At 42.7% G+C, this 143,554-nt stretch overlaps 4 protein-coding genes and 2 long non-coding RNA genes across 15 annotated transcripts; 3 read left to right on the top strand and 3 right to left on the bottom strand.

The window, feature by feature from the left end:
- Positions 1 to 37,340: 37,340 nt before the first annotated feature.
- On the top strand, positions 37,341 to 48,611 carry Gnpda1 (glucosamine-6-phosphate deaminase 1). Of its 2 annotated transcripts, none has more exons than XM_005324231.4 (7): positions 37,341 to 37,494; positions 38,283 to 38,412; positions 40,564 to 40,665; positions 42,520 to 42,702; positions 43,674 to 43,858; positions 45,910 to 46,084; positions 47,155 to 48,611. In XM_005324231.4, exons 2-7 carry the CDS (start codon positions 38,289 to 38,291, stop codon positions 47,253 to 47,255), a joined length of 870 nt encoding a protein of 289 aa, XP_005324288.1. In that variant the 5' UTR covers positions 37,341 to 37,494; positions 38,283 to 38,288; the 3' UTR covers positions 47,256 to 48,611. The 2 variants fall into 2 exon arrangements, with proteins under 2 accessions (XP_005324288.1, XP_021581385.1); XM_021725710.3 differs by having other exon boundaries at positions 37,365 to 37,490.
- Positions 48,612 to 56,406: 7,795 nt separating this feature from the next.
- Rnf14 (ring finger protein 14) lies at positions 56,407 to 73,505 on the bottom strand. 7 transcript variants are annotated; one of them, XM_040272328.2, is made up of 10 exons: positions 73,334 to 73,504; positions 71,381 to 71,499; positions 70,747 to 70,920; positions 69,342 to 69,503; positions 68,164 to 68,315; positions 62,868 to 63,395; positions 61,769 to 61,997; positions 61,228 to 61,400; positions 58,403 to 58,533; positions 56,407 to 57,784 (listed from the first exon to the last, which is right to left on the bottom strand). In XM_040272328.2, the coding sequence occupies exons 4-10, from the start codon at positions 69,493 to 69,495 to the stop codon at positions 57,727 to 57,729; spliced, it is 1,425 nt and encodes a 474-aa protein (XP_040128262.1). In that variant the 5' UTR covers positions 69,496 to 69,503; positions 70,747 to 70,920; positions 71,381 to 71,499; positions 73,334 to 73,504; the 3' UTR covers positions 56,407 to 57,726. The 7 variants fall into 7 exon arrangements, with proteins under 7 accessions (XP_040128262.1, XP_013213617.1, XP_013213619.1 ...); XM_013358163.4 differs by having other exon boundaries at positions 71,393 to 71,499; XM_013358165.4 differs by lacking the exon at positions 73,334 to 73,504 and adding an exon at positions 72,617 to 73,327.
- A 2,398-nt stretch (positions 73,506 to 75,903) lies between these two features.
- Positions 75,904 to 116,121, bottom strand: Dele1 (DAP3 binding cell death enhancer 1). 3 transcript variants are annotated; one of them, XM_005324236.5, is made up of 13 exons: positions 115,962 to 116,121; positions 115,121 to 115,235; positions 114,908 to 115,025; positions 112,709 to 112,856; positions 111,611 to 111,772; positions 111,281 to 111,369; positions 111,083 to 111,179; positions 109,264 to 109,406; positions 108,083 to 108,241; positions 107,896 to 107,988; positions 105,713 to 105,872; positions 104,995 to 105,216; positions 103,730 to 104,375 (listed from the first exon to the last, which is right to left on the bottom strand). In XM_005324236.5, the coding sequence occupies exons 1-12, from the start codon at positions 115,990 to 115,992 to the stop codon at positions 104,996 to 104,998; spliced, it is 1,536 nt and encodes a 511-aa protein (XP_005324293.2). In that variant the 5' UTR covers positions 115,993 to 116,121; the 3' UTR covers positions 103,730 to 104,375; position 104,995. The 3 variants fall into 3 exon arrangements, 1 of the variants encoding a protein (XP_005324293.2); XR_013437872.1 differs by lacking the exons at positions 103,730 to 104,375; positions 104,995 to 105,216; positions 105,713 to 105,872 and adding exons at positions 75,904 to 78,692; positions 79,127 to 79,410; XR_013437869.1 differs by lacking the exons at positions 103,730 to 104,375; positions 104,995 to 105,216; positions 105,713 to 105,872 and adding exons at positions 78,740 to 78,993; positions 79,127 to 79,410.
- Positions 85,631 to 100,371, top strand: Pcdh12 (protocadherin 12). Its single transcript, XM_005324235.5, is given in 5 exon segments — positions 85,631 to 88,871; positions 92,173 to 92,270; positions 94,989 to 95,140; positions 98,221 to 98,574; positions 98,577 to 100,371. Coding segments are annotated over 5 exon segments (3,567 nt in total). The 5' UTR covers positions 85,631 to 85,991; the 3' UTR covers positions 98,660 to 100,371.
- Positions 116,122 to 116,224: 103 nt separating the features above from the next.
- Positions 116,225 to 124,906, top strand: LOC106144857 (uncharacterized). Its single transcript, XR_001229732.4, has 2 exons — positions 116,225 to 118,359; positions 119,384 to 124,906. It is a non-coding gene; the product is annotated as an uncharacterized LOC106144857 (long non-coding RNA).
- Positions 124,752 to 134,134, bottom strand: LOC120885354 (uncharacterized). Its single transcript, XR_005727922.2, has 3 exons — positions 133,836 to 134,134; positions 129,438 to 129,576; positions 124,752 to 125,613 (listed from the first exon to the last, which is right to left on the bottom strand). It is a non-coding gene; the product is annotated as an uncharacterized LOC120885354 (long non-coding RNA).
- Between the last annotated feature and the right edge of the window lie 9,420 nt (positions 134,135 to 143,554).

Below are 143,554 nucleotides of genomic sequence, written 5' to 3'. Positions count from 1 at the left end.
GCTTAGTGATTGAGTACTCCTGAGTTCAATCCCTGGGACGCCCCCCTCCCATTCTTTGGGGTCCCATTCTCAGTCACCAGTGTGGGGACAGGAGGAGGTATTCATTCATAGACTTTGGTTTGGGCCCAGGATAAATAAGGTGCTGTCTTTTTCAATGCTGAAATCTTGTAAATTTGGTGGGGGATATTTACACATGGCATAGCTACTATGTCTCCTTTGAGGTTAGATTGGGGCCCCATGCTCAGATCCTGGAGACTTCCTTTGAGGGAACATTCAGCCAGTCACACACTAGCCAAATGTCCTGATGGTAGAACACAGTGGAAAAATGAATGGCTCCCAGACTGTGGAGGTTGGGACTGCCTTAGCAAGAGAAGCACTGATCCCGCTCAGGGAAGAGAAAGAGTTACAGGGGGCAGGGGAAGACAACTCCCTGTTGGATATATTTTCCTGCTGAAGAGGTTCAAGTCCATGCTTGTATTTCCAATCCCTGCCCTTCACACTCTCAGTGCTGTGGGGATCAGCAAATGCTTACATTCTGACAGAGTTACCGCCTCCACTCCCTGGTGGATTTGTGAAGATTCAAAGATGACAGTCATCCAAGAAGCTGTGCTCTTACCTGTTTCCAGCTGTCTGAAGCAATTTCTGTGAATAATCATGGCCCTGTTTGTGGCCTTGAAAAGTCTGTGCAGGATTAGATGGCCCACGTGGGCACTCCTGCACAGGTCTGCAGCTTTGGCAGAGAGGCCATTTGTAATCTTCTGGAGGGAGGGGAACGAGGAGTGAGGAAACCAGCTGCAATTCTGCTTCTATCCTCTTTCCCAGTTTTTTTTTTTTTTTTTTTTTTTAATACTGGGGATTGAACTCAGGGGCACTCAACCACTGAGCCACATCCCCAGTCCTATTGGGGTTTTTTATATATTTATTTTTTAGTTGTAGTTGAACACAATATCTTTATTTTATTTATTTTTATGTGGTGCTGAGGATGGAACTATGCTAGGTGACATGCTAGGTGAGCATTCTACCACTAGACGAGCCACAACCCCAGCCCCGCCCCCCAGCCCTATTTTTTTTTTTTTTTATTTAGAGACAAGATCTTGCTGAGTTACTTGGGACCTCACTAAATTGCTGAGGCTGGCTTTGAACTTGCTATCCTCCTACCTCAGCCTCCCAAGCCCCTGAAATTACTGGCGTGTACCACCTGACCCAGCTTCTACTAGCTTTATATGCTGAGAACTAGCAAGATGTTGGGGGTTCATATCCTAGAACAGTTCCTTCTCTTTATCTTCTTTTTATTGTTGTTGTTATTATTATTATTACTGCTGCTGGGGGGGGGGATCAAACCCAGGACTTCATACATGCTAGACAATTACTGTACAACTGAGCTACATCCCAGCCCCTACTTCCTTATTAACTCAGCTTTTCTTGCATTCAGCAAAAACCATGCACCTCAGAAAGCAGACAACCTGGACACACAACTTCAAACATCCTGGACTCAGTGTCTGGCACTGAGATGTTTCTGGCGGCAATTGAGCTGCACCAAGGTTCGCTGAGATGTTTTGATGGCACAGCCCAGCTCATACCTACTATGGACTCCTTCCGACTTTGTGATTTAGTCTGAGTGAACTGTAGGCTCTTTCTGTGAATGCTGTTGACTTTGAATCTGGGGTCTAGGCTGTATGACTGTTGAGGACTCTCCGCCTTTTACAAGAGTGAAGAAACAGACTGGAATAAGTCCTAGACCAGGAACCAGGTAAATTTAAGAATCTGGTTCTTATCTCTGATGAGGTTTGACTTTGAACAAGTCACTTGCATTTCAGGGCTTAGTTTTCTTTTCTTTTCTTTTTTTTAAAATATTTATTTATTTTTTTTTAGTATTTGGCAGACACAACATCTTTGTTTGTATGTGGTGCTGAGGATTGAACCGGGCCGCACGCATGCCAGGCGAGCACGCTACCGCTTGAGCCACATCCCCAGCCCTGGGGCTTAGTTTTCTCTTCAGTTAAATGTATGGTTTGACTGAGGCAGTTGTGTAAAACCCCAGTCATTTATTTATTTATTTTAAGGAATACTAGGTATTGAACCCCAGGGCATTCTACCCCTGAGCAACATCTCCAGCCTGTTTCTCTTTTTATTATTTTATTTTATTTATACTTGGGATAGAACCCAGGGGTGTTTTTACCACTGAACTATATACCAAGCCCTTTTTAATTTTATTTTGAGACAGGATCTTACTAAGTTGCCCAGGGTAGCCTCAAACTTGTGAGCCTCCTTTCTCAGTCTCCTGAGCCTCTGGGATTATAGGTATGCACCACTGCACCCGGCCACCTTCATACTTTTTCTTTCTTTCTTTCTTTTTTTTTTTTTTTTTTTTTGGTGCTTGGGATAGAAATCAGAGGCTTACACATGCTAGGCAAGTGCTCTACCTCCGAACTATACCTGCAGTGCTCCTGTATATTATACAATTATTTTCTGAAAATTGTATTACCTTTTTAACTTGGCTTCTTGCTAAACAATGTTTCCAGGAAATCACATACTTATTGCATTTTTTTCTACTGTGCACTAAAACATAATATTTTTGATCATTTTCATCCACATGACCCCTGAAACCAAGCTGAGTACAGTGCACACAAAGCACTTTGTTTCTCTTTGGGAAACATTAAATTAGAGGATCACTTCACTTCTCAACGTCTTTGCTCCTACTGTGGATTCTATTAATGCCAAAAAGGAAAAAACATTTCAAAAAGAAAAAAAAAATGTTTATTCCTAAGTCAACAGCCAACATAAACTATGGAACAAAATGGTTGTATTCTGACAGTTTTTTCCTTCCACTCTCTACACAATTACAGAACTCGACTCTGACTGCCATGTCCTGAGACTGAAGCGGGCCTTGACCCCTGTGCCCTTACCCATGGAATACCTAGGGCCCGACCCATAGTAGGGTTACTATGGCCCGGGGGAAAGGGCTGACCTCCACCCTACCCACTGACTGCAGGGTTGGCCTCCTTCATCCTACTAACCAATACCAAGTGTTTTGGTCAGCGTTTTTACTGCTGTGACTAAAAGACCCAATCAGAGCAACTTTAGAGAAAGAAAGTTTAATTGAGGACCCACGGTTTCAGAGGTTATATAGACAGCGGGCTCCATTCCTCCGGACTGGAGATGAGGCAGCACATCATGGTGGAAGAGTGTGGCAGAGGGAAGCAGCTCACATGGTGATCAGAGAGCAGAAGAGAGACACCACTCTCCAGATACAAAATATATATTCCAAAGCCACACCCCCAATGCCCGCCTCCTCCAGCCACACCCCACCTGCCTTCAGTTACCACTCTATTAATTCCATCAGGTGATTAATTCACTGATTGGGTTAAGGCTCTCCTAACTCAATCACTTCTTCTCTGAACCTTCTTGCTGTCTCATGCGTGAGCTTTTGGGGAGCACCTTACACTCAACATAACACCAAGGTTAGAGCAAGCCTTTCTCAGGTTGGCAGCCTCTTTGGGTCCTTCTTGCGTCCCCACTGATTCCTGGCCCACTCAGATAACATAACCCAAGAGACTCACGGGAATCTTTGGCTGGGAACTCTTCTCTGCTAAGAATAGGCTAGCAAGAGAGCAGAATTGGAGTCCTCAGCTGGGGAGGGAAAGAGCAGAAGGTACCATCCTAGTGAGAGAACTTGTCTCTGACACTTGCACAGCCAAATAGTGAGCCAAAAATCATCTCTGGCATTGCCAACGTTGCTCTTTTACTATCTCACAAATCCCCAAAGCTGGCTGATCATTTGGGTCATTTGAAGGGTTTTTTAAAATAAAGTTAACAAACCCCATGGTATTACCCGGTAATTCCATTCCTAGATATTTACTCACAATAAATAAAAACATGTTTATAGCAGCTTTGTTTATATTAGCCAAAAACAACCCTCTAAGACTCACATATGCATAAATTGAGGTATAGCCAAATGGTGGAATACTTCTGAGCAATAAAAAGGGTTGAAATATTATAACCAACATGGATGAATCTCTTTTTTTCCCTTAAAATGTATATATTTTAGTTGTTGATGGACCTTCATTCTATTTATTTATTTATACGCGGTGCTGCAAATCAAACCCTGTGGATGCTAGGCAAGTGCTCTACCACTGAGCCATAACCCCAGCCCTCAACATGGATGAATCTTAAAAACATCATAAGAAGCAAAAGAGACAAGACATACAAAACGTGATCTTGTATGATTCCATTGACACATGTTCAGGAACAAGCAAAACTTTGGGGTGCAATGGTGCACATCTGTCATCCCAGAAACTTGGAAGGCTGAGGCAGGAGGATAGCAACTTTGAGGCCAGCCTGGCCTGAGAATTTTAAGAGACTATGTCTCAAAGTTAAAAATAAAAGGGATGCAATGCTGGGGATGTAGCTCAATGGTAAAGCACCCCAAAAGCATACTTTTTAAATTGGGTTCAATTCAGTTGGGTTCAATTCCCAGTATCAAAAAGGGGGAGGGTTTAAAATCAATATTGGATTATGAATAATTCACCAGGCACCCCTATTACCCATTACATTTTGTTCTACCTAATTGCATCCAGGAAGTCTGCTTTCAGTGCAGGGAATTGGGAGTACCGATGAAATTGAATATTTCTGCCTTTGACAAGTAAATTAAACAAAATTGTAAATTAGTTTCAGTCTACTGCTGCATGTCCTCCTTGAGTTGCTAAAACTGATCCTTTAGCCAGGCACAGTGGCACACTCCTATAATCCTAGCTACATTGGAGGCCAAAGCAGGAGGATTGCAAGTTCAAGGCCATTCTCAGCAATTTAGCTTAGACCCTGACTCAAAATTTAAAAGACAAACGGCTGGGAATGTAGCTCAGTGGTAGAGAAACCTCAGGTTCAATCCCCAGTATCACAAAGCAAACAACAACAACAAAAAAATATTGGTCCTTTGCCCTCGGAAAAACACAAGAGCAAGTGAAAAAAGGTATAGCTCCTTTGAAAGGGAGATCAGCCCCCAATCCCATTCATACCAGGCAGTATACCAAGAATTCTAAGTATTGTGGGGACTCAGGGTGGGTTGGGGCAGGGCTAGAGAAGGGATGCTTGATGGAGAATCAGAGTAAAACCACAAAATGTATTCTTCATAGTATGAGATTAAAATGGGATGGTCAAGATAAGAGCAATCATGTCTTTTTTTTTAAATTTTAAATTAGATGTAATTCATATGCCAAAAATTCACTCTTTTAAAGTATACATGCCAGAAAATTTTGGTATGTTCACAAGATTGGGCAAATATTTTAGTCAACTTTTGCATAGCTGTGATCAAAATGCCTGATAAGAACAATCTAGAGGATGGGGCTGGGGATGGGGCTCAGTGGTAGCACACTTGCTTAGCATGTGTGAGGCACAAGGTTCAATCCTCAGCACCACATAAAAAATAAACAAATAAAATAAAGGTATTATGTCCACTTATTTAAAAAAAAAAAAAAAGAACAACCTAGAAGAGTTTATTTGGGGATCACAGTTTCAGAGATCTCAGTCCATAAATGGCCAACTCCATTGCTCTGGACCCAAGGTGAGGCAGCTCATCATGGCAGAAGGACCAGTGGAGGAAAGCTACTCGGATCACGATGGGGTCAGGAAGTAGACAGAGAGGAAAGGGGACCACAGGGAAGATGCACTTCGGGGCACACTCCTAGTGTCCCACCTCCTCTGGTCATACCTCACCTGCCTACAGTTACCACCCACTTTAGTCCATTCAAACCAGAATGGACTGATTAGGTTACAGCTCTCATATTCCAGTCATTTTACCTCTGAAGATTCCTGCATTAACATAGGAACTATTGGGGGACATTTCATATTCAAACCATAACATAAATTTCAGCTTCTCCAGAAAATCACTTGAGTCAGGAGTTTGAAACCAGCCTGGGCAACATAGTGAGAACTCTGACTCTTAAAATAAATAAATAAATAAATAAAATAAAAGATCGTGCATGATTCCAAGTACCTAACTGCAGAATATTTTCATTTCCCAAAAGAGACCTCATACCCATCAGTGGTCACTCCCCAGACCTCACGCTCTCCATCCCCTGGCAACCAATAATCTTTCTGTTTCAATAAATTTAACTATTATGGACATTTCATATAAATAAACTCATGCAATATATTGCCTTGTATGACTGGCTCCTTTTGCTTAGATAATACAGGCAAAATTGTAGCATATATTGGAATTTCATTCCTTCTTATTATTGAATAATATTGCATTGTATAGATGGATTATCTTTTGTTAACCCATTCAGTTATTGGACAAATGTGTAATTCTACTTTTTGGTTCTTATGTGTGATGTTGCTAGGAACATTCATGTGCAGGTTTTTGTGTGAACAAAATCTTGGGTACAATCTAAGGAAGAGAATTGCTGGGTCATTGAGTCACATGTGCTTTATTTTTGATATACAATATGCAATGCTTCCTTTCTCTGGAAATACCCTTATTTTATCTTCCTTGCCAAAACTTAACCTATTCTATGCACCATTCACAGCTTATGTGAAAACCTACTCAACACCACCAGTTCCGTGTGCCATTCCTTCTCATTAATACATTCACAGTTTAAGAAGAACTTCCTGGAAATACATAGTATCTGAATCATTTTCCAGTTTCACATATTCTGAAATCATTTATTTGTAAACCTCTTTTTAATATAATAAACCAATAATTGTGAAATAAAATTGACACTTTCCATAGAAATAGGTTTATTTCCATTTTTAGTTATTATCATGAAAATATACATTTGTCATCAATATCATATGTTAGATATCTTAAGGAACACAAACAAATTCCAAATGGTCTAAAGCAAAAAGAGGACTTATTCACTTACGTAGGTGGCAGGATAGCTTATAGACTCTGAGGGTGAGTGACAGGAACCAAGATTTCAGGGGGAATCTCTCTTGCCCTTGTTCTTGCTGTTTTTCTCTCCTTCTCTCTATCTCTCATTTCTGTTACCTATACTTGACCTCATTCCATAATCAGTTTCTTTCCAGGTGCAAGAATGACGTCTGGCAGAAGCTTCAGACTTACTCCCTCTCGGTTTATTAACCCAGAACAGGGGCCCTCTCTCCTCCAGCATTGTGTAAGCCTGCTCAACCCTGAATCAATTAGGTGTCCAGAAAAGTAAAATCCAATGTTTGGCCCACAATGATTCCCATGCCCATATCTGTGGCCAGCTCAGAAGAAGGGAAAAAGAAAAAGAAAAAAAAAAAATATATATATATATATATTTATGAGGGTAGGTGGTAGGAGACACATACCGAGCACCCCAAAATAATTGCTGCCAAAGGCTTTAATCAAAGGAGAAGCACCAGTGTTAGGAACTACAGAGTCCATGCCAGACTGGTAGAAGGATATTTTGAGACATGAGGGACCTGAAATCAACTGCTCAGCTTCGTCCATCTGTGTCTAGAGCCAGCCCTGCTCTCAAGAGCTTCGTGGGGAAACACAGGATTCAGAGTCCCTGGAAACCTGACAGGCACTTTTCAAATTACAGGGCAGCACGCATCCCACAGCAAACCTAAGGCCAGGCAGACCTATTACTTAACCTCTCTCCGCCTCCTCCACCATTTCACTGAGTACAATTGTACTTTTGCTAAATGAGCAGAGCAGAATCCGTTTTGGAAAATGGAGGAACAGCTTCAATAATTGAAAGCATTTTCTTTACTCTTCCTAGGTTCCACAGTCTAAGAAAGGATCTTACCGGGCTTAAAAACACTGTTTAAATAAGGTTGCACCAGAAACTCAAGCCCACATTGTAAAAAGAAGAAATAAGCTGAATCCTCGAATTTTAGAGCTGAAGGAGCCCCCCAATTCTCCCACCTGTTTTGCAGAGGGAGAAACTGAGGTCCAGAGCTGCAAGAGACTGTCTGGTCATGGGGGTGGTAAATGGCAGAGCTGACTCGAAATCAAGCTCTCCCAGCCCCTCACTCTTTCCTTTCCCTCCTGAGTACAATCAAAGAGGGGAAAAAAAAAAAACAAAAAAACCAACAGCTTCAGGTACATCATAAAGACCTAAGAATGAGGTGCCGAATGAATGCAAAGACTTTCCAGTTTTAATTCCCTCTTTGGGCACGGCAGGAATGCCATCTATACCTTGGGGAGGGCTTCTTGCTGAAATAGGCACTGCTGGAGCCATAATCCAGCTGTGAGTCACAGCCTGCGCAGGAAGCATCTTAATGAGATCTCTCTGAGAGGAGTACCTGAGGGCGAGCATCACAGACAGGTGCAGACATTTTTGGAAATGAGCTCAAGAGCTGAAATCTACAGACACAATAGGAGCACTGACATGCAACGTTCTGTGGGCAGTACAGAGTCATTCCAGATGCCATCCTCTACCTGTGCCTTTTACCATCTAGGTTTCTAGAAAGGAGGTGCTGCTGGGGCACGTTCTGTAGTCTTTTTTTTTTTTCCCCTGTAATTGCAAAAGCTCTTTCTTTAAGGGCTTAGATCTTATCTGTTTTACAGGTTACAAATATTCCTCTTAAAGCGTTCATTTGTGTTGTTTTGCTTTTCCAAAGTATTTAACTTTTATACATGATCATATCTGTCAATCTTTTCTTTGATGTTGCTTAAGCTCTGGTGTCATGGTAATACCTGTCAGTACCTTCCCCTTGTGTTATTTGTGCCATCTGAGAATTCAATATTCTTTTCTACTTCATTTTCCTTATCTGAATTTCCTCCAATACTTTTTTTTTTAAGAGAGAGAGAGAAAGAGAGAATTTTAATATTTTATTTTTTAGTTTTCGGCAGACACAACATCTTTGTTTGTGTGTGGTGCTGAGGATCGAACCCGGGCCGCACGTAAGCTACCGCTTGAGCCACATCCCCAGCCCCCTCCAATACTTTTGAATAAGTAAATGTTTCAACTGTCTGGAATTTATTTTGGTGTACAATGTAAGACGGAGGTATACATTTTTGTTATTTTGATTTTTTTTACCACAATGGTTAGTTTTTTATCACAATAACATTTATTGAATATGATTTGGATATGAGGGGTCTCACCAAAGCTCTTGCTAATGCAAAGATGAAATCATTAGATTATGAGAGTTGTGACCTAATCAGAACATCCTCTTTTGAATGGACTGACTGGGTGGTAACTGTATGCAGGTGGGGTGTGGCTGGAAGAGGTGGATCACTGGGGATGTTCCCTGGAACAGCATCTTCCCGGTAGTCCCTTCTCCCTTCTCTCTTCCTTTCTCTGCTTCCTGACCCTGCCATGAGCTGAGCAGTTTTTCTCTGTTGGTGCTTCTTCTATGATGAGCTGTCTTACCTTGGGTCTAGAGCAATGGAGTTGGCCATCTATGGGCTGAGGTCTCTGAAACTGAGATCCCCAAATAAATTTTTCTTCCTCTAAGTTGTTCTGGTTGGGTATTTTGATCACAGGGACACAAAAGCTTACTAAAACAGTGACTAATAATTCTCCATTAATAATGTTTGATAGAGGAACAGACTGACAGAATGTATGTGTAGTCGTTTTTTAAAAAAATACGTGTACAAATTGTATGATACCACTCCCTTCAAAAGATGGGATTTAATATCCTTCTCAGAGTCAACTGGGCTTAGTAGCTGCTAATGAATAAAATATAATACATGAGGCCAGGTGTGGTGGTGCATGCCTGTAATCCCAGTGGTTCAGGAGGCTGAGACAGGGGGATCAGGAGTTCAAAGCCAGCCTCAGCAACTTAGTGAGACCCTAAGCAACTTAATGAGACACTGTTTCAACAAATATAAAAGGGCTGTGGCTCAGTGGCTAAGTGCCTGTGTGTGTGTGTGTGTGTGTGTGTGCAATTGTATGAATGCTCTATTAATATAAAAAAAAAGTTGTTAAAAAAATAATGTGAGAAAGAGAGTTGGGCATATAAGTGATGATAAGTGACTTTGTTAGGTAGGAGTTCAGGGACTCCGAGATGGCAGAGGCAGGATGCAAGAAAATTGCCGGTGGAGGACAAGACAGGAAGATGAGTCATCCTGTCCCTGTTTACGCTAAGTCCATTTACCATGACAACTCCTACACTGAGGACTTATCACCCATAGGTTGGTATTCTAAAATAATCAATGGGGGCAAAGTGGACAGTATTCTAAATATAAGATAACCAACGGGAGCCAACGGGGCAAGGCTTTCCATCAGGTTTGTATAGGGAAGAGAGCCCCTCACAGCTCGACATAGAAGACCGTGGGCCTTGCGCCTCTCTTCCTTAGCCCACTCTGCTCTACTTTACCAAGTGCTACTTTTACCTTCACCTTCAATAAATCTGTACTTTGCTTGTTACTTATGCGTCCTGTTCAATTCTTTGTCCAGGCCACCAAGGATCTGGACCCCAACTGGACATCCCAATAATAACAACTGCTGAGACAAGGTCAGAAAGGGCTATTTCTTTTGCTCTCTTTTTCTCTCTTTCCCTCTCTCTCTCTTTTGGTACTGGGTATTAAACCTAGGGGCCCTCTACTATTGAGCTATATTCCCCACCCTTTTTATTTTTTATTTTGAGACAGGGTCTCACTAAGTTGCTGAGGCTGGCCTTGAACTTGAGATCCTCCTGCTTCAGTCTCCTGCTTGGATTACAGGTGTGTGCCACTGTGCCCAGTTATTTCTGGCTCTCTCTGAATCACCCTGGGAGAAGGTGGCTATCATACTGTAAGGATACTCAGGCAGCCCTGAGGGAAAGATCCATATGGGGAACATGAGGCCTCCAGCCAATAGCCATGGGAATAAGATACTTTAGCACTATCCAACCTTCAGATGGGGCTGGGGCCGTGGCTCAGCGGTAGAGCGCTTACCTTGCATATATGAGGCACTGGGTTTGATCCTCAGCACCATATAAAATAAATAAATAAATAAGTAAAACAAAGATATTGTGTCCATCTTCAACTAAAACAAACAAACAAAAAACTCCTTCCGTTGACTGCAGCCTAGTCAATGCCTTGAGTTTCTACTCACTAGGGACTATGGGGCATAATCATATAACTAAGCCACTCCTGAATTCCTGGCCCACAAAAATTACAAGATAATACATTTTTTTTGTTGTTGTTGTTTTAAGCTAAAGTTTAGGGGTAATTTACTATGGAATAATAGGAAATTAGTACAATGGCTACAGGGTATTTGTTGAATAAATCAATTAGCTTGCTGTGTGGTTCCCAATTCCAACACTTCTCCTTCACCTTGTACCTTTCATTTCATTCCTTTTGTGATGTTTAGACTATTTTGCAAAATATCCCTGATTTGCATGCAGGCATTGTGTTGGTTGAGGCATTCATTTGGCTGTTCTAACAAAGAATAACAATAGCAGTCAAAACAAGATAGACATTTATGCCGAAGTCTGGCTGGGCACAAAATCACGAGCCACTCAAGCAGGAACAAACTTTATTATTTGAAAATGCCGCCAATGCCCCATAAGCCCCGGGAACAATCCCCAATCGACCCATGCAGTGTTCTCCTGGAACCCCAGAACAAGTTCCTCCCCCGGAATTCCCTCCTACTGTACTTCCCCAACCAATGGGAACTCTCCAGGAGTCCTGTAGCAGGTCCGAGGTGAACAGCAGGAGTCCAATATCCATATGAATGCAAATCTTAACATAATTATATCATCTCAATGCCTAGCTGGCATCACCTTTCAACCAAAAATGCCATGCATCATATTACTTGGCTGTGGCTCTTAGCACATTTATATCTCAACCACATAAGAGTCTGTGCTTACAAAATCTGGAAGAAAGGAATCCTCGGTTTCATGATGTAGTCCAGGCCCCCTTGAACAATAAAATGGAAGATACAATTCCTCAATTGCACCAGCTATAGTTAAAGTGCTTCATATTCACATATGCTAGTGGTTCCCATCGAGGGCAGTGCAGATATGTAATGTTTCCATCACCATCTGTCTAAGGGTGGTATCTTCATCCCCAAGGTAGAAGATTCAGCCTATATTGTTTGGATGTGGTTGGCCCTCTCATTTTAATTTGTCAGAGAAAGAAAATACAGTTTCCTTTAAGTGACATGCTCCAGAGAATGAGTGTATCTCTTGAGTTCAAATTACATTGGCCAAATTTTTGTCAATGGCCACATCTAGCTATAAGGGAAGCAGAAAAATATAGTCTTATGGAAAGTGGCTAACCTCAAAGTGATACATAGCCTGTTATTAAAAGGAAGATTGGAGACCTTTTAGTAAAGTCTGTAAGCAGGGTCTTCCCCAGCCATGTTCCTCGAGGACCAACATATCCTCTCAAGTAGCATCCATGGCTCTTTCTGGGTTGTTTGTTTGTTTGTTTGTTTGTTTGTTCGTTTTTTCTTTTTGGTACCTGGGATTGAACCCAGAGGAGCTTAACCTCTGAGCCACATCTGTGCTCCTAAATCCCTTGGAAGGGCATCGCCTCTTTCTCAACCTTCATGAAAGACTGGTGGCTCTTCTAGGCCCCAGGGCAGAGCATTTCCTGCAGGGTTGGGACTGGATTGGCTCCTTTTGAGCCATACCAGGTCACCTGGGTCCTTGAGCAGCTCTATTTTTCCCTGAATCTTGGAAAGTCCATCTTGAATTGACCCATCTTCTTCTGGCTGTGGCCCCTCTCTCTAGAAAGTGCTCAAGTCCAGTCCAGAGGCGTGGGTAGGGGTCCTTCCATTTACTCCCAGACATTACTTCTCCCTCCCACAGTAAAACTTCCTGCCTGAATGGATAGAGCTCAATAGCAGCTGTTAGGGATATGGATTGTCAAAACCATGGCAGCAGAATCACCATGCTGTTATTTCCTGATCCTTTTTTATCAACTTCAACTGAGAAATCCTTGATTAGTATTTGCCTGCTCACAGATCCACATTCCATATCTGGTCTTTGAATAATCCAACAGCTCCCCCTCTGCCCCAGAAAAACCCAAGGGCCTGTGCTTTCATGTTATAGATTATCAAGCAGGCCTAGGGAAACAGTGCCTCCTGCACTTTAGATCCGGGAAGAACCAACCCTAGGTCCTCGAGAGGATTCTCTGGCTCTCTGTCCTCTTGCTTCAATGTGAGGGGGAGCTCCTGGGGAGACAGTTTGACAGCCTTCAAATCATGAAAACCAGCCTTTAAAAAGCAACTCCACTGTTGGGAACTTTTAAAGGAATGAGCCAAGATTGAATGGCAAGGGTGCTCTTTATAACATTGCTTATATTAGTGAAGAATTGGCAACAGCACAAGAGCAAGGGAACTGATTAAATTATGGCAGGTCCAAACAATGAAATATTATTTAGTTTTTAAAAACTATGCTAGGGTGAGTTTTCAGGGAAAGATGGTCATACTAAATTGTTAAAAAAAAAAAAAACTCTTTTACTATGTTGTCATTTTTATCAATACTGAATGGATAAACGTATGGATGGATATATATCAAATGTTCATAGTGGTTGATTAGAGATAATGGGTATTTTTATATTCTTTTTTGTCTACATGTATCTTCTAAGTGGCTATCTGTTATCTTATATAACAGATAAGAGAACAAAACAAGAATTAGTTTCAGTTCAAATCTAGACTGCCTTCTTATTAGACTAGCTAAAAATCGAAAGGACTGGGGGTGAAGCTCATTGGAAGAGCTCAGTGGTACGGCACTTGCCTAGTATGCACGAAGCCCTAGATTTAATCCATAGTACTTCCCCCCAAGAAAGGACTGACAATGTCAAGTGTTGGTGAGGATGTGGAACAACTGGGACTCTGACCCATGGCTGCTGGGAATGTGGATCATAACAACTACCTTGAAAACTGTTTGCCAGTGTTGTTAAAGCAAAATGTATGTTTAACTCATGACACAGTGATTCCTTTCCCAGGTACATACTCATTGAAATGAGTGTTTATACAGAAGCTCATTGACTTATGATGGGGTTACACTCCTGTAAGCCCTCTGTAAATTGAAAATATTCTAAATTGATAATGCACTGAATGCATTTTCATAGTGCACCATAGACAAATTATATTCTGTCTGGCTGACTCAGAGCGCTGCTTTGCTGCTGCAGTCTAGCATGACCAGAGAATATCATACTGCATATCCACTAGCTTGGGAAGGAGTTCAAAATTCAAAATTCAAAGTCTAGTTTCTGCTGAATGTGTGCTACTTTTGTACTATCATAAAGTTGAAAGTCCGGGACTATCTATACACCAAGATACATATATGAAAATTTTCATTATACTTTATTAAAAATAGCACCAAACTAGAAATGACCCTCCCTATGTTAATCATTAATGGAATAGGCAAAATAAATTGTTGCCCATTCATATCACAGAATATTACAGAACAGTGAAAAATAACAAATCACTACAACATGAATGGATTCCATAGATTTAATGTCGAGTGATAAAAACCTGATACAAAAGAGTATTTCATCTATGAAGGTCAAAAACACCCTACCATAAATATAGGGTGGTAGAGATCAGAGATTCTCTTTCATGATAGCACTGATGAGGAAGGACCATGAGTTCTAGGGTGCTGGAACTCTTCCATGTCAGGCCTGTCCAAAAGAAATACAGTGCAATTTGCAAATAGAATTTCAAATTTTCTATTAGCTACATTTAAAAAGATAAAAAAATTGGTGACATTAATTTTAATTAGATATTTTTATTTAATGCAATACACAAAAAATATTGTCATTTGGACATTAATCAATAACAGAAGATTATCACTTATACACATACACACACACACACACACACACACACACACACACACAACTCTAAGATGTTGAAGCTGCATTTTATGTTATTTTATTTTTTGGTACTGGAGATTGAACCAGGAGCACTCAACTACTGATAAATATCCCCAGCCTTTTTAATTTTTTATTTTGAGGTAGGCAGGGTCTCACTAAATTGCTAAAGCTGATCTCTAACTTGCAATCCTCCTTCTTCCTGTCTCAGCTTCCTGAGTCATGGGGATTACAGGCATGTGCCACTATGCCTGGCTCAAAGGTGTATATTATACTTGCAGTGCATCTTAACTGCAACTAGCCACACTTAAATTGCTCAATAGCCACATGTGCAGCTGGTGATTACTGTACTGAATGGCACAAGACTATATTTTGCTCTGAGTGGTGGTTTCATGAATATATACTTCAATAAAAGTTAATCAAGCTATATAATTCAGATGTAAAAGTTATACCTCAATAAAATGAAAGAAAATATAAAAAAATATATCTTTTTAAAAAGAGATTTGATTCCTATCAAGCATGAGAGCAGCCTGTAGCTTGGCTGCTCTGCTGATCAAACATTTCTGAGGCTCAGGACACACAGTTGGGTATTTCAAGGGCAGCTCCTAAAGTCAGATGATTTGCCTTCAGGATAGAGACCTGACCCATGTGAGGGGCAGGAGGGTGAATCCAGTTCCACTAAAAAGAGGAAGAATAGGAACTTGGGAGAATGTCCTGGTGCAAACAGGAATGTGGACAGATTCTAAAGGTTTGTACCCAGTGCCTTATAACTGTTTGCTCTGAGTCCCTAGAACACTCTGAGGCTCCTACAGAAGTGAGGAAGGTGACATCCCACACCCACTGGTGCACGTTGGTCCTTATTTCACTTAAGCTTGAGAGAATCCACCTACATAGATCTACCCTGAGCACCAAAATCTGAACCAATGTTCCTGAGACAGACACACATACTAGATGATTTTAGTGGCACACTAGTAAATTTTATTTTTAATAGCTATGTATTTATTTAGAATTGTGTGTATATGTATATAATGGAACATAAAATCCACATAGGTAACAATCTCTTTAAAGATGACTTTAAAGGGAAATACTAAGAAAATAAGAACACAAATGGTTCGTGGATACAGAAGAGAAAAATAGAGAAAGGATCAGTATACAAATCTTTCAAGCTTAAAAAATGGTAGTGTATACCACCCTCCCTCTGTGAATTGATCCTGGATACAGGTTTTGGGAATGGGAAAGAAAGAGGTCCACACTGGTAAATCAGGAGGAAAAGTAAATCAGGAATGTGTTCAGAATCTCTCCAAGATCCATCAGAAAAGGCCTGGTTGGGCCAAACATGGTAGTGCATGCTTCTAATCCTAGCTACTAGGTAAGCTGAGGCAGGAGGATCTCAAGTTTGACAAGACCAGCCAGGGCAACTTGTGAGACCTTGTCTCAAAATAAAAATATTTTTTAAAAGGGTTGTGCATGTACTTCAGTGGTAGGGTACTTGCCTAGCATGTGTGAGTCTCTGAGTTCAATCCCCAATACCACCCACACAAAAAAAAAAGAAAAGGGAAGAAAAGAAGAAAAAGAAACTGGAAGCCATTTGCTAAAATAACCCAGAATTAGAAGAAAACAAATATAGTGCAGGTTTCTCAAGAGGAGTTTATGTTGTAGTCACAATAGAGACTCTTCTTCCTTCTAGGACAAATGGAAAGGGCCCCCACTCTTCAAGCAGGTGACGTCCCTGGAGCAGGCACTTTCAGGTTTTTGCATGTGGGTACTTCCTGTTTGTCTGGTCCATTGACAAAATGGCCGCCTATAGGATTGACCAAAGCTGGTACAGGCAAGCTAATGGCCTGACAAAGGGGAAAGCCAGGCGAAAGGGCACATCTGAGAATACTGAATTTATTGAACAAATAAAAACAGAGCAGTAGCCTGTTTTGCAGTGGCCAGTCTCTTATCAGTAGATCCATTTAGTTTTCTGATCAGTCTTCTGAAAGTTTTTCTTTTTTTCCTATTTCTGACTGGAATACTTCCCAACTTGACTAAAACTACCTTGAGATTCCAGAACTAGCTGTCAAGATCATGGAGACCTAGCATTTGTCCTAGTCTTAAATTCTCCTGGGAGTCTTAGAACCCACTAAGAAGAGAATCCCCCCTCTCTCACCTCAGAAAATACTTTGGTGTCACCAGTATCTTCCCAGGGTGCTTTACTCCTAAATCCCTATGTATAGCAAGCACAGAAGGACACAAGAAACATTTGTTCAGGTATTGAACCCGAGGCCTTGTATATATAAGGCAAACACCCTACCAACTGAGCTGTATCCCCAGCCCTAACTCCTTCTTCTCCTCCTCCTCCTCCTCCTTCTTCTTCTTTTCCTCCTCCTCCTCCTCCTCCTCCTCTTCCTCCTCTTCCTCCTCCTCCTCCTCCTCCTCCTTCTCCTCCTCCTTCTCCTTCTCCTTCTTCTTCTGTTATAATTGCACACAATATCTTTATTTATTTTTATGTGGTACCGAGGATCAAACCCAGCACCCCACATGTGTGAGGCAGGCGCTCTATCACTGAGCCCCAGCCCCAGCCCTAACACTTGTTCTTGATAGTGCTTAATCCAATTGATGGTAGAGTATATAAGCAATTAAAAAAAAAAAAAAAAAAAACAAGAATGGGCTGGGGTTGTGGCTCAGTGGTAGAACACTTGCCCAGCATGCATGAGGTACTGGGTTTGATCCCCAGCATCACATAAGAAAACTAAATAAACAAAATAAAGGTATTGTGTCTGTTTATAATCAAAATATTTTTTAAAGAAATAAAGAGAGAGAGAAAGCTGAGAAAGAGGAAAGTGTAGGATTGGGCTGCAAATGAATCCAGTCACTATTAAGATCCTGTGCCAGGTCAAGGACAAGGCTGGAAGGAGGTGACTTTTAGATCCCTCCTCGGAGTTGCCTGCCACATGGATAGGCTCAGAACAGCGATGACAGCTACTGTGAACGTATCTGTGGTTTATAATGGGCCAAGCATTTAGTGCTTTCATGCATTATCTCATTTGGCAGAGAAAACAGTTTCTGGAGTTACTCCAGTCAGCAAACTGTAAGAGCCTACTATGTGCTGAGCCCTATTCTAGGTATGACTCCAATAGCAGTGCCAAGGAGAAGTCCCTCCTCTATAAATCACACCACAGGCTTCACTCAGACTCACTTGAACTGCCTTCTACTAATTTTTTCTTCTTTCTCTCCTCCTGCCCCCACACACATACACTTTCCCTCCCTTCTCTGCTTCTCTCTTTCTTTCTTCTTCTTCTTTTGATACTGGGGACTGAACCCAGGGGCACTTAACCAACCCTTTTTATATTTTGAGACAGGGTCTTGCTAAGTTGTTTAGGGCCTCAGTTGTTGAAGCTGGCTTTGAACTCGCAATCCTCCTGCCTCAGCCTCCCGAACTACTGGGACGCAAATGCTCTACTCCTGACCTACACACTGAGTCTTTCCTTTTACTAATCCCATGTCCCATTTTTAAAGGAACTAGCACCCTGTTTTCCAGTGGCTCCACAATTTCACAACAGTGCACACAAGGTCCAGTTTTTCCACATTTTCTGAGTTTTTGACAGTAGCCATCATAATGAGTATGCAGTGGCATCATTGCAGTTTTGATTTGCACTTCCCTAAGAGTTAGTGATGTTGAAAATCTTTTCATGTGCTTGCAGACTGCTGCATAGCTTCTCTAGAGAAATGTCTATTCAGGTTCTTCACCCATTTTAAAATCAAGTTGTTTGTTGTGTGTTGCTATTGTTGAGTTGTAGCAAGGCGTTTCACATGCATTTCTTCCTTTCTTCCCACATACCCTTGGAGTCTCCTATTAATTCCCTACCCAAGCCACAGGCCCTGCCTCCTCTGTGGTCCTCTAGAGGGAGCAACATCAGCCTAGTCAAAGTCAGACCTAAATGCAGTCTGCAAGGGTAACCAGAGACAGGAAATAAACACAGGAAGAAGGGAAGGGATGGCCCTCCAGAGAGAGAAAACAAACAGGTTCCAATTCTGTCAGTTCAGTCCATATTAAATTAGATACAAAATATCAGTGCTTCAAATCCAAATACCAACTGATACCTATAAGTTTCATCTCTTAACTTCACAAGGGGAATGGGTCTTTGTACACTTTAGGGGTGCCCTCCACGCCTACTCCACAATGGAACAGCAGCAGCAAAGACCAGAATAATGAAAAAAAAAAAAAGGTGAGGGGTCTAGAAAGATGTTATGTCCTGTGCAAGAAGCTGTGGGGGAAAACAGAGTGATTGCTGCCCACACACAGAGGTGAAGTCTTAAAAGAATAGTGCAGCGGGGCGCGGTGACACACACCTGTAATCCCAAGGGAGGAAGATTGCAAGTTCAAAGCCAGCCTCAGCAACAGCGAGGCACTAAGCAACTCAGTGAGACCCTGTCCCTAAATAAAATACAAAATAGGGCTGGGGATGTGGCTCAGTGGTGGAGTGTCCCTGAGTTCAATCCCCAGTACCCCTCCCTCAAAAAACCAATAGTGTAATAAGAGATGAGGTAGTGAGGCTAAAATGAAAAGTTGTGCAGAGGTGTTGCAGAGGAGATTTCCTCCCCCCTCCCCCAGGGAGCCCAAGTGAGGTAACCATGGAGGTTCCCACCCCCAGATTCTTGTGTCCTTCTCCCCTGCACCCACCCCCAACCATGGTGGTGGGGATTGAACCCAGGGCCTTATGCATGCAAGGCAAGCACTGTACCAACAGAGCTATATCCCCAGACCCCTGTGTCCTTTCTTTTTTTTAAATTTATTTTTAGTTGTACGTGGACATGATATCTTTATTTCATTTTTATGTGGTGCTGAGGCTTGAACCCAGTGCCTCACAAGTGCTCGGTGAACACTCTACCACTGAGCCACAACCCCAGCCTCCTTTGTGTCCTTTCTTGAAAGGATTCTAGGCAAGACATGAGACTTAGTAAAAGACTAGCAAAGTTTATTAGTAGGGTTAAGAAAAGGGAAAAGGGGACACCCTCAACAGAGAGAGTGGGTTCCTTTAGAGAGGAGAACATGTGCTCCTCCTGCCCTCCACTTTTATTGGGGGTCTCAGAGAAGTTTCCAGAGAGTCTCACCCGGGTCCACCTCTTGACTTTTGACTGACAGCAGGATTGCATCAAGTCTTCAAGTTCCCATTGTACATGGCAAAGATCAAGGGCAACCCTAGGTGGCTTTGGCCCATGCCAACTGGTTCTAATTGGAACTTATTCTTAAAAAAAATATATATATATATATATGTATATATATATATATATATATATGTATATATATATATATACATATATATATATATATATATATTTAGTTGTAGGTGGACACAATACCTTTATTTTATTTTTATGTGGTGCTGAGGAACGAACCCAGTGCCTCATGCATGTTAGCAACCATTCTACCTCTGAGCCACAACCCCAACCCCTGGAACTTATTCTTACAGATTTTTTAAATTTTTTTTATTTTTTTAGTTGTTGATGGACCTTTGTTTTATTCATTTATTTATATGTGTTGAGAATCGAACCCAGTGCCTCACACACGCTAGGTAAGCACTCTACCACGGAGCCACAACCCCGGCCCTCTTACAGATTTTATGGTTAAGAAAATTATTCTTATCTCTCTAAGTTCTGGGATCTGGTCTGTGTAAAGGTCACAAAAGTCCCTCCCTTCTGGTAACTTGGGTTCTTCTTATTGGTATTTCAGCCCTGACATTCTCCTGCAGATAACAGGTTATTTGCTGAGGAATGTAACATATCCTATTTGACGTAAGCCAGGCAGAGCAACAGGTAAATTTCTTTTTAGAAGAAAGTATGTTGGGGTCAGCACAGTGGGCCCACTTTATAGAATTATTTCCTTCACCTCCCATTCCTGTCACTCCCATCTGGCTGTCCTCTAGCAGAGGAAAGTGAAGTCAAGAGATCCCCGAGGAAGGCAGCCATCAGTGAGTCACTCTAACATACTCGCTCTTGAGCTGTGACTCCAGCCCTGCCGGGGCCTCTTCCCCTGGGTACTGGAATAAGAATGTAGCTCAGGAATGTAGGAACTAACTAGTGGCATAGGCACACCACGCCTCTCCTCCCCCAGCCAGGGGTCTGGGCTGGCCCAGGAACCTGCTGGTTTTCACCCAGCTGTGCATAAGGAGGTGACGCCTGGTGGCAGAGCCCATGCTAGAGGCACCCGGCTGGTAATGGAGATTCTCCTGGGCTTTCCTCAGCCTGTGGATCAAGGAGCATAGTTTCGTTTCTGTTCCCTCATTCCCTCCCAAATCCCTAGAAGGATACATGAGATAACGAACAGAAAAAAATAGGAGGTGATGACTTACCTCTCCCTCCACCACAGGATTCTTCCCTTTCCAAAAGAACTGGCTAAGAAGTGCTTGGGCCTTTCAGGTGTTTGCCTTGTAAGTGTGATTGCCACATCAGGATCATGAGGGAGAAGCTGAGCAGCTGGGGTCCAGGAGAGAGAGCACAGAGCCTTTAAGAGTTGTAGCAAACCATATGTCAATGAGCACTGAAGAGCCCTAAGCTAAGTCACAGAGAAAACAAGATTTGATTTTCATAGTTGTCAGGAGCACATTACTTTGTTGAGTGCAATAATCACAGTCTCTGAGCCAGGCCCTGTGCTAACCGTGTTTTAAACACTAATGTATGAAAATATGTTTGTTTATGAAGGAGCACACAAACAAATTGGCTCCAGAAGGAATCTGCATTTATAGATGGTCACAGGTCACCAAGCCATGGTTTAGCACATGGCTTCCAGACAGCCTCTGGTTCATGTTCTGACTTGGTAAATTTACTAAGGTTCCGAGGCCTCAGTTTCCTCACATTTTAAGAGTACAGTGCCGATGTGTAATAAAACCACACTTCTGAGTGTGGTTTTTTGGTTTCAGCTCTGGTAACTGAACCCAGGCCTTGAGCATGCTAGGCAAGCGTTCTGCAGGTGAGTCATATGTCTGGTTTCTTATATTTTGTTTGAGATAGGGTCTTACTAAATTGTCCAGGCTGGCCTTGAATTTGTGATCCTCCTGCCTCAGCCTCCTGAATCACTGGGATGGCAGGTGTGGGCCACTGTGTCCAGCAGAGTGGTTTTGTAATGGGGGCCCACTGGCATAGAGTCCTGTTACAAAATGACATTTCATTGTTGTTTTCTTCATCTTCTCCCTCTTCCCCTCCCTAATTACTGGGGAAGCAAGATTAACATTCTTCCCATCCTAGGCCAAGTCATCTATCCTTCAGCTCCTGGACCACAGGAATGAAGGAATCCAGACTTTGGGGCTGGTACTGGAGGATCCAAGACACTGCTATCTCTCAAGGCTACAGATGAGTGATGATTCCTGATAGGACACAGCTGGAGCGTAGCCTTTGCATTCCCTCGGTAAAAGTGCACTGTTCCCCACTGGCAGTTAGAATCACAGCCCCTGGGACAGGAGTCTGCTCTGTTTCTTCGTTGCTAGGAAAGCAATAAAACTTCTTTTCCATTTTCTCAAAACCTTGTCCTCATTTTTGGATTGGCTTCGGGGAAAAGGATTGAGCTTTTGATATCAGTTTTAATGTTGTTTATTGTTATCATTAGTGCTGCTAGAGCAGCGGGGGGAGTCCCTGAATTTAAATAGAGAGAGTTGGGTCTGCAGCCATTTTTCTTTTTAGAACTGAAGATTTAAAAGAGGGCTTCACACATGCTAAGCAAGTGTTCTACCACTGAGCTATATACCTAGCTTTTTATTTTTTACTTTGAGACAGGGTCTTGCTAAGTTGCTCAGGCTGGCCTTGAATTTGCAATCCTCCTGCTTCAGCCTCCTCAATAGCTGTTACTATAGGCATGAGCCTGTGCACTGCCTGTAGCCACCTTTGAATTTTTACTTATCTCCAGAAAGATCCAGAGGGATCCAGAGGGTGTTGTAAGGCTAACATACAGCTGGGTGGTATCCAGAGAAGGACATCCTGCCCTTTTGTGCTTGTGTTCCTATGACAGGTAAGACAGTATGGCCTGCATATTGGAGGACCCTCCCTATACCGAAACCATGTCCTAGAAACTGGGTACCTATTAAATCCATGTGAAGTCACCTTAAAAATCAAGTGAAGAGCCAGGCATGGTGGTACATACCTGTAAACCCAACTACTCCACAGGATAAGGCAGGAGGATGGCAAGTTCAAGGCCAGCCTGGGCAATTTAGTGAGACCCTGTTTCAAAATAAAAGTGGCTGAGGATGTAGCTCCATGGTACAGCATTTGCCTAGCATGCACGAAGCCCTGGTTCCTGTCCCTAGTACAAATAAATAAATAAAAGTATTAGATATATAGTATCTTACACACAGCAAATAAATAAATAAAAGTAGTAGATAGTGCCTGGCACATAGCAAATATCAATTATCCATAGACATCATTATTATCTATTATCTATAATTTTTATAAAATTTTGTCTAGTGTCTCTAGAAACATGACCTCGTTAATAATAATTAGCATCAACTGAACACCAACTTTAAGAGCCATCTTTTGGGCCTGGATGCCAGTACCTTTTCCTTTTCCTGGTGATAACACACCGTTTTACTTTGGGGAACTGCCTACTCCTTCATCCCATAGACCTGGTGGGGCTGCCAATCACAGACCTCCATTCTAGGCCCTGAGAGTTCTTTTAAAAACCTAATCAATTGGAGACCATGTAACAAGCTGGTAGTCTGATAGAATCTGATTTCTTGACTCTTTAGTGAGGCAGTGCTCTCCAGAGAACTTCTGGAAGGAGAGCAGCTCTCTGATAAGCCCAAAGTATATCTTAGGGATTCCAAGGAAGGTCTAAGGGAAGCAGGAGTCATCCAGGATGGGTTGCTGTTTGGGATGTGCTATTAAGAAAAGCAGAGATTAACTAGGGATCAACTGCTGTCATGAGGCTAGGTTTGCTGAGCTGTTGGCTACTCCCAGTAACAAACTCCTTAGCTTTTGTCTTTCCTCATGTGTAACAGAGCAGTGGTCACTTAAAGAGGAGGCCTGATGACTCCTCACAGCTGTGGCTGTGCCTGACTCTGGGCGGAGCAGGGTTTCCTGCTGGCTTTGGGGTTGGTTTCATCACCTCTGTCCTCCTAGCCAGCTTTTTTCTTTTTTAGTCCAAGCCAAGTTCCATTTTTAGTCTCAGGGTTTTACTCTTTCTGCTCCAACTGTGACTTTGTACAAATGCCTCCATCCTCAGGACACTTTACTGCTATCTTCCAGAAAATTGTTATAATGAGCCATTAAGCCTCTGCTGCCTGTGGTGGCAACCCTGGGTTATATAGCCCCACTGCAGTGACAGGCAGCAACCCTGAGCCATGTGCCTTAGTTGGGACAGGTGGACATTCAGGGCTGGGGCTGGCACTCCCAGCTGGGGAAAAAGGTTAGAGCAGGTCATTAAGGCAGAGCCCTAAGGGAGGCTGAGCTACAAGCTGCTGTTTCTGAGGATCCTGTAGCTGCCTGGGCTCTGCTGGAACTCTCTGAGGACTGTTGAACTCTTTTTTTGATCCTGAAACTATTTTAGTCTTTCCTAAGTAATGCTTTAAAAAATATTATTATTTTATTAGAGCATTATAGCTCTACATAGTAGATGGATCATTTTCACAAAATCACACATGTATGGAGTTGATTTCAACCTCTGTTTTAGGTGGACACAATATCTTTATTTTATTTTTATGTGATGCTAAGGATCGAACCCAGTGCCTCAAGTGTGCTAGGTGAGTGCTCTACCACTTCAGTCACAAACCCAGCCTCTCTCTCTCTCTCTTTTTTTTTTTTTTTGATAATTTTTTATTTGAGATGGACAAAATACCTTTATTTTATTTATTTTTACATGATGCTGAGGATCAAACCCAGTGGCTCACATCCACTAGGCAAGTGCTCTACCACTGAGCTACAACCCCAGCCCCTGTTTGTTCAACTTTGATTGGTACTGTCTACATGTACCTAAAGGTGAATTTCCCCTGTGGTACATTTATATATGCACATAACATGATTTTGTTAAATTTATTCCATATTTCCTACTCTTTCCTGCCCTTCCCTTCCTCTCAATCACCTTCTTCTACTTCACTCATCTTCCCTATATATTTGATATCTATCCCTCCCAGCCGCCACCTTGGATTCTTTCCTTTATTTTCCACATATGAGACAAAACACTCTCGATTTTCTGAGTCTGACTTATTTCACTCAGTATGATGTTCTCCATTTACATCCATTTACTGGCAAATGCCATCATTTCTTTCTTTATGGTCAATAAAACTCTATTGTATATATATGAAGCCAGAATTGGACAATAAGTATAGATAGGTAAATCGACTTAGGTCAAATCTAGGAGGCCAATTTCAGTGAGTCGGGGAAGTTGGAGACTGCCCCCCCCCAACTGAAAAGCTTCAAGTCATCAAGGCAGAGCCCTAAGGGAGGATGAGCTATAAATCCTTCCTCTATCCTATCAAGATAATCTGCCCCTGCACCAACCTGTTGCTAAGGTAACTGGTCCCAGGAATTGCCCCTCCCTACAAGGAGTTATAAAGTTGTTGAAGTGTCCTGGGCTGCTCCATCCTGCCCTTCCCCCTACAGTCCGCCTGGTTCCCACCTTTTGGCCATCTCACCAAGCATTTCCTGGGCCTAGTCACAGTTCACAGGAAGGAGAAAGATAAGGAGAAGAGGGTAAGAACCTAAGACATATAAAAAAGCAGAACACCTTGCTTCTTGGGATACTAGGATACAAGCTATGCCCCCTTCTCCCTCCAGTGAGAAGTCTATGTTACCCCTTTTTAAATAATCCTGCTTTTTTTTTTTTGTGGAAATCAAGTTTTTTTTATTAGGAAAAAAACAGTCAGTTTTCCTATATCTCAAAAAGGGGAATGAAGATATTGACACATCATTTATCATCTCAAGGAGAGAACAGAGAAACAAGCATTTCTCCATTTCAAAGGCTGGTAACTCCTCTCCTTTCTCTCAATGATAAATAACCCTGCTTTATATGCTTGCCCAGGTGTCATGATGGGCAGAAGGTGTGACCTATGCAGTCCAGGGGGAGAAATAAAGAATGTCCACAGCTTCTGCCCTTTTCAATGCTTTATTCACTCAAGTCACTCAATACAATTTCACGCTATAGATTCTTAATCAAGAAAATGACAATCCTTAATGCTAGGCACTACAATAGACCCAATCAATTATCAGCAAACAATTCTAGGTTAATTCTAAGCACTGCAAACACACTTAATCATGACAGGCTCATAAAAGACATTCCCTCTGCACGTTAAGCTCTAGTGTCAGATCAAAAGTCTCAGTCTTAGACTTCAAGTCCAGCCGATGCAAACTTACTCAGACCACGGTGATCAGATCAGGAACCAAGGCAGGTTTCTCCTGGGGTGGCCAGTTGAGGAGAGGATCCTAGGAAGAAGTTGTGGCTCTCACCAGGGCCAAGATGTAGCTGTAGAGTTTGAGAGTGGTGAGAAAGATGCAGAGGATCAGCAAAGGATGAGAAGAGTTGGGATGTCAGTCCAGGTACTCATCAGGCTCTCAGGCTTGTGTGTGTCAGTGTCAGCTGGCTGAATGTCTGTTCATTTGCTCCATCATTTATACTAAATTTGGGGGCTTGTGACCACCCTTTCAATCCCTATCAGCTGCCACAGGATTTCTCAGTGACTTCATTTGCCCTGGGGTTAAAGCATTTGGTCTGGTGGTCCCCAACCTGATTTTCTTGCCTTTCCCCTTTATCAGGGCAAGAACAACCTGACAGAAACTTCACTCTGAGCTTGTTAGGGTGGGGAGAAGTCACTTGTTTGTGCCTGAGGGTCATAGTGGAGGGCTCCATTAGGTGTGCCCAGAGAGACTGCAGGTTTCAAACTGGAGTTTTAAAATGGAGTTGCCGAGGCTCAGGCCTAAGGCCATCCTTACACTGGGCTTGCTTTTCTACTGTTCAAACCTCAACATGTGAGGGAGCAGAACTCGCCACTGATAACCGGGGGTATCATATATACCACAGTTTCTGGATCCATTCATCTACTAATGGGCATCTAGACCTAGATTCCATAATTTGGCTATGTGGACTGTGCTGTGGTAAACATTGAAGTGGCCATATTGCTGTAGTATGCTGATTTTAGATTTTTTTTTCTTTCTTTCTTTCTTTTTTTTTTTTTTATAAATACCAAGGAATGAGATAGCTGGGTTATGTGGTAGGTAGTTCCAGTCCTAGTTTTTTGAGGAATCCCAGTAATCCTTTTTTTTTTTTTTTTCTCTTCTGTACTGGAGATTAAATCCAGGGGACCACTGAGCCACATCACCAGCTCTTTTTATGTTTAATTTTGAGACAGGGTCTCGCTAAGTTTCATAAGGTCTTGCTAATTTGCTGAGGCTGGCTTTGAACTCTCTGTGCCTGGTGGATTTTTTGTTTGTTTGTTTATTTATTTATCTGGTACTAAAGATTTAACTCAGGTGCCCTTTGCCACTGAGTTATATCCCCAGCCCTTTCATTTATTTATCTATCTATCTATTTGTTTGTTTGTTTGTTTGTTTAAAGACAGAGTCTTGCTAAGTTGTCCAGGCTGGCCTGAAACTTGAAATTCTCCTGCCTCAGTCCTCAAAGTGCCACTAAATGAAAAAAAGTGTTCTTCCTTTCACAAAATAATTCGCCTCTGAGTGAGTCCTCCCTTTATTGCCCCAGCTCATTCTATAAGCTCCATGATTTCACTATATCTCCAGTGTGTAGCCCACAGAAAGCCCTCAACAGATTCACTGAATGAAAGGATGAGTGAATGGCGTAGTTAACCATTTCTACAGATAAGGAAACTGAGCTTGGAAGAGGCTCATGACTGAGCACATGCAAACGCTGTTAACAAGTGGTAGAGCAGGGATTTCGAACCAGGCCACAAGGCCTCTTCTCTGCACTCCACCACATGATGTTTTTCTTATTCATCCAGAAGGAAGTTATCTACTTTTCCTATACAGAAGAAAGACAAGGTACCAAGGAAATATTTTGATGTTAAAATATCACATTCTAGTGGGAGCGGTGGCGCAAACCTGTAATCCCGTGGCTCAGGGGATTGAGGCAGCAGGATCTCCAATTCAAAGACAGCCTCAGCAAAAGAAGACGCTAAGTAACTCAGGGAGGCCCTGTCTCTAAATAAAATTGTAGCAGCCCAGAGACCCCCACCCAAAAACCCTTTCCATAATTAAGCTTCTCCTCTCAGATCAGCAGGATGTCTGCAAGGTTATTATGGTTGAAGCTTCCTCTTTCATGTAAATGCCAGGTTTGCACACAAAAGGTGTGAGTTAGTCTGCAGGCTTGTTGTGCACAAAGGTATTATCTCTCCTTTCTTGGTAATAACTTGTGAAACCTGTGTCTGGTCTAGAGGATGGAACAGAGAGCACTTGTCATGTGAATCTCCAAGTCCCTCCCCCGACTAGTTATAAAGTTCAAAGAATTCCAAAATCTTTGTTCAGAGGAAGAATTAATTCTTAGGCAAGAGCCACCTCTGAACCCTGAAGTCAATATACCTGCTTCCTGAAAATTCCTCAGGTGTTCAGCTTCTTCTGTCCTACTTCAGTATAACTCACATTATATGAAATACCTGAAATAGGTAAATCCATAGAGATGGAATCCAGAGCAGTGGAGACCAGGGCAGGAAGAAGAAGGGAATGAGAATTTTCTTTGCTTATCAGGCACAGAATTTCTTTTTAGGGTGATAGAAATATTTGGAATTAAAGAGACAGTGACTGTACAACATTGTGAAAGTCCTAAATGCTTCTAAATTGTTCACTTTAAAAGGACTAATTTTGGTATGTGAATTTCACCTTTTTAATAAATAATGTTGAAACTTCTGAGTCTGTTAAAAATGATTAAAATGGTAAATTTTATATTATGTATATTTTACACCAAAAAAAAATTCTTATTGCAACCCTAGCCCTCGGGAACACAAATGTTTCTCACAACACCACTCTCCTAGTACTGGGGATGCTCAGTGAATGTTCTATGGTTTAACTATTGTTAAGGCTGTGCTGAGGAAGTCCTCTTCTGGAGGCAGTATGGTCAAATGGCCGGGGCTTAACCTGGGATCAGCTTCTGACCAGCTAGGTGAACTTGGGTGAACTTACAAACCTGTCTATAGAAGTTTACTTATCAATAAAATTGGAGCAAACATGCCTCCCTCATAAGGTTGTTCTAAGGACTAAGCAAAAAGATAATGTGTACAAAGTACTTGGGAACAGTCCCTAGGACACAGTATGTGCTGAAAATAGCTGCCCTGATGAGGATGATTATCTGCTCAGTGGGTTCCCAGGCTCCCAACTCCTCCCCTTTCACAATTGTTTACCATAGTCTCTGCTTCTTGTGATGAAATTCAAAGGAAGGCTCCTTGGTTTTCATCTCCATCAGCAGTGGAGAGTTCCCAGGAAGTGAATGTTACACAAAATAATTAGAATGGTTTCTGTCCCCTTTGGCTGCTTGTGTGATTTAGCACGTTTGTTATGAGCTCCGTTTTTCACTTCATTCACTGTGTGGGATGACCCCTGCTCCCAACCAGACTCCCCCTTTCATACACAGGCTATTTTCTTGCTCTGATATATAACAGACTTGGAGACATGGGACCTCCCACATGGCTAATGGCCAGGCTTACAGGTCCACCCGGATGCAGAGAGGTCACCAGACTCAGACCTATCCATACCCTGAAACTTATCTGTGCCTCTTGCTTATGCCATAATTTTTATTATTTAAATAATAAAATAAAATTTTTAGTACAGGCAATGCATCTCAACGGAAAAGGAAATCAAACAGTACCAAAAGAATATTCCATTAAAAAGTAAGATGCCCTCTGCTCTCTGCTTTTTAGTTCCCCTTTTAGTACATTTCTTTAATAACTTTCTAGAGAGAGTTTATGAATATATTTATTTTTAAAATTGTTTTTATTTTTTAAATACATGACAGCAGAATGCATCACAATTCTTATTACACATTAGAACACAATTTTTTGTATCTGTTTGTATATAAAGTATGTTCACCACATATTTATTCTTACCTCCTTGACTTTCATGGATACTTTAGCACAAACACCACCATATACATGGAGTTCTGCATCTTTGCATCTTGCTCTTTTTTGGGACTTAAGTATTGTGGTTGTCTTCACATAAGTTTATGGAACTGTGTCCTTTTAAATTTATTCTACTTTACAGGTTCACAAAACTGTATTCAACTAGTTTCTGACGGTTTAGATTGTTATAATATTTTCCTTTAACAGGCAGAGACACGAGGAATTTTCTTCTAGAAGAATTCAATTTGTTATGACTTAAGCCTTGTGATACATGAGAATTCAATTTCCTTCTATTGGGGATGGGGCTTCCTCTCTCTTCCCCTGTCATTTTTCCCATGCAGTTGCCTATATGTACAGGACATACCCTGTATTTTGTTGCATGACCTATATTGACTTTGATGAGATGCCCCGAATGTCTTGTGTTCAGCATTTTTCTATGTATATAAAATTTTGCCAGAGCTATTTTTCCTCCACAGCAACTGGCACTTAAATCATTTAAATGTCACTTCACTTAAAAAAAAAAAAAAACATATCTCCACAAATACAATCCCTTACGGCCTCCTGCAGATTGGGCTAGGGAAGAATAGAAGAGTCTGAGAATTAAAGTTACTGTTTTCATTTTCAGGAAAGGAAAACACGGTTCTTGGCAGAAGTCCCGAGTCAGGAACAACATCCACTGTTAATTAGAAAACTTGCCGTCAGTGCAAACATTCTGAAAACCCACCAGTCAGCGACAGCCTCACTCCGGTAACTAGGCAAGCCGACTCACGAAGGCAGCCAATCAGCGGCAAACCCCTCCTAACACCAGCCAATCAGCAGGTGCCTCACTTTGGGGACGACCCTTCCAAAGGGAGTCAAAGGCCCTTACCCTGATGTGCTAACACAGCGGAAAGCCCTTAGGTCCCTGAGTACTTCCTCTTGTGAAAACTCACTAATACCCGAGCGCCACGCTTCCTGAAACCCTGAAACCTACGTAAAATCACTCTGGGGGTGTTGGGGCGATTTTGCCATTCAAAACAGGAGGCGAACAGGATGGAGATCTCTCTCTCTCTCTCTCTCTCTCTCTCTCTCTCTCTCTCTCTCTCTCTCTCTCTCTCTCTCTCTCTCTCTCTCTCTCTCTCTCTCTCTCTCTCTCTCGGCATCAGATGCCAAGGTCATTTTAACACTTTTTTTTTTTTAAACGGGGAAACCTCCTCCTACACCTGTTTGTGGTTCGTTATGAATTAAGCCTTGTGATACATGCCTAAGAGTCTGTGAGCTTAGCAAATTCAGTATCTTCCATTCTTGTGTGATTTCTGTTATCTATATGGGTATAACTGAACCCCAAGTGCAGAAAAAGCAGGTGTAAATTTTTTGAGCAATGGACATTTATTAAAAGAGGAAAAGGTCCTCTTCAAGTTCTTTGTGCAGTATGCAGTTGTTTATTTAATATAAAAAAAATAGCAGAAAGTCAAATACTAGCATATATTAACTAGTAAGCATAAAAAAAGGTATGATTTCCTCAACTAGTTCTAAGAGAATTGATAAAAATTTTTGGTCAAGAGAAATTAAGATGATAACCATGGTAAAGACATTGGTCAGATTACGTTGTGTGCAGGTATGAATATGTAACAACAAATCCCACTAATGTATGATTAGAATACGCTAATAATTTTTTTTAAATAAGGTAATCACAGTAGAAGTTGTAATGGTTTTCCACACTGCATCATCAACAGTCTTTTAGCTCAAATAACTGTACCAACAGAAGCATTTTCTAATTCTAAAATTACATGTATAATTTCAAATTCTAGAGTAAAATAGAATCTACTGCCAAAATAAAAATGGTGATAGTTTTATTTGTTATTTCATACATTATCAAATATATGAATGCCTCACTTTGGTCATAGCCATGATACAAATAATGACAATACAGAAACAATTTTTTCCTTTGTCTAATATTTTTCTCATGAAAAAGGCTTACTTATAAGGCAACTGCAAACAGAATCCTTTCCAGATGAGATTTCAGAAACAAAAGCAAGTTTTTGCAGTGACTCTTGTTGAGTTGGTAGTTAATGAGAAAATTTTTACTCTTTTGTTGGAGATAACAAATAAAACTTTTGGTAGTTGTTTGCATAAAGGTTCAAACAATGCTTATTCAAAGTTGAAGTAAAGCATGAATGATTTTTTGGAAGATGTCAGCTGTCTTGCCATATTCTGCATAATGCCCCTCAAATAGCCAAATGTCTTCCATTGAGATTGAAGTAATTGTCATTAATTGCCTACTTCAGCATTCATAGTGTTCTAACTGAGCAATTAATTATAGGATTTTAATGATTTTGTTGGCATTCATAATTTTTCATTCCTCTCACATTCAAAAATCCATTGACAATCTTTAACAAAGGCAGTTAAGAGAAACCTCCGTTTACTTGAAGCACTGTTTTCTGAAGAAAATCTCCCCCAAATTCTTGATTTTTAAAAATAATCCATTGAATGAAGCCTGATTATTTCTTTGTTATGTTTTCAATGTCAATTTAGCAGCAGGATTATGCAAATTGAAAAAGCAAAGAGTGTTATCGTAGTACTCTATATCAAGTTTTTTTTTTTTTTTTGATCAGTGGCAACATTTCTAAAAGTTGTTGATCAAAGATGCAATGTAACCTTGAGGAATGAAAAAGCAGTTATGCTATGAGAGATGTTATTATGGGCTTCAACCAATCAAATTTGAAGAGCAAGTCTCAAGAGTTGTTAATTTTATGCCAGTACATGTCCAGAATACTGACTCATAATGCAAATCTTGAGCATGATTTCTCATTAATGCCTGTTCAGTGGCCAAAAGAACAAAATAAGTTTGATATGACCCCTGCAGAAGCCATGTTAAAATGTAAATGGAACACAGACCAGAATTGAAAGGACTTTTATAAGGAAATTCTGCAAAATAATGAGGAAGTATTAAGAAGAAACAAATCACCAAGGACATTTAATGAAAGAGAGAGGTATGTGATTTAGATATTTGTAATTTAGTTCAGACTAAAACTGAATATGTTTTTAGTATAGGTATATCCCTTGCAATAGTGCTCTTTTATCTCAACATATATATGAATGGCAATTAGAAATTATCCAAATTTTACTGGGTGTCCTGTACGTTCACTTATTTCCCAGTGATTTCCCAGCCCCTGTGCCTCTGTGCTTTATTTCATGTCTGTCTGCAAAGCTTCCTCTTTGAGATCAAATCCTGACTGAAAACCTTAGCAATAATAATAGTGAACCCTTAGTGAGAGGTCACTCTGTGCTGGGCACTGTCTTAAATGCCTTAGTCATGTTAAATGAATAGTTTACTCTTCCCTATGGTGATACTCTAGATAATAATAGTAAAACTATAAGATATTATTTTTCCTATTTTATGGATTAAGCAATTAGTGCACAAAGAAACTAAGTAACCTCCAGAGGTTACACAATACCTAAGTAGTGGTGTAGTGGCACCCCCACTCCTCCACAGAAAATCTTAACTAAGCTTCTCCAGAAGTCTTCACCATAATTGATTTTAGGACTATCAGCAAGAGTTTGATGTAAGTAAACTTCCTATTTTCCTGTTGCTTTATTACTTGGCCACTAGCCTGGAAGAAATCAGCACTCCAACTGCTGAATGCCAGTTTACTAGTTTTTCACAAACATTTATCCAATATAGTAGTTTGCAGAAGTGTGTTTGCAAATGCAAAATGTGATTTAAAAAAAAAAATTCTTTAACAAGGCTCTGGCCTTGAGCTGGGCTTCACAGAGATGCCTACATTTCTAAGATAAGAGAAGTTACCAACTGGGCTACATGGTAACAGCTGGCAGAAAAGAAAGGGGGAAAAAGCTCTCCCCTTCTCAGGTGTTGGCCTTGAAGGGTTAACTTGCCCAAAACAGTGAAAGAAAAAGCTGCTTTTATGTGAAATTCTGCAGACAGTGAACTTCTGAGCCTCTTCTCTTACACACTGGGTATAAAGTTCTGAAACTACCTGAACTTGGAGTTCAGGGGATTAATTGATTACAGCAAAAGCTGTGCCCTATGAACCTGGCTGCAGCCAAAAAAAAAAAAAAAAAGGTTTCCTGATATCTTCGGTGCCCTGCCTTATCTGTCTCCTATAACAGTGGTGCTGGGATTCAAAGCTAGGCCATGTGGCTCTAGAGTCCTTTCCCCAGCACACCACCTGTATCTGTCCTGTCCTGCCCCATGTGGCTCTCCGTAGCTCTGACCTACTTTCCCATTTAATGTTTTAACCACTCAATAAGGCAGTGTTATATTGTCTGTCCCTTGTGGAGGAGCCTAAGATAACTAAATTTGTTCTTGTTTCCCCCTTTAAAAGAAATTCTGAAATACTCAAGTGCTGGAAGCAACCTGAACATCCATCTACAGGTGAAAGGATGAACATGATAGGAAGAGGTAAAACTATAGTGATGATAAAAAGTTCAGTGGTTGCCAGGAGTTCAAAGAATTCATTAGGTGCAGAATGGATTTTTTTTTTTAGGGCATTGAAATTATTCTATATGATACTGTAATTGTAGATACATGACACTATGCATTTATCAAAAATCTTCAGAGTTTTATGGCACAAAAAACAAATCTTTTTTTCCCCACTTCCAAGACTGGAGATTGAACCCAGGGCTTCACTCATGCTAGGCAAGTGCTCTACCACTGAGCTTAAGTCTCCAGCCCAAAGAGTAAATCTTGATGTATACTAATTAAAAAAAAAAATGTAGGAGATTGGGGGAACCTAGGATAGTGCTATAATTCAGACCCTTATACTTTATTTTGTGGTATAAAGTATAAAGGGCATGCATGCTAGGTAAGTATACTCTACCATTCAGCTATATCCCTTGTTTGGGTCATCAATGTTCCTGAGAATCCCATGATGTTGAAGGCTTACTCCTCAGCCTTGTGCTATTGGGAGGTGGAAACTGTTTTTTTTTTTTTTTTTTTTTTTTTTGAGACGGAGGATTGAACCCAGGATCATTTTACCACTGAGCTACATTCCCAGCCCTTTTATTTTATTTTGGTTCAAAAGATTGAACCCAGAAGCACTTTTTCACTGAGTTTTAAAATAAACATCCTCAGTCCTCTTTATTTTTTATTTTCAATTATGGTCTCACTAAGTTGCTGAGGGTCTTGCTAAATTACAGAGACTGTTCTGGAACCTACAATCCTCCTGCCTCAGACTCCCAAGTAACTGGGATTACAGGCCATCAGGCCTGGCTCAGGAAGTGAGAACTTTTTAAGAGACAGGGCTTTTCTTGGAAAGATCTGGAAGCAGCTGCAGACAGGCCTGTGTTACCTGGTGTGTTTGGAGATTGGGGCTGGTACTTCATTGTGAAACATCTGCAATCCTCATGCTGAGATGGGATTTTTTTTTTTTTTTTTTTGTACTGGGGATTGAACTCAGGGGTACTGAGCCACATCCCCAGCCCTATTTCGAATTTTATTTAGAGACAGGGTCTCAGTGAGTCCCCGAGTGTCTTGCAGTTGCTGAGGCTGGCTTTGAACTGGTGATTGTCCTGTCTCAGTCTCCCAAGCCGCTGGTATTATAGGCCTGCACCACAGCACCCGCCCTGAGATGAGATTTGGCTGACTTTTTAAATAAACAAATAAAAACTATACCAATAATGAGGCCAAAAAACAAGTTCCTCAATCTGTAAAGGTATCAGTTCCACCATCTCTGGTCTCATCAAGGTCTACAGGTTCTCAGCAGCTGAAACCTACCCCTATCAGCTAGCCTAGTGCTGCAGCTGGGCCCAGGAGCAAGTGAACCCCTGGGGCTCTCCACAGTAAGCAGAGTCAAGAGAAACTCAGAATGTGGCTCCTCCCCTGAGGGAAGAAGATGCAGTCATCAGGGATGCAAAGCCAGGATTCCTTTGACTACTGGAGGAGGCCTAAGCTGACTCAGGAGGTGTGGCTACAGCTCCTAAGAGCTGCTCATGATCTAGAGTGTCCCAAACTGTGAGACCATATACCATAAGTCTCTATATTCCTCTGAGCCCCTTTTTCCACATCTATGAAATGATTGTGATCATATCTGCCTATTGAGAGGGATCATATGAAACCATGGGCACCAAAGTTCTTGGCAAAGTCCTATATAATGGCAGGTGTTACTAATGACCACTTATTCTTTCATCCTGATCTCTGTATGGAGGATTCCCAAATGCCCTCAGAAGTCTGACTCAAATGTTAACTTGAAAGAATAAGATGACTCTCTTGTTGGCACATACGGTGTACAAAATCTGCTGTCATAGCAGTTGGGAGGCAATGCAGGCTAGTGGTGAAAAGCAAGGCTTGAACTTCGGAAGATCTGCCTGATCTCAAATCTTAGCAAGTCATTTGTGCCCTGACCAAGTGAATGTCTCTAAGCCTCAGTTTCCTCATCTATAAGAGAGTAATAGCAAACCTACCTCACTGGAAGTCAATGAGAGTTAAGTGAAAGTATGCAGGTCAAATACCTTACCCTTGGTGTACACACACATATTACTGTGTGCACATAGTAAAATAAATGTAAACATATTTTTAGAAAAACAGTTTAGAACGTCCTCTACCTGTTTGCAACGGTTACTTTGGTGTGAGTAGTTAGAGCAAGGTCCTGCTTTTTTCTTTCTTTTTGCATTTTTTTTTATTGTTGTTCCTCGGATTTTCTTTTCTGTTAGGATTGAAACCAGGGGTACTTTACCGCTGAGCTACATCCCCAGTCTCTTTTATTTTGAAGCAAGGTCTTGCTAAGTTGTTGAGACCGGCCTGGAACTTGCAATCCTCTTGCTTCAGGTGCTTGGATAATAAGTGCTGATAGGCCCAACCTGATTTTCTCTTAAAATTGGGAGCCATCTCACCACAAAGCCATGAAAAGATAATTTCGGCTTTACTATAAACTACTGCAAATTCTGAACGTGCTTGGAATGCCTGCCCGTGCCTTGAACTCACCCATGCCAGGCTCTCTGACCAGATAGCAGCCCTCTCTGAAACTTTAGTGAGGCCTCATAAATCTTGGCCTCCCCTGGCCAGATAACGGCCCTCTCTGAGGCTCTGATTACCTTCATAAATTCTGATATCAGGGCCAACAAAAAATGTAAACTAGCCTTTTTTTTTCTTTTTTTGTTATCTGTAACCCCACTTCTCTGTAAAGTTAGGCTGCAAGAAAACTGCCCTGCTGTCTTATTCCTGAGATTTTTGTGGCGAGAGGCAGCCCTGCAGGTGCAAATAATAAGCTTGCTTTAATTTGATTTTAATTGGAGTCAGTGGTCTTTTCTTGCCTCCTGGTCTAACAATGCCACCCTTCCTGCTCCTGCCCCTTTGTCTAGTATATATTGTTGCAAAGTTTGATCTTAAAGGGAACAAAAAAAAAACAACACAAAAAAGCCCAGTTATATTTAAAACAAAAATGTAGCACCTAGCTCAACAGATCCCACCTACAGGAAAAGCGGGTAGCGTCAGGGTAAACCCCCCCCTCCCATCCCCCGCACTAAGGCGGGGGGGGGGGGGGGGGGGGGGGCACGGGGCCAGGAGACTCCTACTAGCCAGGGACCTGGAGCCTCCAAGTCTCTCCTCCTGTGCAAAATCAGGCCCTGACCGCGCAAGTGTGTTTCTCACAGCCCATTTCGGCTTTGCTCGCTCCAGGCCCACGTTAGCTGGCGGTAGCGTAGGTCCTGGGCTGGCCAAAGTCGAGCCTGGGGGCCGGCCCGCTGAGTCAGCCTGCGGGGCGGCGCGCATACCGCGTGACCACGGCCACGTGACCAAAGCGAGGCCCGTCGGCCGGCGCAGTGGCCTCGGCAGCCTCGGGAGGCGTGTGCGTAAGTGGGGAGCGGGAAGGGCGGGACCCTCCTGGTGGGCAGGGGTCCCGGCGTTGTCCCAGTTCCCCCGCGTCCAGGCGCGGCCCGGCGAACCGCTTCCACCCCTTCCAGGAGGGCTGGAAGGAGAGACGAAGTTGTAACCTGGGTGGGAGGGACACTGAACCCCACCACCTCCGCGCGGGCGACCCCCTCTTCGGCCTCCCCACTCCCCACCATTGATTGCCGTGCTGGGGGTGCCTTCCTTCCGGAGTGATACCTTTACCTGATTGTGCTTTGGGGGAAACTGAGGACCCAACAGTGTTCCCCAAGCAAGGCGGTCGATGAGAGTACCCCTTTTCGAGTGCTGAATAAGAACACACCTCCCCAGGCAAAGCATCACCCCCACCTGTTCCATTGGCCCTAGATGATCCTAGGGCCCCTCCAGTTCTTGAGCAAGACTATGGGGTGGAGTATCCAGCCTGTAGGGCTGTGGGAGGGGAACTGAGTCAAGCTAGAAGAGAATAATCGCCAACATACTGTGGGGTTTACCAGCATTTTCTCATTTGTTATTCCCTGTCTGAAGTTGGCGAGTAGGTACTGCTGTGCCCATTTTTACATAGGAAATGTCTTCATAGAACGCGGGTGCTTTATGAGTTCCTACCATTGGTAAATGGAGCTGAGATGAGAACCCTGGTCTACCCTCATAATAGCGCCTCCTGGTGGGTGGAAGAGGTGCCCAGCCCAGCCTATTCCTCTGAACTCAAAGTGAGGGCCATTGGTTCCTTTTCTCATCTATCTACCCACTGCAGAACAAGATGAAGCTCATCATCCTGGAGCACTATTCACAGGCCAGTGAGTGGGCGGCCAAATACATCAGGAACCGCATCATCCAGTTTAACCCAGGACCAGACAAGTACTTCACCATGGGACTCCCCACTGGTGTGTTGTGGAATGGAGATGGTGGGATCAGAGGGTTTTAAGGGGTCAGGTTCTGGGCTCGTTCAGCCCAGGGACTTACAGGAGGACTTAAGGTATTGGTGCTATGAGAGAACACCAGAGCCCACTCTACATACAGAACAGAGGACCTGGCTTTCTTTATGGGTTGGTTTAGTTGTTGCCTATAGTTCCTATAGAATCTTGGAACAGTTAGACAGGAAGAACTTGATTTTAGGCTACATCCTAAGTCAGCTCTATTAAGGCATTCAGGGTGCCTTAGCAGAACTAAGTCCTGATTCCTTAAAGCATGCATTTTATGAAAATAATTAGTTTATCTTATGTGTGTTTGGGGGATGCTAGCTAAGTACCATTCCTGAGAGAATTGAGAAGATAGTTATTCAAATATTCTCTGTAAGGTTTAATTATGCACAAGATCTAAGTGGAAAAAGTCCCAGTTTCTTTTAAAAAAGGTCAGAATGTTGCCTTTATAGGAAGATAATTTGACTCCAGCTTCTCAAGCTGAATGTCCTAATTACTTCTTTCACAGCTGGGTGGATTTGCCCCATGGGTCTTACTTGACTCATCCACTGGAGTAGGGGCTGTGAAACTTTTTCTGTAAATGACTAAACAGTAAATTACTTTAGACTTCCCTGTTGCAACTACACAACTCTGTCACTGGAATATGAAAGCTACCAATAATAGGTTGGTGACTTTTAGTGGCTGTGTGCCAGTAAAACTTTACTTATAGACACTGAAATTTTCATATGTTGCAAAACATTCTTTTGATTTTTTTTTTTTGGTACTAGGACTTGAACCCAGGGGTGCTTAACCACTGAGCCACCTTCCCAGCCCTTTATAATTAACTTAGAGACAGGGTCTTGTTGAGTTGCTGAGGCTGGCTTTGAACTTGTGATCTCCTGCCTCAGCCTCCTAAGCTGGGATTATAGGCATGCACCATTCTTTTGATTTTTAAAAATGTAAAAACCATTCCTTCTTAAATTTTTTTTTCCTTTTTGTATTGGAGATTGAACCCAGTGGCATGTTAACACCGAGTTCCATCCCCTATCCTTATTTATTTTTTTAAAGACAGGGTTTCACTAAATTGCTTAGGTCCTTGCTAAGTTGCTGAAGCTGGCCTTGAACTTGTGATCCTCCTGCCTCAGCCTCCTGAATTGCTGGGTTTACAGGTGTGTGTCACTGCACCTGACTAAGAACCATAGTTAACTCATGAACTCATACAAATAGGCAGCAGGCCCAATTTGGCCTGTGGACCAAAGTTTGCTGAACTCTGCATTGGAGCTCTGTGAGAGTGGTATCTGCCTGCACCTTGTGAAACCACCTGTGTCTCAAACCTGTTGGAGTTGTGTTAACATCCTGTCTCCTATCTAGAGTGAGCCAGCCTCCACCTGATCAGTCTGGCTTCTATATCAGGCAACTCATTGCTAATTCCCGTTATCACACAATCAGATCCAAGCTCTGCAGAGTGGCATTGAAGGCCCTTCAGAACCAGACCCCTTGCTGCCTGTCACATTTTAAACAGCACAGCATTTCCAAGTGGGTTCCTTGTCATAGGGACCAGTCGATTATTTTTGGTGGGACTGGGGGAGTTTCCATTGTCATTCATTCAGCAGATGTTTTTATTAAGTGTCTCTGTTAGCCAAGCAGTTCTTAGCTCTGGGGATGCAGCAACAAACAAAAGGATTTGTTATTAATTCCTGTGTTCCAAAGCTTAAATTATAGTGGGAGAGATAGACAAGTTAATTAGCAAAGTGTGGAGTATGTTAGATATCAATAAGGAGGAGGGAGAAAAATGAAGCAGGAAAGAAGGATAGGGAGTATTTAGATGGAGGTTTGCCATGTTGGATATATTGGCAGGGAAATCCATTCTGAGAAAGTAACAGAGGAGAGGCCTGAAGAAGTGAGTTAGCCGTACAGATACCTGAAGAGTATTCCCATTAGAATAGCATGTGCACAGGCCCTGAGGTGAAGTGACTCTTGCAAGATAAGGTATGCAGAGGGGTAACCAAGGGCCCAATAATGTGGAGCCTTTGTAAGGACGGGTTACCACTGATAGTGAAATGAGAAGCTGTTGATGGATTTTGAAAATATGAATGACTATCTGATTTGGATAGGTTTTTAATTTTCCTCTTGCAGGGAGCACCCCACTTGGCTGCTATAAGAAACTGATTGAGTACTACAAGAATGGAGACCTGTCCTTTAAATATGTGAAGACCTTCAACATGGATGAGTATGTGGGTAAGTCTTTCTCTTTCAGGGTTCTAACCTGATTCCAGGAGTCATGTTCTTCTTTCAGAGGCTCACCTCTGGAGAGAAATGGGAGCATCTCAAGGAACCAGTGACATTTGGTGATAGGCTCAGTTATTGATAACCTCTCTCTTTCAGCCTTGGTTTAGTTGAGTTATAAAATGAAGTTAATAAAGTTGACTTCATGGGTTGTAAGCATTATGATACTCACAGATATGGAGGCTTCTAGCACATAGTAAACATTTAATGAATACTTAATATTAGAGTACTTCCTTCCCCTTTGTCTGCTTCCTAGCTCAGTGCTATTTCTTTCTGGAACAAATGCATGTAAGTAGAATCTTGGCTGGGGTGGTTCGAAGGTTCTTTGTCTATATTTTCTCTCTAGTGTGCATCCTCTACTTCCCTTTTTTCTTTCTTTCTTTTCTTTTTTTTTTTTTTTTTGTTTTGTGTGTGTGTGTGACTGCGGATTGAACCTCAGGGTTACTTTACCACTGAGCTATGACCCAGCCCTTTTAATTTTGGGGATGGGGGTCTCATTAAATTCTAAGCCTGGCCTTGAATTTGCAGTCCTCCTGCCTTAGCCTCCCAAGTCCCTGGGATTTCGGGTGTGCATCACCATGCCTGGCTCCTTTAGCTCTCCTTTCTGCCGGGTACACTTGGAGGGGAGCTGAGGCTTGGTCTTCTATTACCTTTCTGCTCCCCACTTCCCCATATTATAGTAGCTTCACTTTAAATGTTCTTTTAAAAAAGGATTGTAGTAAAATATATACAACATAAAATTTGCCATCTCAAATGCCAGGTTGATGTTTGAGTCTGTAGTCCCAGCTATTTAGGGGCTAAGGCAGGAGGATCACTTGAGCCAGCCTGGGCAACACACACACACATCTTAAGCACTTTTATGTGTACACTATGGTAGTGGTAAGTACATTCACATAGTTGTGCAACCAATCTCAGAATTCTTTTCATCTCATAAAACTGAGACTCTGTTTCCATTAAACAACTCCCTGTTTCCTGTTTTCCCCAGGCTCTGGGAACCACCATTTTATTTTCTGCTTTCATGAATTTGATTTCCCTAGATACCTCATATAAGTAGATTCATAAAATATTTGACGTCTTATGTCTGGCTCCTTTCACCTAGGAGAATGTCTTCAAGATTCATCCCATGTTGTAGCACTGTGTTGGATTTTCTCATGTTTAAGGCTTATTTTAATTTTTTTTTGTACTGGGGTACTCTACCACTGGGCTACATCCCCAGCCCTTTTTATTTTGAGATAGAGTTTTGATAAGTTGCTGAGTTTGGCCTGGAATTTACCATCCTCCTGTCTCAGTCTATTGAATTATGGGGATTATAGACACAGGCCACCACAGCTGGCTTGAATTTAAATATTCTTAATGCTCAACATTAACCATTTATTTTAAACATTAGTTTTCTTTCTGGATTAAAAAAAAAATACATTTTGATAAGCCCTGAGATAATTTTCTCTAGCCACTTGGTATTTAAGTTGGGGTTTAAATTGAGCAGGGTATAAATGATGGGGTATGTTTGCTTCCTTTCCCAGATAAGCCCAGTCCTACCCCAGGTGACCAGGCTACCTCCAGAAGCCCAGAGTGTTCCCACCCTCCAGCCTATGGTCATTCCCTTGTGAATGAGGGGATTTCCCAGTTCCAGCTCCATAGTCAGTGGATACCTAATGGACATCAGCTCAGCCTATCCCAGGAGGATGGGAGGCAGGGGGCTGGTGTCCAGGGCTTTCTGATGGACAGTCCCCTAAGTGTTCTGGCATCTTCCTTGGGAGGAGAGCTCTAGCACAGCCTGGGTATGACTAAATGTCTCTGACCCCACAGGCCTTCCTCGGGACCACCCAGAGAGTTACCACTCCTTTATGTGGAACAACTTCTTCAAGCACATTGATATCCATCCAGAGAACACCCACATTCTGGATGGGAATGCAGCTGACCTGCAGGCTGAGTGTGATGCCTTTGAGCAGAAGATCAAGGCTGCAGGTGGGATCGAGCTGTTTGTCGGAGGTGAGCTTATTAGCACTCCTCAGCACATATCCAGGTCCAGGCCCAGGCTGGCTGGATTGTATGGCAAGGACATGATGCCAAGCCTGTCCCCATGAAGCCTTCTTTGTGCTCGTGACATTGGGGTCATCTATCACCATGTGGATGCAGGGAAGGCATAGAGAAAATGGGAGTCTTGGGTCCTAGCCCTGGCTCTGTTGCTCAGGATGGAACTGTGATCATGGACACCTTCTGTTTCTATACTTTGATGCTTTATGTAAACTGAGAGGTTTGAGATTTGGACACAGATCTTTTATCCCCAATCTTTAGGCTTTATGGATCAGTCATGTAATTTACCTAAACATTAAAATCATGGACTCATGTAGTTTCAGAAGATTCCATATGGCCCTTGCATGCTTTCCATAGGACCTGAACCCCAGAGAAGTTGTGTGACTTATCAAGGTCAGTGAGTAGCAGTGAGAAGGTGGGACCCTAGGGAATCTACCTCTGAGGCTTAGGCTCTTATTCCTACTTAGGTTCTTATTCCTATTCTACATGTTACTACCTTGGGCATCACCCACAGGGGTATAAAATTGGACTAACTTTTTCTGGGTCTAACTTCTATAAGAGTAGGGAGGAAAAACCTTGCATATTCTGAGGTTTCGGAACTCGGCACCCGCTGCCTAGGTGCTGGGTGTGTTTTCCCTGTAGACAGGAGACAGAGAAGTCATACTTCCCAATAATCTGGGGGGTCAGGAACTATTTGGAGTGCCCCTTACTGAGCTTCCTGAAGGTGGAAGCAAATTAACAGTGTCTGTGCCTCAGATAGAAATGGTGAGGAGGGGGCAGAGTTGTAACTCAAGAGTACAAATGAGGAGATAGTTTTCAAGGATTTTTTTTTTCCCAGACCCTAATTAGAGAAGGAGAGATTGTCCAGTTTTGAAATTGTAGATTCCTAGGACTCACAGAACTGTTGTGGCTGTCTCTTTCTCTAGGCATCGGCCCCGATGGACATATTGCCTTCAATGAGCCAGGTTCCAGCCTGGTGTCTAGGACTCGTGTGAAGACATTGGCCATGGACACCATTCTGGCCAATGCTAGGTTCTTTGATGGTGATCTTGCCAAGGTGCCCACCATGGCCCTGACAGTGGGTGTAGGCACTGTCATGGATGCTAGAGAGGTAAGGGTGCAGGGGTCCACCAGCCTTTGTTAGAGTTGGGGCCAGTGGGCTTGTCTTTTTGTTGTTAATTATAGCTATACAGCTGAACATATTCTTATTAAAGATGAAGATGTAATAAATAAGGCTAAAATCCCAGCTGGTCCTGTTTCTCTCCCTTCTTTGGAGGTAATCATTGTTCCCAGTGTGGGTAAATCCAGTAAGCAGTTTTTGTGTGTCTTTGGCTAATTGACCAGGGGCTGCTACCTGACCTTGGCCTCTGCTGATGTTCCACTTCCATGCTTCTCACCGGCAGAGAGAACCCCAGCACAACTAATGTGGGAATGTGAATTTGTACTTGCCTAGGCACTGAGAAGGGACCCTCTTGGTGTCCCTGAAGTTGGTCACTATTTGAAAGAATGCTTCTCCTGCAATCCAAGGATGTGATGATTATGGCCCTGTGCTCAGGAATAATAAATGTAGTGAAGTGTGATTAAAAGATAAGTCTTTAAGGCTTTGGGGATATAGCCAGTGGCAGAGCAATTGCCTAGCATGCACAAAGCCTTGGATTCAATCCCCAGTACCACCAAAAAAAAAAAAAAAAAGTGTCTTGAACTGAATTTAGGGAGTTTTTCTCCTAGAAAATTGGTTATCATTTGGTGTGTGTGTGTGTGTCTGTCTGTCTGTCTGTCTGTGTGGTTCCAGTGTCCTTACTGCTTTCATTAGAATTTTAGAAATATTTTCTATTCCTTTGTGAGATACATTCAGTGAGTGACTGGAGACATTTTAGCTTCAAATTTCTTTTCCCAGGTCTATAAACAAACATCTAAGTCAGTGGAAAAGTTCCCTAATTATATAGTGAATTTCTGTGAAATGAATGATGTCTCCTAGATTTCCACTGGGTAACCCTGAATCAGTAGCTAGGGGGTCACTCTGCTTGCTGCTTATAAACGTGACAGTTTGGGGGCCATCCTTATCTAGTGAAGGTATATGGTCTGGGGAATATCTGGGCTGGAAATCAGGAAAATCTCTTCTAAAATGAGCTTAGAGTTGCTGAAGGGTTCTGAACTTCAGTTGGGTTCTCTCTGTGCCTCTTTTAAGAGAGGGAGGGGGCTGGGGATGTGGCTCAAGCGGTAGCGCGCTCGCCTGGCATGTGTGCGGCCCGGGTTCGATCCTCAGCAGCACCACATACCAACAAAGATGTTGTGTCCGCCGAGAACTAAGGAAAAAAATAAATAAATGTTAAAAAATTCTCTCTCTCTCTCTCTCTGTCCCTCTCTCTCTCACTCTCTTTAAAAAAAAAAAAAAAATTTTAAAAAAAAAGAGAGGGAGAGTTGTGGCAGGGGCTGTAGGCTGTAGCTCAGTGGTGGAGTACTTGCTTCACACTGAGGCTCTGGGTTTGATCCTCAGCACCACATAAAAAATAAACATATTGTGTCCATCTACAACTAAAAAATATTAAAGAGAGGGAGAAGTAGAGAGAGGAACGATCAGTAAATTCTATTCACAACTCCATGGCACAAGTGTATTAAAATGGAAAGATATCTGTAGAGCTGAATTCTTTAGGATCACTTTTTGGCACTTATGCTCTTGATAATTGAACTGTTAGGTGGAATATCTACTGTATCACTTCAAGTCAGGTTAAATGCTGTGAACTGAAAGAGATCAAATGAAGGGAATCCCTTTCTGGGATTCAACCTTAAGGGACCCACAGGTAACTCCTGGCATTGTTTCTAAAACCACAGGGTAGCTGGTGCAGGCAGAGGCCTCTTTCACACACTGCGAAAGCTGATCTAGCTATTGGGATGACCTGTGTGGGCCTGTGCACGGCACAGGGCACCTTCACAGTTTCATTAAAGTTGTCTGGAGGCACTGTCATGTGGTGGTGGTCAAGAGCATAGACTCAAGTCACAAATGACCCTGGGCAAGTTACTTAACTTCCTGGAGCCTTATTTCCTTTTCCTAAAAGGTAGGAGTTTGTGTGATAAGATGTAGAGGACTAGCAATAAAAAAATAATCCTCTTAGCATTTGTTGTCTGGGCTGCTCTATCATGGGCTTGCTTTCTCATCCCCAGGTTATGATCCTCATCACAGGCGCTCACAAGGCTTTTGCTTTGTACAAGGCCATTGAGGAGGGGGTGAACCATATGTGGACCGTGTCTGCCTTCCAGCAGCATCCCTGCACCGTGTTTGTGTGTGATGAAGATGCCACCTTGGAGCTGAAAGTGAAGACTGTCAAGTATTTCAAAGGTGAGGGAGGGTGGATATGGGAGGAGGTAGTCAAGCCCAAGCATGCTAGGAATGAGGAATGGATTTTGTTTTCATTCTGGCCATTCTATTTTTTTATTTTTGTGTACTGGGGATTGAACCAGGCACACTCTATAACCGAGCTGTACATCCCCAGCCCTTTTTATTTTTTGAATCAAGGTCTCACCAAGTTGCTAAAGCTGACCTCAAACTTGTGATCCTTCTGCCTCAGCTTCCTGAGTTGCTGAGATTACAGGTGTGTGCCACCACACCTAGCTCATTCAATCCCTGGACCCCCTCTCCTGTGCTGGGGATGGAACTCGGTTTCTCCACATGCTAGACAAGTGTTCCACCACTGAATTACATTCCCAGCCCTCACTTTGGCCATTTTAATGGACACCTAGAATCTCAAAAATCAGACCCTACTGCCTCATAATACAGTCATTTCTCTACCATCCATGACTGCAAGGGTCCACTTCTGGAGATGTTTGCTCTGAGGTGGCAAAAAACAAAAACAAAAACAAAACCCAAAGTTTTAGTTAAAGAACTGTGTGTGATCTCCTTGTGATGACATTGAGTCTTAGGTGTTCTCAGTCTAGATCTCATACACATCTTTCCCCTTAAGTCAAGGTCCTGACGTGCCTTGAAGTGAAGATCTACAGGATCTTTCTTTTACTTTAAAAGGATACTTACTAGAGGGTTGGGTGTAGCTCAGTGGGAGTTTGCCAAGCACACGTAAAGCCCAAGCTTCGATCCCTGGTACACCTCCTGCTTTAGGCAAATTACATGAACACTCTCATCTAATAAATAGGAAGGTAAATTAGGAATTTTTCTTTGTTGAAAAGATTAACCTTTAAATAGTCAGCTGTCCTTGTGGTTGTGTTGACAGAACTTCCATGAACTCTCATTCACTGGGAGGAACAAACTTTTCCTGCTCTTAATGTTTTCATGATTTGGAGATCAGAAAGATAAGAGTGTCAGTTCTAGGACAAAATTGGAGAGCTTCTAGAAGTTCTTGTTGATCATCATGGAATTCTTGCCTCTATCTGCATTAACTACTTTTTTTTTTATAGGTTTAATGCTTGTTCATAACAAGTTGGTGGACCCCCTGTACAGTATCAAAGAGAAAGAAATTGAGAAAAGCCAGTCTTCTAAGAAACCATACAGTGATTAGCCTATGCTGGGACCTACTATCAAGTACCTCATAGGAAATTTTCTTTAGGAGAACAGAATTGTTTTTTCTTTAGTCCAGTATGGTTACTGCAGTAAGTAGGTGAACTTACTCTTCTTGGTTCCGAGGCTAGAAGCCTTGTCATGGAGTTCAGCTGTGGAATGACATGTAACTTAATCAGAAACGGTCTCTGAACAGTGTTCTCCATCATGTTGTCCACCACACCCATGTTAGGGCTTCTTGGCTTTTTGTTCTGCCTTAGCCACCGTTCATGTGTACAACACACTCCTGTCAGGAATTTCTATCCTTATGTGCACCTATTAGAGGGTGGGAATTAGGGGCTTGTGTATTTTGGACTCAATCTCTTTGGAGTCTTGAGACCTCCTCTTGTGCAAGCCTGCCCCTTATGTGAGAACTGCTGCTTCAGGTTAAGGTATGCACTTGATATCTAAATGACATACAAGGTAGCAGCTTCTCTGGTCAGTAACAAGTACCACAGAAAGAAACTGTTCTTACTCTCTTTCTCCTAGTTGTTTTTCTGCTCTCAAGGTGGCTTTTCCATGAACTGGGAGGACTCCTTGGAGGAGGATTTGGGTGGCTGGGGCTATTCCAGGGGTCTATCCATGACCCAAAAGGAGAGAGGTAGAAACCTTTTCCCTCTAGAGCCCTGTGTTTTTGTCAGAGGTCTCTTACATACTCATCAGTAAGGAGGAGACGCACCAGGGCAACAGACACTTCTACAGCTTCAGTGTTGTGATCAGACAAGGTGCTGGGGCAGAAAGCAGCTCAGTTCTGAGTTTAGTCACTACACACAAATGCCACACTCTCCTGCCTCCCTCAGAGTTGAGTGCCAAGGCCACACACCAGATACTTTTAGTATTGTTGCCCCATTTAACATACCCTGCTCCTCTAACCCTCTCAGGTTTGTGTGGTAGGATCTGATGTCAGAACATCAAGAATTACAAGCCTGGGCTGTGGATGTGGCATTTGCCTAGTGTGCATGAAGCCCTGGGTTCTGTTTACAGCACCACAAAAAATTTCAAAAAACAAAAACCCTTTGCCCATTTGTCCTTCAGCCCTCCCTGCTAAATATTTTGTTGCTGTCTTCCTCTTATGCCCTTAAGCCTTTGTGGAGTGGTTGCTGCCTCAGCCTCCCTGTTCTGGTGCCTGTTTGAAGCTACTGCTGCTTATTTCTGGGAAAATTCTGGCTCAGGCCTCTCTTTAAGTGCTGCCTTTGGCATCAGCATCTCGTCCTTTAGCTTTTATACGTGATTGTGCTGTCATTCTATGTTAAGCTAATCAATCAGTGGACTTGTTTACAATGTGATTTTTTCTATTAAATCCAATATTTTCAATAAAGTGTGTCATTTGTGGATTTCTACCTCCGAAGTTCAGAAGGTTGTCTTCTGAAGTTTTGTTTCCAAAATTGATAAATTTTGTAAGTAGCTGGTGAACCAAGCTTCACACTGAGTCCTCACAAGAGCTTGCAGGAAGATCACCAGCATAGTAACAGTCTGTTGGTCTTAATCATCAGGGTGAAAAAAGATTTTTATAAAAATGAAGCACCTATGTGAAAAAAGGTGGGAATAAACAGATGAGCAATACATTTTCATATTGTGGCTATACTTGAGATTTAAGCAGGGATAATGGCTATTAAAAATATGATAGGAGCCGGGGATGTAGCATTGGTAACATGCTTATCTAGCACATGTGAGGCCCTGGTTTCAATCCCCCGCACTGCAAAAATATCTGCAAGTTATGCAAAAATACAATTTTTTTTGTGTTAAAGTTCTAGGTAAAGAATTATCTTTGGTCATATAATTAAGGACATATAAATAAGAAGGGTTTTTATTTTATTGGAGTATAATTTACATGCCAGTAAAATCCACTTGATATAAATCCATTGATTTTTAGGTGTGTGGAGTGGTGTGATCCTCTTCATCATTCCACAAAGCTCCTTGCTTCTGCCTCCAGTCCCAGGTGGTCACTGATATGCTCTTTGTCTATAGACTGACCTTTCCTGGACATATTTTTGTAGGGAGGCAGTGCTGGGGATTGAACCTAGAGCCTTGTATATATGTGCTAAGTACATACTCTGCCGCTGAGTTATATCCCTACCCTTCTTAGACATTTCATATAAATGGAATTTATAACATCTTTTGTGTCCGACTTCTTTGATTCAGCATAACATCTTTGGTAGTTATGTGTGTTTTGTGTTGCTGGTTATTGAACTCAGGAACTTGTGCATGCTAAGCACTCTTCCACTATGGTGTTTCCCCAGTCTAAGCATATTTTTTGAGGTGGTCCACATAACACAGCAATTGTCCATTCTTTTTTATTAGTATTCCGTTGTGTGGACATACCACATTTTGTTTATCCAGTCAAGATAAAATTAACTGTAGTAGAATTTAAAGAAAAAGGATTTAGAAATGACAGCCAAACTGGAGACATCTGTATGAACTTGAGACCTTGAAGAGATCTGATCTCAATCTGCTTCCCTGGTGGCCCAACAGCAGGATCATCCTTCTAATACCAGTACTTATGTGAATCAAGTGGGACTTGCACCTCTGGGCCAGTTTAAACCTCCAATCTACCCCAGGCTTGTTGGAGAGGACCTAATTATGTTTTGGGTCAGGGATCATGGTGGTGGACCTGAAGTATCTTGTTCCTAGAAAACAAGGGTGCTTGGGCTGGGGTTGTGGCTCTGGTAGAGCGCTTGCCTAGCATGCATAAGGTACTGGGTTCGATCCTCAGCACCACATAAATGTAAAATAAAGATATTGTGTTCACCTAAAACTAAAAAATAAATATTTAGAAAAAGAAAAAGAAAACAAGGGTGTTTTCAGGGGTGTCTAAGGTAGTGTTGAAAAGACAAAACAGCCAGTTAAACTGGACTCCACTGACCAGGTTGTGATAATTTGACTAAAAATACTAAATACAGTCTACAGTGACGTGCTGAATCTATAAAACTGAAAGTCTGATACTCAAAAAGGGAAAACGTAGTATTAAGTGTACAAAGAGTAGTGTTTCAGGAAGTGTGGATAGAATGTGTTTAAAGTATAACATTTGGTCAATAGTGGCAGCATGGACATAAAAAGGTGTCATCTTCCTTCTTCCTATGTAGTCTGCTCATAAGTACAGATGCACTGCTGTGGCCTATTCTTCCTCCTCCTTTCCCGTCTCTGAAAATATTCAAATGCCATTTGTTAGATCTTCCCTGACCCTACAATACAAAGTAGCAATCTCTGAAGGCTGCCCTCCCTGCCCTGCTCTTTTTTCTCAGAACCATTTACTGACAGGATTTCTCCATTCAATTGAAGCTCCATGAAGGCAGACTTTGCTAAATCCTACTCTATCCCGCACCATAACAGTGTCATAGAAGACACCACTGTTTGCTGAACAAGAAGCATGCTCCCCAAGAGTAGCAATCATACATGAGAAGCAAGGAAAGTAGCATATTACATGATGATGGGTTAGCCCACTGGCCTACTAAGAAGGAAGTCTAACTTAGTGTGACAAAATGCTAGTGAAGCCTGCCTAAGTGTCAACAAGGCACTCTGTGACTGTGATGAGACAGTGGGTAAGTAAAACAGAATGGAGTTACTTGAACCTCAAGGGAGCCCTAATGCCATCAGGTAATCAGACTAGTAATCATGCACACTCCTTTGAGTCTCCTTGAAGACCAATTCATAAGGTCTCAAGCCACTCCGTCAGCTTTTCTGGACTGATGACCTTGAAAACAGAATAGAAAATAATGTCCACAAGTTCCCACCACCACACACACCCATATGCCCAAACTGGCCTGGAACTTGCAATCCTCCTGCCTCAGCCTCCCAACTCACCAGGATTACAGGAATGCGCCACCATGCCCAGCTGGCTCGGGGTTTTTAATTCTCAAGGTGGTCCACACTCAGTCCTCAGTAATTGGTTTAAATTCAATCACTGGCTCCAGAAGTTTCTGCCTTAGGTAGGCTAACTGTTCCCCATCCCTTTCCTTTTTAGAAACTGTTCAGTTTGTTTAGCTTTTTACCTGTTGTGAGAACATCCCTTTCTTTCTCAAATACACTCCAGATTTTCATCTCCCTCCACTCGAACAGCACCTATCAAAGTCTCCCAATGACCTTAACACTGATTGCTTGATTATTAGAGCTCATATTACTTATGTGCAGCATCTGACACAATTGATTCCTCCTCCCTTCAAACTTAACTTGACTTCCAGGACAGCACACACTGCTGGTTTCCTTCCCTTACCGACCTGACCATTCCCTGTCTCCTTTGCTGGTTCTTCCTCATTTCCTCAGCCTCTTAGCATTTGGGCCAGTCCTTGGCCCTTTCTCTATATACAACTTACTCCTTTGATAAGCTAGCTCATCTAGTCTCTTGGCTTTAAAGATCATCTATATGTTGTCTCCAATATTTTTATCTCTAGCATGAATCTCTACCTGCCTATTTAACATCTCTGCTGGGATAACTACCAGGCATCTCCAACATACTTTCCCACAACTAAATTCCTAATCTTCACCCACAAACCCATGCTGTCTACATAGTCTTCTCCATCACAATTGCTCAGAACACCTAGAAATCAACCCTGATGCTTCACTATCTCTCAATATATATGCAGTCTATGAGCAAATCTTATTAGTTTTGCCTTCAAGCTAAGTACAGAATCTAATTCTCAATAATTTTTTTTTGTATTATTGGGGTACTGAAGATCGAAACCTTGAACCTGTGATCCTCCTGCCTGAGCTGCCCAAGGCCCTGGGATTATAACTATGTGCCATCATGCCAGGATCCAATTCCCCAAATTCTGCTGGCACATTAGCACAATCCATCTGTACTTCTTACCTGAGTTGCTACAAATGGCCTAACTGGTTTCTAAGCTTGCTCACCCCTAAAACCTAACTCAGACCACATTACTCCTCTGTGCAAAGTCTTCTAAATTCACTCAAGCCCTGGAACTGTCTGTAGTACTACCCATTCACGTCCTATCTCTTACTGTTCTTCCTTCCTTGGTCTATTTCAGCCCTTACTGCTTACTATATTGTTCCTAGAGCCCTCTAATGTGTCCCCATCCCAAGGGCATTTGCCCTGGTGTCTATACCTGGACTTGGGGTGTGCCTCAGTGGTCAAGTGACCCCGAGTTAAATCCCTAATATGCCCACAACACACACCAAAAAAGGGCTGGGGATGTAGCTCAGTGGTTAAGCACCCTTGGGTTCAATCTTTGGTACCAAAAAATAAAAAATTTTTAAAAATCCAGCACTGCCCTGCTTCCCCTAACTCCCTATCTCCTCCTTGACTTCTTTCCACTGACACTTATCTTCTGGTGACCTATATAGTTTGCCTATTGTCCGTCTCTATCCATCAGAATTTAAGTTCACAAGGACAGGGACAGTACATCCATTTTATTCATTGCTATGTTCTCAGCAACTAGAAAAATAGGCCCATTATGAGGTGCTCATTATTTGTTAAATGAGTGAATTATTCAAGGAAGTATAATAAGTTGCAAAAGTAGAATGGATTGAGAGTAAGATACATAGTTGCTTTAAAAATCTTATGTTGTATAAGTTTATTTTTTATTTTTTGGGAGTTGTTTTTATAATGGGATAAAACAGTATAAGCAAGTTAAAGAAATAACTGTGCTAACTCTGCTAGCTACATGAGCATCAGAATCTCACAAAGTTTTCAATGTGCACAATCTTCTCCAAAGCATCCTGTGGCTCAGAAAAATATGGGAATGCTTGGAGTGGTGAATCTTCAAGCCACCGAGTAATTGAACAAAGTCTAGACTATGGGTGCTGAAAGTTGATAAGCACCATAATATCTGTGAAGAACATCCCTAAAGTTCCTAGAGCCAGCCTTCTGACCACAAAACCTCATCCTGGTCTGCTGATCAATTTTTTTATTCAGCCAAGTTTAGGGAACAAATTGTCTTCTTCTTTTTAACCAGCATCAGTGGGCATCACATTGGTACAATTATTTGGTCCTACTCAGGAGCTTGATAAATAACTTAATTGCCTTCCATTAGTAGCTGAAGATAGTGTACCTGTTAGGCATAATACTTGCCATTGTGGAACAACTGAATAAGATAGCAACTATGGATCAAGTAAATTTTAAGTGGCCTAAAAGTTTTGGTAATACTACTCTTCCTGCCTTGCTGATATTGTCATATTCTGTCTCCCAAGGTATAAAAGATACTATGATGAAATACAATGAGGAAAATTATAATCCCAGAAATTAAGTCTGCTTCTGTTAACAAAATACTATTCCTAGCTTAACTCATCACTCTGTGTATGTTATGTTTGTTTGTCTCACCATTTTGTCCAAGTTGGTCCTGAACTGCTAGACTCAAGTGATCTTACTATCTCAGCCTCCCAGAGTAGCCAGGACTAGAGTCTTGCCCCACAGGTCTCCTAGGCCACTCTATTTTTATAGCAGGGGAACTGCTGCCACCTGTTGGTGATGCTTATAATAAAGTTAATATTTAGTGGGAGATCCAAATTCCAGTCAATGAAACCATATGAACCACCTCAAGATTCTTACCTGATTAACTCACTACTCTTGACAGAAAAATAAACAGCAGGTATATTATGGGATTTCTAATGTAAACTAGAGCCCTCTACTACTAAAAAATGACCTTATTGACAATGCTACAGGCCTGGAAAGATGGTTTCCAAATCTTTTCTGTTTGCCACATCTCTAGACAGAAAGAATAGCACTCCAAGCTCTTCAAGTTTTAGCTGAAACAGCAAGCTAGTTCTCTCAGTGCAAAGCCATGTGGGCCCAGCTGATCCACAGGATAGTCTGATCAACTTGTCCAGGGTTTAATGACCACCTCCCCCCAATAAATCTGAGCAGGAAAATGACCATCCAAGTAAGCCTAAAGCTGCACATGCAGCAATGAAGTATCCTGAGGAAAAACTGATTGGAAGACCTTGATCATTGATTTATCGTACCTGCTAGGACTAGGTGATCAATTAGCCTTCAAGAAAAGTTTTTCATGGGGCTGGGGATGTGGCTCAAGCAGTAGCGCCCTCGCCTGGCATGCGTGCGGCCGGGGTTCGATCCTCAGCACCACATACCAACAAAGATGTTGTGTCCACCGAGAACTAAATAAATAAATATTAAAAATTCTCTCTCTCAAAAAGGAAAGAGAATTATAAAATTAAAAAAAAAAGAAAAGTTTTTCAGCTCCTGGTCAATCTAGGTGTTTTAAGATATAATGATGTTTATACAGCACTAACAATAAAAATGGATTTTGACAATTAAGACATGGTGACAATGTAATAATGTGGTATCCTGGATTGGACCCTGGAACAGAAAATGGACATAAAGGAAAAACTCTGAATGAAATATGGACTGTAATTAAAAATATATCCACACTGGTTAATTATTGTGACAAATGCACCATACTAACGTTCAGTATTAACGGGAAATTTGGTATAGGATATATGGGAACTCTATGCTACCTTTGTAGTTTTTTTATAAATCTAAAACTATTCTATAAGTTTCCTTTTAAAAAAAACTAAAAATTATGAGCTGGGTGCAGTGGTACACCTGTAATTCCAGCAGCTCAAGAAGCTGAGACAGGAGGACTTCAAGTGCAAAGCCAGCCTCAGCATTGTGAGGCGCTAAACAACTCAGTGAGACCCCGTCTCTAAATAAAATACAAAATAGGGCTGGGGATGTGACTCAGTGGTTTAAGTGCCCCTGAGTTTCAATTCCTGATAACTAACTAACTAACTAAATAAATAAATAAATAAATAAATGTTAAACAAAATGTACCTCAATTGACAAATACAGGCCCTTTGTTCCATCACAAACAAGCTTAAAAATTCAGAGCTTCTATTTTGACTTAAGGAAAGAAGTTATTTGGAAGCTTATTTTAATTTCTCCACTCTAGACCCACAAACCTTTCATATAAAATCAAGAGACATCGCCTCTTTAAATTCTTACCAAAAGGACCCATAAAGATTCATGTCAATGTATGGCAAATCTCAGCCCACTTGTAAGATAAGGTCTTCTTATTTTGTCCTGAGGTACAAAACTATTCCATCATATACTTTTGTGACATGGCAACTTTCCCCAAACTCAGTTGTTCTACAGGGTAGTCAGGGAGTTACCCCAATCTTTCATTTTACCCAGAAACAAAAATATTCTACCCAAACTATACCATATCAAAATCAGCTTATAACTATGCCTCAAAAATAAGGCTTTGCGGGGCTGGGGTTATAGCTCAGTGGTAGAGTGCTTGCCTAGCAAATATGAGGCAATGGGTTCAATCCTCAGCACCACATAAAAATAAATAAATAAAATAAAGATATTGTGTCCATCTACAACTAAAAAATTTTTTAAATTAAAAAAATACGGCTTTACTATGTAACAACAAATCCCACCATTATGTATAATTATGATGCATCACTAAAAAATATGGGTAAAAAATAAGGCTTTATAAGCCTTAAGTTCTTTGATAAAATTAAGGGATGAATATTTTGTACCTAAGAAAGGAAGAAAGAAAACATTCAGGTTAATAAATACCTGTGTTAGGTTTTTAAAAATCATAAAAGAAGAAAAATATCCTTCCATTTCTTTCACAAAACTGTACTATGAAGACTTCTTTCCTATATCTATGATATCATCAATATACAACAGCTTAAAATAAAATGATCGGTAGCAAATATCAACCAGTTTATGAACTAGAATTTCTGAGTGGCTACTACTAAAAAATTCCAAATTATTCAATCACTTTTCTTAGGTATTATGAATAATCATTTGTCAATTTCCATTTCTTATCACCAACTTATTCTTTAACTTCAGTTCTCATATAAAATGTGTTAAATGAAAGTCCATAAAACATAGCTGTTTAAACAAACATGAGCCTTAAAATCTAGGCTCAGTCACAAGCCCAGATAAGAAAAGAAAATTCCATTCAGGACTTTCTTTTTCTCACTTTAAGAGCTATACCTGGGTACAGGGTTTTATGACCCCTTGGATACAGGTGTAGCTCAGGGACAAAGTGCATGCTAAGCATGCTTGAGGTCCTGGGTTCAGTCTCTAGCACCAAAAAAGTAAAAAGTTATAATAGTTTTACCATGTGATCAGTTTCCTCGATGATAGAACAAACAGCAGAACAAATTATGTTCTAATTATAAGATGATTTTTAAAAACTATTTTTATTTTTAAGATTAAGCATCCTCATTGACAATCCAGAAACACACTTGCTGACTTTTTGGACATACACACCTAAAACAGTTAAAAGTGATTCCTCAATTTTCAATGACAAGGTAGAAGCAAAAACATGTTCACAAGCTGCAACTGAATTCTTCTATCCCTCTTTTTAAAAAAAAAAAATTTAATTTGCTAAGCCACTCACCAAACCATAAGGAAAAACAATTTTCCAAAAAGCCAACAAAATCCAGAAATAGGAATCTAGGTATCAAGCCAAAATTATCACCCAAAGCACTGCTGTTGCAAAAAAGCCAAATTCCCATAGCTCATTAGAGAAGACCTTTAAAAAGAACTCAGGTTAGGGCTGGAACTACAGTAATGTATATAGGTTCAAACACCAGATAATTAAAGAACATTCAGCTTGTTCAGCTTGAGAATACATTAGGCTTTCTCTTGTTTCTGCAGAGGAAAATGTGTGCTGCTGGAATTAATATTAAAACTGTCCTTGCAACAGAAGGCAGGGGGAGGGTAAAAGGAGAAAATGTAGAACAAAAAGGTAAATCTAAGCTCTACTGCCCAGGAAAGTAGAATAGGGCGGAAATTCTCCCACATCAGTTTCATTACATTATAGATTTGGCTCAAAATCAGTGAACTATATATATATCACTCATAAATATCAAGCCACCCACAGTGTTTGTGGTACTGAAAAATATTTCTTAAATTATTATAAATTTCTAAATTCTAAAAAGCATCAATCAAAATAACACTGCACCATCCAGTCATAGAGCAAAAAGCTTCCTCCAAAGAGAACTTAGCAGAAATTTCAGTTGGAAGGAATGTGAGTAATGTGGAGTGAATGGGATCAGGCTCTCAGTATGATTTTAATAAGGCTTCTACCCACCCCAGCTGTTAGGAGTACTGAGTGGGCTCCAACAGAATGTCTCAGAGGGATGCTCCTTGGAGACAGGTCTATATGTTTAATTCCTGACCCTTCTCCTTACCTAAAGCTTGGGGAAGAAAATAAATATTTACTTTTTAGTTAAAAAGAGCTTTGGGCATATTATATTATTTAATATTCTGTAATTTTCATTTTCTGAACCTTTGGCTTATAATTTTATCAATTTATGATACATGGAAAAATGTATGAAGGTGCCATAATCAGTAGTACCAAATGAAAATATAAACCTTGCTCTTCCTTATCTTCTATGAATGCATGGTACCCTAAATATCCTGCAAAGTTACTTTGTACACTTGACAAGATTAGGGAAAACCATTCCATTTCCATATTATGAGCAGAAAGAGTTAACTAGTCTTCAATCTCATCTTCCCAAATATCTCCATTAACATCCACAGCATGGAACAACCTGGAAGCATAAAATAAGGTACATATTTAAGCACTTCAATAAAATTAAATGTAATGTTTTTTCTCCTCTCAAAAACACTTTCTGTACTGTTTTAATAACATCTGTGTATATCTTTTCTTCTTTTTAATCTCTCCATAGAGGAGGGCTGACATCTGGGTCCCTCTCAGCAAGCTGCCTTAAAGTTAATAAGAATAGTTCTTTTAGCTACTTGTGGTGGTACATATCTATAATCCCAGCTACTCAGCAGGCCGAGGCATGAGGATCACAAGTTTAAGGCCAGCCTCATCAATTTATCCTATCTTAAAATAAAATAAAAAGGGCTGGGGGTGTGGTGTGGTTTAGTGACAGAGTGCTTGCCTATAATGTACAAGGCCCTGGGTTCAATCCTGAGCACAGACAGACAACAACAACAACAAAACTGAGAGGAAAAAAAGTAAAGAATTTTCAGACAGTGTATATTCTCATTATTAAACTCAGTTTCAAGAAACTAATATAAACATTTGGAAAATGTAGTAGAATTCCCTAAGTTCGAGTACATAAGTAAAACATTCGATTTGTAGTCTACAAATCAGGTATCAAAAAGGTGCTGCTAAATCTATGGATTCTGTGTATACATACCTGTTAAAACATGGGGAATCGGGATCAGTAAAATGTTTGTAAGGGTTTGCTCTAGATAGAGAACCCATGCAAATCCAGCAGAAATATTGCATACAGCCAGTACATGTCATCTTGTTACATCCATCTAACTTCTGGTGGGAAGGACAAAAAGAACATTATCAAGGATGTAAAAGCAAAAGTGAAAAACAAATGCCAAAAAGATTCCATATAAAATTCTAGTTTTCTCCCCGTTTTCATATAGAATTGAAATATACAGGTAACACACAACTATTTAATGCTTATAATTTTGCATTACAAGTAAAATATAGAAAATATCTAGTAGGTATTCTACAAATAGATACTTAGCAAAATCGTGTTTTTTAAAAATATTTTTAGTTGTCAATGGATCTTTATTTTATTTTTTTATATATGATGCTAAGAATCGAACCCAGTGTCTCACATATCTTTTCTGATAAATGGTAGATACAAACCAAACATATGACTATAGATGTAGTTACATATGACCATATATATGACGATATTATAGATTAACATTAAAATGTTTAGATTAAATGTTTAAGTTTTAAATTTTTACATAAACCTAAGTAAATATTTGGTATCAAGTCTTCCAACCTATTCTAGGGCTAAGGCATATCAGAAGTGATCAAATATAATGCCAGGTTCCTATGTGTGGGTGTATAAAAACACACACACACACACACACACACACACACACACACACACACACACACACACATATAAACCGAAACTGGAGAATATGTAACACCATCAATATTAACTAGAGAATCACCACTAGGTTCAGTTCAGATATAAAGGACTGGAACAGTAGTTATATTTTGACTTTAAAAGGTTAAAATTTTGGCAAGAAATAACAGATTTTTCTAATTATTTGACTCAGATTAATAGAAAAAAATTTCTCTACTTTCTAAGTATATACTTGTTAAATGGGTATGTTGCTTTCCTGGGCAGTTTTGAGGAATAAGATGTGACATTCTTCCCTCCTGTACTGGGGATTGAACTCAGGGCTGCACACATACCAGGCAAGTGCACTATCATTGACGTTTTTTTTTTTTTAGTTCTCAGAGGACACAACATCTTTATTTTATTTTATGTAGTGCTGAGGATCAAACCCAGCGCCCTGCGCGTACCAGGCAAACGTGTTACTGGCTTGAGCCACATCCCCAGCCCTCACTGACTTTTTAATGTTTTTATTTTTTTGGTACCAGAGATTGAATCCAGAAGTGCTTAACCACTGAGCAACATCCTCCACCCTTGTTTATTTTGAGAAAGGGCCTTGCTAAATTGCTAAGGCTGGCTTTGAACTTGCAATCCTCCTGCCTCAGTGTTCTGAGCTGTTGGGATTACAGACCTGAGCCACTGCTCCTGGCTCTTCCACTGCATTATAGCCCTGGTCCTTTATCTCATTTTGAGACAAGGTAATGCTAAATTGCCCAGGCTGGACTCAAAACTTGCACTCCTCCTGCATCAGCCTCAAGTAGCAGGTGCCAGTATGCCTGGCCAGATGATGATTTTTTTTTTTGGGGGGGGGGGTAATATGAGGGTAGAACCCAGGGACCCTCAACCACTGAAATGCATCCCTATCCCTTTTCACAGTGCTTTCTTATAGAGACAATTGTTCTCACAGTTTATCCACCTCAGAATTGAATGAGTTATGCTTTACCTATTATTTATTTTTATTTTAAGACAGCATCTCACTAAGTTGCCAAGGCTGACCTCAAACTTGAGATCCTCCTGCCTCAGCCTCCTGAATAACTGGGATTACAAGCATGTGCACCATACCCAGTCAGATATGATTTTTTAAAAGTTCAGAGGTAGTTAGTTGACTGTATCTCCAGTATGTCCTCCTCTAACTAGCTACAGTTTGAATAAGGTTTGTACCCTCCAAAACTCATGTTGGAGTTTAATTCCCATTGTGGAAACTTAATCTGACTATGGTATTAGAGGTGGGCCTTTGAGAGAAGATTAGGATTAAAGTCATGGCGGGGAGACTTATTAGAAACTGATGAAATTATAAGAGACTACAGGAAACATACACTCCCTATCTCTTGCTATATGATGTTCTGTAACGGTCTTGGGACTTTGCCAAAAAGAAGGCCCCTCAACGTTAGACCAGAACCTAAGCCAAAATAACTCTTTTCTTTATAATGTATCCAATCTGGGGTAAATTAGCAAGATAAAATGGACTAAAGCATAACCCATTCAATTCTGAGGTGGATATACTGTGAGAACAATTGTCTCTACAAGAAAGCACTGTGAAAGAGAAGTCTACATACGTTTCAGGTCAATAACAAACTCAGTGGAAGTGCATTGCTATAAGTGCAGCTACTGGGAAATCTGAGGCAGGAGGATTACAAATTGAAGGCCAACCTGAGCAACTTAGCAATACCCAGTCTCAAAATAAATTAAAAATAGGGCTGGGAACGTAGCCCAGTGGTACAACACTTGCTTAGTATACACAAGGTCGGGGCTGGGGTTGTGGATCAGCGCTCGCCTATAATGAGTGAGACACTGGGTTCGATCCTCAGCACCACATAAAAAATAAAATAAAGATATTGTGTTCATCTATAACTAAAAAATAAATATTTTTTAAAAAGTATACACAAGGTCTTTGGTTTAATACCTAATACTGCAAAAATAATAAAACAAAGTCAATAACATTGTTAATAGTCAATTTTGCATTTTCTAAGTAAGAAAGCTTAGTAAATACTAAATTGTATTTGTTTATTAACTCATAAAATTGACTAATAATAATGATGATATGTTTTCAAATCTGTTTGCCTCCAAGTCTGATACAAAACATTCACCTGTATGGGAGTCCCACAACATGGGCAACTCTTTGAGTTCTTTTCCAGCCACTCTTTACTTTCCATTTCTTCCAGGGCCTTCTGAATCACCCTCTTACCATACCTCTGTTCCAAAAATCTTTTATTAGCTTCATCTGCTTGCAGGTACTCATTTCGTAAATCTATTAATTTCTCTAGAAAGTGAAATAGAAAATAAACTTTTATACTACTTTGAATGCTAAAAATCTTTTAAATAAATGGCCATAATCTTTGACTGAAACATTTCATATCCTGCCTCTGCTTTCTTTTTTGCCCTTAGCACCTACCATTACCTAATATCCTTTTTTATTTTGTTTGCCTGTTACTCCCACTAGAATGTAAGTTCCACGAAGGCAGAAATTTTGTCTCTCTGGTCACTGCTATATGCCTAGAGCCCAGGGCAGTAACTGACACAGAAAGATATATCGGATGAATACTTCTAAATATAAAAGAATTGAAGCCATACAGCCTTGGTGGAGAAGGGGTAAAGGATACGGGGCCTGAATTCACAGTTACAACATACCTGCAGTTACCTTACATGGAGAGACCCCATGATAGGTCAACCTACACAAGGTACAGAAGGCAAAATTGCAGCTGGAGCAGATGCCCATGGTACAGCCAGGCTCCTGCATCACAGGCAGCTGGCAGCATGGGCGGGGACAGTATACAACATCTGCCATCAGGTCCAAGGTGGACTGGAGGAGAAGGCGGTCATAACGGGCAAATAACTCTGCTTCCACTAGCTCTTTGACCTGAAGGGAAATATAAAACACCATAGGTTTAATAATTCCTTAACCAGTTCTGATCCCGAGGAGATTCTTAGAATGCTGGTATAAATTAGATGGGCACAGAAATTGAAACCTCTATCCTCCTTCAGAATAAACCAAATAGGCAATGGTCTCTATCTTGACTGAATGGTGGTAGCATGGATCTACACATTTGTCAAAACTAATCAAACCATACAATTTAAATGCGTATCTCTTATTGTAAATAAAATTATGCCTTAAAATTTTATTTTAAAAACAAAGAAAATAAAAACAAGTAGAATGACTTATGCTAAAGTCTATGAATGGTTCCAAAGGATGTCCCCTTCAGATCCCAATCTCACCCCAGTAAAGGCTAGTGATTCCAAGGTTGATAGAATCCTAGCAGATACACAAAGTAAACAATTATGAATTACTTCATAATTCCTTGAACACTTCTCCTTGTCTAAGACTGCCCATTCCAAGGCCAAAAAAGGTAGCATTTACATTTTCTTAAATGATAGATTAAGACCATAACAGCTTTTCCGCTCCCCACAATACTAGGGATTGAACCCAATGGTGATTTATCACTGAGCTCTATCCCCACATCCACAGCCCTTTTTAAAAATTTTAAAACAGAGTGTTGCTAAGTTGCTAAGGCTGGCCTTGGACTTGTGATCTGCCTGCCTCAGCTGGGTTGCTGGTGTGTGCCATTGTGCCTGGCCAAACTATATAGCATTCTTAGTGGATACAGTGAAACAACCTGTGTGCTTGTTCCAAGGCCTTAGATTGCCCCATGAGCTATCAAGGAAGTCCCTGAGAATAAGTCTCCTTCTGTGAAAGATAATTAGGAGGCAACCATTAGCAAAGTCAAGTTACCTGACCAGGAGTGGCCACTGAAGGACACTTTGGTTCTGGGCAATTGAGGCATTGGACTTGGCCATCTTTTATCTGGATTTCAAAGTAGTCCTTCAGACAGGCTTTACAGTACACATGCCTACATTCCAAGAAGTACATGCACTCACTACCCAACTTCTCACAGAAACAAATATTGCACAGGAACAATTTACTATTAAAGCATTTCATCTGCTGAGCTTGATCAAAGTCCAAGATTTCCTGGATCAGACTTGACAATGATTCCACATCCTGTACAGCTCTTTCATCCACAACTTCCTCTTGGTCTACATCAGATCCAGTAGCTCCTCCAAACTCTAGTTCTGTATTGGAAGAGGCCTGAGCCGTCCTTCTCTGCACTTTTTTCTGAGAGCCCATCTTGAGCTCAAAAGGAGAGACAATGTTCAGGTATGCTAGGGTGTCTTCCTTAAGAAACTGCATCCAGGCAAACAGGACCACGCTGCCTCGGTGCTCTTCCCACAGGTTGTCTAAGTGCTTGCAGAGAGCAGAGAGCTAGGAAAAAGCACATGAAAATGCTATTGAGTTTGGAAAGAAGAAGCTGCTATCAATTCTTTGATATCTCTTGGAATATTTTTAACTTGTATGTTAGGCCCTCACACTTCCTAACATAATTTTTATTGCTATGATAAACTGTGCTACAGAACAGTATAAACATTCTTATTGAAGCACTCATATTCAGCAACATGAGCCACAACAGAATACCAAGTCCTAAGTTAGAAGTACCAGGAAAACAGGAGAAATGGCAAAATTCCATATGATGTAAACAAGATTTACATTTTCAGCTGAAATGAAGGATTTTTTTTTTTTATTCTTTGATTTTGGTTTTAGTATTACTTTATACCTTTATGCAGAAGAAAGAGATCTAGTTCTACAACAAACTAATTCTTTTCTTTTGGGAATCCTAGCCCTGTAGGTATTCTGGAATTATGGTTAGAAAAAGAACAGTTAAAAAATATCATCCAGGACTGGGGATGTGGCTCAGTGGTAGAGGGCTTGCCTAGCAAGCCTGAGGCCCCAGGTTTGATCCACAGCACCACAAAGCAAAATCATTCAAGAAAGAATAATCTTTTCAATAAATGATGACGGCAGGGCTGAAGTTGTAGCTCAGTAGTAGAGCACTTGCCTAGCACATGTGAAGCACTGGATTTGATCCTTAGCACCATATAAAATAAATAAATAAAAAGATTGCATTCATCTACAACTAAAAATGCATTAAAATAAAATAAACAGTAATAGCAAAATTGAACATTTACATGCAGAAGGATAAAAACAGACTCTTATCTCTCACCAGTTTAAAAAACTAAAACCATAAATGTAACACCTACAACTATGAAACTACTACAGAAAACATAAGAGAAATGCTTCAGACCACTGGAATGAGCAGGGCCTTTTTGGATAAGACCCTAAAAGCTTAGGAAACAAAAGCAAAAATGAACAAATGAGATTACTGCAAACTAAAAAGCTTGTGTACAGCAAAGGAAATAATCATCAAATTAGGAGACAACCAATAGTATGGTGAAAGTATTTGTAATGTATACATCTGACAAGGGTTGATCCAGAATATATAAGAAACTCCAAAAACTCAATAGCAAAAACAAACAAAACAAAAAATCCCCAATAAGTAACTTGATTTAAGTAATCTGGGCAATAGGAGACTAGAGGTATAGCTCTGGGATAAGAGTGCTAATTTAGCATGCACAAGGCCCTGGTTTCAATCCCCAGCACTGCAAAAAGACTAGTGGAGGAGCAGAGAGGAATAGACCTAAGTAGATATTTCTCAAAAAAAGAAATACAAATAGCTAATAAGGTATATTAAAAAACGTTCAACATGACTAATCAGGGGAAGTGCAAACCAAAATCAGAATATCACCTCATTCCAGCAAGCACAGTTATAAAAAACAAGTGCTGACAAGGATGTGGAGAAAAGTGAACCCTTGCACACTGTTGGTGAGAAAGTAAACTAGTACAGCCAATATGGAAAACAGTATGGCGGTTTCTCAAAAATTAAACACAGAATTATAATCTGATCCAGTAATCCCACTACTGGGTACATATCCAAAGAAAATAAAATCAGTATGTCAAAGAGATATGGGAGTATCTTCACTCCCATATTAATTGCAGCACTATTTACCATAGCCAAGAAGTGGACTAAACAATCATCAATGGATGAGTGGATAAGGAAAATGTAGTTCACTTATATAACAGAATACTATTCAGACATAAAAGAATCTCCAACCATATAACTGGAAATCATTAAGTGGAATAAGACAGGTACCGAAAGACAAGTACTACATGATCTCGATCATATTTGGAATACAGAAAAGTTAATCTCATAGAAGTGGAGAGTATAATGGTTGCTACCAGAAGCTGGGGAGAAAAAAAGGAGAAGGAAGACTGGGGAAAAGTTGATTAATAGGTACAAAGTTACAGTTATATAGGAGCAAAAAAATTCTGGGTGCTATTGCACAGTAAAGTGACTACAGATAACAAAAATATTTATAAAGAAAAAAGGAAGGATGTTAAATATTTTCATCATAAATTATAAATACTCGAGAAGACAGATATTTACCCCAACTTAAACTTATATATGTAGGTATGTAATGTAAACATACATAATGCATGCATTAAAATATCACATATCCCATAAATACAATAAATCTTTATGCTTTCATATGTCAGATAGAGAATAAATTTAGAAAATAAAAATACCACCCAAGTTTTAAAGTTTATTCTAACTTTAAGTCCTCTCAAAAAGTCAACTCATCTGAAGGATTTACTAGCAGACTTCAACCTTAGAGCTTGTTTTTCAGATTTACAAGCTACTTTTAATTATGCAATCTGGGCTTACATCAGATCCTGATTAATAGAGGGAAGTGACTGATACTGACCTTGGACATAACTACAAGCCCTCAATATGGTTTGGCTGCCATAGAGTAAGTTTACGCTTTCTAAACTAAGCAACCAAAGTTAAACTATTTTGTCTTTTTCTCTTTAAAAAATGGTCTGTTCAATTTGAAAGGCAAATATAAGAGGATTTTCCATTAAAAACGTAAAATATTTGTAAGTAGAGCTCAGGAATTATAAGCTGCTTTTCCTTTTTTAGGTAAACACTCAAAAATAAGCCTTCCAGATGGCAAACAAATGTTATAAATTTAAACAAGTCAAAAAGGACCACATTTTCTGTTCTTTGCTCTGCACAGTGCTACTGACTAAACCCCATACAGGTAAAATCTTATACACTTATTGGTGAGATAAGATTGGACAACTAATACTATTTCACATTTGCTTGAAGATGCTTATAATATCACTCATGCTTTGGAGAAATGTGCTAACATCTGTAAAATGTAATAAATACTTAAAAGGGAAGCTCTGAATGCTGTGTGAGTGACCAAGTCCAATAAAAAACCCATTCTTTGGCCATCCCTTTTTCTTCTCCAGTCTCTTCTCAAAAGACAGGGATGCATGTTAATGATAATGTGAAAGGGAAAGGGGAAGACAGTGGAAAAGAGCAAGAGAGAGACTATGTGTGTTTACATTGGAGGAAGAATAATGGAAATACCAGAAAACTAAATCCACTTCTTGAATCCTATCTACCCACCCCAATTCAATGAATAACAACAGGTCCATGTGTCAACTTCACTATCAATAGGTAAATTCATAATGCCATGGAGTCAGGGTGCAGCAACAAATGAGAAATGAATCATAAAAGAATCTAAGAGACCATCTAAAATGTCAATTATATACATAAGAATTTGATAAAGAATCATACTATAATTTTAGCTGTAAAACAAAAAATGAACAATCCTCCTCCTCTGCAGCCCCCAACAGGTCAGCATTAAGTATGCTAGAATCTGAAACTACCACTAGACAGTTAACCTATCCTGTTTGCATGTGTGTACATGCATAAATGCATGAAAGTCAAATATCAAGAGCTCTCTGGAGAAATGAAACTACAAATATCTACAATAATCTGGTCATCTATCAGTGATCTAAATGTCCAATAGTCTTTATCTTCCTGGGCAAACACTCAGCTGTCTTGCATGTACTGGCTCTGGTACAGATACTACAATGCAAAGTAATATACCTTTTTATTCTACATGTATTATCTTTTATAGAGTTAATTTTTTCAAAACCATAATCTCAATTTTGCAAAAGCACTTTCATCTAAAAGATTAGACTGGTGGGTGGGGAAATGAAAATTATATGTTTAAAAACTAAGGAGCTAGGGCTGGGGTCATGGCTCAGTGGTTTAGCGCTTGCCTAGTACATATGAGGCTCTGAGTTTGATTCTCAGCATCACATAAAAATAAATAAAGCATTGTGTCCATCTATAACTTTAAAAACTTAAAAAATTTAAAAATATAAGGAACTATTCCTTGAGATCAGCAACTCTGACAGGTTTTGTCTTAATAAATATCAATCTTTATCATGACCGAGAAAAGTAGCTCTTATTGATCCATTATGTCCCAGAATATATGTTTATCAAGAGTTCAGGTTGAAGAAGTGCATGAAGGCTTCAAACATAAATGATAAAGAGAAGAAAATGCTAATTACCTGATTTAATTAATACATAGTTTACATTTGTTGAAATATCACACTGCGGCCTATAACTATGTATAATTAAGAAAAGAAAAAAGAATTGAGGATGTTACTAGAAAAGAATATATAACCCAGAGGGAATAAAGGCTCTCAACAAAAGGTCTCAAACTTTAATGAGATCTCTACAAGAACTGTACACGTTTCTATTTGTGTACATTTACAACTAAATGATACTAGTCAATAATTATTGATTAATATATAGATTTTTAGGAAGAAAATCGCTTGGTATACTTACTCAAGAAATTCGCTTATTATAGCTACCTTAGCTCAATTTTCAGTCCTAATTACATCTTTCATTTAAGGAATGGATTTAAAAAACTAAGAAAAAAATGTCAACATCTATGAAAAACGAGGACCTTATAGTCTCCATTACAATAGATTAAATTTAAAAATAGTAAGACAAGAAACAATATACTTGATTAAAACTTATTACCATTGCAATTCATGATTAATCACTTCAGTTACTGCCATTCCTTTTTAAAACACCAAACATTTTCAATTCATTAACATTAGGATTCATGAAGGCAAGTGGGAAAAAAATTACAAAATCAAAGCCATTTGTTCTTCATGCACTGAATTCAAGATCATCAAAGTAGTCTTCACTTAAAGATGATTTTGTAAGGTTCTAAAATGGATAGGAGAAATTAAGTTTTGGGTCTACCTGAGTTGGTGACAGCCATTTGCCACTAAGTGTGAATGAAGGTGGGGAGGAGGATGGATAATCTGGTGGCAGTTCAAAGTTCAGCACAAGTGGAGGCAGAAAGCAAATGGTGTATTCAAAGCCACTAGTCTGGAGACACTCATTTGAATTGCCTGAACCAAAAACAAAGATTAGAAAGGATCAGTTGATCAACACTTGAGTGTCCATTACTATTGAGCAGTGCTCAAGAAAGACTAATGCTTTAGTTGAGGGAATAAAAACCCTCCCCCAAAGCACTTTCTATTCCCTAATTTTAACTTCATAGCCACCACTTAAAAAAAAATCTTCTAAGCCCTCAAGAAATCTACTAAGCACCATGAAAATGTGTAATGAAGACATATAACATATTATTACATAACACTTCTCAGTACATTTCCTAACATTAATAATCAATGTTTTGTTTTGTTGTTGGTTATAAACAAGACAATTAAAGATGTAATCCAAAGAAAAAGATGTTTATTTCTATCAAACAACCATGACTTTCTTAGACTAGGATGTGCCAAATACCCACAAATCACAGTTGAGAATGTTTGTGCCAGCACAATGATCTCGGGCTTGAAGACCTGTTAAAGCACACAACACTCTCACAACCAAAGTTTCATTTAAATAATCACTTGTTCTTTATTCAATATCCCTAGAGTAGAAACATTTTGAGAAAGCATGCATCAAGGTCTTCTGTGTTTGTATCAAAAGCAGCAGTTTTGTCTTTTTGAAGCAAACAGCCACAGAGTAACAGGATATGTCACTTGTTTATGATAGCTGAAATGATTCTGGAAACCAAATAGTATCAACAACCACCATGGTACTTTAAGGCTTTCCCAAGTTTTACGTGTATATTCTTTCGTTTTCTCTATGATTATCTCCATTAAACTATCAGTGACTCAGGGCTGTAAACTGCTAGTTAGAAGACAGAATGCATGAAACATGCAAGATAATGCCTCAATTCAGTGGTCAAAAGGCAGAATGAAATTGCAAACTGCTTATCTCCCATTTTTTAAAAATAGAAACATGCATTAAATCTGTACAACTACCATCTATCACTAATGCCTAGAAACATACAATGACAAATAGAGTACACTAAACATTTGAGAATAATCTTTATTTAGAAAAATCTGTGTAAGAGAATATTATTAACTAACCGCTCACAAATATCTTGAAATTTTGTGGCAAATCCAAATAGATCCTGGTTTCTCCACCTTGGACAGACTCTGCTTTTCTAAATTCATCTCCATCATAAATACTCGCCAGGGCCAGCAATTCATCCTCCTGAGCTTCTCGGTCTTCTGACGACATTTAATGTTCTGAAGAATTGAAGATAATCGTTCAAATCAGTTAAGAATAGAAATTATACAGAGTTGGGAAAAGTTTAATAGTACATAAAACAAAAAGTTCCTCACAAATAACTGCAAAGGATTAATCAATACTCTCACTCTTCTATTAAACTAAAAATGACAGCCATATCTAGCATTCTACTTGCTTTGCAATAAAATCTTTTTTAAAAAGGGTGCTTATGGTGCTTCCAATTGTTGACCTTATCAGTTAGGTATCATGACTGATTTTAAAAAAAAATTCAAAAGAACAAATAAAGCTGGGAATATAGCTCAGTGATAGAATTTCAGCCTATCATGAATGAGATCCTGAGTTCAATCCTCAGCATTGCAAAAAAATAAAATAAAGGACAAAGTGCAATCTACTTTGACTTATCCACTGAACTTAGCAAAACCTTGTTCATCAAAGGGACTGGAAATAATATCTGATATGCTTTTTAAACTTTTATTGTGAGGAGACTGTGTTGTGCATTATAGAATATTTAACAGCATCCCTTGGCCTTTACCCACTAGATGCCAATAGTGCACCCCCTCCAAGTTGTGACACTCAAAAATATCTCCAGATGGGGAGTAAAATTGTTCCCAAATGAGAAAATTCTGTTCTAGATAATGTTACAGACATAGATACTATATAAGAAAGTTAGACAACTGAGCAAGCAGCAAAATAATAGATTTCTGAAAGAATACCAAATTCCAGATAATTTAAATGGGAAAAATATGCAATGAGAATCTATAAAATTACTTTAATAAAAACAAAAATATTACCATCTTGTCAATTAAAATGTTGTATGTAACTACAGTTGTTCCCTCTCAACTACAAACTTGTTTCATTGACATGTACAAAAGTGAAAGGTTAGGACTTGGTTTTATAGATTATAAAAGTTGACACTGTTGCTGGTGATGTAACTCAGTAATAGAACTTGCCTAGCATGTGTGAAGCCCTGAGTTCAATCCCCAGTACCAAAAAAAAAAAAAAAAAAAAAAGGGCTGGGGATGTAGCTGAGTGATAAAGCACTCGCCCTAGCATGTGTGAAGGCCCTGGGTTTGATCCCAGCACCATGACACAAAACGGTGACACCAAAAAAGTTAAACAAAATCATTTAAAATATTCCATTTTCTAGTTATATATTTTTTCCAACAAATGCTAATGGCTCTGTTTAAACTGCATCCCCTATCTAAGACACAGTGACATGTTCTATTTGAGGTCAGTTAGTACCTGTTAATAACAACCAGAAGAAAATGATATTAACACTGCAGTCTGAATTTCAGTTCTGTTTGGAATTTGTGCAAATCCCATTTATTCTCCAGCCAGTGGAGCTGAGACTGCTGAAGCTGGGTAAGAGGCCAAGATGTGGGACTCATATTAGACATACTATAGAAATCCTGCCATCTGCAGAAAAGAAATATGAAAGATGGTGTTAGGACCCTATCCAAATTTAAGTTCTGAATTTTCATTATGACTACTTATGTCAAACACAACCTAACATATGGCCAATCCTAATGTACAGCTGCATATTACTCTCCCACAACAGACTGAATCAGGTAGTTAAAGGGGCAATTGCGTGTTCTGCAGCAATGACAGAGGCCTTCTTATCTCACTGCACTCAGCCCAGAGAGGAACACAAGGTCATATGAAAGGACAAGATACATGCCCCATAACAAACATCTTCCTAAATTTGTTTTTTATTTTTCTTTCCTTCCTCTTCTGCTGCTTCTATTCATTTAAATCCCCATCCCCACCTCCCTCCAGTTTTTCCTTTCTCCTATACAAGAATTAACCTTGGCAGCGCCATTCAAGGTTAGCTCAATGTCGATGGCAGGATAATATTTTAAAACAAGAGAATACATACATGCATACATACACTTTTTAAGTTTTATTCTAAATGCTTTAGAGTCAGACTTCTAAACTGGGGTCCACAAGAAGGGAAGTGTATTCCACAGACGGGTTATGGAGAATCCAATGAGTACCCTGAAATTATATGAAAAATACTGTATGAAACCATAGTTTTAAAACCAGATTCTCAGCCAGTTTCGGTGATGCATGCCTCTAATTCAGTGCATGAGACTGAGGCAGGAGGACCACGACTTCAAAGCCGGCTTCAATAACTTAGTGAAGCCCCTAAGCAACTTAGTGAGAACCTTTCCCTAAATATAAAAAGGGCTGGTGATGTGGCTCTGTGGTTAAGGAGCTCCCTGGGTTCAATCCCCAGTACTAAAAACAAAAAGCAGATTCTCAGATGTGTGACAAGAATAATATTCAGAATCAATTTTCATTTATTGAGCATCTACTATGTACTATATTGGATCCTTCTGCATGACTTTTAAATCTTCAACAATTTTACCAGGTGATAAGAGGATTAAGCAAGCTTTTTGTTTCTTTCCATTAAAATATTTATAGATGATATGAAAAATGAGCTTATAGTTTTAGGTTACTAGTCTCCATCTTGTCTGAACATTAGACTCTCCTAAGGAGCTACTTTTGAAAATCCCCAAATCCAGGCTATACTCAAGGGCAACTGAATCAGGCCTCTAATTTTCCAAGCTGTCCAGGTGATTCCAATATGCAGTCAGGGCTGAAAACCTGTACTTCCCTTCAACAGTTCTCATGACCTAGCACACTAGACTTCAGCTGCTTAAGTTGCCAGTGGGCCCTAATTCCCTAATTCTGGTCCCTAAATTCCATTTTCTACTGATTCCATCCCCTCATCATCCGAGGCCCAATCCAAAAGCCCTTATTCCACTCAGCACTTTCCAGACACCATGTCTTTCTTTAAAATGCAAATATTATGACATTGTCACATCCCACCTGATGTTACAGTAGCTGATGAATTTGCACTTCCTCTCCTACTAGTCTGTAAAGGGAGAAGACCAAATCTTTCATCTGTGTATTATTCTCGTCATCTAGTAGTGCTTTGCATTAAACACTGGAAAATTATAAATGGATCGGGGTGATACGCAGTGTACTGGAACTAGGGGATCTAGGGGCATGGTGTTCAGTGACCACCCTGCCACATCCCACTAGAAGCAGGAAGTTGGGTCAGTCGTCACAATAACATTAAGAACAGTAACAATCAGTGAACTCTCACCGTGTCAGGCGTTGTGCTAAGCCCTTTCAATGCATTAACTGATGCTGAGTTCCACAACCACATGAAGCAAGTCCTATTACTATATCCATTACACAAATAAGAAAAATGACAGCGTAGGTTGACTTTCTGGCCCAAGATCACACAGTTACTAAAGAACTAAATCTGGATTCACAACGCCCGATTTCTTCATCTGTAACACGGGAGCAACAAGAAACCCTGGCGCCAACAGACAAGAGATAATTCAAAGTTTAATATTAGTTGTGGCAAACCGGAAACCGCTACAGTAGTGAGGGAAGCCCCTCCTCCGCCGGCTTTCCCTACAGCCTCAAAAATGCTACTCATTCTTCCAGGTCACAGCGTGCAGACTCCAGCCCTGCAGCCAGCCCCGCTCCGGGCTCAGCGGGTCGCTGCCGGTGTCCACTGCGGGCCACCCGGCGTGCAGAGCTGTTTGTGCAACTCAGCAACTACCCGAGGCAGGCCCAAGCCGAGCTGCCTGCCCAGGGCCAGAAAAAGAGCGCGCTGTGTGGCCGGGCGCGGAGAGGGCCCGCCCAGGGCGTCCCGAAGGAGCAGGGCCTGGACCTTCCTCTTCCTAAGCGTCCCAGTGGGCGCCGGGCCAGGCTGCCGGGTCCCAGGTCTGCGAGCCTCGGGCCGGCTGAACAGGCCCGGCCCGGCCACCAGTCTCTGCCTCGCGCGCCCAGAGCGCGGTCCCCTCCGTACCTTCCGGCCGCCCCGCCGTGCCGGGCCCGATAGTTCCGCTCTCCGCCCTTGCCCGGGGCCCCCGCACCACCACTCGCCGGCCAGGCCTAGAGACGCCCAGCTCAACCAGCGCACCGCCTCTTCCGTTTTTAGAGCTGTCAGCTGAGCGGGGCGGATACGGCAGGGCGGCAGCCGGCGTGGGGACTGCTCTGCGCAGCCTCCGGGACCGTCCCGGTTTCCTGTGCGCCCTCCGCAGGCCATAGGCGGCGCTGCAGGCGAGCCAGCCGTTCCCACCACCACCTCGTGTGCTTCTAGAGTCGATACAAATGCAGGTTCGGGGGACATCTTAGTTAGGGGACTCCTTTCAGTAGTTGTGGTTGGGGGCCGTGAATTAGAATGTTTACCAATTCCTTGACATGAACTCCAGTCCCTGGTCCACTTGGGGTAGAGTCCCATAGCAATACTAGACCTGCGCCTCCAGGAGGACTAGGCAAGCCTCCCACCCACCCAACTACCTTCTGAGAATAGCTGCCCATCTTTCTCGCACCTGCAGTATGAAAGCATTGACTTGTTGCTCATTACAGTGCTAACTACCACATTTATTAAGCAGTTGAATGCTTCAAGCATCGTATGGTTTTATGTACATTTTCTCCACATTTAAACTTTTTTGATTTAAGTATCATTTGTTATTCTCACTTTACAAAGGAGAAAATTGAGATTCAGATTCAACAACTTAACAAAGGCCACATGATTATTTAGATATGAGCAGGAGTTAAAATTGCATGCTTCCTATCTCATTCTATAATATAAAAACTAAAAATGAATCAAAGGTCTAAATGTGAGGACATTTAAAATTATTAGAAAAATATAATAAGTGTTTATGAACTTGGATTAAGCAAAAGTTCTTTTTTCCTTTGAAGTACTGAGGATTGAACTTTTATGCTGAGCTACATCCCCAGCCTTATTTATTTATTTATTTATTTGTTTGTTTATTTTTTATTTAGGCAGTGATGGTGATTGACCAGAGGATTTTGTGCAAACTAGGCAAATGCTTTACCACTGAGCTACACTCCCAACCTGTATTTTTTTTTTTTTTATTTTGAGACAGACTCTTGCTAAATTCTGAGGCTGTCCTTGAACTTGTCCTTCTGCTTCAGCCTCCCAACTTGCTGGGATATCAGGTGTGAGCCACTGTGCCCAACAGGCAGTAGTTTCTTTTACAGGACACAAAAAGCACAAGCAATAAAAGGAAAAAAAAATAGATAGAGTGGATTTATCAAAATTAAAAACTTTGTGCTTCAAAGGACAACACCAAGAAAGTGAAAAGACAAACCACAGAAAATATTTGCAAATCATATATCTAATAAAAATTAGTTATCTAAAACATCTAAAGAACTCTAGCAACTGAACAATAGAAAAATGGACAAAGGATCTGATTAGGTACTTTCCTAATGAAGATATGTACATGGTCAGTAAACGCCTGACAGATGTTCAACATCGATAATTATCATGAGGAACCTCTTCACACCCACGAAGATGATTGTAATAAAAATAACAGGAATTGGTGAGGATGTAGAGGAATTGGAACTTTCATTTACTGTTAATTGGAATGTAAAATGGTACAGCCACTTTGGAAAATAGTTTGGTAGGTCCTCAAGAAATTAAGAGTAGAGTTAAAATGAAACTCAGAAATTCTACTCCTAGATATATACCGAAGAGAATTGAAAAATGCATACTGTACATGAATATTCATAGCAGTAATATTCACAAAACTGAAAAAGTGGAAACAACCCAAACTTCCATCAATGAATGAATGGATGAACAAAATGTGGTATATCCATACAGTGAAATACTATTTAGCAATAAAAAAGTAGTACTGATAGTTGATTTGTTATGGTTTGAATCTGGAATGTCCTTCAAAGGCTCATATGTTAAAGGATTGGTCCCCAGTGCAGTGATATTCACAGGTGGGGATTTGGGAAAGTGATGGAAGCCGGGCTCGATGGTGAACACCTGTAATTGCAGTGGCTCTGGGAGGCTGAGGCATGAGGATCATGAGTTCAAAGCCAACCTCAGCAATGGGGAGGCGCTAAGCAACTCAGTGAGACCCTGTCTCTAACCCTGTCCTTCCTGGGCTGGAGATGTGGCTCAGTGGTCGAGTGCCCCTGAGTCATTGGATCAATTCATTAATGTTATTTATACCTGAATGAACTATTAGGAAGTGATGGAAACTATAGGAAGTGGAACCTAGTTAGAGAAAGTGAGTCCTTAGGGGCATTCTGTAGGGGACTATATCATATCTCCAGCCAGTTAGTTGGTCTCTCTCTGCTTCCCACCTGCTGGGCAGTTTTCCTCTGCCACGGCTCCTTCCAGCCATGGTGCTCTACCTAGTCTCAGGCCCAAAGCAATGGAGCCAACCCACCATAGACTAAAACTTCTGAAACTGTAAGCCAAAATAAATATTTCCTCCTTTAAGTGGGTTTTCTCAAGTTTTCTGTCATAATGATGAAAAGCTGACCAACACATGCTTCAACATGAATAGAATCTTAAAAACATTGTCAAGTGAAATAAGTCACACAAAAGGCCACATATTGTATTTTTCCATTTATATGAACTGTCCAGAATCGGCAAATTCATGGAGACAGAAAGTAGATTAGTAGTTGCCATGGGCTAAAACAGAAGGAAATGGGAAGTGACTATTGATGGGTATTTTGAAGAGGGATAAAAACATTGTGGAATTAAGAGAACAGTGACGGTTGCATAACTTTGTGGATGTATTAGATATCACTGGATTGTACACCTTGTGGTGTGTGAGATACTGGGGATCGAATCCAAGTGTTTGCTAGTGATCACACTTATAACTGAGATGCAGCCCCACATCCCTTTTTTTTTTTATCTTTTTTTGAGACAACAGTCTCTAACTTGTGCAGGCTGGCCTCAAATTTGTGATCCTCCTGCCTCAACCACCCAAATAGCTGGATGGTTGAGGCAGCATCTGGATTATACATTTTAGAAGGTTTAATTTTATCATCTGTGAATTGTATCCCAATTAAAAATTATTTTAGGTTTGAAGCACTGTTCTCAGTATTTAAAAGGAATACAGATCTGTTAGCTCCTACTCCTGGGAACCATCAAACTAATGTGCCTCTGATGATCTAATGAGCTCCTGTGTCTTGCTCATTCTATATTTCTTGCTCCCCAAAAGTTAATAGCAGAGCTTGGACTCTGATCCAAGTTCATAAGATTCAAAAGCTCTTATCCACCTGCCTCCCAGGCAGGACTGGCTTCGCAGGCCACAACCCCTGCAGTCACACAAGACTGCACTGAGAAGGGTCCCAGACTTAGAAGGGCTTCTGATTTGATTTGATGCTATGATGTTGCCATCTTGAAATTCTTAGTAATTTTTTAACAAGAAGTTCTGCATTTTAATCTTTCCTTGGAATCTGAAATTTACGTAGTTGTTTCTGTACCCAAGAGAAAGGAAAAACAAGTGGGTATATCAGAGTACCCAAAGGGCTTACTGGCTATAACCTAGAGAAAACTTGAAATACCAATAATCACTCCTAACTTTCTGTCTACAAATCTTGATTGTCAGAAAACAAAAACCTGACTATACCAAACCAAACCAAAACATGTCTTAAAAAAATGCAAAGGAAAAAAGCAGAATCTCCAAAACTATTCACCAATGTCACTATTCACATTTAGCCATAGGAGCAAAACGCATGACAACTCTACCTCAGGGTGCTCAGACTAGAGACGAGACACCTCCCAGAGATGCAAAAAATGAGGAGGCCCAAGAACCAGCTCAGGAAATTCTCACAAAGTTGTAGCAGAAGGTAAATTATGACATCATGTCATGATCTCATGTCAAAGGTCACAAGAAAGAAAAGGAGAGCATTTCAGAGTAGGGTTAATAGTTTCGTGGATGTTAAAAGTCAAATATTTAGAATCTAGTTTTGAATAAAGAATTGGATAAAAAGAGTCTTTTAATAATTTTGCCTTTAGACTCCATGAAAATAACTGACTTTAGTGACTTTTATTTTGTAGGTGTGGTAAGTCTTTTCCAATGAGCTTTTCCCTCATACCCAACCTGGGACTGTGTTAAACACTTTACATGCATTGTCTCATTTAAAAAAATGCTTAGGACCCCCACATCTTAGGTAATTTTGTCTTCCTATTTTACAAAGAGGAAATTGAGGCCCTAAGGATGAAGTTATTTGACCAGTGTCACAAAATGGTGGACCAGGGTTAGGACCCATGACTCATCAGTCTCTCTCCAGTAGTCTATAAGACAATTAAGAAGTTACAATTTGCTATAACAAATACAGACAACACAAAACAGTTCTGGCCTAAGAGCTATAAGAGAAGGTCCTGAAGAAGTTAGTATTAGAGTTTAGGACATAATGTGAATATAGTGAGGCAGAAGAAGAGACCCAGCTCTATCTCCTGTTCCCAGATGATGGCGCCTAGGTCTAGGAGAGGGTGGAGTGTGTGACCTAGACCAGAGGTTCAGACATAGGCCATTAAGTGGACACAAGCTTTCCACCATCAGAGATTGTGCGGGGACTTTGCTGAGCTTCTCCTACCTTCCCAGTGGGCACAGCCTCCTTTCTGAGAGCCACCATGCACAAAGCACTCCTGAATCAAGCCCTTGACATATGGAGGAGCAGCAGTATGGAGAGGAAGCCCTGGCTCAGCTCCTAGGGAGGACTGAATGGTGGTGAGTCCCACCTAGTACCAAAGTGTCGCTGAATTCTTGCTGATCAACTATCATTGTTTATTTGCTCATCATTTAGATCTTAAAAGTCTACATTCATGTGGGAATCTAAAAAGTTGGTTGTTTTTAAATGGAGACTTTATCCTAAAAAAACAGAAAACTTAGGAGCTATCTATACTACAAGTGCAATTGTAAATAACAGAGTGCTACCATGCCTTACTTAGAGTTCTGCTCTAAGTGCTGTGTATTGACTAAGCTAAATCTTACAGCAACCCCATAACATAGTTACCATCATCATCATCATCATCATCATCACTATCATCACCATTCCTAATTTAAAGCTAGGGAAAATAATCATGGAGAAATTAACTGGTCTGCCCTTGTCACACAGATGGTCAATTACAGATCCAAGCTGTGAACCCAGGCAATTGGAGACCTGAGCCCACATCATTAATCCTAACGCTATGCTTGAACCAAGCCAATGCTTTCTCAAGGAAAATGGTCAGTTGGGTCTGTAAGGAGAAATAGCCAAATCATTGTGTGACCAGCTTCCCTGGTCAGTGCAGCCCAAATAACATGGGTCATCCCAGGGTTCAATAAAGACAGACTCTTACAAAGGCTTGAGGTTGCTGACAGTAGAAGATGTCTTCTGTGCTTCTTTACCTGCAAGGTAAAATTTGATTTACAATAATAGGCACAGAATGATCATGTTTATACTTGCAACCTGGCATTTTATTATTATTCCCCTGAATAACAGTGAAAAGAGTTTTGTAACCCCAAGGTAACATGGCTCTGTGAGAAGGAAAGAGAGGTGAGATTTAGCAGCAGCTGCCATCATAAATCAGTGTGTGGCTGTTTCTCTCAGAGCTCCGGGCTCAACTCTTGGCTGTCATAAACTTGTAAAGGGAAGCCCCGTGAGAATTTATGTAACGATGGGAAGACTCATTTTCCTTCCTGTAAGAGCCTTTCGGAAGCAAGGAGAGAATTAGGCTGATTAAATTCTATATGAAGGAAAGAAAACAAAACAAAAACCAGTGGTATAGAGGAAGGGAAAATATGGGTCAACTTGAGCTACTTCTCTTGCCAACAAAACTGACCTTGTAAACAGAGAAGAACATGCTGAATTCCACCAAATAAATGAGTGACTGGATGACCGAATGATTTAATGACTGAGTGTGATCCCGGTTTCCTCCTGGTGGTTCTTTCAGTGTGAGAACAGTTCGATCCTGGAGTGACCCAGAAATGCTGAGTACATAACAAGGCCAATCAACAGAGTCAGCTTCTGAATATTCATGAACAGATGATGCACCCAGTCAATATGTTTGATTTTTTTGTATGTGTTTACTGATACATTTTGAAATTCACTGTGGAACCCAAAATTCTGAAGAAAAAAAAAGAGAGAGAAGAAAGAAAGAAATTTGTGTTAAGAACATTGGTTATTTCTGAAAACAGTTGTCAAATAAAAATACTTTTACCAAAAAAGTACTTGTTGTTTACCTGTAATTCAAATTTAACTAGGTGTCCTGAATATTTATTGGCCAAATCTGGCAACTTCTATCTGGGCCAATAACTTAAGTAGAAGAGAGAGCTGAGGTCAGTATCTGGGAGAAGTGCTTGCACCTGGGAGTCAAAAGAAAGGGAAACTAAAGGAGTCCAAGAAGTAGACAGAAGAATGTGCAGACATATGGAGACAGAACCAGGTAAGTGATGAGCTGTGACACGGCTGTTAGGGAGAGGTGGGATCCAGGAGGATGCTGGGAAAGGAAGCATCCAGCTTCCTTATAGAGCTATGGAATTAGTGTATTGGTCAACTTTCTGCCTGTAACAAAATATGTGAGAAAATCAACTTAAAGGGAGAAAGATTTGTTTTGGCTCATAGTTTCAGAGGTTTGGCTAACTCCATTGTTTCTGGGTCAATGGTGAGGCAATATATCATGGCGGAAGGGTGTGGTAGAACAAGGCTGTTCACATCATGGTGGCCAGGAAGGAGGTGGGTGGTGCCAGGGGCTCAGCACAAGATATAGTCCTCTCAAGGACCCACCCCTTCTTACAGTGCCAATCACCTTCCACAGTACATTCAAGTGTGAATCCATTAATGGATTAATCCACTGATGAGTTTAGAGCCCTCATGATCCAGTCTCCTTCCCAAATACCCACCTCTGAACATTGTTGTATTGGGAACCAATCCTTCAACACATGAGTACTTGGAGGACATTTCAGATCCAAACCATAGTAGTTGGCTCTAGAGTTTGGTCCTTACAAGTTTGCTGGTGCTTCTGAAAATTTCTAATCAAGGTTCTCAATGAGGTTGGAGAGGAGACAGGTTGCATGTCTGAATTGCCTGGAATGTATCAGAATAAAATCTGAGGATTGGGTAAGAACTCATGTGGTCCAATTTTGGAGTCATGTTATAGTTACCAAGGCACAAAATAAGTTTGGACGACAAAACCAATCTTTTCTTGCATTCTTGAAAATCAGGAAGGAGGTCTGTAGTTTGCAACAATTCATTCTAAAGCCCTTGCCTTCTCCGGTCTACGTTCTTCCCAGCCTCTTTTGTTCTCTAGTGTAGTCCTCTTTGTAATTTCCTCAACTTTCAGCAACCCCCCTCCTCCCATCTAGCTATAATTTTATTATATAGACCAACTAAGCGCTCTTTCCAGTAAAAAGATCTAACCAACTTCCCCAATCCTGCCCCAAATGATCTGAAAGATGAAGCATTTTAGAAGGAGGTTAAATTGTGCTGGAAATTATAGAATACTCTGGCAGACTGGGAGAGGGAGAAGTATGAATTTTCTTGTCCTATCCCTGGTATTTTGCAAATTGAGAACTGCCACTCTTAAGACATAAGCCCTTTTCTTTTCTTGAATATTTCTATTGCTTGGCTAGTTTCTCCTTGGAAAATGCATACTTCTTTGTGCACTGGACCCAGAAAGAGGTGTCATTGTATGTGAGCAAACATCTATCATCTGTCCCAACAAAATCCACAAAGTGCTGTGACTGGAGCTGGTAACCAGCTGGTGATCCAGAACATCTAGCTGAGTCCCCTGTGTCAAGATTCCTGGCCCTGCCACACAGGATGGTGCATGCCTATAATCCCAGTGGCTTAGAAGGCTGAGGCAGGAGGACCACAAGTTTGAGGCCAACCTCAGCAATTTAGTGAGACTAGGTAAAAGCACCCACGATACAGCCTTGGCAATTTATCGAGACCCTGTCTCAAAATTTTAAAAATAAAATAAAATAATAAGTGATGGAGGTGTGGGTGTGGCTAAGTGGTAAAGTGCCCCTGGGCTCAATCCCCAATACAAAAAAAAAAAAAAAAAGATTCTTGGCTTTAACTTCAATAAGATCTTTCTGAAAAAGCAGGCTGATTTTTGGATGGTACAGCCACCTACCGGACTAGAATGACAATGCTTCTTGGCTAAATCAGAGCTGCCTTGTATGGTGCAGTGGCAGCTGCTGAGCAAATTCATGAATCTGTCCAGAAGACCCGATCTCTGAGAGTGGGCAGCCAGCCCAGCAGGACCTCAGCCTTCATAGCTGGCTCGTGAGGCCCCAAAGGGCAGAGTCCCACACTACTGGTGTGACCCCTTGAGGTTGCTCAAGACTCAAGAATTTTGAAAAGATCCTGTGAACTTCACCATTCCCACTCCACCCCTTGGCCCCTCCCTGTGACCAAGGGGTCACATGTGAGCAGCTTCAAGTTGGTGGTGAGCAAGGCCTCTGGAGACCAACCTCAATTCTGCCCTCTTTTTAAAAATATTTTGGACTTAAGGGAGGCTGTCCTTAGTTGTTTCAAATCTGTTTGAGACTGCTACTCCTGCCCTTTCAAACCTCTTTTCAAAACTCATGGAAATGAACCTTTTACAGACAAACTAGTGACAACTCCATTCAGCCAGACACAAGGAGAGAAAATGACTAAACAGGACCTCAATCCCAGAGGCCTATAAAAAGTCTGATGCCTTTTTGCTAGCTGTGGAATCTTTTACAATTTTTTTTCTTAAAAGAGAGAGTGAGATGGGGGGGGGGGAGAGAGAGAGAGAGAGAGAGAGAGAGAGAGAGAGAGAGAATTTTTAATATTTATTTTTTAGTTCTCGGCAGATACAACATCTTTGTTGATATGTGGTGCTGAGGATCGAACCCGGGCCGCACACATGCCAGGCGAGCGTGCTACCGCTTGAGCCACATCCCCAGCCCTCTTTTACAATTTTTAAAAATTTATTTATTTAGCTTTAGAATCATAGAGTTTTATATTAGCATTATATCCTTAATGTGAATAGAACAGGCACATGGCAACAGTGAAAAACCACATGTGAAATCCAAATTCAAACTTTTCTCATGACCTTTTTCTTCTCTCTCTCTCTCTCTCTCTCTCTCTCTCTCTCTCTCTTTCTTTTTTTTTTTTTTTTTTTTTTGTACCTGGGATTGAACTCAGGGTCACTCTACCATTGAGCCATACCCCCCAGCCCTTTTTGTATTTTATTTAGAGACAAGGTCTCACTGAGTTGCTTAGCGCCCAGCTCAGTTGCTGAGGCTGGCTTTGAACTCTCAATTCTCCTGCCTCAGCCTCCCAAGATGCTGGGATTATAGGTATGTGCACCGTGCCAGGCTCTCTCATTACTTTTTTCTAAATTCAGTCAGGACAACAAAACATGAACACACACACACGTACAAATAAATATATGTTTATAATAAGTATATTTACATTTTTTATATATACAAAATATATAATAAATATATATAAAACAATGTCTTTTCAAGAATATAAATGACATAGGTAAAATCCTGAACTTCGTTCATTCCCTCTGGGGCACTGGTCCACATCAGTTTCTCCATTATGAGATACTTATGTCATCTGTGTGCAGCTTCTTGCATTATGGTCTTCTGGGCAGCACAGGACTGGTCTTGGTGGCTGTCCCCTGTCTGTGCCTCTGCGCTTTTCTCCCTGCCTTTGGCCACCAGATGGCATTCTGGAAACACTGTCACCACTGGAGTTTTCTGCATCCAAGTTCCCCTGCAGCATTCTCAGGGAGCCTCCCTCCCTCCTTGCTGCTCCCTTCCAACCCACTTTCCAAAGTGCAGTAGAAGTGGCTTTCCAGAAGGCAAAACTGCATGACCCTGAACAAGTTGCCCAACTCTCTGTGCTCAGCCTCTTCCACCTGACAACTTGGTTGTAAGGCTGGCATGAGAGGACATAAGTAAAGCACCCAGGACCCAGCCTGGCATATTGCTGCTGTTCTCATTATCCTGCTTTGAGCCTTCCAGCAGCTCCCCATGGCCTGTAGCACAAGTTTCAAATCTTTACCATGGAACCCTAAGTCTCCATCATCTGGACCTGTGCCTGTATCTCCAGCTCCACCTTCCCCTCTCCTCTCTACCACATGGACCCTACTGTGGTACACAGGAGCCAGTTGGCCCCTTTGGGGGTCAGCTCCCTCTGCCTGCTCTGCCTCTCCCCTGCCCACCCACCTTTCTCTGGCCAACTCCTCCATGTCCACCAGGAGTCAGCCAGCACTCTCCATGACCACCACCAGGCCCCAACCCAGAGCCATTGTACCAGCCTTTTCCATTCCCCACCACCAGCACCTTAGACCATAAGCCCCTTGTGGGTTGCTTATCTTGCTCACTGGCTGGCACACGATGGGATGAATGCAGGCCAGAAAGCAAGGCCATTCAGTGTCTCATTGTCAGTAGATGACCCACTGTGTCCCTGATCTCTGAAGGGCCACTTGACTCCCCTTTAGTGCAGCAGCTTGCCCAGGCCAAACTGAGAGAGACTTGGGAAACAGGATTCCTGGCCAAGGAAAAAAGGAAAAAAGTCAAAGGGCAAATGTAAGGCCACCTTCACCATTTGCATAGGAGGCATAAAACCTGGGAGATAACAAAAGGTACAGTCATAGTCCACTGTGTGCTGTGTGCCAGGTCCTGTGCTGAGCTCGTCATGTGTATGGTCTTCTTAATCCTTACCATCAACTCACGAGATGGGTGACAGTCACACTCTCAGAGAAGGAAATGAACCAAGGCTCTGAGAGGTCACCTATGCAATGTCTCAGAGCTTACAAGGGCCTGTCAGTTCCTGTCATGCCATAGGAAATGACCCCATGGATTCAGGACCCCTGCTATGATAAATGAGTTTTAGTGAGATGATGGGGAAGCCTTCAGGAGTGGATACAGGGAAAGGGAAGAAGTGCAGATGGCTGTCCATCAGCCACCCAATCCTGACAGCCATGGGCCTCCATGCTGACAAACCAACAAGCCCTGGCTTCTATCACTGTCCAAATGGGGCATCTCTGGCTCCAAGGACTTAGTTGCAAACATTTATCTAGGGGCACTGGCCTTAAGTCACATCACCTCAAATGCTTTACAAACCCCTAGAATCAATCTTGAGGTAGGGTGTAAGGCAAGGAGAATATTAGGGACAACCTATTGAGTGAGAAGTTAACAAGCCCATCCCAAGGGCCACCCAAGCAAACTGCTCACATCTTTCTTCTTGTACTTCACCTCTTGAGGTAAATGGGAGAGAGGACACCTTTTAACATGTCTAGAGGCCATTGGGGGAAGCAATGGAGTTGTTGTTTATGGGACTTTGTCATAAACAGAAAGGGGGAGAGAAGAATAGGAGGAAGGGAGGGGAAAGACCCACATGAAAGAGAGAGGAAGGTGTGGGAGAGGGAGACATAAAAGTCTGAGACAGGGAACGGAGGCTGGGGGTTCCCCAGACAGGGACTTAGGCTGGACCAGATGCAGAGAACAATGGACCGCAAGGATGGGGCCGGAAGGGAAGGGGGAGGAAAGTTACACAGTAAGGGCACACAGGTCCTCAGGGCTTCAGGAGCCAAAGCTATGGGAGTCCTCAAAGGTCAGTGTGAGCAAGGACTGGCCCAGGACCAGGGCAAGAGCCAGAGGCAGCCACAGGGTGAGACAAGTTATGCAGATTACAACCTTCTCCCCAGCAATAACTTGCTTGTCACGGCTTGTGATTTAGGGACAGACCCAGGCCTAGGCCCTCATATATCATTTCATTTGAGCTTCACAATTTCCTGCTCAGAGGACTCCGCTTCTTATCCCCACTCCCACTCCAAAGCCCAGAGAGTTTAAATGACTTGTCCCAGATGATCCAGCGGGTAAGTTGCAAAGTTCATACTTGAACCCAGGCTGTTTAGTTCTGATGGCTGCCCTGTGCATCACAATTGCATCCTCGTGAGACACACGAGAGATCTGGGCTGGTTCAAGAATGAGAAGTAAACAAACGTAGGAAAAAGAAAGAAGCGGAAGGAGGAATGATGGGGAATGAGGAACGGAGGAGAGACAGTGAGCATGAACTATCCAGGAGGGGCATCAGTCGGAAGGCAGCAGGCGGGGCTCGGGGCTCAAGTTCTCTGCTCACTTGGCCACGCAGGGGCCCCCTGACCCTCAGCAGGGCTCGTCTTGCTGTGCGGATAGCATCTTCCCATCCGGCCTGTCCCTGGGAGCCCCGGCCTCATCCTCCTCAGTGGCAGGCCACTCAGCTTCACAGGAAATGCTCTTTCTCTAATTGGCATTGAAATCCACAGCCCTCCCTTTTCCTGTAGGTGGGGTTTCCATAGGAAAAATCTGCTTCTCTGTTTCCCTAGCCTAGTTACTGTTTGGAAGTCTGCTCCCCACATCCTGCTTTACTGGGTCAAGTCCCTCTTAGAGCACTCTTGTCCATGGTTGCTGAAGTGGACCAACTGCTACTGCTGTGGGCTCTCCCTTGGCAATTTTACTTCATCTGTGCTTAGACCTCTCAGACTGCTTCCAATGAAAATGACCTTGCCTGAAAATCCTGCTTGTTCCATCGTCTTCTAATTATGGGACGAGGCTGTGCCAGCACATCTGGGGGCAGGAGAACGGGGCTCATCGAGCCACCCAGAAAACACTGGAGGACCTGTCCAGCCTGTGAAGAGCTCTAGCGGCCTCTGACCCTAGCCCACTCTGGGGGTAAGCATGATGCCACTTCTGCAACTTCTGCTGGGGCTTTTCGGGCCAGGTGGCTACTTGTTCCTTTCAGGGGATTGTCAGGAGGTAGCCACTCTCACAGTGAAATACCAAGTGACAGAGGAGGTGCCACCTGGTACAGTGATAGGGAAGCTGTCCCGGGAACTGGGCCGGGAGGAGAGGCACGGGCAGACAGGGGCTGCCTTCCAGGTCTTGCAACTGCCCCAGGCGCTCCCCATTCAGGTGGACGCTGAGGATGGCTTGCTCAGCACTGGGAGGCGGCTAGATCGAGAACAGCTGTGCCGGCAGCGGGATCCCTGCCTGGTTTCCTTTGATGTGTTTGCCACAGAGGATCTAACTCTGATCCACGTGGAGATCCAAGTGCTGGACATCAATGACCACCAGCCACAGTTTCCCAAAGGAGAGCAGGAGCTGGAAATCTCTGAGAGTGCCTCTCTGCACACACGAATCCCCCTGGACAGAGCTCTTGATCCAGACACTGGCCCTAACACGCTGTACTCTTATACTCTGTCTCCCAGTGAGCACTTTGCCCTGGATGTCATCATGGGGCCTGACGAGACCAAACATGCCGAACTTGTGGTGGTGAAGGAGCTGGACCGGGAAGTCCACTCGTTTTTTGATCTGGTTTTAACTGCCTATGACAGTGGGAACCCTCCCAAGTCAGGCACCAGCTTAGTCAAGGTCAATGTCCTAGACTCCAATGACAATAGCCCTGTTTTTGCTGAGAGTTCACTGGCATTAGAAATCCGTGAAGATGCTGCCCCTGGCACCCTCCTCATAAACCTGACCGCCACGGACCCTGACCAAGGCCCCAATGGGGAGGTAGAGTTCTTCCTCGGCAAGCATGTGCCTCTAGAGGTACTACACACCTTCAGTGTTGATGCCAAGACAGGCCAGGTCATTCTGCGCCGACCCCTGGACTATGAGAAGAATCCTGCCTATGAGGTGGATGTCCAGGCAAGGGATCTGGGTCCAAATCCCATTCCAGCCCACTGCAAAGTTCTTATTAAGGTCCTGGATGTCAATGACAATGCTCCCAGCATCCACATCACATGGGCCTCGCAGCCATCTCTGGTGTCAGAAGCTCTTCCCAAGGACAGTTTCATTGCTCTTGTCATGGCAGATGACTTAGACTCAGGAAACAATGGCCTGGTCCACTGTTGGCTGAATCAAGAGCTGGGCCACTTCAGACTGAAAAGGACTAATGGCAACACATATATGCTGCTAACCAATGCCACTCTAGACAGGGAGCAGTGGCCCAGATATACCCTTACTCTGTTAGCACAGGACCAAGGACCCCAGCCCTTGTCTACCAAAACACAGCTCAGCATTCAGATCAGTGATGCCAACGACAATGCACCTGTATTTGAGAAGAGCCGGTACGAGGTATCCACTCGGGAGAACAACCTGCCCTCCCTTCACCTCATCACCATCAAGGCTCATGACGCAGACTTGGGCAGTAATGGGAAAATCTCATACCGCATCCAGTACTCCCCAGTTTCTCACTTAGTTGCTATTGACTCAGACACTGGAGAGGTCACTGCTCAGAGGTCACTGGACTATGAAGAGATGTCTGGCTTTGAATTCCAGGTGATAGCAGAGGACAGAGGCCAACCCAAGCTTGCATCCAGCATCTCTGTGTGGGTCAGCCTCTTGGATGCCAACGATAATGCCCCGGAAGTGATTCAGCCTGTGCTCAGCAATGGAAAAGCCAGCCTCTCGGTGCTTGTAAATGCCTCCACAGGCCATCTTCTGGTGCCCATCGAGACTCCCAGAGGTTTGGGTCCAGCAGGTGCTGGCTTACCACCTCTGGCCACTCCCAGCTCCCAGCCATTTCTTTTGGCAACCATTGTGGCAAGAGATGCAGACTCCGGGGCGAATGGAGAGCTCCTCTACAGCATCCGAAGTGGAAATGAAGCCCATCTCTTTGTCCTCAGCCCTAATCTGGGGCATCTATTCATCAATGTCACTAATGCCAGCAGCCTCATTGGGAGCCAGTGGGAGTTGGAGATACTGGTAGAGGACCAAGGCAGTCCCCCCTTGCAGACCCGAGCCCTGTTGAGGGTCATGTTTGTCACCAGTGTGGACCACCTAAGGGACTCTGCCCATGAGCCGGGGGTCCTGAGCACATCGGTACTGACTGTGATTTGCCTGACTGTATTACTAGCCATCTTTGGGTCAATCTTGGCTCTGTTCGTGTCCATCTGCCGAACAGAGAAGAAGGACAACAGGGCCTACAACTGTCGGGAAGCTGAGTCCACTTATCGCCACCAGCCCAAGAGGCCCCAGAAACACATTCAGAAGGCGGACATCCACCTGGTGCCCGTGCTCAGGGGCCAGGCAGATGACTCTGGTGAAGTCGAGCAGTCCCACAAAGACACAGGCAAGGAAGCAATGATGGAAGCAGGCTGGGACCCCTGCCTACAGGCCCCTTTTCACCTCACACCAACCCTGTACAGGACCCTGCGTAACCAAGGCAACAAGGGGACACTGGCAGAGAGCCAAGAGGTGCTGCCGGATACTGTCAGTCTCCTTTTCAACCATCCCAGGCAGAGGAATGCCTCCCGGGAGAACCTGAACCTTCCTGAGTCTCCATCTACCCCAGGCCAGCCACGTGCCAGGCCTCTGAAGGTTGCAGGCAGCCCCATGGGGAGGCTGGCTGGAGACCAGAGCAGCGAGGGGACCCCGCTGAGCCCACCCACCTCCTCTGCAACCCTGAGGCGGCAGCGGAATCTCAATGGCAAAGTGTCCCCTGAGAAAGAATCGGGCCCCCATCAGATTCTGCGAAGCCTGGTCCGATTATCTGTGGCTGCCTTTGCAGAGAGGAATCCCGTGGAGGAGCTCACTGTGGATTCTCCTCCTGTTCAGGTACCTCGGGCATGGGCAGCTCTTTCTTTGGTCACCCTTGGACCACTACAAACAGCATCAGATGTCCCCATTTCCCTCCTGTTTCTCACATTCACTCCTTAGCTCACTTAGCACTTGATGATGCATGCTTTCTTTGAGCAGCTATAGTTCAGGGAAGAGCTCTGGGGCCAACAGATCTTTGCTGTGTGATCCTGGGCAAGTTACTTACTGTCTCTGAGCCTTAGTTTCCTTAATGATAAAATAGGAATGATAGTAAGAATATCTGCCTTGTAGAGTCATCCTGAGGATTTGATTAGTTAATTCTTATTGGGTGCCTATTCACAGTGCCTGGCATAAGCAGATACATAGCAAAGATAGTGAATATGAGTACAGGCTTCAGAGCAAACTTGTCTGGGTTCCAGTCCTGGCTCTGCCTCATCCCAGCTGTGACCCACAGAGAAGTGACTCAATTTCTGTTAAAAATGTCATGTTAATAGCACCCATCTCCCAAGTTTGCTTAAGGATAAAGTGAGTCAATGCACTTAGTGCTTGTAGAACATATCTAGCGTGTACTTGGTGCTCAGCAAACGATTACTATTACTTCTGCAAAGCATTTCATCTCTGCTTTCCTCTTTCCCTCATCTCATCTGGGCAACCTCCCTATGAAGTAAGCTAGCCTGTCATTGTCTCTGGGTTCAGGGGCTGCACTTGACTTGCCTGAGACCCCAAAACTTACTAGCTGAACCTGAAGAATGAAGCAGAGGAAACCACCTTAGAATTTTGGAGTTAGGTGAGTTAAATTTCAACATGGCCACTTAGGACCTGAGCAACCTTGAGCAAGTCACATCTTTCACAACTGAGCCTCATTTTCTTCATCTGTAAAATGGGAGTCCAACACCGAACTTGCCCTGTTTCTATTCTCAGGAGGGTGAGTTGAAGTGGAATGATACCAAGCTGTCTAGTGACCGAGGATTTACTGCATAAGTGTGGAATCGTCACAGGAATGGTGCCTGATCTCACCCCTGTCTGCTCCTCTGTACTCCAGGGAGTTTTCACTGTGCCAGGCTGCCTGCCCCAGGCACGCTTCTGTGTGAGCAGGCCATCAGCTCAGGTTTCCTGTGCAGCAAGGACACAGCTTCCTTCCCCCACCCCTTTCCCGGGAAGCCACCTGGAGATGGCCTGGCTGTTTTCTTAGGAATCTTGTTGTGGGTGCTTTGCAGACCCAGAGTTTGCCCAGAGCCATCTACTCATCCATCCACCCATCCATCCATCCATCCATGCACCACTTTTTGAATGAACTCTTTGTGCCAAACACTGTGCTGTCTGCTGGCAGAGAGCAGGCACTATGGGTGACCCCACTGGTAAGATGGAGGAGTCCCTATTTGGAATCAACCTAAGGGTAATCGAGTAAGGTACCAGTGCTCATGTCTTTCCAGGAGCACAGCACCACAGTGGAGTCAAGTCTGAGCTCAAGTTTCAGTCTAGAAATTTAAGCATAATGATATCTGCTCCTTGGACTATTGTAAGGATTAAATGAGATTATATGCTATTGTGGGGGTCTATTAATATGTGATTTAATATTTATTTTTTAGTTTTCAGTGGACACAACATCTTTATTTTATTTTTATGTGGTGCTGAGGATTGAACCCAGCGCCCCGTGCATGCCAGGCGAGCGCACTACAGCTTGAGCCACATCCCCAGCCCCAATATGTGATTTAAATACCTTAGTTCATTTATACTTCATAATCACCACATGACCTCCATCTCATTTTTATTTACCCTTTCACTATTGAGGAAACTGAGGCTCAGGATGGTTAAGTAATTCCTCAAGGCCACAAAGATGAGAATTAGGGCAGGAACAGCTTTAGAGTCTGAGTCTGGGCTGTAACTGTGAAGTAGCCCTGGATGACAGAACTTAGCACAGGGCTTGGCATACAGGGAGTGTTTGCCAAATGCCATTTGGGCAAAGGGTTCAGGTGCCTTACCAGGGCTTTTGGGCCTCAGCAAGGAAGTGGGATCTGCCTGAGGAAGCATTGGCACCCTGATCCTCCCAAGTCACAGTGAAATCCCAGTCCTGGCCACCCCTCCTTCCAACATTCCTCTGAGGTTGGCACTTCTGGGCCTCTCCAGGGAGGAGTGGGGGTGAACTCAGAGGCAGAAGCAGCATTTCTAGGAGTAACAACGCAAACTTCTTGCATTTGCAAAGGACTTTTAAGTTTTCCAAACCTTCTAATTAATTCTGACAGCTCTTTGAAGAAGGCTGGCCCTGCTTTAGAGATCAGAGATGAGAAACTGAGGTCTGAGTAGATAAAAAAAAAAACCTGCCTGATACAGTGCAACAAGCTAGCAATGATCTTGAACTAGAACTCAGTCTCCCAAGACCTGTTCTTATGACCTCTCCCTCCCATGCCCTGACATTTCACCCACCTGCTGCCCCCTTTTCCAGCCTTTCTGAAACTCTACCATCTTTCTGGCCTTTTGGCTTACAGTGCTCCTGCTTGAAACCTGCCTTGCCCAGACCCTCACACTCTTTCCACATGGTGAACTCCTGCAGAGACTCTGGGTCTCAGCAGAGCTGTCTGGAATGCGGTAGGAACTCAACGTTTGTTGAAAAATAATAAACTTCCCCCAGTACCACCCCCCCTGTGTCTTCCCTGCTCCAAGTTGGGTGGGGGCCTCCCCCTGCTCCTGCAGTCTCCCATCCTTTCCCAGCCATGCAGCCCCCACTCAGAGCCCTCTTCCTACCTTCCTGACAGACTGTGAGTCCCAAGGGCAGCAGAGTCTCCTTGTTCTTATTCCATAGCAGGCCCTGTGCCTGGCATGAGCAAGTGATTATTAAAGACTTGTTCAGAGAATGAAAGGGTGAAGAAATGAATGATTAAATGCTATCATTTTTGTCTTCTCTACAATGCAGTCTTACATCTGGCCCACACAAATTGGCCAGAGTGTTAGAATACTGCTAAAAAGGGAAAATAACACTTGAAGACAATCCATATCAAATAATGACTTTATGATCAGGAAATGACTATTTCACCCCATCCCACGGAGTCCACGAGGAGAGGGGCATTTGGAAGAATGATGGGGAGAGGATGAGCCTAGAGGGTCCCCACGCTCTCCCTTATATACTCAAAGCAGAGAGCTGCCCCCCTCCCAACAGGTCCCTGTCTCCGTCACAAGGGACCATCCCCCATTTGATCACACAAACATCTGAAGCCAGAGGAAAAACTATAAAAAGAAAGCACCGGCATTGAGGGAAACATCCGGCAAGGAAGTGTGCTGGGTTGGAATTGTGTGGAGTCAACAGATTTTTCCTGTCTTGTAGCAAATCTCCCAGCTGCTGTCCTTACTGCATCAGGGCCAATTCCAGCCCAAACCAAACCACCGGGGAAATAAGTACTTGGCCAAGCCTGGCAGCGGCAGGTAAGCAGCACGTAGACCCCACGGACTTCCCAAGGTCCCCCCTGCCTGCCCCTCACCCCTGCAGCCTCAGTGAGGTGAGAGGATGAGCACATCCTAGACACTCTGGGTGAGTGATGTCCACAGCCTCCACCCCCACCCCGGGGGCCATGTCCTGGGACTGTTGTATTTATAGAATTTACAGGACCCAGAGTCACTAAGGAAATGACTTCATCCTGACCTCTGATTATCTGTCCCCGATGACAGAGGTGCTGTAAATCGGCTTTAAATCTATAACTTTCACCTTTTTTTTTTCTCTTGGCCCATAAACATGATATGGAAGGCCTTGGATGTGTGGGTGTGCCCCTTTGGGCAATTTCCTAGAGTTGAAGAGAACTCAGGAGGACATCAAGCAGCTGAGTGTGATGGTATACAGTCATCCCAGCTATTTGGGAGGCTGAGGCAGGAAAATGGCAAGTTCAAAGCCAGCATGGGCAATCCTGTCTCAAAATAAAAATGAAAAAAAAAGGGGGCTGGGTCTGTGGCTCAGTGGTAGAGTGCTCACTTACTATGCATGAGGCACTGGGTTCCATCCTCAGCATCACATAGAAATAAAGTATAGATACTGTGTTCACCTAAAACTAAAAAATAAATATTAAATTTTTTTTTAAAAAAAGGAAAAAGAAGACATCTAACCCAATTCCTGGGGAAACTGAGGCTCTCAGTAGTTTGATCCAACTTAGCTATATGAAAACTTGAGCAAATAAGATAATCCCTCAGGACCTCGGTTTCCCTATCTGGAAAATGGAGGCCATACTACTTCCCTTGTAGTGATGGAGTAAACACTTAAGGATCAAATGTATTCTAAGTCCATAGCCCAATGCCTGGCATTGCACAAGCAGTGCAAAGTCCCTTCCCCTTAAAATGGTTTTGCTCAAGGTCATGTAGCAAGTGAATGGCAAAGTTGGGCCCAGCTCTCAGGGATCCTGATTGGATCCATGCTCTTGCCCTGATAACTTGTATCTTCTTTTTGCAAGGATGGTAAGAGAGTAGAACAAGAGGAAAGTTCAGATTTTCTCTCTGAAGTTTCAATATTCAAGTCTGCTGCAATAAATTGGCAATAGACAAGATTAATAGGAGGAAAGCCATAACAAATTTTTTTGATCATAGTTTACCATGACACAGGAGCCTGGGATTGAAGACCCAAAGACCCAGGGTGAACTACCTGCTCAAGTTTGATAAAGCAGAGACAGCTGTGAGAAATATGAGTGGCCAAAAGGGTCTGAGCTGATGGGAATGACTGAGGGGAAAACCCAGAAAGGCCTGTCTGTTCAGATTCTTCTCGGCCTCTCTATACAGCATTCTTTCCTTCCAGGTATGGGGCAGGACCCTTTCTGGAATGGGGGTCTCATAACCTATAATTAAACAAGGTAGATCAGAGAATGTCTTTATGGCTAACTCTTACACAGAAAGGTGGAGGGAAATAAGAGTAATATTTGGGAGTTTTATGGCTAGCTTCAGGGAAAAGAGGCTCTGGTTTCTATGACCCACCTTGGGAAAGAGGAATTCTAGTTTCTCTGGCTTGCCTCAGGTGAAAATGAGAGGTGAGAGACAAGGAGGACAGACAGGGTCAGAGAGATACTGCTTCTGAGGCCTTCCCTAACAGGCTCTAACTGAACATGCATTCCAGAATCACGTCGGTCTGCATTTGAATTCTTGCTTCATTGCTTAATCCATGGGGATGTCGAGCAAGCTGAAAAATCTTCACAAGTCTTGGTTTTTCTCATATGTAAAGTGGGAATGAATAAAAGAGAACCCTTAAGGGTGTGAAAGGCTCGAATGAGAAGGTGCATGTACCTTGCACAGGATGAGGCCTAATCAGTCATTGCTCAATCAATACCAGTGATCATTATTACCCACAAACTGGCCACCTCCCCACTGATCTCTTAATAGCAGCTAAAATGGCCATTAGAGGGGTGGGAAACGACTACCAGTAAGGATTCTTAGGCTTTACAGCCTCAGGGAGCCCTCTCACCTGTTGGGATGAGGGTCCAGGCCTCTTCTCAAGGGACTATTAGAGAGAGGGAGAGTTCATGAGGTACCCGGGCCAGGGTGAGCCAGCAGGAAACTGGGGTGCAGATGGTAGATTTCAGCAGCTTGAAGACACCCAATCTCAGCTCTATCCTCCATAGACCTGCTCCTCTGCTCTAAGATTTGGCTTAAATAGGGAGGAAGGACCATTCAAAAAAATGCTTTATTAAGTACCTACTGTGTGCCAGGCCCTGTTCTGGGCACTGGTGAGAGAACAGGGAATGAGACAAAAATATCACTGCCTGGCTAACGATGAGTGGGTTGATTACCTCAGCTCAAGAAGTTTACTAAGCTCCTGATTGGTGCCACACAGGATAAAGGCATGGGAGGGACAAGGGTGAGTGATGACACGAATAAATTCATGTTCACTTCTGTTTGCTGGGTGCTTGCTGTTGCCAGGCACTACGCTAAGCCCTTTACTTCCAACACCTCATTTGACAACACCCCATAAGGCGGGTGTTGCTTACTACTGCTATTTAACAGATGAGGAAACAGAGGAAGTAAGGGCAGGGATCCCAGAATCCAGGCTGGTCCGCCTCTGAAGGCCAGGCTGTGGATCCGGTTCCCCGTGAAGATGAATAAATACTGGCATGAATGAGCAAAGCTGTGTGGGAATTTCCTCACTCGCAGACTGGTTGGTTTCCTTTGCAGGAGTGCAATCCCAGACACAGATGGCTCAGGTGCCAGGGCTGGTGGCCAGGCAGAACCAGACCAGGAGGAAGGGCCCTTAGATCCTGAAGAGGACCTCTCTGTGAAGCGGCTGCTTGAAGAAGAGCTGTCAAGCCTGCTGGATCCACATACAGGTAGGGACTGCCCAATGCTGCCTCTGCCCTCTGGTCCCTTCAGGCTTCGGAGTTCTGCTCCAATCTACTAAGTTCTGGAAACATCCATTCTATTTCTGGGGAAGAACATCACCAACCTTGTACTTCCCCTGGAGCCTCAGAAAGTATTCCTGGGTTTAACAACTGCCTATTAATTGTAAAAATCATTGAAAATAATGGCGATTACTGAGCTCTTGGTGTGTGCCAGCACTGAGGTGGTACCATCTACACATATCTCATTTAAACCTTCAAATAATCTCTCAAGGTAGATTTTATTAGCTCCAATTTACAGAGGAGCAGCTGAGGCTCAGAGAGAGATAATAGCCTACCCAGGGTCACCAAGCTCCTTAGCAATTGAAGGGAAGCCTAAACCTAGGCCATTCTTAATTCCTAAAGCACACATTTGCATTTCTTTGTTGTGTTTAAATACCCTTTCACCCTGGGAACTGAGCCAACTCTCTAAGTGCTTACACTACTAATTGAAACAAAAAGAATTCTGGGGGGTAGTCAAACAAGTAGTTTTAGCAATAAATGCATAGTGTGAAATTTAATTCAAGGATCTGCTAGGTGTCCCAACCCCTGCTATGGACACTGATCAGGCTCCTTTAGGTAACTCAGTGTGGGCCTGCCCATCCCCACACTGTAGTTAACAATTTCTCACATGCGCCATCTGGTACAAACATGCAGAAGGCATGACAGGGGATGGTCCTTTCCTTGGTTAAGAAAATAAAGCCAACATTTACTGAGTAAGTTTTACAGCTAGTCCCTAAGTTCCTCATGAGGGACTCTTAAGAGAGAGGGGCTATTCATTATCCCCATTTCATAAAGAAAAAAAATGGAGGGTCAAGGGCGTGCAGCTAATGGTTATTAACACAGTCTGTGTAGCATGCCTCTAAATTTTTGAGCTGTGCTGTTCAGTGTGACAGCCACTGGCCACATGTGGCTATTTAAATCTAAATGAATTAAAATTAAATAAAATGAAATATTCAGTTCCTCAGTCATCCCAGCCACATTTTAAGTGCTCCATACCCACAGAGGATTAGCAGTTAAGCTTTGAATTCTATCTCCATTGGCCAGCTCTGGGACTCTCACCACAGCAGAGAGGGCACTGGGTGCCAGGACAGGAAGTGGGGGATAGGAAGTAAGGGTGGGGGGACAGGAAAGCCTTCACTGTTTATAGGGCTGGACTGCCCTGAGGCTCCTGATGAAGGTGCCTGAGACTGGAGTCTTGGTGATATTTAGATAAAAGCTCCACTTGAGAATGTGACAATGACAAAATTTTACAGGTTACATGAGCTAACTGGATTCTCACAATAATGAAAGTTACTTTCTCACCACTTGTAAAGAGGGAAAGGAGGATCATAGAGGTTGAGCCATTTTCCCAAGGTCACACTGCCCTGAAATGGCAAAGCTGGAACATTAAACCAGGTGAGACCAGTGCATATCTGCAGCTGGAACTGGAGGATGATACTAAAGTGAATAATCCACTTTTCAGTTGTTCTCAAATGCCCAATGATTTCTCATTTTCTTATGATGCTGAACCTTGTAAAAAGAAAGGCCTGATTTTTTTACCACTAAGAGTTCCATCCAACCTGACAGCCTCAGAGTCTCAGGCAACAAGGGTCAAATGTCCTGAGTCAGTGTTTATGTTCACTAATACTTCAACAGACTGTCACTGTCCCAGGCATGGGGCCAGACCCCAGGATCCAGTAGGGCAGGGACCCAGTCCTATCTCACAGTCTGCATAGACCAAAACCAAATGCAAGACAGAGTCATTTATCAATATGAAAAATGATTAGCTGTACTTTGGAATAACATTTTCAAATTACAAAAGTAGTATTTGGTTAATGTAGAAAATACAGATACACCAAAGGAGAATAAATACTTCTACCCAAGGTTAATTTTGGCTAACAATTTGACCTATCTCCTTTTCCAATTTTTTTTATTTTTGCACAAAATTTAAAGCAGCTCACCTGATGCAAACATTAAATAAATGTTAAAGTAGATGTGTGTCCTTCCAGACACTGTTTCTTAACCATAAGACTTATGCTTTCTTTCCTCTGGTTTGGCATATGCCATCAGGTCTGTAACTAGTTTTTTGAGACAAGATTTTCTGTTGAAGAAATGAGGAAAGAAGAATGATGGTGTTATCAGGAGTCTCAGGGATAAACTTTGAATTCCCACACTGCCTTATCACTGCCCCTGACCTGGTTCCTTTCCTGGGATGGCCCTCAGCTAGGCAGCCTCTTTCCAGCCTGACTCTGGGCCAGGGGTTCCTGCAGCTTGAGAGGTGAAGGTGTGAGGAGGAGGTCAGGGTACAGGGCCAGGTGGTGACAGTGCAGCCCTGGGCAGGCCTGGGAATTTTAGAGGAGGGCACCTGGGGCATCTAGGGAGAGGAAGGGCCTGCTCTTCAGAGGGAGCACACAGGGTGTTGCAATCCCAGGGGCTTCAGAGTCATTGGACCTGAAGTCAAATCTGGGTTTGGTGGCTTAGCAGATGTGCGATTTAACTTCTTTGAGGCTTAGTTTCCTCATCCATAAAATGAAGATAATACTCTTGACCTTAAAGTCCTATAAGGATATTAAATGAGATAATTATGTAAATCGTTTGGCACATAAGTACCTAACAAGTAGCCACTGTTATTATGAACAGAGGACAGCACCCAACCAGGAACCCCACGCTTGACTAAGAAAAGGGATTTCCCCCATCTTCAGCTGGCCCTGCCCTGGGGGAAAAAGTTTCCCCAAGGAGGTGGAAATCCTGATTGCACAGGAGTTAGTAGAAGTTGTTCAGGAACAGGCTGGTTTCTAACTCTAGGCCCTCCTCTTCCTCCTGCTACCTTTTCACATAGCTCATCCGGGTGCTTCAGTCAGCAGCCTTCTTGCCCAGCAAGCTTCCCTGTCAGGGCCTCTTCCTTCCTGTCCCCCTCTCGCCACCCCGTCTGTCCCCTGACATTTCCCTTCCCTCCTTTGTCCACTGCCCTTGCCCTGCCCACAGCCCCCCCTCAGCTGCTGGCCCTTCCCTGGGCAGGGCTCTCATTGCCTCCCTTCTTCCCTCTACAGGCCTGGCCCTGGACCGACTGAGCGCACCTGACCCAGCCTGGATGGCGAGGCTGTCTTTGCCCCTCACCACCAATTACAGAGACAATGTGTTCTCCCCTGACACTGCAGCCCTGGAGGAGCCAAGGACCTTCCAGACGTTCGGCAAGGAGGCAGGGCCTGAGCTGAGCCCCACGGGCACACGGCTGGCCAGCACCTTCCTCTCAGAGATGAGCTCGCTGCTGGAGATGCTGCTGGAGCAACGCTCCAGTGTGCCAGTGGAGGCTGCCTCCGAGGCCCTGCGGCGGCTCTCCGTCTGTGGAAGGACCCTCAGTCTAGACCTGGCCACCAGTGCGGCCTTGGGCACAGAAACACAGGGGGCCCAGGTGGAAAGAAAGGGGCTGAGGGCAGGACCAGTGGCGGCAAGTGCCGGGGAACGCACCTTGGAGGCCTCCATATCTAAGAACCAGGTCCCCTAGGAGATGTGAGTAGAAGCCTTAGGGATCGGCACGTGATCTGGTTCTAAAATCTTGGAACTCACCAACCAGAGGTAGCCCCAGAACTTTAGGGTGACTGATGTGGCCCCCACAGAGGGGTCTGATCAAAGCAACCCCTTGTAAGGGGCTCTGACTGTGAGTTTTTGGAGAACAGGGACAGTTTGTGGCTGAGGTGTTTGCTGGCAAAACACATATAAAGGATTGGTTCTTCAGGCAGAACGGAAGCTATGGAGTATCACAAGCAGGAAGATGGCCTTGTTGGCTACTGGAAGAAGGGCTGGATCCTGAAGCACCAGGCAATGCTCTCTGACCTACCAACAAAGGAAAGGTAGCTGCTCATTCTCCTGTGTGCACCTATTGAGAGGGAGGAGGGAAGGGTGACAGAGCAAGAGTTCTTTGTCATCCAATCACTGGCAAAAAAGTCATTGGGTCTAGACAGGAGTGAGCCACCTTGGTTCACAGTGACAGGTATGCAGATGATGGATGTGCGTGTTCTTGACCACGCTTCACTGTTATCAAATAATCTGCTTCTCAGCTGGAAAACTAAGACTAAGAAAAGCACAGCTATAAATAGAGCACTTATATGAGCCAAGCACCGGCTTAACAATAGGATTTAATTGGATTTTCCTACAACCCTGGGAGGGAAGTATGATATCCCCATTTCATAGACAAGGATACAAAACTTGGAGAGGTTGAGTGTCTTTCCCAACAAATCAAGCCAGGAGTAGAGGCAGAGCCAGGATTTGGACCCAGGTTGGTCCAACACCAAAATCATGCCCTTAAATTTGGCACTAGACTGCCAGTCAAAGGAAATAAAAAGAAAAGCCCTAGAGGTGGACAATGGACTCACCCGGTTCCCCCTGCAAAAATGCTCTTGAAATGGACACTTCCAAAGTCACTCAGGCGCACACAACTCTACACTAGTAAGCACAGGGGGAAAGGAAATCGGATCTGACCTGACGCAGGTCCTGCCTTTCCCAGTGAGTAGCCTTTCAGGTGCTGAAGTCTTCTTACCTGACCCCTGTTTGAGGGTAAATCTTCCTCTGTCATAGCAGGTTCCGGCCTATGAATTCAGGCCCCAGAGGACTGTATGTGAACTTGGTCTATGAAATTGACACTGACAGCAGCCAACCTTCTGGGGAAGGAGGGAGTGAAGAAAGAGCAAATATTTTCCCAAGGCTCAGCCTTATAATTTTCCAGGAAATTTCTAAACAGTCACAACTAGTTTGTGAATAGCGTGGGGGCCCTCTTGGACTCCGAAGGCAGAAGATTCTCTATCTATTCTTCCTTTTGTCCTCTTTTGGAACTCAGTGCTCATGTCCATTGTACATAGAAATGGGCCAATCATACTCCCAACTAGGGATAATGAAGCCATACATATCCAGGGTGCCATGTGGTGTCATTATTCCATTTTACAGATGAGGAAAATGAGGCCCCCAAAAGTTAAGTGTCTCAGGGACAGAGAAGCTGGGGTCTCTGATCACCTCTCTCTGGGCCAGAGTGATCTCCTTACGAGAGCTGTGATATTCAAGCTGTTTCATGGAGTAGATGGGTTCTGCAGGTCACTGAAAGAGGCCAGGAGTCTCCTGCTGACCAGCCAGGTGCCTGACACAAAGAGATACTTCACAAATACCTATTGAATGGATGCATGAATGAATGAATAAATTGGTAAAACAAATGCTTCAGAATCCTCTCTTATCTAGACTGGAACTCTAGGTAGAACTGCACTGGAAAAAAAATCCAAAAATGTTTAATTATGTAAAAGCAAAGTCCAAAAATGACAGAACTAGAGAAGCCCACATTGATCCACTCACTCCTAGTAGATCTGCAGCTGGGAGGGTGGAGAAAAGAGGAGATTGGGGGAGGAGGCTGGACCACAGCTGCAACCGGCTCATTGCATACTTAGGATGACTGCATCCATCACTCTAGTTCAAAAGCTCTCAAACTGTAGTCCTTGGACCCCTGAATACCAGAAAAAATTTTATATAGACATTTTTCTAGGCAAAAGGCAAAAAGTTCTTATCAGATTCCCAAGGGAGCTTGTGATCTATAAAAGGTTATGTCTAAACCTCCAGACAAGGGCCATTGTCGTCATAAGGAGACTGAACTTTAGCTATTTCAACTCTTCATTTTACATCCAAGGTTATAAAAAGACAGAAATGGAAGAAAATTTGCCCAAGGCCACATGGCAGAGCTGGGATCAGGATCTGGGACTTTGTATAGTGTTCTTTCTAATATATCAAGGGTTCTTAACCTGGGGTCCTTGGCTGGCTTCAGGACACATGAACCTGATAAACTGCACTCAAAATTGGGAGCATATCCATTTTTCTTTGGAAATAGTAGGTGCTTTCATTAGATTTCCAAAGGGGTCTATGACTGAAAAAAGATTAAGGGCTGGGCACGGTGGCACAAGCCAGTTATCCTAGATGTTTGGAAGGCTGAGGCAGGAGGATCCTAAGTTCGAGGCCAACCTGGACAACTTAGCAAGACTCCATCCCAAATTAAAAATAAAAAGGGCTGAGGATGTAGCTAAGAGGTACAGCACATTGGAAGGACCACAAAAAAATAAGTAAATAAACAAAAAAGATTGTATAGCCAGAGGAATGAGAAGTTGTGCTCCATTTGTGTACAATGTGTCAAAATGCATTCTACTGTCATGTATAATTAAGTAGAACAAATTATTTTTTTAAAAAAGAAAAAAGAATTAAAAAAAAAAAACAATAAAAACCACTGCAATCCTCCAGGTTGATCCTTAGCCCTGCAGAACCCAGAGAGTGAGACAGTGTATATGATGACAGAATTGGGTGTGCTGAACAGGAAGGTTACCGAAACTCCTTGACATCAGCCAAGATGTCAAAGCTGAGATTTTGGACATGCTCAAGACAATTTTAACCAAGATGGGCTCTGTCCCCTGGGAGGAAGAGGGAGTAGGCGAGCCAGCTAGTACTCAGTTAAATGTCTTCTTAATTTGGAAAGCACAGAGGGACACTTTTTATCAATAGTCAGCCTTTCTCCAGCATCAGGAATGCAATGCAGTGCTCACTTGGAGCCTGGGGGCAGCTCAGAGATTGACAGGCAGCCTCCTTGTCTGTCACCCAACTTCAGCTAGGCAGCTCACTGACCCTACCTCTGCTCTAGCTGAAACAACAGAGATGAAAAACACTTCCCTTGGAAATCTAGAGAAAACCAAATCCCCAAAAGAAGAAAGGAACAGGGTGGAAGGAGACTTAGCACAGGATCAGCTCAGCACATAGTATGTACCTAGAAAATAGGACAGTGTTTTCTAGTCCCTACTAAATAGAGTCTAATGTAATAGAAGGGCACAATTAGAAATATTTACCCATCAAACATTTTGTATTTATTGAGCAATTTCTAAGTGCCATAAGTAGCAAAGAATCAACAGTGAAAGGGCATGTGAAATCATTCATCCATCATATTCAACAATTGTTTAAAGCACCTATTATGTGCTAGGTAGGCTTGGTGCTGGGCTTTGGGTAGAGAGGGTGTGTATATAATCATTCTCATTTTATGAATAAACATTTACTGAACTAAGTGCCTACACTGTATTAGCACTGAAGATCTAATGAAGCAAATGGTCTGTTCCCACCAGTGTTGGGGCTTCCTGGAAAGAGCATCTCTAGAGAGAGAAACTGAGGCAGCAGAGCTTTGCTCAAAGGTCTCATGACTGAAGTCAGCAGACCCCAATCAGGTGCTTTAGCATCCTCAACCAGGCTGGCCCTGCTATGGGGCCACCTCCCTGTTCGCCTCTTGCATTTCCTCTCAGGGCACTGAGTCATTAATAAGAGATTTTTAATGGCAGAAGCACAGCGGTTCCAGGGTCTGCCCATGAAGCCTATCCCCTGGGGCTGTATCAAGACTGCAGTCACTGCACAGCCACAGTTTTTGGTCCCCTGACAACATCTCTTATGACTTCCACCCTTCCCTCTCCACAGGGAGAGGCTCTTCCTTCTTAGATTGGCGAGCTCAGAAACATCCTACCCCACCTCAGGCATCGCAAACTCAGCAGTGACTGGGCGGGAGGAGAGCAGCATTAGCCATCATTACAGGACACCGGGGGTCCACTGTCTGAAGCACACACAGCCCTCAGGCATGGTCAGGGGAAGCAGGAGTCAGAGAGCACAAGATGCCCCAGAGGGGAAGAAGCTGGCAAGCAGGGCTGCGGGGAGGGTAGAAGGTGACATTTTCGAGGGTGCTCAGGAAGGACAACCTAAGGGAGGCAGGCTCTGTGCTCACTTCAGCGAGGAACACACTGGGTTAACCACATTCTTACAGCAGGACTTCTTGGAACCTGGAATACGCTGATGTGTACTGTGAATCTATAAAAAGGGGACGTCTAGTGCAGCGTTTCCCAAACTTATTTGACCACAGAAACCTTTTTTTTCTTTCTTTTTGGCAGAAAGATTAGCGCACTGCTTGGCTTAGAACTCTGCACGTGGAGCCCGTACCCTGCGCAGAGCACTGCCCTAAGTTCTGGAGTACCTAGGAGCACTGTGTAGGGGAGGTGGCCATGTGAGAAGGGATGAGGATAATATGCAGGGCAGCTTCGAGCAGGGATCAAGGGGTAGGGAGGCACTGGGGCTCCAATAGTCAACGTGGTATTGGAAAAGTGTGACAGAAACCACTCAGAAGTTGGGGAAGTGGGGGTAGGCAGCAGGGGGAAAAGTAGACAACTCCCCCCTCCAAGTTAAACTGGCCAGGCTGGCTGCTCTTTCCCATCCAAGCCGTCATCAGAGGCTGGTCCTAATTCCCTCCACCCCTTACCTCAACCACATCTATGCTATTGAACTTGGGCTAACATCCAGAAGCCAGGGAACAGCTATTCACAAATTCAGTAATTGGAGTCATTAGCGTTGACTCAGAAATCATTTTTTTTCCTTAAGTCTCTCTCTTGGAGAAGCTTTTAAGACCCTTTAAATTGGTTAATGGAGAGTTTAGAGATGAGGATGGAGCCTTGGCTTTCAGCTCCCCCTGACCGTCTCCCTGGCCCTCCCCGACACATTCAAGAGAAAGACTGATGAGATAATCCACCATCTGCTTTATTAAGCACCCATACATTTCTGGCTCACCTTTCCCAATCGAGGACTCACAATCTACACTCTCTGGCTCCAAGTGCCCAATCTCCATTTATTCCCTCACAGCGGTAGGACCCTAATAACGCTTTCACGTAAAGTGACAGTGTAGACTAGTAGAACGTAAGGCTGGGCCGGGAGTCAGAAGGCTAAGTTCTCACACTGGCCTGGTGACGCATAAAGCCACTCAACCACGGGCATCACCTTGCCTCTGGGGTCTCAGCAAGAACCCAGGTCCTTTCCACAGTAAAATACCTGTGCTTCAGACTGAAAGGTAGGAGGCAGGGCACACACTGCTGCTCTTGCTCTACAATTCAGGAGATAATGTCAGCAAGTCAGGTCCACTGCTTCAAGATGACATGGCTAGGCAAGCAGGCTGAGCCAGAACCTGGGTTCTTCGCACACTTTCTTCTTCTTATGATGCTGGGAGCTGCTCAAGGTTGGGGGAAAGGTGAGTGAATAACTGGCCTCTTCTTTGGGACTCTAGCTTTGATATCTCTGAGCATTCACAGGTTCCCTCTTCAGGGCTGAGGTGAGGACTGAAGAAGCCAAGCAGATCCACGTCGGCATTTAGGCAGGCAAGAAACTCCTTCTGCCCAAACCAAATGTGAAAGGAGAACCATGACAAATCCATTGGGGATGAACAAAGACCAGTTTTGGAGCTAGTCACAGGGATGTCCTGATGTGTCTTTTCCCAAGTATAGCCACTCATAGCACCACCCCCATAATTTTTGCCACCTCTCTGGATCTCTATTCCCCTTTACACAATGTTTTTCTTTAAATTGACCTCTCCCCCTTTTGAAATTAGCTTTATAAATATCTGTAAAAACTATAGATCAATATGACATCATCTTTTATATTATACATTAACCATATAACTACTATAATCCTCCTGTGCATCACCAGAATCACACAATTCAGATTATGGCCAGAGATGGTGCAGTATAAGTGTGAGGAAAATTCGGCCTGGGATGGAGAAGGTGAGGGACTGGCTCAGAGACAGGCTAAGGTGAGGAGCAGGGTCTCTGGAATCTCCAGTGGATTTTCACAAGTCACTGAATGCATCCTTTTGGTGAACGGATCAGAAATGACTGAGAACAGAATGCTCATTCATGAGGCTACCAAGTGAGGGCAAAGGGACTTTGACACCCTATTTTTATCATCCAGCCTCCTGTTCCTCACCCCCAGGCCCTTAAGGTGTTTGATCTCACCTTAGCCAAAACCCAGTCTTACAAGACTCCTTTCCAACGAGGGAAGAGCCCTGCTGGAGGCTCCATGGCTGGATCCAAAATGCCCACTTCTGCAGAGGAGGCCAAGGTTCCCTGTGCTGGAGGCGTGAGGGAGGCCTGAGGCACCTGCCAGCAGAGTGTTCAGGCTGCAGAGGGAGGGGCTGGAGAAAGATTTCGGTGCTGCTGGGTGGCTGGGCCCTGGGGCTACAAGAAAGGGTAAGAGCAAGGCTTACTCACCCGGTATTCTCCAGTATTCTCCGACTCCTATTTTGGAGCAAGAACTTTTTAAAGGACTTGGTTCCCCTGGCACTGTTAACCCAGCCCTGCTCTTGTGACTCATGAGTGAGCAGGACTCCCAGAGCCCAAGAAGGGTAATTCAATAGCCTCAGGGCAGAGAAGCCTTCAGAGCAGCCACCATTTGTTCAATAGCTACTGTGTGTCAGGCTGTGCTAAGCCCTTTATCATCATCTCATTTAATCCTTACAAGCTAATGAGTGAGGTACTATTACCCTGATTTTCAGAGGTGAAGAAACAGGCTGAAAGACATGGAGACCCAGTTCAGTACAAGGAGGGGTTAACACTCCAAGAGCTGTGCTCTTAACCACCACCGAGACTGGACATGACAAGGAGACTCTTGTCTGCCACAGGGTGGGTGCTGAGCTCAGTGGAGGAACCATCTGGCTTTGACTTGCATTGGTACCTGTTGTCTCTGTGGAAAAGAGGGTGCGCAGCCTCTCCTGGGCAGGCTTGTTTCCTAGAGCCGCTGACTGCTGATAACATCTCATGGCCTCTCCCAGATTTCTCTGCACACCAAGGCCCTTCTCATAGCAAATTCCCAAGTGGTACCTGCTCTGTGAGTCCTAAAGGAGAAAATGGATAGACATACAGACACACGTGCAGGACTGAAGAACTGTAAGGCTCAGCCAGGAGGTGGAGTCAGGCATGCTGGGGCTTCATCCACGCAGGGTCAAGGGCCAGCCCGGGCCCATCCCATTCCAAGGGATCTCAACCATGAAATGCCAGAGGCCCAGAGCCTGCCTAGCCCAGAGAAGACTGGATCCCTCCACCCAGGAGATTCCAGACAGACTGGTGAGGAGGCTTCTTTTGCTGAGGCTGCCTGAAAGAAGGCTGCAGCCCTTATGGGAAACCTTGGAGTCAGGCTCCTGCATTCTCCTGAAAGAGCAGAAGGCAGTGATGGAAGATCAGCTTCCCAAAGGCCCTGTGTACCTTCCTGAGTCTCTGCCCAAGAGGTCTGCTGAGCAGAAATGACAGAGTATAGCTCTGAGTCCTCTCTCCTGAGGACAATGCTCCTCAGAGGCAGAACAATTAGTGGTTACAAACCTGGCCTGTGTAGCCGGGTTCCAATCTTGACTCTACCATTTATCATCTGAGTAACCTAAGACATGTTACTCTACATCTCAGTGCCTCGGGTTCCTTACCTATAAAGTGGAGTTTAGTAACTATACTACCTTATTAGTTTGCTATGTTACTCTGTGAAAAGTGCTTAGATGAGTGCTGTTATTATTATCATCCCCTTTAATTGCCCACATCAATAATCCCTCCCCATTAGAATATTTTTATCATATCCCAAGTTAAAATAAGACACCTTGTAGACTCCCAACTATGGTCCCATTTCTCTTATATCCTCTGCAGTCATCTTGTTGCTACACATTCTGCCCCCACTTCTGTTATACACAGGCCAAAGTCTCAGCAACAGAGTAGCTTTGGGGCTACAAGCCAGGTTAGAACACAGCATGGGCTTAAGTAAGGCTAAGCACCCACCCCAGCAACACGGAAAACCCAAGGAGACACCATTCCCTGTAGGTGGGAAGAGGGTGAGGTCAGTATCCCAACTGACCATATGGGTGACAGACATCCTTTGTACACTTTTCTTCTTGGTCTGCTGTCTGACTCTAGCCAGCCAGGGTGCCCCCAGGTGTGCCCAGCACATGGATTGCAGGCCCACTTAGCCTGAAGAAGGTTGGGGGGGTGTTCTTGCAAGGAAAAGAAGACATAGTGCCAGGTAATGGCTGGGGACACTGGTCCCCTTTTGATAGTTACTATATATACTTTGAACAACACAGAGTGGACAAGAAAAAGTATTCTAATGTCTAAGAGTTCAGTAAAGCTATCAGGTTATTGAAAAGAATTTGGCGTTTCATAATGACATAAAGCTTTTAAGATTTCCTGCATTAAAAATAGCTGTTATAACTCAGTACTTCCCAAACCCAACTAACTATTTATTCCCTTGTAATATTCGGAAACATCCCATGGAACTACTTACTGCTCTATTGAACAAACTCTGGGCTAGCACACCTGAATGCCAAGGCCCCCAGTTCATAGAAAACCAGAAATTCCTTTTCCCACAAAGTGCTCAGTGTGTCCACCAGGTGTATCTGAGTCTCAGCGACTACCACAACTTGCACAGATGCACTCATCATGGGAATAGCTTACAAAGCATCCTCATATCTGTTACTTCGGTTAGATTTTGATTCTTTCAACAACCCTGTGAAATTGTAGACAGGTGAGGAAGGCACCATTATATCAGTTTTAAAGATGGGTAAACAGGTTTGAGTCGAGAAGTGAGTGGCTCAGTAATGTGCTAATAAATGTTCAACAACTGGATGGGCATGAAAGAACCCTACTTTGCAGCATTCAGCAAGGTGTGTAAGTAAATACTCCCCCCAGGGCTGATTTTCACCTCCAGCATAGCACTCGACCTGCCCAGTGGTCACAGAACAAGTACACCAGAGCTAAGGCTTAGAGCCAAGCCAAAGCTCCTTGCAAACAATTTTGTAAGCACAGAACTCAGTACCAGTTCCCAAACCCCTTCTCTGATCAGGTTCAATATCCCAACATGTCTGGCTTCCAGAGACCTCATACCCCATTGTTGGCTGCAAGCCAAAGATATTTCACAGCTCTCTGCTCATCCAGGTGTGGCTCCTTGGTGAAAAGCACCCCGAGGAAAGCCTGGGCCTACAGACAAGGAGAAAGGAAGATGACATCTTGGTCACTTTAGAGGATCCACATGCTCCAGGCAGTTAGGATAGACCCTGTCAATGGCACTCACCTCTCTCAATCCCGAGTCTGCAGCTTGCTTCAGCATGGACACTGCCCTCTGCCGCTCAGGGTCTTGTGAGGAGGCGGGGTCTTGCAGTAGGCACCTGGCATAGCGGTATTGAGCCAGGCTATGGCCCTGGCTGGCAGCCAGTTGGTAATAAAGAATTGCCTGGGGCAAAGGGAGAAATATCAAGTCTGCTGGTAACTCTATAAGCACCTTATTCTTTGAGTGAAATTTTCAAAAAAATCATTTAAATAATACATAATCATTATAGATTAGTCAGATAAGCCAAAACTTAAAAATAGAAACCAAAATCCTGAGAAATCCTGCCTCCAAAAGATCATTCTCTGTTAAATTATTGTTTTGGTTTTTTTTTTTTTTTTTTTTGAAGACCACGGATTGAACTCAGGGGCACTCAACCACTGAGCCTCATCCCCAGCCCTATTTTGTATTTTATTTAGAGACAGGGTCTGAATTGCTACCTTTTGCTGAGCCTGGCTTTGAACTTGTGATCCTGCCTCAATCCCAGAGCCGCTGGGATTACAGGTGTGCACCACCATACCCGGCTCTCTGTTAAAATTTTAGTATATAGGTTTGAAGATTTTTTTCCCCTAGATGTGTATTACATATGCACACATAAACAGAAGGAGAGGGGGAGAGAGAGAGACAAGAGATATGAGAGAGAGAGAGAGTGAGAGAGAGAAAATAGTATCATACTACTTATTTTATAACCTTTTACTTAACAAGACACTATGAATATATTTCCCTGTCAATAAATATCGATCTATCACATCATTGGTAAGGCCCATAGATTTAATTTTCCAGTTCTCAATGAAGGAATTTTAAGATGGTTTCCCCTTTCTTGCCTACATATACAATTAAAAGAAACACATTCATGTTTATTTTTGTGTACTTATCTTTTTTAGAATGATCCCATTTTTTAAGGGCTGTTTTGAGCTCTTGGGGGTATAGGTACAAGGAAGAAAAGCAAGATCCCTGTCCTGCCAGAGCTTTGAGTCTAAATTCCTGGAAGTTAGGAGCTTCTTTTTTTATTTTTTTCTTTACAGCGAGCTGCAACCAAGTCAGGAAAAGAAGCTGGACTTTCCCCCATCCCTGCCAACTACTCATTTCTGGAGATCATGCTGGGCAGCTCAGCACAGGAGACAGGACAGGTCTGGAGGCAGAAGTACCTTGTTGAGGTCCCTGGGGGTGCCTCTGCCATGCTCGTGACACAAGCCCACGTTGTACTGTGCTTTGCTGTAGCCATGGTCTGCAGCTTTCTGGAAGTAAGAAAAGGCTGCTATATAGTCCCCGTTCCTCATGTTCTCTATCCCTATAAGAAAGCACAGGGCATAAACACAACTTCCTCTGTGAAATGTCCTACATTCTCAACCAGACACACTCAGCTCCCTACAGCATCCCAGGCTCACTCTTCTTTGTGCTACACCTCAGCATATGTTTCCATCTTCCAATTTCTCTTTGGTTTGCCATAGACAACAGTGGGTTCGGCCTTCCCATAAACCATCCCTCCCCTTGGTAATAACATTCCGATTGCCCTTTAGGAACAATGCTGTCTATGTGCCTGTGCTCTTCCTAACCAATGAGACCCTCTCAGGAATCTGAATCTTGATCAGGTTGGGATAAGGAGGGGAGAGAGCTCTTATAAGTTTATTCTGATAGCAGCTGTGGAGATACTGTCTATGGGCTGTGGCCCCTTGGGTCTTTGGAGTTTCCCTGATTCCTGTCCTGAGGCTTGGCAGGTCAAAATTTTCCTTTGGGCCTTATGTGAGCCAGAGTGGAATTAAATAGCCTATAACCAATGAGCCACACCTGACACAAGTGACACTTCTTATCTTATAGTAATGAAGCTAGCCAATACCTGCACGCAGGTGCATCCAAACCCAAACTCACACATCACCCAAACAAAAAGGAAATAGGAAAGGAGCAAGGAATAGCCAATTCTCAACTTTGCTCAAACTGTTTCCTGCCTGGGACCCCTTGGTCCACCTCCACCATCAGGCCTCCCGTCTCATTGCTGTTCTAGAATCTTCTGACCACACTCAGGCTTTACACAATTTTTTGGCACTTTACTAATATACCAAATTTTTCCCTGTAAAATAAACTGCTTTAAGAATACAAGTCCTGTCTCCTCAATTAGACTGCAAAATCCTAGAGGCAGAGCAGGAAAAAAAAAGAATGTAGGAGAAATAACTTTGCATAGGGTGAAAGCTCTATACAAATGCAAAATATGATTATAGCTTATGCTGCTTTTGTGTTCTGCCACAGTGCTTAGCACTTGCTGAATAAATGAATATATGAATGAAGGAATGGGCAAGAAAATTCTGAGACTGCCCATCAAGATCACAAAAAACTAATGAGGGAGAAACCGGATTCCATTCAGCCAGCAGTGAATTAAGGTTGCCTCCCCGCTGCCTGACAACTCACTGTCCAAGGTTCACAGAGCCCTCTGTCCTTGGGGAGAGGACTTGAGGGGACAAAGGAGCCCACCCTGTCACCAGTCCCCACACTGGCTCCATCAGTAACCCTAATCCTTCTACTCTTCTCATTTCCTCTTCCTTTAACCTTGTGTTTTAACTATTTTCTCATACTTAAAGAATTTTCAGGGAAGCACATGGTCATTCAGCTGCCTGACAGGTGTGGCCTATACTCTGGCTCATACAACTCCCTACAAGGTCATGTCCTTAAAGGGAAGGAGTGGTCCTTCAGCTTTTCCTACCTTCCCCCTTCCAGTAACTTAATCCATGGATCAGAAAGTAGCAGCCAGAGTAGCCAAACTGAACCTCAGGATGAGAGATAGTTTTAAGAATGTCAGAGCACATGTGAACATGAATGGATCCCTGACATCACTGAACAGGTGCTAGATTGGTCTACCTACCTGGAAGAAAATTAAATCTCTTGTCTAAACCACTTCCGTCCGACCCTGACTGTATTCCACCTACCAAATACCCCTTCCATTGTCCCACCCTCCTGCAGGGTCTCTCCAGTTACCCAGGAAGTTGAAAGCGATGGAAACACTGAGCTGGAAGAGCTGCTGAATGGACATCACGGCCTCCTCAAGGGGGAGAGGTTTTGACTTATCTTGTTCCTGGGGAAGAAATATCCAGATGCATTAGAAGATGGCTCATTGGGATGGCCCTTCCCCCAGAGAATGCTGTGAGGATCCAGGTGGCCAAAATTAGATAATACCTTCTTTTCACAAGTGGGCTGAGGCTGGGCTGGCTTTGTCTTGGGCTCAAAGCTACTGCTGTCATACAGGAAATCAAACTTACTGGGACCTGTAAGGGAAAGATACCCAGCCAGTGTGAGGGAGAAGACTGCTACTTCCCCTACCCTCCCAGTCTGCCCAGCCTCTCCGTCCAGCACCCATCAGGGTCCAAAAATAACTGAATCATCCCAGAAAGCAAGAAACTTCACAGGAATGACAATTCCCTTATCTGGCAATATACAGCAACAAGCACCCATCTGCCCAGCTCCCCCTAAGCCACCCTCTACCCATTTAAGGAGGTGAGAATATACCTTCCTCAGGAGGCTCCTGAAGACCAGTTGTTCTCAAGGAGCTAGGCAAGGAAAAGTTTCTGAACTGAGCCGAGAGTTCTTCCTGGCCCAGCCTAGGTTCCCTGAGGCCAATACATCTGGGAACTGGGCCATCAGGGCCGGGGAGAACGTGTCTCCTTAGTGCTGGAAAGAGTCAGCAAGAATAGTCAGGTCAGAGGGGATAGTTCAGATTGACAGAGTCCTCCCTGAGGTTTTAGAGGTCAGAGAAGAATTCTGAAACTCCTGGGACATCTCCTTCCCATTTTTCCTTCTGCATTTCCTTTCTGGACTCCCTCCAGGACCTACATTTATGCTGATCTTCCATCCGGAGCATAAATCACTCCTTTGCTTGAATTATTTCAGTATCAGGGAAGTATTGACCTATTCACAGTGTAGCCCCAGCACCTAGCACTTTGTTTAATGGCAATGTTGGTAATGATTATAAGCATAATAAGAGCAAGAATTTAAACTGATAATTACCAGGCACTTATTATATGCTAGGCATTGGTCTAAGTCCTTGACATATATTAGCTCATTTAGTGTTCCTAAGTAACCTCTACAATGGAATTTATTATTATTACACCATTTTCTAAAGAAAGAAACTGAAACATGGGAAAGTAAAAAGTGGCTTGTTCAGGGACACAGGGCTATATGCATAGAACTGGGGCGTGAACCCTTATAATCTGACTTCAGAGCCTCAACCACTAGGCTATATGGCTTCTGTACCATGGCACATAACACATACTCAATAAAGATTCACTTCATGGATGAGTGACAGAATGATTGACCGGAGAATCACCTAACTTGCTGAGGGTCAGGCAGGAAGCCACACCCAGGATTCTAAAGGACTCTGGACTTGGGAGCTCCATGGGAGGTGATGGGAGGACAGGGAGGGACACAGAAGGGCAGGTGTGGCCCACACCCTGGGTGGACAGAACTTCCCCACATTCCCCTTCCTCTGACTTCAGATAGGAAAGGCAAGGAGCTGCCGATGGCTCTTTTCCTGAGGTGTGTCCAGAGAGCTTCCTGGCCTAGAGAAACTCCCAGCCTAGCCCTCCTGCTCCAGGACTGAGAACTCACAAGAGTGCGGGTGCCACCAGGGAGAAGAGAGGAAATGATCCAGGGGACTGCGCCAAGAGCAGCGTTCTGCTCGTCGAGGTCCTGCTGGCAGGGATGCCTGGAAGTGAATCTGCCTCGCCAGCTGCAGTGCCAGCACAGCCAGAGTGCCCTGGGAAAGAGCACATCAGGACATGGTCCCCCACCAGTCATCTCCTTCAGAGCTGGCCTTCAGCTCCCCCATCATTTCCTCGGGAAGCCTTTCCCGACTCCCACTGGGCAGCTCCCCTGCTCACAACATGCAAACTTTTCCTCTTGTACTTAATAAGCATCACTACAATTACTCATCTATAAGGTCTGTTGCTTCTGTTAGCATAACAAAGGCAGGGACTGTACATGCTTTGCTCACCAATGTATCCCTGGTTCCCAGCACAGTGCTAAGCTATCGTATGGGCCTAATAAATGCACACTAAATAAATGCACAATTAGTAACTGAACAAAGAAAATCTAGGTAAGCAAAAAGATGATGCAGTAAGTTGGAAATGATGCATATTTCCAGCTGCAGGCTTGTGGAAGGTGTCTCTTTCTCTGACAGGTCAGCAAAAGACCTGAGCTACCTCTTAACCCAGTGCCTGCTTGGTTTTCCCTGTCTCTACCCCTGTCATGCTCAGGGAGGGATGCCCAAACACTTGTTTGTTGCAATAGGTACTGTGCATATGATGGCAAATAAGACAGACCTACCTCTACCTGGGGAAGCTTATATCTTGTATAACCCAAGAATAGAGAAAAAGAAATACAATAACTTGCAATTATGCTAGATGCCAAAAACAAAACAAATTGTGAGGTTACAAAGAATGTAAGAGGAAAGCCTGATAAGGAGTCACGAAAAGCCTTCCTATGGGGGTGATGTATGAACTAAGTTCAGAAGAAAAAGAAGGCAGCAGTACTGTGAAGAAAGGGACAAGTATCCATCGCATTGGGGACAGCTTGTATGTAGGCCCTTTCATATGGACAGTAGTACAGAGCCCAGCGATGATACAAGGCCCTCTGGAATCCAGGCCTAGTTCACAAAAGGACTTGGTGTGGAACTTTACTAGTGCTCAGATCTTTGACAAAATGGAAAAACGTTCTCCTCTCTAGGGTATATGGCCCTAGTCTGTAAAAACCCAGAGAATGGTATCCCATCATAGAAATATTCCAGACTCAGCTGATGACACCAATTTACAGGTTAAAAAAAAAAAAAAAATGAGGGGCTGGGGTTATGGCTCAGTGGTAGAGCGCTTGCCTAGGCACTGGGTTACCTGTGTTACCAGCACCACATATAAATAAAGAACAAAATAAAGGTACATCAACATCTAAAAAAAAATATTTTAAAAAAATGAGGCTCAAAGAGGTCAGGTCAATTGCCTAAATGCATAGCATGAAAGTAGTGGGGATGGGATGTGATAGACACAAGTGATACATGTGTCAACTTCATTCACAATACCTTATAAGCTGAACCTCTACCTGAAAATTTGCCCCAAAGACAAAGGTTCTTCCCTATTATACTTAGTGTTTACTACGGAGCACCTAACTTTCTAGATTCTGTAGTAGGTACTTTTACAAGTCATAGTAGCTGAAGTGATACAGCCTGAACTCCAGAGTTAAATCGGGAGTAAATACAGTGACTTGGAAGGCTGAGACAGAAGAATTGTAAATTCAAGGCAGTTTCAGCAACTTAGTGAGATAGTGTCTCAAAACAAAAAATTAAAAGGGCTGGGAAGGGAGGTTGATGGTAAAGGACCCCTGGGTTCAATCCCCAATACCAAAAAAAAAAAAAAAAATTACATTTTTCTTTGTGTAAGATTTTTGCAATGATGTTAAACAAAATAACACATGTATAATAGTTTACATTAGTATGTAATGATATTTATTATTATTTACTGTAAGCTCCATGAAAGCAAGAATTACATCTACCTTGTTCTCTGCTACGTCCCCTAGTGCCAAGAAAAAATGCCTGGCTCAGAGGTTTTAGATAAATGTTTACTGAATAAAATGAGGGCTAAGTACACACCAAGGGTACAGGGTGTGACACTACCTCCATAAATATACTCCAGTGTCATGAGTTCCTCATTGTGTAGACACAATGATGGCCTTGCTCTCCTTTCTAGACCTGGCTACTCTTCCATGCAGGATCATTCTCATCCAAGCTGAAGGTAAAGGACAGGATTGGGGATGCCTTACCCATGAGATGGCATCCCACAGGGTATTTGGGGAGACACGAGCAGACATCCACTGGAAGACATTCTTCCATCCATGGGACTTTGGGCCCCTGCTTGTACTCGGACCATGGTGGCCTGCCCTAGATGATATAATTAGAAACTATCAAGTTCTGTCCAAAACGGGGGCAAAGGAAGGCCAGAGGAGAAGATGGGTGACAGAATGGCAGTGTCTCACCTGTCAAGGTTGGGCAAAGGGACCAGCAAGGTGGAGGAGGTCGCTTGAGGCACATCTGAGCTGTTGGTCTTGGGGGTCACACCCCGGAGGTGAGGTCCCAACAGACGGGGAAGTGCTGTGCAGAGCAACAAGGATCAGTTACTTCAACAGGAACAAGACGGAAGCCAAGTGGCCCCAACAAAGTATTATCTCAGGAAACACAGGAATCACTGGCATCTGCCTCTACAGTGTTTTCTTATTTCTTTTTTTTTTCCCTTTTCTTTTCTTTCTTTTTCTTTTTTTTTTTTGCATGCTGGTGATTGTATTCAGGCCTTCATCCATATTAAACAAGCAGTCTACCACTAGCCACATCCCCAGCCCTTGCACTGGTTCTCATGGAAATCTTTAGCCTAGTGGGGATTCTAAGGTGCCACCCCAGAACCAAAAAAGAAGGCTCTCAGGATGAGCATCTACACTCTGAAAAAGTTCACCCAGGCGATTCTAATGCCTTCTATGGGTGACAACCTTTGCTCTATGGCCACATATCCACATTTGGAGTCTCTAAATCTCTCCTTTGTTCATTGGTTTCACTACTCCACAGCCTCTAGTTCTTTCATTGACTCCTCCCCTTCCTAGAGCTCCACCCATTTCCTTGGGTCTAAGCTCCACCTTCTTCTCACTTTGCTGCACAACTCAAATTCCAACATCACCTGACTTCTTAGACGTAGCCCCGCCTCCTTAAGGCCCCGCCTTCCTCCAGTCTAGCCCCGCCCACTGTCGCTTTGGCAGTTTCCTTGCGCCCCTTCCCTCCAATTCAGAGTCTCTGCGGCCTTTGGGCGCTAGCAGACGGGCTGCCCCTTACCTCGGCCCAGGAGACCCGTCAGTCGCCACATGTCGCCAGCACCATAGAGACCGCGCAGCCGAAAAAGCCAGGCCAAACCATGGGACAGCCGCTAGAGAGGCCGCTGTGGTGTCCCAAGTGGGGAAATCCCCACGCGACTCTTGAGCTCGCCAATTAGAAAAGAGCTCCACCGGAAGGACGGCCCTCAGCGAGAGGAAGTGGAGGATGTGGGCGTATCTGGGGCCAGTCGGGAGGTGAACCGCGACAAGGGCATGGGGGTATAGACCCTGGAAAGAGCTGTCATTTGCTACCCCCACTGGAGAGAGGACAGCGCGCCGACCCGGGGATCGCAGGTGGCCATTGTGGCAGGGCTGGAACGACTGCGGTGGAGCAAGAGGACCTTGTAGACACCGCGGAGCCGCCGAAGAGGAAAAGACTCCCCAGGCCCAGAGGCTTAAGGAGGCCAAGTGGATCTAGGCCGGAGGAGAAGAGCCTTAGGGCCCCACAGAAGAAGCTAGCAGTCCCAGCTTCCCGCTCGAGGCCATCGTTTAGCGATGCCAGGCCCCGACCCCACCGTAGGCCTTGAGAAATGCACCAGGCAGGGTTTCAATTCTTAGATTCTAACTGTGGCTCAGCTTTGTCGCACTGTGTAGCCTAAGGCCGACTCCTTCCCTTATCAGGGCCTCAGTCTGTGTACCACGATGGGGTCAGGTGGAATAGTCTCCCCTGGTTCTTCATGGTTTAACAGGCTGAGACTCTGATTTGCTCCTTTCAAAATCCCAAGAGCAGCCAGCCACACGCCCTGTTAATCAGAGCCCTTGTCTGCAGACCCAGCCAATGTTAAGTGTGTTCTTTTGAGAGAAATAGCTGTCCTTTCACTATATTTGAATCCATTAAATAAAAGAGCTCAAATTAAAATATAAGATATTCAGACTTAGACTTCTTGTCCTCTTCCCCCTTTTCAGTGAGTGTAAGTCTCTAGGGTGAGAGAGTATTGAACTTAACTACTTTTAAACCCAGGCATGTGGTACGAAATTTGTATTCATTTTTTAAACAGTTTTTGAGCCAAAAGTCAGCTGCCATTCTAGGATCTGAGAAATCAGTTGAATAAGGAGCTTCTGTGACCTTCAGGAATACATGGTCCAGTGGATTAGAGTGGATGATGGAGTCCCACAAATCTGAGTTTGATTCCCAGCTTTCTCATTTTCTAGCTTTATTATATTGTGCAGGTTCCTTAATCACACCAAGCCTCTTCTTCTTCATCTATAAAATAGAGAAAGTAATACCTCATGCAATTGTTGTGAGGCTTAAATAAAATAAAAGTTTAGCATAGTTCCTGGCACGTAATAATAGCCCAATCAATGTAAATTGCTATTATGGTTGTGGAGGAGGTGAGTAGGCAAATGTATTAGATAACATTGTAATAGAAGCATGAGCAATGGGTTGTGGGATGTACCATGGAAAGATTCAGAAAAGTGATTGCATTTGAGCTGGGTCTTTAAATATAAGTAAGAATTTATGAGATAGAGATGAGAAAAAATAATTGTAAGCAGAAAAACTGTGAATAAAGGTCCAGGAGTTTGAATATTGGAGAACTATTCAGAAATAACTTGATTTGAAATTTGGGGCAGTTACCTTTCATATTCCTTGTGTTGGCTGCCTCAACAAGTGCTCTGGTTCAGCTGTGTTCTTCCTGGGACTTCGATGCCCTTCCTTTCAACCTGTCTGTACTTGGCTTTCTTTTCCAAGGGTCAGCCCAATCCTCAACTTTTTGAGACCTCCCTGCTTTCTGCTTTTCCCATTTCTTGTAGCACTTAATTTCTTACTACATGGTTTAGCAGTAATTACATGTTGTCCTGTTATTTAATTACCTCATTTGTGTAAGTCTAGTCTCCCCAGTTCTCCAGGGCAGAGATAGCATTTTCCCATTTTGTGTCCTATATGGGGCTGACATAAACTCAGTCCACAGAATATGTTCAAGCAATGCCTGTTGACGACCAGATACCTTGTGCTGATAGTGATATAGCCACATGTACCAGAGCCCAATTATGGGATTTACTGATTTGAATGGAAATGTCTTCACTCCACATCCACACGTTATTGAGTGTTCTCTCTGTTTGAAGCTAGTTAAAAGGTTTTGAAGGAGAGGATCTGAGAAGACACATGTGTAAGGTGCTTGTTGCCATGTATAAAATGGCGTTATGGCATCTTGTTGCCAGAGAACAAGGGATAGATGTCAGGGGCAGCTGGCCTCCTCACTGGCATAACAGGAGCACTGTCAGGAAAGGCAACTTTGTTTCCTTGAGCTTTGGATTTGCCTGAACCGCCCAGGTTCCAAACCATCAGCCATTCTCTTCTATTCCCCAAACTGTGGTTGGATTGTGGCACAGAGTCAGGTTGATTCAATTCCTCTTCAAAGGTAAGCTATCTTACACTGGGAACCTATTGTCAAGGTACCCATTTAATCACCTCTTGTGATAAATACTCATGCTACTCTGTATACAGTGAATGTTCTAGACTTTTGTTATTGCTTTCGTTTTTGTAGACATTCTTAATTTTCGTTAATCAAGTATATGAGAGCTTAATTCAGTATTAGAGTGTTCTGAATGTATAACAACTTTAAAAATGGCTGTGGTCCCTGCCCTCACAGAGAAAATAGTGTAGTGGGGCAAAGTCAGTAGGCAATTAAAATACAGAATGGTGTTTTATTTATTTATTGCAACACAATAAATAGTGCAACAATCATTTTATTAATCTCTCACAGTTCTGCAAGTTGACTGGGCTCAGCTGGGCAATTCTGCTAGTCTCTCTTGGGGTCTTAAGAGGTTGCAGTCAGATGGCAGCAGAAGCAGGAGTTGTATGTAGATAAGTGGTGCACTGGAAAGACAGGGCCTCATTTTCTCTCCATATAGTCTCAGGGCCTCTCTGCTCTACATGGCCTCTCCAGCTGGGTAGCAGAACTTATGGGATGGCTCAGAGCTTCCGAAATTACCAAAGTGGAAGCTGCCAGGCTCCTTAAAGCTTAAGCCTAGAACCAATATGGCATCACTTCTGTACTCTGTTGTTATAGCAGTTTACAAGGCCAGTTCAGAATCAAAGTGAGAGTGAAAGACATAAGGTGGGAAGTTGGTTCTTTGGATACCACCAACTTCTACAGTGTGGGGAATGTACAGGTGCTATTGGAGTTGGGCACGGTGGCACACACCTGTAATCCCAGCAACTCAGGAGGCTGAGACAGAAGGATCTTGAATTTAAAGCCAGTCTCAGCAACTTAGCTAGGCCCTGCCTCAGAATAAAATACAAAAAAGACTGGGATGTGGCTCAGTGGTAGAGTGCCCCTGGGTTCAATCCCCAGTACCCAAAATAATCTCTCTCTCTCTCTCTCTCTCTCTCACACACACACACACACACACACACACACACACATACACACACACACACAGCACTATTCGAACAAGGAGAGACCCAGACCTAGGCATGGAAGTTGGGAAGACTCCGAAGCAGCTGCATCTACAATGACCAACCTGAATGGTGAGGATTAGGAACTAGCCAGGTGATGATGAAGGGAAGGTACAGTACAGGAAAAGGAAATAGCTGATGCAAAGTCCCAGGGAGACACAGAAAACACAGCTTCGCAAAGAAAGCACAACTTAAGATCACTGTGAGCCAGGCGTGGTGACACACACCTGTAATCCCAGTGGCTAGGGCAGCTGAGACAGGAGGATCTCAAGTTTAAAGCCAGCCTCAGCAAAAGCAAGGTGCTGAGCTAAGACTGTGAGATCCTGTCTCTAAAATAAAGTACAAAATAGGGCTGAGGATGCGGCTCAGTGGTCAAGTGCCCCTGAGTTCAATCTCTGATTAAAAAAACAAAACAAAACAAACAAAAAAAAAACAATTACTGTGGTTATAGGGGGTCAGAGTTGGCATGAGGGGTTGGGGGCATAGAATAGTTGACACTCCTTTCATCTGAAGCCGTATGGGGCCAGGTCATAAGGCCCTAGAGTTGTCTGGACTTGGTCAGAGGGCAAGGAACACCTAGGAAGGGTTTTAGCAGAGGAGTAACCAGGCCAGAGGAACAAAGAAAGGACTTTGGCTACTGTGTGGGGGACAGATTGGAGAGAGAAAGTCTTCATTTTCACTGTCTCTTCTAGGCCAGTGGCTTCACCTTCATCATTGAGAAGGCTTGGTCATCACCTCAGCACTGACTTGGGTTCTTTAGATGTTTTTTTATTAGTGGGGATTTTTTTTTTATATAGGAATGCAAATTCCTTTATACAAATGTTTTGTTTTGTTTCATTTATTTTTAAAAGGACATGTAGAAAACCTGCTACCTGGCAGGGATCTGGACATGGGCTTGGTCAGACGGTCAAACAATTTCTATTTAAGTGTGCAATGTGTTAAGGAAGAGCCTGCTGGTAGGGATCAGGGAGCATGCCAAGTTCAGTAGATTTGACCCCTCAGATGAAAAGATATATAAAATTTAAATTATCTTTTCATTACCAATGAAAAGATAATGTAGGGGAGGGCATAGAAGGTCATTGAAAGAGCTACTACTCCAGTAAGAAGTCAAATAGTACTAAAGGTTTATATCAAACCCAGCAGACTTCGGCTCCCTGCTCTCCAGTCTCTAGTTCTGCTCCCCAGAGGCAACCATTGTCAACCCTTTGAAAATGTCAGGAGGCAGAAGGGCAGAGGCTCTGAAACTGGCGTGTCTCACATCCAACGTAGCTCTCCTAAAGACCAGCCAGGTTATCTTGGTCAAGTTAATTATAATAGTTCCCTCAGTTTTCTCATCTGTAAGATGGAACAGTGCTGTCAATGAATAGTAGCTGCATGTGATGCTGATGATAGATGAGGACTAACTTGAGAGGCGCTATGAGCATACTCTGATGTTAGTCATATACTATACAAATAAACATAAGGCCTGATTATGGCTTCGAGGAAATGACAAGGACATGGACTCAGTTGGAGAGGTCTGAGTCTTCCCCTTCTTCTAAGGTCAAACCCTGTTTATTCTCAGGCCCATTCCCTTCCTGTCTTTTGTAGAACCTTGTTGCTATTATTATCCTTTTCCTCATGCTAAAGCATACATCTCTTTACTAGATATTTTTTTCTTTCTGCCTATGAAATAGACCAGGGCTTACTTATCTTAGGTGAGAAGCTCTTTACTTGATCCTCCTGCCCTTTTCTGCTCCTATTCTGTTCATTTCTGTCTACCACCAGATTTCTTAGTCAACACACATTCTGCTTCCCAGTTCTATACAACTTCCTTGCTCTTCATCCATGTCTCCCAGCTTTTATCCTTGTTCTTCTGATGCAGGGTCACAAGATCATCAAAGCTCACCTCATTAATCCCCAGTGGGCCTTTGGATCCAGAGCACTTGACTCAACTCCTTAAATTTTACATACAGAACCTCATCATCCTGCTCCTTCGTTTTCTATTGTATCAATTCTCTAAGCCATCCAGGCAAGAAAGAGGGGTGACTCAATTCCCCTGTGTCCCTTCCACGCCCACATTAGTTTTGACTCTCACTGCAAATGCTAGAAACTCATTGAGGATAGCTTTTGAAAAGCTTTACCAGGATACCAGGGTAGCAGGGGGGATATCTAATGAACCCCACGATCAGGATAGAGCTGGCAGCCAGGAAAAACTAGAACTAGAGACTCAGGAGTCAACAAATTGAGCAATCTGTCTCTCTCTCCCTCTCCCTCTCCTTCCTTCTTTCCTTCCTTCCTTCCTTGTGGATTTCTTGTGATCTGCACAGACACCCCAAAGGTGTCAGATACTCCCACACCCAGCTAGTCACCAGGTCCTATTAAAAATCACCCTCTTGCGTCAGGGCTGGAGTCTCCTCTGCAGTTTCCCTTGTACTGCATCTTGCTTGTTTGTTTACCATCTGATCATTTTTCTGTCTCTGTTATTGCTTCTTCCTTCTTCTGACCCCTAGCGCAAGCATCACATTTCAGTTCTTTGCTCTTTTCTGAAGCTCCCTTTTGTTTTGTTTTTTTTTTTTTGACTCTTAAATAAGAATATAGTGGTTAAGAACTTAGGTTCTAGAATCCTAATGGCCTGTATTTGAATCTTCCACTACTTTCTGATTGTGTAAACTTGGGAAAGTTACTTGAATTTGTGAGCCTTAATTCCTCCTCTGTGAATTGAGGTACATATAAAGTGCTTAGTTGGCACAATGTCCAGCGCACAGAAAGAACTCAATCGGTGGTAACAATGATTAGCCTTACCTTGTCCTCTTTCCTGAGTTTTAGTCCTAGATCCCCTGCTAGCCTTTTCCCTTAGATGTTCTGCTGAGATCTCATATCCACCTGTCAGAATTCTCCAGATACTGAGGGAAGATGCACCTTTCCCCAAGAGAATTGAGGGTAGGAGGCCTGAAAAAGATGGATGGTCTCATCAAATTCTCGAAGGAACCTGACCTTAGTCAGGCCTCAGGAGAAAAGACTCCAAAGAGCAGTGCTCCTGTAAGCCCCCAAGTCCTGTGCTGGCTGACTCTTGGGACTCAGGAGGGCAGGCAGAGCTGCCATTAGAGGCACATGGAGGATGGGAATCCAATCTAAAACAACGGGGTGGTGAGAGATGTCGCAGGATCTTCAGTGCTTCAAGAGTGTGTGAAAAGTGTGAGCTGCATCCTCAGGGCATTGTGCCAGGCTCAGGCTGGGGCCTCCCTCAAGTGCTGGGGTTTTGGTGCACTTCTGGAGGCCAGAAGCACTCCTGTTTTTAGCTGAGCTATTACAGATCCCCTTTGCACCCTTGTGAACATTCATCACCAAGTCCCACGTGTAGAGTGTACAGCTTTCTAGGGCCCAGCAGCCCTGCTCTACTGGCCTGCTCTCTGCTCCCAGGTGGAGACATTTCTGCAACAGGAATCTTGGAGGGCAGTGCTCTCCTCCCACCAGCACAGAGATGGGGAGTGGGGCAGGGAGGCTGCCCTGCCAAATAGTTCAGCGCTCTGACTCTGAGTCAGAATGTGCCTGTGCATCCTGCCTTTGCCATTACTGTCTTTGTGGTCCTAGGTGAGTCAGTTAACTTCTCTGTCTCCTCTGTAGTGCAGGGATGATGAAGGGCTGGGGATATAGCTCAATTGGTAGAGTGCTTGCCTTATATGACCAAGGCCATGGGTTCAATCCCCAGCAACACAAAAATAAACAAACAAAAAAATGGAGATACTGAAGGGGTGGTAATTCAACAATGAGTCTAATTGTTGAATTTTAGTAAGATAATGCAGGGAAAGCACTCAGTTTTATTCACTTACATGATCTGAACCCTAGGGCCCTGGCCTTGCAGGAATAACAACCCCCATTCCACACACACACCCTGACTGCCATCTCTATCCCATCTGTTTAGTCCTCTGTTTACATATCTGTCGTTGCCTTTGGATGATAAGCTCCATTAAATCTATGTCCCTTGTGTCCAGCATAGGACTTGGTATATGGATGATCTTAATACTTGTTTATTGGAAGGAAGTGGTGAAACAATATAGAAGACTCAGGATTCATTCGGCCTCAGAGTCCCATCATCCACTCTAGTTACTCCCCATAAGTGGAGGGCCTAGGTCCCTCGATGTCCTAGAAGCTGGAGATACCACAGCAAATGCAACAGACTGAGCTCCTAGCCTGGTGAACTGTCCAAAGGGTGAAAGACATTAATCGCTTAACAAAACCAATGCTACATTTCAACTGGGAAACTTGCAAGTAAGGAGAAACCTGCTGCTGTGACAGCATAGAACAGGAGGATCACTTTTGGGGGAGGAAAGAATTGGAAGGAATTTGCCACACCATGTAACAAGTAATGTAGGCCCAAAGAAAGGATAGGCTGTAGGTTAGGGATGTAGCTCAGTATTAGAGTACTTGCCTAGCATGTAAGAGGCCCTGGGTTCAATCCCCAGCAAAACACAAACACACAGAGGCTTGGTTGAAGCAGAAGGTGAAAAAAATCTTTCAGGCAGAGGGAATGTGCAAAAGTCCTGAGGCTGAAAGTACTGAGTCTGCTGGATGGAAAACAAGGCTTATGTGACTAGAACCCTATAATGGAGGAATTCAGTGGCCTCTAGAAGGTTGCAGAGCTGGGAGCACAGGTTATGCAGAGCCTTTTTTTTTTTTTTTTGAATGATACTAGTTAAAATTTACTCAATTTTATGTATATGTGCACTGTGCTAAGTACTTTGCATGCATGTTTTCTCAGTTACTTTTCACTTTTTTGGTGCTATTATTCCCATTTTACAGGTGAGGAAAATCCTGACTTGGGAAGGTAAACTTGCTCTGGATCACACAGATGGTGCTAACGTAGTTGGGATTTGAACCCACCCGTTAGGGCCCAACATCTACCTTCTTAATTCCTGCACCGGGTCTAAGAATTAAGTGCGGACTTCCATCTTTGGTGCACATTCCAGCTTTGCTACTTGTCGCTGATGCTTATCCTCCAGACTGGAGGAACCTAGGTATACCTTTGTCCTGGTCAGACGTGCTCTCCGTGCTCTCTCCAGTGGCAACTGCCTGTAGAGGTGGCCAGAGTTGCCTGGTTTGGGCTCCCGTCCACGTGACCAACCAGGCGCCGCCTTGCCAGTGCGGTGCAGTGCGACGGGTGCTGCCGCTGCCACCGCAGCTGTGAAATCTGGAGACATCCCACCCGGGAGCCACCCCGGGTTGGGCAGGGAGGGGCGCCCGGCAGCCTCCGGCAGAGGGCTCCCTCCCCGCGCTCCCAGGACTGAGCCCGCAGCCCTGTGCCTGCTTCACGTCTCCTCCAGCGTTGAGGGGGAAAGCAGCGTTCATTTCTGATTAAAAACGACTCTTTTAAAATGGGCTTCATTCTTTATTTCTTTTCGTCCTCTCCCAGGGCCAGAAAGAGGCGGAAAGCGACAACGAGAATCCATTCCAAACGAGCAGCCAAGAGAAGACGCGGCAGCTCCCAGATGTTGATGTTTTGTTTTTTGACATAAATCTTTGCACTCATATGGGAGTTTTCATTGATTCATGTTCCCATCTGCTGAATTTCCTTTTATTTATTTAATATGGCTTTTTGGGGAAATCTTGCTCTGAAGCTCTGGAGGAGCATAAACTGTAGCAACCGCTGCACCCCTCCTCCCTCCTCCAAACCTTGGCTGCTGGGGGCCAGAGCTTCAGTGCCTGCAGAGAGGCCGCTCCAAGGCTTCCTTGCTGGGGGGCAGGTGCCCCAGACCGTGTTAATGTGGCCGTTCCCCTACTTGGGGCCTGCCAGAGGCTGCGAACGCTAGAAAGAACAAGCCGCCCTCCCTGGTGCTGGGGATTGAACCCAGGGCCTTACCTAGGCTAGGCAAGGCTATACCATTGAGCTTCAACACAGCCTTACTCCCAAGAAAGCAACCATGAGGGAGACAGATGGGGTGGAGTGTTCTTCATCCTCACTGTACCCAAATACCATGTTTCCTTCATGTGAAAACATTCGTTCTAATTACGACTGGGAAGCCAGAGAACATCTAACAATGGTTGTTCTATTAAATGTAGTAGTTTACCCTACCCCCCACATACACACCTGCTTTCCAGCACCCCAACAATGATACTTTGGTAATTATCAATTCTGACTCTGGAGTCAGACTGTCTGGGCTTGAATCCTGAATCCTGATTCTGCTTTCCATAGCAAATTCCTGGGCAAGTTCACTTCTCCAAGCCTCAGATTCTGCATCTGTAAAATAGGGGTAATTACTACTTCTTTCTCAGACATAGGCACACTTTACAGATGAGAAAACTGAGACTGAGAGTAGTTAAAGAGATCTATCCAAATGATCCTTACCCAATCCCACCACCTTGCCCTCCCACCAGTGCCCCCTCTAGCTTCTCCCCTGGGGTTCCAGGATAGATCATAAGCCTGACAGAGAGAGGTACTTTCTTTACCATGAGGCAGAAAAAAATTCAAAAAGTTGATTCAGAATGCCAGACACTTTAGAACAATTTCCATTTGTCTTTGGAATGTAGGCCCAGATTGGGAAAGGACCTAGATGTCATCTTGTCCAGTCTTTTACCTATGCAGACCTCCCAGACAGGCACAGCTTCTTCTAGTGGAAGATGACTTTGGCATTAGGAGACCTACAGACCACTGTATAGAACTATTGGGATGTAAGCAAACACAATTTCCACAGACCAAGTCCCTTAAGATGTATTGTTGTTAAGGCCCCAGGCTCTTACATACAATCCTGAGTAGAATGGAGATCACTTGCAGTGGAAAGCCATCCCATAGCACCATCCTTTGTGGGTCCACATTCCTTCCCTATGTAGATTCCTTCAAATCCAACCTTCTCTGCGCATGCTAAGTGAATATCTCCTTGCTGAGGAGAATATGGCTGGATATCTGAGACTGATTTGATTCTAAGCTCACCGTGTTTGACCACATGCCTTTAGCCTTCATTTACGAGTGCCATGTCTGTAATACCTTACACATACATTAAACCTTACTCATACTCCCACACTCTCCCAGCTGGATCTCAGACATAGCAACAATCTGACCTCAACCATGCCCCCTATAACAAGGCAGTAGAGGATCCTTGATTTCTAATGACCATATGGAACAAGGCTGCATGCTGACCTGAAACACTCTTCGGGTCATTATGTGAGGGGGAAAATGCATTTCTATTATTTAAGTTACTGAGGTATTACTGGCTTCCTAGTTATACCAGTTGGATATAACTTAATTTTTAAAAGAGGGTAGACAGTGAGTTGGTCAAGAGCATAGGTTTTGAAATCAGATGGATTTAATATACTTTCAGCTCTACCCTCTTTGAACTAGTGACCCTAAGTTACTAAGGAACTGAGCCTTGGTTTCCTCATCAGTAGGATGAGAGGAATAAGCACAACATCACAACCCCTTTGGAAAACAACCTTTGGACTTGTCCATTAAAGCTGTTAAGATACTAATAGTCTTTGATATTGTGATTCCAGTATTAATCATATGCCTTAGGGTTTTGAACCCCAATACACCAAAACTCATGCATAAGAATGTTCATAAAGTCCAAAAAAGGAATAGAAGTCAAATCCCTTCTATTGTGAATGGAAAGATCACTTGTGGTATTTTACACACGGAATGTGCAGCAATAAACCTCAATTAACTTCAGATACATAAAACAACCTAAATTTATTAACTTCACAAAAATAAGAGTAAGTTTAAAAACTCAAATAACGTATACAGTGTGATTCCATTCACTTATATTTCAAAAATAGACAAAACTATATCATTTAGGAATGCATACATAAGTAATAAAAGTATAAAGAAAGCAAGGGGCCTGGGGCTCTGTGGTGGATCACTTGACTAGCATGCACAGGCTCCTCCTTAGCACTACACACACACACACACACACACACACACACACACACACACACACACCAAAAAAAAAAAAAAACAAAGGAATGTTCATCACAGATATATGAATAGGTGCTTTTTAACTTATTGTGGGACATAATTATTTATTAAACTGTGCATGGACATGTTTTAGACAGTGTGTGTGGTGCCTGAGAACTGAATGAGGCAACATGTAAAACACTGAGCATCACTTCCAGGTGGTTGTAGTAGATGCTCAAAGGAGTTGATTTTTTTTTTTTTTTCATGTCAAGGGAAGAATTTAAGGGCTTTGAGAGAATTTCATACAATTAGCCAATGATACCATTAAGAAAAGATTCTATTTTTTCTTTGAAGCTTATTGACTGCCTATTTTTTATTTATTTATTTATTTTTAGTTTTCAGTGGACACAACATCTTTGTTTGTATGTGGCGCTGAGGATGGAACCCGGGCCTCACGCATGCCAGGCGAGCACGCTACCGCTTGAGCCACATCCCCAGCCCTGACTGCCTATTTTTTGTAGCTTCTGTGTATACATGTGTGTATTTACATAGGTGGGAAGTATTGATTGATTTAGGATTAATTGATAGTCATAAACTCAGTGCAGAGTTAGAAAACTTCATTCTGCCCCTCAGAGAACACACAGAGGGAAGGGAGAGAAATCAAAGAGGTTGGTCATAAGATAAGATCTAGGGGGCCTGGATGACCGGCTAAGAGCAATGAGGAGAAAATTGCAGAATGCTGACTTTGTGTGAGGGGACAAGGTCTGAGGCTTCGGCAGTCCCCTGGATATCTCACCTACACCCTCCTGGCTGCATCGGCTTCCTGCAATGTTGGCAAGCCCTCAGAAGCCAGCACAGACGACAGTGGGTTGACCCAGAGCCAGTTCAGTAATGGTGAGGGAAATCATTTTGCTGACCATGTGCTCTAAGGCACTGTGGAAGCAGCCAAGAGTAAGAGTGGTCACCCAGCCAAAAGTCACTAGAATCAGCCAGGCAGGCCAGGAAAACCTGGCTAGAGTTTTGTGGCTAGGAGATGCCAACAGAGCTGTGCCCCCCGGAAGCCAGCCTCAGGAGTCTCAGAACCAAGACTGCTCTGCCATGTCTGGCCATGAGCTCCTAGACGTGCCTCCCCAAGGGGAGCCCAGTTTGGGGTACTGCACAAGGCCTGTCTTTCCAACTATCTTCATCTGCTTTCTGCTACTATAACATAATACCACAGGCTGAGAAAATTACAAACAAAAAAATAAAAGTTTCTTTGGCTCATGGTTCCGAAGCTGGGAAGTCCAAGATCAAGGGGCTACATCTAGCAAGGGTCTTCTTGCTGTACCACAACTTGGTGGAAGGGCAAGAGATCATGCATGAGAGAGAGAAAGAGAGGACAAGAGGGTCAGAAGTTATAACAAACTCACTTTTGACCTAATCATCTCTTAAAGGGCCTACTGCTCAACACTGTTACAGTGGCAATTACATTTCAATTTGGGGCCTGACGGTGGTGGTGCATGCCTGTAATCTCAACAACTCTGGAGGCTGAGGCAGGAGGATCACCAAGTTTCAGGCTAGCCTCAGTGACTTAGTGAGATCCTTAGCAATTTAGCAAGATCCTTACTCAAAATTAAAATAAAAAGGTCTGGGAATGTAGCTCAGTGGCAAAGGGCCCCTGGGTTCAGTCTTCAGTACAGATGGGAGTTCAGCTCAGTGGTACAGCAATTGTCTAGCATGCAGGAGGTCCTGGGTTTGATCTCCAGCACCAGAAAATAAATTCTAACTTGAGTTTTGGAGGAACCATTCAAACCATAGTTTCAACTGATTTCTACATGGTGGGCTGATATACTCCCATACAGTGAGAGTCATGGAAACAAGGACTTTTAAATCTTGGACCATTTAGACTGTAGGTTCTTGGGCTCAAGGACCCCTTGTGCCTTTCAACTTGTACTTTGCTTCCTTCTAGATAATCCAATTCAGTCATTCAATTCACCCAGTATCTACTGAACATGTGTACTGTTCAGGTACTTCTTTTAAATGCTAGGGATATGATGAATAAGGAAGACATAAACCCTGCCCTCATGGAGTTTACAGTCTGGGGAGAAAGAGTTTCTGGATAAGAAATTACAATTATGATGTATATTAGGAAAAAAAGAGGAAACAGATTATGGAAAGAGATTAATAAGAGGACTTACATGGTTTAGTGATGTTTCTCAAACATAGTCCCTGAACTACCTACATCAGAGGCATTTCAAGTACATGCTGAAAACTCAGATTCTGGGCCTCCTGCTGGATGTGCTGAGTCAAAATCTTTGAAAATGGGGTACAAAGAATCTGCTTTAAAAAACAAAACAAAACAAAAAAAAACTAAGATAAAATTTACATAACAAAACACCAGTCATTTGAAAGTATACATTCCATTTGTACATTCACCATGTTGCACAATCCTTACTTCCAGTCAGTTCTTTTTTTTTTTTTAATATTTATTTACTTAGTTAGTTTTTGGCAGACACAACATCTTTGTTTGTATATGGTGGTGAGGATTGAACCTGGGCCGCACGCATGCCAGGCCATATGGCGTGAGCCACATCCCCAGCCCCAAAAGGCTTTCTTTCTTTTTTTTTTTTTTTTTTTTTTTGTGCTGAGAATTGAACCCAGGGCCTTGTGTATGCAAGGCAAGCACTCTACTGTCTGAGCTATATCCCCAGCGCTCCAGTCAGTTCTAAGACATCTTTACTATCCCTCAGGGAAGCTCCTCGGGAAGTCACTCCCCTTTGCCCTTCTCCCTAGCCCCTGCCTACCACCAACCTGCTTTCTGTCTCTGGATTTCCCCGTTCTGGACATTTCGTGTAAATGAGGTCATACACTATGTGATCGTTTGTGTCTCGCTTCTTTCACTTAACACAATGTTTTCAAGGTTCTTTTTAATGCTATTCAATCAATCATCCATTGATGGATATTTGGGTAGCTTCTTGCTTTTGCCTATTATGACTATTACTAGTTCGAGCATTCAAATACAAGTGTTTGTTTGAGTTTTGTTTTCAGTTCTCTCAGGTAAATACCTAGGAATAGAATTGCTGAGTTACATTATAATTCTATGTTTAACTTTCTTTTCTTTTTCTTTCTTTTTTTTTCTTTCTTTCTTTCTTTTTTTTTTTTTTTTTTTGATACCAGTACTTGAACCCAGCGACGTTAACCACTGAACCATATCCCCAGCCCTTTTAATGTTTTATTTTGAGACAGGGTCTTGTTAAGTTGCTTAGGGTCTCACTAAGTTGCTGAGTCTTGCTTTGAACTCATGATCCTCCTGCCTCAACCCCCTGAGCCACTGGAATTACCCGTGTGCACCATTGTTCCTGGCTGTGTTTAACTTTTTGAGGAACTACCAAACCGTTTTTCATAGCAGCTGCATCATTTTACATTCCATTAGGAACATGCAAGTGTTTCAGTACCTATTTGTTCTTGCCAACACTTGTTGTTTTCCTTACTATAGTGGGTATGAAGTGGTAACACATTTTGGGTTTGATTTGAATTTCCTTAGTGACTAATGATGATGAGCATCTCCATGTATTTATTGGACATTTGTATGTCTTCTTTGGAGAAATATCTATTCAAATCCTTTGCCCATTTGATTTTATTATTATTGTTATTGTTATTTTGGTAGTGCTGGGGATCAAAACCCAGGGCCTTGTATGTGCTGGGTAAGCACTCTACTACTAAGCCACATCCCCAGAACTTTTGCCCTTTAAAAAAAAAAAAAAAAAATTGGACTGTCTTTTTGTTGTTGAGTTGGAAGTTATTTTTTTTTTAGTATTTTTCTTAGTTATACATAGACACAATATCATTATTTTGTTTATTTATTTATTTTTTTTGTGGTGCTGAGTGAGGATAAAACCCAGTGCCTCACTTGTGTGAAGCAAGTGCTCTGTCACTGAGCCACAACCCCAGACCCTAGTTGGAAGTGTGTGTGTATATATATATATATAAAATATATTCTGAATCCTACATGATTTTCAGATTAATAAATAAAATGGAAAATGTCTTTTTACCTATGTGTGTGGTACTAGAGAGAGATTGTACCCAGAGTTGTGGGGTTTTTTTTTTTTTTTGGATACCGGGGTTGAACTCAGGGGCACTACATTCCTAGCCCCTATTTTGTGTTTTATTTGCTTAGTATTTTATTTGTTTTTTAGTTGCTTAGTGCCTCGCTTTTGCTGAGGCTGGCTCTGGACTTGCAATCCTCCTGCCTCAGCCTCCTGAACTGCTGAGATTACAAATGTGCACCACCATGCCCAGTTTATACCCAGGGTTGGTTGGTTTGTTTGTTTATTACCACTAAGCTATATATTCTGTTTCTTTTTTTTTTTCTTTCTTTTTAAGTTTTGAGATAGGGTCTTGTTAAATTGCCCAATTTGTGATCCTCCTGCCTCAGCCTCCCGAGTCTTTGGGATTATGGTGTGTGTCACCACATTAGCTTCTGTTTGTTTTTGTTTTAGCCATTAAGTTTGTGGTCATCTATTGCATAGCAATAGGAAACAAATACAGACCCAAAGTAAGAGAAGGTTCTGAAGCTAGTATAAGCGGTTTCTTGCTTGGGCCTTATGACCTAGCAGATTCAGCAGTGCTTCAAATGTCTAGTGCAGATAAGAATGCTGATGGACTTTCTGGGAATCTCCAATAGAAGAATTCAGATGTAGATTCCTGATTTTTTTTTTTTTTTTTTGTACTGGGGATTGGACTCAGGGATGCTTTATCATTAAGTTATATCCCTAGAACTTTTTTTTTTTTTTTTTTTGAGACAGAGCCTCACAAAGTTGCCCAGGCTGGCCTCAAATTTGTGATCCTCCTGCCTTGACCTCTTGAGTCACTTGATTATAGCCATGTGCCATCATGACTGGCTAGACTGCTAAAAAAATATATTCTTTTTTATTGTAGCTATGCCTTCTTAACATAAATAAAATATTCATGCAAAAAAAAAATCCAACTCCTGGGAAAGAAACTGATGGTATGATCTGGAATGCCAAGTGGAATTACCTATTTATTACAGAGGCTATCCAAAGGATTCACATGAAACAGCCAGATAAAAGAGGTGGATAAAGCTGGGTATGATGGTACATGCCTATAATCCCAGTGATTTGGGAGGCTGAGCCAGGAGGACTGCAAGTTCAAAGCCACCCTCAGCAACTTAGTCAGGTCCTAAGTTAACCCTGTCTCAAAATATAAATAAAAAGGGCAGGGGATGTGGCTCAGTGATTGAGTACCCCTGAGTTCAATCCCTGGTACCAAGAGGGGGGAAAAAAAAGAGGTAGATAGGGTAAGGAACATGGAAAGTGACATGGAGCTTCACATGTTCAGCTATCTGGAAGCCCATTTTATAGGGTGTGAGGTAGGGGTCCAAACTTTTCATTTTATTGTTTTTTTGGGGGGTTACTGGCAATTGAACTCAGGGGCACTCGACCACTGAGCCACATCCCCAGCCCTATTTAGTACCTTATTTAGAGACAGGGTCTCACTGAATTGCTTAGGGCCTCACTGTTACTGAGGCTAGCTTTGAATTTGTGATCCTCTGGTCTCAACCTCCAAAGCCACTGAGATTACAGGCATATGCCACCCCACCTGGCTTCATTTTACTGTTTTGAGTGTGGATTTCCAGTTGTCCCTTAACCATTTATTAAAGAACTAGCCTAGGGCTGAGGATATAGCTCAGTTGGTAGAGTGCTTACCCTGCATTCACAAGGCCCTGGGTTCAATCCTTAGCACCATAAAAAAAAAAAAAGAGAAAAAAAGAACAATCCTTTTCCTTGTGCATGGTCTTGGCATTCTTGTCAAAAATCTATAGACCAAGTCAGGTGTGATGGCACATGCCTATAATCAATCCCAGTGGCTCAGGAAGCTGAGATAGGAGGATCGCAAGTTCAAAGCCAGCCTCAGCAACTCAGTCGGGCCCTAAGCAACTCATCCAGACCCTGTGTCTAATAAAATACAAAAAAAAAGAGGGGGGGCCTAAGGATGTGGCTCAGTTGCTAAGCGCCCCTGGGTTCAATCCTCAGTACAAAAAAAAAAATCTATTGACCATAGATATATGAATTTAGTTCTGGACTCAAAATCTATTCTCTTGATATATGTCTAGCCTTAAGCCAGTATTATACCATTTTGATTACTGTAGTTGTGTAATGAGTTTTGGAATCAGAAAGTTTGAGTCCTCCAACTTTGTTCTTATTCAAAATTGTTTTGGCTTTTAGGATCCCCTGCAATTCCATATGAATTTTAGGATCGTTTTTTCCATTTCTGCACTGAGTCAAAAACTCTGAAGGAAAGCTGGGCATGGTGGCACAGCCCTGTAATTCCAGCTACCAGGAGGTTGAGGAGGGAGGATTGCAAGTTCTAGGCCAGCCTCATCAACATAGCGAGACACTGTCTCAAAATAGCTTAGTGACAGGGTTCAGTCCGTAGGACCACAAGCTAAACTCAGGAATTTCCCCTCTTTTAAATGGTACTGGGGCTTTCTGCATGCTAGACAAGCACTTTCTCATTGAGCTATAACCCAGCCTCCTTTTTTAAAATAATTTTTTTAAATTCTGAGACAATCTCACCTTGTTGCCCAGATTACAGGTGTATCCCACCATGCCCAGCTAGGAATCTGCTTTAAAAGAAAAAAAATTAATTGTGAGTAAAATGAACATAATATAAAATTTACCATCTTAACTATGTAAGTCAGTAAATACAGTCAATGGTGTTAAGTATATTCACATTGTCATGCAATGAATTCCCAGAACTTTTTCATCTTGCAAAACTGAAACTGTACTCATTAAACAACTCGACATTCCCTCACACCAGATCCTGGCAACCATTCTTTGACCTTCTGTCTCTGTGAGCTTCACTCCTCTAAATACCTCATATAAGTGAGATCATGCAGTGTCTTACTGTCACTGGTTCATAAATCTTAGCATAATGTCTTCAAGTTTCATCCATGTTGTAGCATGTGTCAGAATTTCTGTCCTTTTTAAGGCTGAATAATATTTCAGTATTTCTCTCTCTCTCTCTCTCTCTCGTTTGTTTATATATTCAGCAATCTATGAATGTTTGAGTTGCTTCTACCTTTGGCTATCATGAGTAAAGCTGCTATCAACATGGGAATCCAAATGTCAGTATAAGATCATGCTTTTGATTCTTTTGGATTTATACCCAGAATTGGAATTGCTGAACCACATGATAATTCTATTTTTAATATTTTGAGGGGCCACCATATGATTTTCCATCGAACTGTTCCATTTTATATTTCCACTGACAGTGCACACAAGTTCCAATTTCTTCACATCCTCACCAATACTTGTTATTCTCTCAGATTTTTTTTGACAGTATGAGGTAATATCTTATTGTGGTTTTGATTTGCATAGGAATCTGATTTTTTAAATAAACTTTATCTTCAAGCAATTTTAGATTTACAGGAAAGTTGTAAAGATAGTACAGAGAATTTCTGTGTATCTCTCATTTGGTTTATAAAAGAGAACTCACTAATGTTGTAATCTTACTTTCCATGGTACTTTGTCAAAACTGGAATCTAGTTGGGCATAATGGCACATGTCTATAATTACAATGACTCAGGAGGCTGAGGCAGGAGGATTGCAAGTTTAAGGCCAGCTTCAGCAACTTAGAAAGGCCTTTAGCATCTTAGAGAAATCTTTGCGTCTCAGAAACCAAAACTCCCTGGGAATCTGCTTTGTGATGAGCCCAAACACATAGTGATGTGTGTGTGTGTGTGTGTGTGTGTGTGTGTGTGTGTGTGTTGCTGGGTATTAAGCCCACAGCCTCACACATGCTGAGCAAGTGCTCTACCCCTAAACAACTCCCCAACCCACACAGTGATTCTTACATGTACTAAAAACCCACTGATTTAGGGATCAGAAAAGTTTTTTCAGAGAAATGCATTTCAGCAGTTACTTGAAAGACAAGTCTAAGTGAGTAAAAGAAATGGGATATGATCCAGGCAGATGGAACAAACTGTGTCAAAGCCTGGGGGTAATAAAGAACTTGGAGCATTTGAGGATAATCATAATAGCAATAATAGTAATTTATTGACACTTACCATATGCCAAGCACTAGTAAACACTTTAGAAAATTATTATACCTAATTTTTCACAATAACTCTATAAACTGGGAAATATTATCTTTTCTATTTTATAGATGAGGCAACTGAGAGTTGAAAGAAGTAACTTGTCCAATGTCACCCAAAATGGCTAAAGTAGAACTTGAACTCAAGCCCCTTCCAATTCCTTTTCTCCCACTAGGCCCCAGTAAAATTTATTATCTACTTGCAGCAAGGAACAAAGCATTAAACACATGCTCTTCCTGTCTCCTGTCTACTCTCCTACTCTCTCCCTCAAACTTTGTACCCTTCAGGGCTCAGAGAAGCCTTACTATTCTAGTTAACGGGAGCGCTCAACAACTGAGCCACATCCCCAGTGCTATTTTGCATTTTATTTAGAGATAGGGTCTTACTGAGCTGCTTAGCAGCCTCATTTTTGCTGAGACTGGCTTTGAACTCGCAATACTCCTGCCTCAGCCTCCCAAACTGCTGGGATTATAGGCATGTGCCATTGCGCCGCCCTGAGGCCTTACCATTCTAAAGTTGTTTCTAACTGTTATTCTGTTTTATTGAATTGATAGGTAAAGGAAAGAATGAGAAAAACAAAGAGCATTAGTAAAATTTTGCAATTATAGATTCATTTTTATATCTGTGTAATGCCTGTCTCTTTTACTGCCAACCCTGAAATGGCAAGGATCCCGTCTGATTGATTCACCTGATACCGGTAGATGCATGCTAAATATGTAGTTCACATGGAGTAATTGTAGGAACTCAACAAATTTTGGATGTTGGATGAGTAATTTTTATTTTTGAGAAAAAAGAAAAAAATGGGTTGCTGGATTCTATTTAAGATATCAATTATAATCTCCCTCTCTCTCCAGCAAAAACTTCACTTGCCCATCCATCATATCCCATAGACAGTGCCAGTAGTTTTGTATGAAGAGAGAGAAAAAAAAAAAAAAAACAACTTTGGTCTGACTGACCTAAGAAACATCTCTTTGAGACACGGCATCTGATAGAAGAAAAAGTTGGTTATAATCTACATACTGTGGGATCGGGCCCCAAATTCCTCAATAGGACACCCATAGCGCAAGAGTTAACAACTAGAATCAACAAATGGGACTTACTCAAACTAAAAAGTTTTTTCTCAGCAAAAGAAACAATAAGAGAGATAAACAGGGAGCCTACATCCTGGGAACAAATCTTTAATCCACACACTTCAGATAGAGCCCTAATAATCAGAATATACAAAGAACTCAAAAAATTAGACAATAAGATAACAAATAACCCAATCAATAAATGGGCCAAGGACCTGAACAGACAGTTCTCAGAGGAGGACATACAATCAATCAATAAGTACATGAAAAAATGCTCACCATCGCTAGCAATTAGAGAAATGCAAATCAAAACTACCCTAAGATACCACCTCACTCCAGTAAGATTGGCAGCCATTAGGAAGTCAAACAACAATAAGTGCTGGAGAGGATGCGGGGAAAAGGGCACTCTTGTTCATTGCTGGTGGGACTGCAAATTGGTACAGCCAATTTGGAAAGCAGTATGGAGATTTCTTGGAAAGCTGGGAATGGAACCACCATTTGACCCAGCTATTCCCCTTCTCGGTCTATTCCCTAAAGACCTAATAAGAGCATGTTACAGAGACACTGCTACAACGATGTTCATAGCAGCACAATTCACTATAGCAAGATTATGGAATCAGCCTAGATGCCCTTCAATAGATGAATGGATAAAAAAAATGTGGCATTTATACACAATGGAGTATTACTCTGCATTAAGGAACGACAAAATCATAGAATTTGGAGGGAAATGGATGGCATTAGAGCAGATTATGCTAAGTGAAGCTAGTCAATCGTTAAAAAACAAATACCAAATGACCCCTTTGATATAAGGGGAGTAAACAAGGACAGGGTAAGGACGAAGAGCTTGAGAAGAAGATTTACAATAAACAGGGATGAGAAAAGGGGAGGGGAGGGGAGGGGAGGGGAGGGGGGATAGTAGAGAATAGGACAGACAGCAGAATACATCAGACACTAGAAAGGCAATATGTCAATCAATGGAAGGGTAACTGATGTGAAACAGCAATCTGTATACGGGGTAAAGTTGGGAGTTCATAACCCACTTGAATCAAACTGTGAAAGATGATGTATTAAGAACTGTGTAATGTTTTGAACGACCAACAATAAAAAAAAAAAAAAAGAAACATCTCTTTGACTCTTGAGAAGGTCAGATGCAGAGACAGGGGTGGTGAAGTCTCTATTTAAGAATATAATCAGGGCTGGGCACTGTGGGTGGCTCAGGAGGCTGAGACAGGAAGATTGCAAGTTCAAAGCCAGCCTCAGCAACACAGTGAGGCCCTAAGTAACTTAGTAAGACCCTGTCTCAAAATAAAGAATAAGAAAAGGTCTGGGGATGGGGCTCAAAAAAAATTATCAAGAAGATAGAATACAACTTCAGAAAGTCAACTGCCTTCAAGGAGGGAAGGGGCCTAGTGACCTCTCCAGATCTCTTCCTTCGGTGGGATTCAGCTTTCTGGCACAACACCAAAGAGCTAGCAGAATGACCATGCGGCAGGTGAAGGCATAATTGCTCTTTACTTCCCCTGGCTCCCCCAGTGTTAAATTAGCTTTATGTCAATACCACATTGGCAGTTGGGATGAATTATTGAAGCTCATTCACTGCAACAGGCCCAGGTTCCACTCGCTTTATGGAACAGAGGTGACTGTGAGCATATTATTTCTGTTTGTCTTGTTATAGTCAGTACATTTTCAGTCTGTTGTTAATATGAAGGGACTCACTCTGATGGGCAGATCATCCCAGCCTCTGCTTCTCATGAGAGCAACACAGATAGGTATGGTGGGAGGGCCCAACCTGTGAGAGAGCTGGGAAAAGCTGGTGCAGGCCCCTAACTCACAGAGCTCTTTAGTTATCATAATTCACACTGTACTCCCAAACACCTATTCATATACACACAAGCACACACTATCAGCGTGCATACACACATGTGCGCTTGTATACATTCAGAGTCTTAATGAAGTTACAATCAACAGGAGCCCTGCAACAAAAATACAAAGGGAGCCAACTTTCTAGAGAACGATTTTCCAATACACTGTGCAAATTTTAAAGCCTTCTCCTCCCCTTACCATCAACACCAATGCTTCTCTAGAAGTCCTGGCTAGTTTGCTAGCGACACTTAGCAGAAATGACTGGCCTGGTACTGGGGATATAGCTTAGTTGGTAGAGTGCTTGCCTTGCATGCACAGGCCCTTGGCTTGATCCCCAGAACCCCCCCCCCAAAAAAAAAAAAGATTGGCCCGGGATGTCCCTGGGCAAGGATAAGGAACCCAACTTCTGGAGGCTCCTGTGTGCATATAAGAGACTAGTCTTTCTTCTTTGATCTCCTCCAAATTTCCCGTGAGCTGGCATGTTACTGAATTTCTTTTTTATTTTATTTTTTGAGTTATTGGGAATTAAACAGGCCACTCTACCACTGATCTACATCCTGAGTTCTTTTTCTTTTTTATTTTGAGACAGGGTCTCACTAAATTGCTGAGATTGCCTTTGAACTTGCAATCCTCCTGATTTGGCCTCCCAAGTTGTTAGAATTCTAGGCATGTGCCACCATGCCTGACTGTGTTACTGAATTTCAAGATACTTCTGCTGCTTGGCCCAATTGCCAAAATTATTAACTAGAGCTCTACATTTATCCAAGCACATGTGCACTGATGTTCAGTTATGAATATGCATTCATATTCCTTCACACTCACACATGCACGCGTGTGTACACACACACACACACACACACTTACACACACACACACACACACACCTCACATATCCAGAGATAGACCTCCTAGCCACATGGTTTATTTGGAAGGCTGATGAGAAGGCCTCTTGATTCTATCAGCTGGTCACATGCCTCACAAAAATCCCACCATTAAATATTTATTCCTTTGGGAGTCCCCAGTTGAGAATCAAATACCTCTGGTCAAGACAATACACCATAAAGTTATCATCTAACATTTTGGCAGGAACTCACTTCTGCCCAGGGAATTTCCTTCTCCTTGGCTGGCTGACTCTTTCACATTCTTCAGGTCTGGTACAGCCTTCTCTGCCCACTCTGCACCCCTGATTCAGAAAGGAAGGTTAGTCCTCCTGTTTTCCACTCTCATTACTCCCTAGTGTTTTCCTTGGATGCACCTATTATAACTGTTTAAATTATTATTAGTGTGGTTATGTTCCTATAGTCTGTGGCTTTGGTGAATGGACAGCTCCAGTTGGTTACCTTTCTCTGCATTCTTCACTCCCAGAGCTAGCACAGTGCTTGATACAGTAGACAGTCAATAAAATTTATATGAAGTTGGAGCATTTGGGGAAAGAACAGAGAAAGAGGGAAAGGGTCACAAAAAAGTCAGAACAGATGATTCCAAACCCTCTGATCATAGGCCTTCAAATAATCTGTATTTCCCATGTCACCCTGCATGGGGCCTATTAAGATGTCCAATGGAACTACAAGGGACTGCAATAGAATTTAAGGAAGCAGAAGCTTCTTAGCTGAAGGGAAGAGGCTTGAGGGGCATTCTGGCCTAGTCTAGCTCCCCACTTTTCCAGAATACAACAGAGAGCTTATAGTTCTAGACCAAGACTTATGTGAAGAAATCCCCTTTTCACATTTTTTGGTTTGTTTCTGAGGTCGTAGAGTATTGATAATTATTACAAAAACACTAACAGCTACCATTTATTAAAAGCTTACTATATGCCAGGCACTGGGCAAGTACTTTATACCTATTTAAATACAATTATCTTAACTAATCTTTTCAACCATCTTGGGAAGTAAGTATACTCTTATCCCCTTTTTACAAATGGGGAAGAAACTCAAAAAGAATAAGTGATTGACTGAGGTCACACAACTAGGAAGCAACTGAGCCAGGACAGAACTCTGAGGCCAAGCTCTCAACCACAAGCATAGGCTACATTCCACTTAAGTCCCTTAGGAGATGCCAGACCGTCCCTTGTCCCTGTACTCTCAAACTCACTCAACAAATATAAACTGGTGCTCTTTAATTTGGGATGTATTTGGGATCTTGGGATTGCTGCTATTCCCTCGTCTAGGAACCACCAAGACCTGGCTCATGATTCCTGGAATCAGAGAAGAGGAGAGATGCCAAAACATCTGGAACTGCAGGAAAGAACAGGTATTAACAGCAGGAAGGCCCCACTTTCTTGATGTTCCCCTGCAAAACACTCCCTGGCTACTGGCCCTGCTGTTTGAAAGATGGGCTCATTTTCAGTCTTTCCTCTGCATGCTTCTCTTCTTCTGGTGGTGATGTGGAGACTCATTTAAGAATGACGGTCTTCAGGCAGATGACAAGTGAGCCACACAGGACCACACAAACCAAAATCAGCCAATTTAGGAGAGAAGCTGCCACTGAAGCTGGGCCCTGTGATCTTGGGATGGTCAAGACCCTGGATTATTGTGTACAACCCTTTACAGGAAGTAAGAACATCATATATCTGACACCTGGAAATGGTCTTTGTTCTCTTCCTTCCCTAGTGCTCTGGTGGCTTTGTTCTTCCATTCATTCTCAGAGACTGAACTCCCTAGCTCCAAATTAGGTCTAGAATCAGTTTGAATCTATGATGGTACCAGACTCCTGACAATGAACTTGGTCTGAGACACTTTCTGATTTGTTTTTTCAACTTGCATTGATCCTAAACTGGCTGCGGTGGTGCATACCTATAATCCTACTGACTCAAGAGGCTGAGCCAGGAGGATCACAAGTTCAAGACCAGCCTCAGAAGATTAATGAAGCCCTAAGCAACTTAGTGAGATCTTGGCTCAAAATAAAAAAATAACAACAACAACAACAAAAAACCAAGATTGGGGCTGTAGCTCAATGGCAGAACACTTACTTAGCATGTGTGAGGCACTGGGTTTGATCCTTAGCACCACATAAAAATAAACAAATAAAATAAAGCCACGCTGTCCATATATAACTACAAAGTGTTTTTTTAATAAAAAAAATAAAGGGCTGGGGTTGTGGCTCAGTGGTAGAGTGCTTGCCTGGCATGTGTGAGGCACTGGGTTCGATTCTCCGCACTGCATATAAATAAATAAACTAAAGGTCCATTGACAACTAAAATGTATTTTTTTTAAATAATAATAAATAAATAAAAGGGATGCATCTCAGTGGTAAAATACTTGGGTTAAATCCCCAGTATAAAAAAGAAAAAGGAAAAAAAAATCTCCAACCTCTATTGATCCTGATATTACCTTCTCTTTACTGGCAATAAACTCCTAAGTGACAGGGTCCAAGTCGGTGTTGAATTGGCCAATTGGCATCTTCCTCTGTTCCTACTTTCTTCATTTGTGTTGCAGAGATCAGAGAGCTAGTCTGCGTTTCCGTGATTCCTTTGCCATCAGGTACATTTGTACGACTGGAAGACAGAAAGGAGGAAGAGGCCTTCTTTCTCCTATTTCAGACTTTTTGCTGGCAAGAAAGATCCTGGAGACAGAGGGTTCTCCCTGTAACAGCCATTCCAATTTGCTGGTCTCCGCTTCCTAATTCCTGGTTGACAAAGATCAGGCAATGTGTTTTTTAAATCAATAGTTCCAGTGGGGCCTTTTGATTTTTTAAACTTACTGATCATGTCAAATATATGAGCTTTCCTGGTGTATTTTCTGGGAGTCCATTTCACAAGTACTTACAATTTTGTAATCACATTTTCCCTATATTAAATTCCCTTCAGTTTAAAATACCTAGAGTGGTCTGGCATAGTAGCACATGCCTGTAATCTCAGCAACTCAGGAAGCCAAGGCAGGAGGATCGCAAGTTCTAGGTCAGCCTAAGCAACTTAGTGAAACCCTGTCACAAAAAAAAAAAAATTAAATTAAATTAAACTTGGATGTATGTAGCTCAGTGGCTGAGTGCCGCTGGAGTCAATCCCCAGTACTGAGAAAAAAAATTAAAATACCTAGAGTGGCATCTGTGTCTGCACTGAACCAAGCCCTCACATAGTTGTAAAATGACTCCTTGGAGAGAAAGAAAGGAAGTGGTGGGGGGAGACAGTGTTGGAAAGAAAAGAGTTCTTTTTGGAGAGAAGAATTTCTTATCTATCACTAGGTTCATAGCTAAGATCCCTATAACAAAAGACAGATTAACAAGAGAAAAGCACACAAATTTATTTAATATCAGTTTTATATGACGCAGGAGACTTCATAAGAAAATGAAGACCTGTAAAAACAGGGAAAACTATAATTTTTCTGCCTGGGTTGGTTGCAGGGTGGACAGTCATGCAGAAGTATGATCGGATCAAGGCAGTATGACCTACTGGAACACAGTAGGGGGAGCTTAGTAAGGCCTATTTGCCCAGATTCTTCTTATTGACTCTGTGTCTTTGAGAACAAGGATATTCCTTCCCTACATGTTTACAGAAGGCACCTTTGGAATGAGGGTCTTATGGCTTATTTCAGGGAAGAAAGGAGGAAAATGGCCTGTAATCCCAGTGACTCAGGAGGCTGAGGCAGTAGGATCATGAGTTCAAAGTCAGCCTCAGCAAATTGGCAAGGCCAGAAGCAACTTAATGAGACCTTGTCTCTAATAAATATACAAAAAGGGCTGGGGATGTAGTTCAGTGTTAAGTGCCTCTGGTTCAATACTGGGTAACAAAAAAAAAAAAAAAAAAAAAAGGAGGGAGGAAATCAGAGAGTCAGAGGTATTATAGCCTGCATGAGGGAAGAGGGAGAGTAGTGTTCCTGTTTTTGCCAAGCTGTTGTATTTTAGAATAGTGTGTCCCAAATTCCATCACTAGTATGTGAAAAGTAAGGGGTCAGTTAAATAGAAATAAAAATACATTATCATAAATAAGCCTGTCTATTACAACTGGTAAACTGTCTCATTCATAGTAAAACAATGACATTCAAACTTCTCAAATTATACATATTAAATGTTTTTGATCCTTGATATATCATTTAGATCTCAACAAAGATATTTAAAGCAATCTGGGCATGGTGGCTCATACCTGTAATCCCAGAGGCTCAGGAGGCTGAGGAAGGAGAATCATGAGTTCAAAGGCAGCCTCAGCAAAAGCAAGGCACTAAGCAGCTCAGTGAGACCCTGTCTCTAAATGAAATACAAAATAGGGTTGGGATGTGGCTCAGTGGTTCAATCTCCAGTATGAGAGAGAGAGAGAGAGAGAGAGAGAGAGAGA

The sequence above is a fragment of the Ictidomys tridecemlineatus genome, chromosome 1, assembly GCF_052094955.1.
Source record: "Ictidomys tridecemlineatus isolate mIctTri1 chromosome 1, mIctTri1.hap1, whole genome shotgun sequence".
Classification (NCBI taxonomy): Eukaryota; Metazoa; Chordata; class Mammalia; order Rodentia; family Sciuridae; genus Ictidomys; species Ictidomys tridecemlineatus.
The sequence above is the reverse complement of the archived record's forward strand: the minus strand, read 5'-3'. Positions and strand labels throughout refer to the sequence as shown.

What these genes read in the sequence shown, in the direction of transcription:
- Gnpda1 (XM_005324231.4), top strand. Translation starts at nt 38,289, where the DNA reads ATGAAGCTCATCATCCTGGAGCACTATTCACAGGCCAGTGAGTGGGCG. An exon ending in CAACATGGATGAGTATGTGG is followed by an intron (nt 40,666 to 42,519) that starts GTAAGTCTTTCT and finishes CTGACCCCACAG; the next exon opens with GCCTTCCTCGGGACCACCCA. An exon ending in GACTGTCAAGTATTTCAAAG is followed by an intron (nt 46,085 to 47,154) that starts GTGAGGGAGGGT and finishes TTTTTTTTATAG; the next exon opens with GTTTAATGCTTGTTCATAAC.
- Rnf14 (XM_040272329.2), bottom strand. Translation starts at nt 69,495, where the DNA reads ATGTCGTCAGAAGACCGAGAAGCTCAGGAGGATGAATTGCTGGCCCTG. An exon ending in TTTCAAGATATTTGTGAGCG is followed by an intron (nt 68,316 to 69,341) that starts GTTAGTTAATAA and finishes TTTTTGGTTCAG; the next exon opens with GCAATTCAAATGAGTGTCTC. An exon ending in GTTGTGGGACTCCCATACAG is followed by an intron (nt 58,534 to 61,227) that starts GTGAATGTTTTG and finishes CCTTCCCACCAG; the next exon opens with AAGTTAGATGGATGTAACAA.
- Dele1 (XM_005324236.5), bottom strand. Translation starts at nt 115,992, where the DNA reads ATGTGGCGACTGACGGGTCTCCTGGGCCGAG. An exon ending in CTGGTGGCACCCGCACTCTT is followed by an intron (nt 111,773 to 112,708) that starts GTGAGTTCTCAG and finishes GACTCTTTCCAG; the next exon opens with CACTAAGGAGACACGTTCTC. An exon ending in AGCCCACTTGTGAAAAGAAG is followed by an intron (nt 111,180 to 111,280) that starts GTATTATCTAAT and finishes TTTCTTCCCCAG; the next exon opens with GAACAAGATAAGTCAAAACC.